General features: G+C 41.0%; 5 protein-coding genes and 1 long non-coding RNA gene across 22 annotated transcripts in view; 2 read left to right on the top strand and 4 right to left on the bottom strand.

Annotated features, from left to right (window-relative positions):
- The window catches only part of LOC101473434 (uncharacterized), an 11,009-nt gene extending 8,210 nt beyond the window's left edge, over positions 1-2,799 (bottom strand). The window contains exon 1 of one of the 2 annotated variants that reach the window (XM_076887621.1): positions 2,681-2,799. The gene's annotated coding sequence lies outside the window, so the exon portion shown is untranslated. The remainder of the gene's footprint in view (positions 1-2,680) is intronic. The other variant, XM_076887622.1, reaches the window with a different exon arrangement.
- A 12,398-nt stretch (positions 2,800-15,197) lies between these two features.
- Positions 15,198-25,516, bottom strand: LOC143419871 (uncharacterized). Of its 2 annotated transcripts, XR_013099881.1 has the most exons (4): positions 25,259-25,516; positions 23,349-23,676; positions 15,615-16,709; positions 15,198-15,538 (listed from the first exon to the last, which is right to left on the bottom strand). XR_013099881.1 is itself a non-coding variant. In XM_076887623.1 (3 exons), the coding sequence occupies exons 2-3, from the start codon at positions 23,614-23,616 to the stop codon at positions 16,312-16,314; spliced, it is 666 nt and encodes a 221-aa protein (XP_076743738.1). In that variant the 5' UTR covers positions 23,617-23,676; positions 25,259-25,516; the 3' UTR covers positions 15,198-16,311. The 2 variants fall into 2 exon arrangements, 1 of the variants encoding a protein (XP_076743738.1); XM_076887623.1 differs by having other exon boundaries at positions 15,198-16,709.
- A 3,980-nt stretch (positions 25,517-29,496) lies between these two features.
- On the bottom strand, positions 29,497-34,366 carry LOC143419874 (uncharacterized). The gene is made up of 3 exons (XR_013099884.1): positions 34,226-34,366; positions 31,185-31,373; positions 29,497-31,082 (listed from the first exon to the last, which is right to left on the bottom strand). It is a non-coding gene; the product is annotated as an uncharacterized LOC143419874 (long non-coding RNA).
- On the top strand, positions 33,311-74,483 carry LOC101474026 (calcium/calmodulin-dependent protein kinase type II subunit gamma). Of its 14 annotated transcripts, none has more exons than XM_004556604.6 (23): positions 33,311-33,574; positions 35,605-35,699; positions 44,519-44,578; positions 47,804-47,858; positions 48,012-48,077; positions 53,123-53,195; positions 54,325-54,427; positions 54,889-54,972; positions 55,274-55,368; positions 55,777-55,899; positions 56,047-56,130; positions 57,300-57,342; positions 58,136-58,198; positions 60,770-60,810; positions 61,573-61,656; positions 63,506-63,550; positions 63,698-63,752; positions 63,958-64,038; positions 66,521-66,661; positions 69,028-69,103; positions 69,212-69,306; positions 70,515-70,751; positions 71,892-74,483. In XM_004556604.6, the coding sequence occupies exons 1-22, from the start codon at positions 33,510-33,512 to the stop codon at positions 70,745-70,747; spliced, it is 1,860 nt and encodes a 619-aa protein (XP_004556661.3). In that variant the 5' UTR covers positions 33,311-33,509; the 3' UTR covers positions 70,748-70,751; positions 71,892-74,483. The 14 variants fall into 14 exon arrangements, with proteins under 14 accessions (XP_004556661.3, XP_004556665.1, XP_004556664.3 ...); XM_004556605.6 differs by having other exon boundaries at positions 33,312-33,574; positions 63,698-63,743; XM_004556608.6 differs by lacking the exon at positions 66,521-66,661.
- Positions 74,484-80,221: 5,738 nt separating this feature from the next.
- LOC101476544 (neurotrypsin) lies at positions 80,222-117,924 on the bottom strand. Its single transcript, XM_004556616.6, has 14 exons — positions 117,592-117,924; positions 113,076-113,118; positions 101,016-101,258; positions 98,758-98,896; positions 98,490-98,668; positions 98,188-98,335; positions 92,635-92,813; positions 92,177-92,318; positions 91,798-92,018; positions 90,424-90,565; positions 90,050-90,328; positions 86,253-86,375; positions 85,872-86,140; positions 80,222-83,775 (listed from the first exon to the last, which is right to left on the bottom strand). Exons 1-14 carry the CDS (start codon positions 117,688-117,690, stop codon positions 83,240-83,242), a joined length of 2,742 nt encoding a protein of 913 aa, XP_004556673.1. The 5' UTR covers positions 117,691-117,924; the 3' UTR covers positions 80,222-83,239.
- LOC101476253 (E3 ubiquitin-protein ligase TRIM21) lies at positions 102,774-111,140 on the top strand. 2 transcript variants are annotated; one of them, XM_076887629.1, is made up of 3 exons: positions 102,774-103,356; positions 104,737-105,007; positions 107,986-111,140. In XM_076887629.1, exon 3 carries the CDS (start codon positions 107,988-107,990, stop codon positions 109,704-109,706), a length of 1,719 nt encoding a protein of 572 aa, XP_076743744.1. In that variant the 5' UTR covers positions 102,774-103,356; positions 104,737-105,007; positions 107,986-107,987; the 3' UTR covers positions 109,707-111,140. The 2 variants fall into 2 exon arrangements, with proteins under 2 accessions (XP_076743744.1, XP_004556672.3); XM_004556615.6 differs by having other exon boundaries at positions 104,901-105,007.
- Positions 117,925-126,869: the final 8,945 nt, after the last annotated feature.

A 126,869-nucleotide genomic window follows, 5' to 3' on the forward strand; every position in this document is an offset into this window, starting at 1 on the left:
TCATACTGACAGTTTTTTATATTAATCCGATAACTAATAATAATCCTGGCTATCTTCAGCAAAATGCACAGCCCACATTATTATTGCTGTTAGCACGCAATAATCTGTCAAACAAATTCACAAAACTACATGGTCATGTTAGTTAATGCTTGATGGCCAAACTCTGTGTTAACAGCTGGAGGGGCTGTGTCCTGCATTAAATACAGATGGAGGACAAATAAAAGAGAGCAAATATTCCCCAACATAACTTGTGACCAGCAGGAGATCTACGTCTGCTGTTTTGAAGTTTTAAAACAAAAATGGGCTCATTTTGAGCCTCCTTTCAAAATAACACAGGAAACATGGAGAGACAAGGCACGATAACACAAGCTTGACAATGGAACATGGAACATGTAGACATAAAACACATGACAGACTGGGGATGCATGGAACACAAGGAGAGGTAAATGAAAACAGATTAGGGAGACCAAGGCACAGGCGTAACTTACACGTTTAACATAGGGAACAAGACAGACTACACAGAAGACAGGACAAGACTCAAAAACATGGCGACCTGGAAGAAACATAAATTAGACTAAGACATACTAAATAAAAATACTAAAACTTAAAATTATCTTATAAGTAATCAAAAATACAAAATGGCTCAACTACAACCTTAACTAAGAACAACACATGAACTAAACGCTAACATAAGAAATCAACAATACCAAATAACTCAAAGGGCTGGGTCACAGACCCGAGACCCTGACAGAACGATTGGAAAAGTTGTTATTGTAAGCATCAAATAGCCTTTAAATGTGCTACATTTGCATTAGATAGAACAAGGTGCAATAGTTGCTAATAAAACATACTAACTTAGCTATTTCCTTGATTACTGATAACTGTGGTTTACAACATTTCAGTCCTGTTAGACAGTTTTTGTTTTTTTCATTTGAAGCACTTTTGTAAATAAGTCAGACGTTGATGTCATGTGTTTGTGTAAGAAGTTTTCCTGATCAACAGATGTCGTCACCATCTAAGACCGATACATTCCAATGAACTAGGCACACCAGTAAAACAGAAACTATTCTCCCTGTTCACTAGAAGTGGACTATTTTTCTGGGTATAAGGTGCAGAACATAAGTGGTCCTTTATTGACCTGAGCTTCTTATTCACAGTTTTAATCACTGACATCTTTTATATTAATTTGATAACTAATAATGATAAACAAGAAACTTCCTTCAACAAAGCACACCTCATGGTACACAACAATCTTACAAACATATTAAATAATTTCAGTATTGAGAAGGTTACTTTTAAAATGTATTCCACTACAGATTACAGAATACATGCCCCAACATGTATTTTGTAACATATTCCGTTACGTTACTCAATGAGAGTAACATATTCTGAATTCTTTGGATTACTTAATATATTATCATGCTGTTTACAACAACATGAATGTACTATTGCTGTGTGATTTATTGCTATTACTTAAGGATAGTCGCCATACCAATAACAACTAGATTTTTAAATCTTAATATAAAATGAGTAACAGTATGTTGACATTAAGTAAGGCTGCACTTTTAGCAGTGATCTCCTATTCTGCGCGTATATAAAACAGGTCTGTGGCTCCGAACCGCAGTAAGGGGACCTCTGGCTAATATGTCGGGTTCTGTGTCAGGCTTGTAGCTGAAAACTAGCTTTACTTTGTTGTCTGGGTCAACTTTGCTAGCGAGAGACAAAGAGAGGCACTGAAAGGCTGCTCCAATGGAACTTATTGTTTCGGAGGAAAACACGAACACATAGTCGAGTCTTAATTATTTACTTACAACCAGTGTTGGGTAAGTTACTTTAAAATAGTAACTGAGTTACATTACTAGTTACTTCTCTCAAAAGTAACTCAGTTACTTCAAGTTACTCGTTACTTTCAAAGTAACTAGTTACTAGGGAAAGTAACTTTGGTTTTACTCAGAATTCTCTTGTTAATGTGTTTCTTCCATACTTTTGCCAGTCTTCTAGCTTGCTTACTTGCCACAAGTGCACTGTGCCACCTACCAATAGAAAGGAAAAGATAATGTGCATATTTCCACGAGAGAAATCCCACGCCTGGACCGTCATTGACTGCTGCCATGATTCTAGCCTACGTCACAGCGTCATGTGCGCTTTTTACATCAACACAAAAACTGCAGTCGTGGTGCTTTCGATTGTACTCAGAACTCGGAAATTCTGCCTTCTGAATAGGAAGATGTAGGCAACACCAGACTGCAGATGAGCTGCATACAGGGCTGGACTGGGACAAAAAAATCGGCCCGGGCATTTTGACTAGAGACCGGCCGCCATTATAGCAAAAATCATAAAGCCTTTGAATGAAAATAAACACTGTTGTGACAGTGATGTACACTGTTCTGATGGTATATATGCATCAATCTATCAATTGTTTGTTGTAAGATTCAGATAATTATTTTTTAAAAGTGAGACATTTTAAATGAGAATAAGAAAGTATTTCTTTGTGCCCCCCATTCCCTGTTAATGCCCTACCTGGCCCCCTGGCAACACTTTGCTAGACCTGCCCCTGCACAGTTACCAGCTGTCAGCTGCTTAGAAAAGGATCCTGGGGTTATTTGTCTCTCAGAAACAGTTCATAACTTCCCTTCAACTCATTCATGTCACCTAAAAGGTAAACCTGTTTCTCCATCACCTGTTCAGCTCTGATGATCCAGTAAGGACATCTCCTGGTTTCATCTTCATGTTTCCCTCTCACCAGATAACCAAACCATATCATGACCAGCAGCTTTTTTTACAGCTGTGGCTCCAGCAAACATCAGCTGATACTTGAAATTAATATTAAATAAATTCTAACAACAGCTGATCAAGCTTAAACATGCTGCTGTTGTTTAGCGCGACATCCGCTGGTTTCCTCTTTCTGGCGCAAAGTGGGCGATAAACAAACAAGAGAGACGATCAGCTGATCATTGATCAGTTTTCATGACTGAAGTAGAAACAGGAGAGGGAGGGGAGAGAATGAGAGAAGAAGAGGCAGCTGTGCAGCGTAAACACAGAATAACTCCAGCTTTGTGTCTTTTTCATTGTAGCTGAATTACGGGACAAACTGTTCCTTTTCACCTCAATAAGAAACGCGTAATATTTTCTCTGAATACCAGACGGGACGGTTGGCAACGCTAATAACTTATGAACAAAATAAAGTTCAACATCATTAACTTCATAGCACCCACCCAGCTGTATAGAAACTCCGTCATGCTAGCTAGCACGCAGTACGGAAAAAGTCAGAATAGCGAAAGTAAACTCCACCTAAACTTGGTTTATATCTGACCCAGAGAGACTGCAGGTCATAACTTCTTACCTGAAGTTCAGTTCACACTTGGACCGGCGGCCGCCTCGGGTCTCTTTTCCTTCTGCGTCCCTTTTCCTTCATCCACCTGCTGGCCTCCACCACTTGCTAATGTTACTGAATCTGTGGAAGCTCCGCGATAGCCACCACACGAAGTAATGAGTAACGACCCTATCTAAATCCTAGTAACGACTAACGCGTTCCTGGTTTTGGCATAATAACTAGTTACCGTGCTCGTTACCACAATAATAACGTAGTTACTGTAACGCGTTATTTAATAACGCGTTAGTCCCAACACTGCTTACAACTGAGCTACACTGCCCATAAGGCTACATTCTTTAGGTCTATGCCTGTAACACTCTACCTATTGCTTTCATATGAAAATTTTTTTTGAATAATAATGTTTTAAAAATACTTCTTCACGTCATTATGCAGGCCGAAAGTAGAGGTGACATGGGCAGCGAGACTGAGACACCGACATTAGAGCCTCTTAATGCGTGTTTTGTTTGGGTTTTCTCCGGCGTGGAATTACCAAAAATAGAGAAGGCATAGCCGAACATATGAAACAGGAAAAGGCCGCCGTGTAATCCATTCATTTCAACAAAGTAACTGTATTCTGAATACCACCTTTTTAAATGGTAACTGTAACCGAATACAGTTACTCATATTTTGTATTTTAAATACATAACATGTGTTCCGTTACTCCCCAACACTGAATAATTTACAAAACTACATAACCAAATAACATATTAGTTAATAGATGATAGCCAGGAAAGTAAAGTCTTTATGAAGAATTTTCAGGTATCCATACTTTCAGTGTTGTGCCAAAAAGTGTTGAACTGTGAAATGCAATATTTCCATCAGCTCAACAAACATTAGCAAACACACAAACACACATTTCATGGCTGATGATGCTTAACTGAATTATTTACACTACCTATTGATATGTTTGTGTTTGTAGTACAACTTATCCTATTTGATCAAACTACTATGAAAGTTTTATAATAGGGGTTTTTTCTTGTTGTTCTTTTGCTATGTGAGGTTCAGAAATTCTCACTAGTCTTTTCCAATGTCAAGATTTCTGTCAGTGTATGCTCAAATATGGGACTCTTGTGTCCCAAATTACAGATTCAAATTAAATTTTTATCGTAAGAAAGGAACATGAACGTTTCATCTTTAATAGTTGCTGAGATATTCATGTTCAGACATGGCCTAAGATTTCAAAGAGTGAAAATCATATTGGCAGCACCTCCAACTGCCCAAATAACTCTAAAATTTTGTGTGTTTCATTAGTGTGGTATAATCACTGATGCTGTGAAGTAACTAGCTGCATTTAGTCACAGTAGTTTTTACACTCCTCCTTCACGCTGCAGCTTTCTCTGTAGAGCACAAGATGCAAGCAAAGTCCAAGTTGTGTACTATTGGTCTTAAAACGTGTACAAGATCATCTTTGATCAAACTGATTCAGTTCTGTACTATTTATATATGAAAAATAAACACTTTTTAAAAAAATCTTAGATCATTTTATATACAGTGAGTGGAGACTTAATACCATCTGTTTTTTAGACCTTTCTGTTCATTTAGAAAATTTCCAGGGTGCCGCTGAGTTGTCCAAAAAGTTACCTCCTGTCTTCTTTTTGCAACCACATTTCCTTGATGGAAATGTCATATGGTCAAGGAAATGAAGGAAGAAAAATGAATAAGGACTTCCGAAAAGAGATGCACAATGCAGAGTGTAAAAATGCAATTAAATTAGACTCTTTAACAGTGTGACAATGTCCAGAAGATAGACTGTAGACGTGTTCTTATCATAGTGTTTCATGCAGGCCACATACTAGAACCCTGAAAGAAAAAGTATGATTTCATGTTTGGATTTTTGAATTGTTCAAGGAAATGGAATATATATAATATATAGTAGATAATGGAAACTGAGCTATTGTGATCTCAAATGCACTTTGATAATATCATTTAATATCATGATGTCATGTAGAGAGCCTGTATAAATCTGTTCTTGAAACTGTGATGAGAAACAGATTCTGTTACAGCTGTGGGTTTACCAGCATTTCTATATCTATCTATTTATTTAGATTATAAAACATTTTTTAGTGTGATTACATACATCAGTTTGAGATTTTTAATCTCAATGAGATTTTTTACCTGGATAAATAAAGGATTAATAATAATAATAACAGCACGAACAGTTAGTGTGATATTCTGTTATCACACTAGCATCAAATTATATCACTTTTACTGAAACCTGTGATTCATGGATTTGTATTAGACCTGACTAACATCATTTTCCTAGTCTACAGGATCACCATAATATTATTAGTCATCATCAGCATCATTTATCTCGAAAAAGTGAGATAAGAGTAAAGCTTCTGAGTGAATGTCTGGGTTTAGATCAGAATGGTTCTGCTTTCTTAAAAAATATCCAGTCTTAATTTTTGCTTTTACATTTTATTTAATGTAACTTCAGACAAAAACATAAAAGATAATCAAATCATCCTTCCCGATAGAAGACAGAAATTGATTCTACCAAAATAGAATATTACATATAAAAGCATTAGCGAGGCATCAGTCACTGAAAAGAAGTTAAAAACATATTAGTTCACAGTTTGGTTTCACACTCTCAGACCTGCACACTGTAGCTGTGCTTGTTGAACACAAGATGGAAGCAAAGTCCAAGTTGTGCTTTGTCACTTTTACAGCATACAAAACACACGATACTGCCAAAAGAACTTTAAATGATGTAAGATCTACAAATAAATAAGACTAACAGGAAAAACACGAGAGAATATTTAACATAAACTGTGCTACTTTTCATCTAAAAGAAAGAGGGATAAAAAAAACCTCAAAATATACTGTTACAGACAACAGAATAAACCATTTCATAAAAAGACCAGCTCGTGATGAGTTAACGCCAGCCTGTTAATGCACTACATGAAGAGAAACCATATGAGGAGTTATGTTCATAAGGAGGAATGTTTGAGAGGGTCGTGAAGGAGCACTGGCTCATTTAACCCTCATATCTCATCAAGGTTATTATGTTGAAGTTAACTGAAAAGGTTTCAGTCTTCATCAGCTTCACCAAACGTGACAACAGTCGTTACAACTAACGTTTCAACAAATTTAATGATGAGCACATGGGGAACATTTTCTTTATGTTTGCCAAACACTGAAGTCTCCTCAGTCAGATCTTCAGACAGTGGAAGCTCTGGAGATGAAGGAGTCGACAACTTCAGGGGCTGCAGATTAAAAGAGCAGAACAGAAAAACACTGATGGTGAGTAAGAAACATGAAATCTTCTCTGGATTAAAGATTATTGTGTTTTATGTTGCTAATCATCTTCTCTAATCCTGGACTGGAGGTGTTACACATTTATCCTTGCGTTCTGGGGTTCTCACTTTTTATTCTTAACACAGTTACTGTGTGGAAAAAGTTTGTGGTTACTATAATCATCCATCATGTCCCTAATGGATAATGGATAACTTCAAGAAAGCAAACACTCAGAAGCACAAGGAAAGTCAGTGAATAATATAAAAGCTGTTCTCTGGAATCCCAGAGTAAAACTTTAGAGCTGAAAATGAGCTCCATAGAATCAACTGCTAATTTTCTGAGCACTCTGTGCGGTTGTATAAGTAGCTGAATAAAGATGATGTTGACTAGCTATCGCAGATCATCCATGATTGAGTCAAAGTGCCTAATAACCCTATTAAGATGAAGCTTTATGGTTTTATACGGGAGTATGAAACATTCTGGATCAACAGTAAAGAATGAAGCACACTCACCTGCACATTTCTTTGTCCTCCTGATGGATCAACTCTGTCGCTTTCACTCAAACTCATCATGGAAACATTAACTGGAGGCTCTGGGTTGTTGTTGACTTTGTTACAGAGTGAACATTTAAAAGACTTTTTCCACTTCTCACATTCTTGCACACAGCCGTTACAGAAGCTGTGGCCACACTGCAGCACCGCAGGTTCAGTGCAAACATGTGAACAAAGTGGACAACAATCCTCAATGAACGCTTCATCACTCCAGCTTAAACCACTGTTGGACTCTTCATCTGTCTTTGTGACTTCAGAAGGCTCTTCATCGACTTGATCTTCAAAGCCTGAATCTTCACGTTCTCGAACTTTAAAATCTAGAACTTCATCATTTGGATCTTTGTGACTCAGCACTTGAGGCCAATCTGGTGCAAATTTAAAAAGTACGTTAATAAAGGGTAAAGAAATAGAAATGGTATGGTTCATTTAATCACATTAACTGCTTAGTAACAAACAAATCGTTGCAGATCAATGAAGATTTAAATGTTTGCATGATGCACAGATACAGATTGTGCCTTGCACACAGACAAACCCGCTGTACAACAACATTTTACCTTCAGTGAAGTTTACTGTGAGGCTGTAGTGTTTAATGCTCCTCAGTTTTTCCATTGTAACATCCACAGCATCTTTCTCATTAATCTCTACCGGCTTGTCCACAGTTTTCTCTCTGAAAGTATTCTCTAGGTTGCACATTGTTGGATTCTCTCTCTCGTATGCTGTGCAAAGCCAATGAAATGTAGAGCTGTGGGCTGATGGTGAAAGTCCAGAAACAAGACATTAGAATTAATTTATAGAAGAATTAAATTTTATTTAGGCTTAGAAATTGTTTTTTTTTTACCAGCAGTTTCTGGCTGCATAGAATTACAGTGACAGGTTAGAGTAAGGATAAAGTCACTAAATTTTCTATTAAAAGCAAGAAAAAGAAAAAAGACAGGAAGCAGAAAATTTACGCCTGGTTTGTCTTACTCTTTGAAAAGGTTCTCAAAGTTTCAGCTCTAAGTGCCAATAAAGGAGCCAACAAAGGACTTATAGTTGTCTAAACATTACTGAGGTGCATTAACAGCTGCTGTACTTTGCATAATGAGGAATTTATAGCTCATCATCTGTCTGCAGCTGTGAGAGCATACCCCAGCACGCTGCAGAAAGTGACCAGAAGTCAAAGCCCACACAGTACAAAATTTACATTTTAACTTAAAATAGATTTTAAAATGGAACAAACTTATTAATTTGATGCTCACCTTTGTCTTTCAGGCTAACTCCAAGTAGCTCCTGGTGTTTTCCTGTGTAGAGCTGGTCTTTCACTCTTCAAATAACCAACAACTTGCTCACCTTGCTCAAGTTATTAGGAACAGAAGGGGGCGGGGCTGCTGTTTGTTAATGTGGTTTCTCTTTAATGCGATTGGTCAAAGTAAGCGGACAAACTAACCTCTCGACTTGCCCCTGTTTTTGCAGGGGCAGATTGAAGGCGATGTTAAATTGTTCATTCACGGTTCTAATTATTTGACATAATTTATAGTAATATGACAACTATAAATATGAATATTCAGCAAAGCAAACATCATGACACAGCGTCATCTGTCAATTTAAGAAACTAATAATGTCAAATTTATTATTATTTCTAGATTTTGCCATTTTTTCTTACTTTGGGTTTGTGTCAGATATCTGTTGTTATACCTCTTGAAGCCACACAAGACGATTTCTATAACAGTACATATGAGGGTATTTGGACAATTAGTAGCTATATATTTCATGCCATGTAATGATATCACTGTGTCTGTGGAGTCAGGGAAATATAATTTAAATTTTCACAAGTATACCTGCATGACACTAAGGACAGTTAGCAAGTTCTGGGGAACAAGAAAGTATTTATCTTGCAGAGCTGAAGAACATATGTATATATGTTATAAGAGCACAACTTTCAGTGTAAAGATTCTTCCTGTTCAACATCTGTCATCACCGTAAAGGTCCGTGCATTCCAGTGAACAAGGCATACCAGTTTGTATGCAAATCAGAAAATAACAGTCTGTTCACTAGAAGTGGAGTGTTTTTCTGTGTATGAAGTGCGGACCGATATAAGCTTCTCACTGACAGTTCTAATCATGGGACATTTTTGTATTAATATGATAACTAATAAGAATCCACAACTAAACCTCTAACATAAAAATCCTTTAAACAGTAATGAAGTGTAATACAACTTAAATAGGGTGGGAAGTAACAAAGTACAAATCTTTGCTATTGTACTTCATTATCTGTGCTTTACTTGAGTACGTATTTTTCTGGCAACTGTTTTACTTTTACTCCCTTCATTTTTAAACAATTACCTGTACTTTCTACTCCTTACATTTTCAAAACAGGCTCGTTAGTTTTGGTTTGACTAATTTCAGGTTAGTCAAACGTCACTGTGGACCTTTAATCCAGATTGAGCCTAAACAGTATCACAGGTGCTACAAGTGCTGCAAAGGCAAACATGGTCAGTTATAAGTTTGCAAAAAAAAATTTATTGAACGGTTAGAATTTCAAATTACTTTTACATGGTGACATGGACCTCCATCTCTCCGCACCGCTCCAGGAGACAAAGGCTGCCATCCCCAGGCAGTAAACACTTGGTAAAAACAGAATGTTAACATAACATTGGTCAAAGTTGGAGGAAAGCCTTTAGACCCCATGTCCGCTCACATTTTATCTTCTGGACCTTTCGGACATCTCCCTGTAGGGAGATGTTGCTTCTCACATCACCACGGCAACCATCCTAGGTTGGTGTCCGGCATGCAGAGAGAGAGAAGGGGGAAAGAGAGCATTCCCTAACACCAGAATTTATGGCCCTGATTTTTTCTCTTACAGAGGCAGCATTAAAGATTTGTACCTTCTTGTGCCATCAGCAGGCCAAGCAGACTATCCCTCTCAAATTCCTCAGAGAAGAACTGATGTAGACAAACTGCTATTTAAATGCTGCAGGTTAGTGCTGGCTAAACCGGTTAGTTTGCTGTACTGTGATGGATTTAGATCAGCTGATCACGATCTGTACATTAAGAAAATCTACTGGAGCTCTCAATAGAAATTTTTGTGAGTTGTGATTCTTTTCCTCACACTGAGCTTTACAGTCAATTTTAGGGTTCCCCCACCTGCTGAAACCCACTTGAACCCCTGACTCTACACGTTTTCCTGTTTAAACACAAAGTCACCCATGACAATGAGGCGACAGAAAACAGAGCTATTTTTATATTCTTTCTTTTCTCTGCTCGTGTTCTACTTACCTGATTAATTACCTGACCATATTAATTAATTAGAATTAAAATTTAGACCAAAATAAAGTTTGTGTTTCCATCTACTAATAATATTTTATCCATCCATCCATCCATTCTCTTCCAATTATCCTTATCAGGGTTGGGGGGAAAAGGGGCTGGAGGCTATTCCAGCTGTCATAGGGCGAGAGGCGGGGTACACCCTTTCACAGGGCCAAACATAGAGACAGACAACCATTCACACGTATGAGCATTAAGAATCCACAATTAACCTAACCCCACTAACAATAATTATTTTATTATTAAATTAATATAGCTAGGTTCAGTTAGCTTAAAAATCAGTGGTACAAATTAGTACTTTTCAGAGCCTCTACTTTTTCACTTTTACTTGACTAAAAAAAAATTGAATGGTAAATGGCCTGTATTTGTATAGCGCTTTACTCAGTCCCTACGGACCCCAAAGCGCTTTACACTACATTCAGTCATCCACCCATTCACACACACATTCACACTTGCACACACTGAATGGGGTGAAAACACATAAAGTGACCAGAATTCAAAGCAAACACAAGAAAAAATGTAAATTTCACTTAAAATACATCTTAAAAATTTCCAATTGCTTATTAACATAATTTTCCTGTTTTCTTGTGTAGAGCTGTTCTGCTGCGCTCTCAAATAAATGTTTCCTTGTTCCTTAAGTCAGCAAGGGGGGCAGAAGTGTTGCACTGTGGTGCAATTTCTCCTGAATGGGATTTCTGCCAGAAACGGACTCTTTCCGTAAACAGTAAACAGATCTGTGCAAACACGCTCCCCTCATGCCTGCACAGTAAAAACAAAAAGAGGCTCGTTTTGTTTCTTTTCTGGTCTTGCTGCTTCTTATCTGGAACATCACTGTTGGTGATTCTCAAGAAACACCTCCCACACACGCAGGACAAGGAAACAGGTGAGGACAGTCTGTGGAAAATATATTGAACTGACGTTAATATGACCAACCTGAGCTGAGACAAATCATGAGGGTATCTTCAGACACTGATGCTGTTTATTTCTTCTTGTCCGCAACCTCCTGTGACTTTAGTTCATTTTTGTGGAGAAAGAATTCTGATTAACATTAGAGGACTTTCAAGAGTATTTGGAACCCAGAGAGCCCAGAGAGGATAATGATTCAGACAATGTGTCGCTTCTTGAATAATCAGAAATGTTATTCTGTGTCACTGTAATTGGAAAAACAGTTATTCTAACCATGAGATGGCTGTTAAGTGTGCTACATTTGCATCAGGTAGCACAACATGAATAAACATGAATAACTGTGGTTTACAACACTGAAGTCCTTTTAGATTGTTTTCTTTTAAATTTGAAGAATTTATGTAAATGAGTTAGACCTTGATGTCATGGCTTTGTATGTAAATTCTGCCTGTTGAACATCTGTCACCACCATTTAAGGCCGGTACATTCCAGTAAACTAGACACACCAGTTACTATATAAGCAGAAACTATTCTCTCCATTCATTGGAAGTTGGCTATTTTTGTGGGTATAAGGTGCAGACAGAAAGTGGTCCTTTATTGACCAGAGCTTCTTACTCACATTTCTAATAATTGATATCTTGTATATTAATATAATAGCTAAAATAATCAACAGTAAACTCCCTTCAACAAAGCAGAGGCAATTGATAAACTGCAAATTTAAAGGTTACATGTCACGTCATAATTTTTATTCACGGTGCCATCGGAGCTGCAGAAAGGCGTCTAAGAAGTATAGTAAGCTGTCCATACCTGAGGCCTTGGAAACTGCCAAGTAAGACTCACAGCCTTGGCCAGCTGTTTGAAAAGATACACCAGAGAGATAGAAGGCAGAAGAACAAACCAGCTGTTCTCCACAGAACCAGCCAAGGTGTACTCTCAGTGGTAAGGGAACAATATGAGAACAGCACCGCCACCAAGGCTGAAGACGAAGTAATACTGAAAGAGCATTTTGGAGAAGGATGCAACACATAACAACAATGCTCAGTGGCTAGTGGATCTAAGAGTAGCCCTGAACAGGATCCAGTAACCATCACAGTGGCAGGCATGCAAGAAAGGATCTCCAGTCTGAAGAGCCGGACAGCACCAGGCCACAACACGGCTGAAGAAGCTGACTCCGCTCCACGAGCATCTGGCAGTAGAAAATGAATCAGCTGCTAGTCCATGAGAGTAACCCAGAATAGCTAACTGAAGGCCGGACAGTCCTGATCCCCAAAGACCCCCAGAAGGGACCGATCCCATCAAACTATCCACCAACAGTGATGGGAATAACGGCGTTACTAGTAACGCTGTTACTAGTAATGCCGTTACTTTTTTCAGTAACTAGTAATCTAACTAATAACTATTTCTATTGTTTCAACGCCGTTACAGTTACAAACAAGAAAATGCAGGGCAGACATGTTACTATTTTTTAACAAACTGTTGACACTGTCTTCCAGTAATGTGTCATGCATGCTTTGTAGTGAATCAGAAGAGCAAACTCCCATCGAGTGAGAGCCAGCTCCCCACTTTTTTTTTAACGAGGTTTGTTGTTTTGCCACAGTTTTTAATTGTCTTTCCACATACATCGCACACAGCATAATTTCTATGCTGAACGTTAACACAGTTATGGTTTGTGAACAGTCGAGATTGTGTGTTTTGTGGTCTAATGTTTTGTGCCCCAGGGTTTCTCATTGGCTTACACTCTTGAAGAGGCGTAGTATGCACATGAATGAGAGGCGGAAGGTGATTGTAGTTCCTATTAACAGGAACTACAAGTTAGACCTTGATGAATAAGTTAGACATCAGAATCTATATTACCAGGTTGCAGTTGAGTTGTCTAAAGGTAACCTCCTGTCTTCTTTTTTCAGCCACCTTTCCTTGACCATATTTTCCACATTTTCCATCAAGATCAAGGAAAGGTATGAAGAACAATTAAGAAGGACTTCACAAAAGAGACACACAGTGCAGAACGTCCAGTTGCACTTGAATTAGACTCAATGTCCTGAGGATAGACTACAAAAGTGTTTGTAGCAGGCGTGGTTGTGCATTTTTTGTTACAGGTGGAACAGGTGGCAACCCATTGTGTTTTTCTACTAGTGCACTTTCGTCTTATTCTTACCTTTTTCACACATATATTTAAAAAAAAGAAAAAGATGAAAAAGAAGACTCCGTGGAGCAATGTTCCCTCTAAGCTGCGCGCGTGCGCAATTGCGCACTGCTGGCACGGTCTCTGTGCACAGAAAATCTGTGTTGCGCATGAAATGAAAATAAATACGTTAACAATTCTGTTTGACAATGTTAGTCAGTAAGTGACTGGCTGCTCCTGTATGGGATTAGAACGATGCCACCTTATCCCATAGGGGTGTGCAATCTCAGTCCACAAGGGCCGGTGTCCCTGCAGGATTTAGATCTCACCTTGGGTCAACATTAGTTCGTTACCAGGCCTCTGGAGAACTTCAGGACATGTTGAGGAGCTAATTTAGCCATTTAAATCAGCTGCGTTGGTTCGAGGACACATCTAAAACCTGCAGGGACACCGGCCCTCATGGACTGAGATTGCCCACCCCTGCCATAGTCCAACCAATGATGCGATTCACATTCGTATATACGCAGCTAATCAACGTCGTTGACAGGCTATGGCTGTATCCCAATTCAGGGTCTGCAGCCTTAAAGTACGCAGCCTTAACGGTCAACAAGGGCCACGTACTCAAAGACCGCTAAGGCCGGAAGTGCGAGGCTTGTGAAATGGGACGTAGCCTCCGTCGTGCTGCCCAGGTTGCCTAGCAACCATGATACTAACAGCTGAAAACGTTTCATACAGCATTGTTTGACAGAAATGAAGGAGAAAATCTTTTCAGGACAGACGGAACAATTGACGGAAAAAATGTGGACTTTATACCAGTTTATAAATTGTGTTGATAGGCCACGTAAAACCAGAGTTATGATAAAAAATATATGCAATGTTTGGTTTTCTTCCTGAATACTATCGTTGTTTATATTGTTTATTGTCTATATAAGAAGTAGCTATATAATTAATTGCCCAACATTGGTCATTATTTACTGTATTTTGCAGACAGAGAGTTACAGGACTCTCTCCCAGACCACAGACTCATAATACAAGTCAGAGCTTTATTTAAAAAAAAAAGAAAAAAGAAAAGAAAGTTGTGTTTTCAAAACTGGAGTTCAAGTTATTTTTACTTCCAATAGTGTTAACATACTACACAGGTCATGAACAGGATTTTTTTTTAATTTTCATTGTAAGTGGGATAAAGCACTTATTTAAAAGTAGTCTAACATAAATGTAAATGCTGTAATTTGATTATTTTAATAAACCATGTAACTTGGATGCTGGCGTGACCACAGTGCACACGTCTGCTGTCGCTCACAGTGGTCCAAGGGACCGCTCAGGGAGTTTGTGTGTTCGCTCAGACACATGAAAAATTAGAGGGAACATTGCCGTGGAGAGTTTTAGAGCTTGTCTTGGAAAAGATAATATGTTTAGCTTAAAAGCTAAAGCTGCCAAACAAAACACGCTAAAAACAAAAGTTAAAATCTGTGAAACAAACTATTTGCAACCATCATCTTGATGGTATTTGATTAATAAACTGTGATTTTTGTACATAAGCAGAATAGTCTTACCATACATCAGCAGCTCAACAGAAACGTCTGCAACATATTTTACTTTATTTTTTCTATTATTAAATTACTCTTTGGCGGACTTAACACTTTTTGGAGTTTTTGTACTGTGTAACATTTTAAAACCAAGAAATCTGAATTTGTTACAATTGTGTCAGTAGCAATTCTTACAAGTGACTCAAGCATGTTAAACCAAGTAACATCTGCAAATTACAAAAAAAATTACAAACAGACAGAAATAAGAAAACTGTCACGGGAGTGGAACGGACTCAGGCGCAGACTGAGGTAGCACAGTTCAACGACACTTTATTAATCACACTGGTGCACTATATACACGTGAAGGGGGGGGAAACACCAGGGTCCCGGGGATCACTTGGCTGGGGAGACACACTTCTTCGCACTCGCTCTGCTCCTCGTCCAAACAGTCTCCACACAAGCAGCTCAGCTCACTCTCCTACTCACGGGGTCCAGGGGTCACAAAAGGGCTGATCCAGGTAAACCTGTTTACACAGACGAGGGTAAGTCGAAGGCAAACACGGGAACAGTAGAATCGCAAGGAAGCCAGGCAATACTAACGAGAGTTACTCAATATTCCAGCGACGAACAGCTCAGAGCCCCAGCCTTAAGAGCCAGAGAACTGCAATCCGCTCGAGATCAGCTGCAGGTGCGTGGGCCAAGGGCAGGAGCCCAATCAGAGCTCCGCCCAGGCAGACAGGTAGGAGAGACAGAGTGAGAGAAAAACAACAAACACTTGTGGCCACACTGGGCTGGCTGGGGAGGCACAGGGACCATGACAAAAACTGTATTTTCCTAGTGGTCAGTTGATCCACTAGGACATAGGTGTCAAACTCTGGCCCGCGGGCCAAATTTGGCCCGCAGCCTGATTACATTTGGCCCGCGAAGCCATACCAGATTACTATTAGAGCTGGCCTACTGGTATTATACAGCTAATATATATATTGTTTAGTATTAAGCTTTGCTTGTTCCATATTCAGTTTTTCAGAAAAAACTGAATACTCAAATGTGTTTGAGTCCATAAGAAAAGATTCATTCTTATATCTGGAGAATAAATATATTTCAATAAATATAAACGTTAGCCCGCGACTTTGTTCCTGTTTTGAATTTTGGCCCACTGTGTATTTGAGTTTGACACCCCTGCACTAGGAAAAGACAGTTTCAAAAATAATTGGAGGTTCAGGGTTGTAGACGACTTGCTGATGACGCGACATTTCCTAGATTTTTTCCCACCTCCAGCGCATCATTGAGGTTTCAATCAATGGACTCTTCTTCTCTTTTTGACCACTGGCTCTCCATCACTCCACTCTTCATCTCTTGACTCTTCATCATTCCATTCCTTATCTGCGTCCTCTTCATCATTCCATTCTTCATCTTCTTCCTCTTCATCATTCCACTCTTCATCCTCGTCCTCTTCTTCATTCCACTCTTCATCCTCGTTTTCTTCTTCATTCCACTCTTCATCTCTTATCTCTTCATCATTCCCCTCTTCATCCTCGTCCTCTTCTTCATTCCACTCTTCATCCTCGTTTTCTTCTTCATTCCACTGTTCATCCTCTTCCTCTTCATCATTCCACTCTTCATCTTGTGATTCCTCATCAATTGAATATTCACCACTTGCCTCTTCATTATTTGGCTTGTCCTTTCTGGAAGTTGCTTAAAATAAAATATATACAAATGTTATTGTTTATTTAATCCAGTGCAAAGGGTGTGGCATCTCTGTCACTGCTATTTAAACCAATGCTGTAGACACTATAAAAGATGGATGCAGTACTGATGAGTTCTTAGCCAACGAGTGAGAATACCAAAGAAATTTCACATTTTTAATATCACAAAATAACCTAAATTTACAAAACAGACCATTTTTATTCAGTATGACCGAATATAAATGACAGAGACCTTGAACTCAGGAGCAAATGGTTTACAGAGAGACTTGTATAGATCTGGAGGTTTTTTGTCGCCATCTGGTGGCCTTTACATGAAATGCAGGTTTAAGGCATTTAATCATTGGCTTAATTTTTCTGCCCCAGAAGCTGCATCCATCTTTGATGATGTCTATGAACAGGTTCTCATCCCAACGCGTAACATACCGACGACTGTGACAAATCGTCAGCATGTTACTGCCGCGGGGTCCTCTCAGAAACTTCTCCCGAACAAATATAGGCGTAGTCAGGCAGGGTTCGGAGTGTGTACTTTATTATGCTGGCCTCCCAAGTGCACAAAGAACTAATTACAGAAAGAATTTAAAAAATAAATAAACGTAACTCAATGAAAAACAAAAAAAAAGTAGTCTATTTGCAAAGCTCAAGTGGCTGAACCACCCTACATGTTACCCTCACCGTAACCATCTCACAACCGTAACCATCTCACACTCTCCAGTAGGCCCTGATAACCTTCCTTTATACTCCACTGCCCATCCCAGTAGGCATAATAATTATCAATCAAGGCAATTTTCTTCACAAAACAATACTTTTCTTTGCTCATTTCCAGCCATATTTTCTATGATAATCACAAATGTATTTATGACTACTTTCTGGAAACCTACAGTGTCCTACAGAAAACCCCCAACAAAAGTATAACTCTGGGTGAGGAATGATGGCTACCACCATGGGCCTGGTGGTGCTGTTTGATAGCGAGTTGCAATCCTGGGAAGAATATTGTGAGATTTTGGATTACTTCTGTCACAAATTATTTTAAGGAGGAGGAGAAGAAGCGAGCGGTGCTGTTGAGTGCTGAAGTTTTCTCAAGCAAAGGAAGCAGGTAACCGAGACACTGTGGGCTTGAGGAGCATGACGGAGCAGTCGTGATTCAGTAAACGAATAGGATCGGTGAACAAGATGGAGGACGTCGGCTCGAAGTCACAACAAGATATCAGGGAATGCTACAGATGTGGAGGGATAAATCATGTGGCCGGTGACTGCAGGTTTGTTACAGAAAAGTGCCACAACTGTGGCAAGGTGGGACACATAAAAAGGGTCCGCAGAAAAAACGGAACAAAAAGGAGGGTGTGGCTGGCAGACAAGGAAAACAAGCATATGTCTTAGAAGAGGAGAATGGGGAGAAAACATCTTGATGCATTCTCAATCATCCAGGAAAGTAAATCTCCAAAAGTTGATTCTGTTCATCTGGACGTAGCGTTTTGTGGGAGAAATGTTTTGTCACTCATCCAAGTGAGGAAACATTTCTCTCACAAAACGCTACGTCCAGATGAACAGAATCAACTTTTGGATAATGGGGAGAGTGAGGAGAAAGAAGCTGAAATCAATCAATCAATCAAAATTTATTTATATAGCACATTTTAAAGACCAAAGTACACCAAAATGCTTTCCAGTAAAGTCATGATACAGATAAAAATCACAATATAAAATATAAATTACAGATATAAAATATAAAATAATTACATAATCTAAATGCAAAGCCAGATGTAAATTACCCTAATTAGCCTGGAATGCCAGGTTAAACTAGAATGTTTTTAGACGTGATTTAAAAGATTGAATAGAATCTGATGCGCAAATATGAAGAGGAAGAATATTCCATAACCTGGGTGCGGCAACGGCAAAGGCACGGCCTCCTCTGGTCTTCAGCCGAGACCTAGGTTGCACTAAGAGCAGTTGGCCCGATGATCTTAGTGCTCTCTGAGGGCTATACAGACAGAGGAGATCAGCTAGGTAGTCAGGTGCCATATTATTTAGGATTTTATAAGTAAACAATAAAATTTTAAAATCAATTCGATATTTAATAGGAAGCCAATGTAAGTTGGCTAGAACAGGGGTGATAGAATCATACTTTCTAGTGCCAGGAGACGTGCTGCAGCATTTTGGACCAGCTGCAATCGCTGAAGGAGGGAAGATTGAAGGGCCAAGTAGAGAGAATTACAATAATCTAGTCTTGAAGTGATGAAAGCATGAATGAGTTTCTCCAGATCTTTGCGTGGTATATAAGGTTTAGCCTTAGAAATTAGCCGTAGCTGGTGAAAGCTGGTTTTTACCACAGTAGAAACCTGTTTATCTAGTTTGAAGGAACTATCCATGAAAACTCCAAGATTCCTAGCAGCATCAGTGAGGTGATTAGCAACAGGCCCGAGTGTACCAGTCAGTTGTTCCAGAGGCATATTTCTATCAAAAACAATAATTTCTGTCTTCTTTTCATTTAAAGTAAGAGAGTTACGTGATAACCAGTCTTTGACATCCCTCAGACAATCAAACAGAGGATGTAGTGAAGACGAAACATCCCCAGTCAAGTGGAGGTCGATTTGAATATCATCAGCATAGCAGTGAAAAGAGACATTGTGTTTTTCAAAAATGGAGCCCAAGGGCAGCATGTACAGAGAAAACGAAACAGGACCCAATTTATCACTTATACCGTTTATCTCTAAATGGGTCTGTAGTTGCTGAAGCACTATTTTCTCTAAACTTTTTGACATGAAAGGGAGTTTAGAAATCGGCCTGTAATTTGCTAGAGTGTTATGATCAAGGCTGCTTTTCTTGATAACAGGTTGCACGACTGCATGTTTAAAGACAGTCGGAACACAGCCAGATAACAGTGATGAGTTAATTAAAAATAAGATACAAGACCCGATTGTTTTCAATGCATCCTTAATGATACGAGAAGGAATAATGTCATGCAGAGAATTTGAGCTTCTCAGGTTATTAATTATTTCCTTTAAAGTCGAGAATGACACAGGTTCAAACTGTTGAAAAACCGCTGAACATTCGGAAACTGGGGCTTGATTTACTGCCGGAGAATGTGGGGCCCTTAACACTGAGATTTTATCTATGAAATGATTTAGAAACTTTTCGCAGAGGGCCGGGGAGGCACCCATCGAAACATCAGAGCAAGGATTAACCACTGAGTTAAAGATTTTAAACAGAACTCAAGGATTGTGACTATTAGTTGCAATGATGTTCGACAAAAAAGAAGTTTTTGCCATTTTGGCAGCCTTCTGAAATTTAGACCGGCTCATATGCAGGATGTCAAGGGACACCTGAAGTTGATCTTTTTTCCATCTCCTCTCAGCTCGACGACGTTCATGTCTAAGAGCGAGGGTGTATTCATTTAGCCAGGGTTGGCGAGAGGTTTTACGGCGTTTAGTCTTTACTGGAGCCACAGTGTCCAAAATAGAAGAGCATGTAGAAATAAAAGAGTTGACTGCGCCATCAACCGAGAGAGGTGCATTACTAATGTCATCGTAACAGACAGAGTTAGCAAAGGCCGCAGAGAAAAGGGCAACAGCCTCAGAATTAATCAGACGCGATAAGCACAGTGGACCCTCAGAGTTCAGTTCCATATTGCATAACTGAACATCAAACATAACTGGGAAATGGTCCGAAATCCCAGCATCATTAATGTCTGTGATGCAAATATCCAGTCCATACGACAATACCAAGTCCAGCATATGGCCTTTAGTGTGGGTTGATTTTCTCACCCACTGAGTGAGATTAAAAGAGTCAATAAGGGCAAGAAAGTCCTTAGCCAATAGGTCCGCCTCACAGCATATATGAATGTTAAAATCACCACAAATAAGAACACGATCATAATTTAAAAAGATAAATCCTAAAAGATCAGCACATAAAGGCAAGTAGTGTGACTATGTACAATATGCATGAGGAGATTAGTATTCCGAGGGAGGAACCCATCAGAAAGGAACTAAAAGTAAATGGACAGAATGTGATTTTTGAAACAGACACGGGCTGTGGCTTCACTATCATGTCAAAGGAGACATTTAAAAAACCTTTTAAAGGCAGTAATGCACCCAAAGTAAGCAAGTGTGGAATCAAACTGAGAACGTGTGGAGGCCACAAGGTAGCTAAAGGTCACGAGCAGCCAAAGTGAAGGTGGAATTCAGAGACAGTAAGAAAAACACTGGATGGCGGTGGTTAAAGGGGCTAGAACTACTTTGATGGGTCGCGGATGGATTAAGGCCCTCCAACTAGAGTGGCATCCTATACATGAGATAGAAGGCAGAGAAGATGCTGCAGCAGATACTGGCCAGACATGCAACAGTGTTTAAGGATGAGCTAGGAACGCTAAAGGGGTTCGCAGCAAAGATACATGTAGCCAGTGATTCCAAACCTTGCTTATATAAGACACCAGTGATTCCAAACCTTGCTTATATAATACACCAGTGATTCCAAACCTTGCTTATATAAGACACAATTAGTTCTGTTTTCTATGAAAAAGAAAGTGTAGCAAGAAGTGGAGAGACTGTTGGAGGAGAAAATTATCCAGCCAGTGAAATTCTCTGATTGGGCAGCACCCATTGTACCAATACTAAAGCCAGACTCCAGTGCCAGGATTTGTGGTGACTACAAAAAATGACCAAAAACATCTTCAGACACTGGATGGAGTACTGCAGCACTTAGATGAGGCGGGGCTGCGTTTAAAAAGGAGCAAATGTCAGTTCATGGAGAAGGAAGTGACATTTCTAGGACATCGGGTGGATATGACCACATTATGTCTAGTGCCGGCAAAAGTGAAAGCAGTGCAGGAGGTGCCACCCTTAAAATCAGCGACAGAGCTCAAAGCTTATTTGGGGTTGTTGAAGTTCTATAATAAGTTCTTGCCAAACTTGTCCATGCTGTTGGCCCCACTGCACAAGCATCTGAGAAAGGAGGAACCGTGGTGTTGGGGACCAGAACAGAAGAAGGTTTTCTGTAAGTCAAAGGAACTATTGCAACTGTCAAGTAGTGTATTGGTGCACTATGATGAGAAGAAAGATTGGATTTTTTCTTGCAATGCATCCCCCTAGTGGGAGCAGAGATAGCTCAGCAGATGGTCAGGAGAAACCTATTGGGTTTGCATCACGTACACTGAACGTAACAGAAAAGAACTACTAACAGCTGGATAAAGAAGGATTGGCTTTAATATTTGGTGTTGTCAGGGTCCTGGGTCTGAGCAATTATGGACATGTGTATTTTTGGTGTGTGTGTGTGTGTGTGTGTGGATGCAGGTGTATCTGGGAGCACCTTCAGACCTGGTGGGTGTGGCCCTGCCAGGTGGTTGGCCACACCTGAAGACCATCACACACCTGCAGCTGATCAAGCCTCATCGGAGGAGCTACTTAAGAGTGTGGTGGAGCTCTCTCCGATGCTGGATCATTGCGTGACTTCACGTTAGTCTCTTGGCCAGTTAGTAAGTTTAGTCTGCTGCATTGTGGTGTGTCTGACGGCTGCCTCTTTGTTATTCCACAGGAGAGTGTGGAGATGAGAGGGCAGCGAGCATGGGTGCTCAAACACTAAGGAGCGGAGACAAAGAACACTAACACTGGGAAGAAGATATGTCAGGGGAGTCGGGAACGCACTGGGGATTTATTGTTATTTTCCCTGCACTGTAAATAAATGCACTGTTGCATCAAAGAGACCAGCATTTGGGTCCTCCTTTCCCCACATCCCCATGGTTGGCCAGCGTTAACCGTGACAGGTGTACAGTATTTTCATAGGTACTTGTATGGCAGGAAGTATATGATTATCATGGATCACAAGCCATTGATAAGTTTTTTTCATGAGATGAAGGCCGTCCCTCTGTTGGCGTCACAGAGGATCATGCGATAGGCGGTATTGTTAAGAGCATATAAGTATGTTCATTAAATACAGAGAGGACAAGAACAACAGTAATGATGATGGACTGAGTCGTCTTCCTCTTGCAGACAACCCCCTTAAAGCCCAGGCAGCAGGTGTGTAAATAATGAAATGACTGTGAGGTAGTCTCTGTGGTTCCTTTGTGTTCAGGATATCTGAATTAGCTGTCACCCCTTCCTGTTTATCTGACCTGTTGGCTTAACGACACGTAGCCACAATAACACCGTGTGAAGAGTGTGGAATCTAATTGTGGTTGTGCGTGCCTGCACTCATGTTGCTTGTCAGCGTTCTGTGACGGTGTAACCCCATCACAGTTACGCCTTCGGACACATGAGAGTCGGTTGGAATGAATCTTTAAGTGTGTTTTACGTGTGACATGAAAATCAACTTAACAACGTTATGGTTAGGAGGGATAGGGTCAGGGTTAGGGATAGGGTTAGGCATGGTTAAAATTATGATTAAGGTTATGGTTAAGGGTACGGTTAAGATTAGGGATGGAATAGAAAGCCGCTTTGCAGCGTTCTATTTGATTGAATTGAAAACTGAGCATTTCATAAGAACGTGGAAAGTTACCTTTTGTGTTACTATGAGAGGCCTATGGACGTGACAAATCGACGGTATGTTACGCATTGGGAGAGATAATGAACAAGACAAGAAGATGCAAATGAACAAATATTCAATGTTTGCATGATGTGTCAACACCACCATGGCATTTTACCTTCAGTTAACTTTTTTGCCAGGTCATTGCGCTTAATGCTACTGAAATTGTCAATTGTCACCTTCACAGCATCATCTTCCCCATAAACCTGGACCAGCTTGTCCACAGTTTTCTCTCTGGTAGCATTCTCCAGATGAGATGTCTTGATAGTTTGTTGTCCCTTTGTCTCATTCAAGGCCAAGTACCACTGAAAGGATCTTAGATCAGATTCATTTAGCTCGTCGAGGTAATCTTTCAGCAGTTTTTTAACTTGTGCTAGAGTAGTCATTGTTAACTGTCAGCAAGTCTTATGTGGAAGTGCACAATCAGCTGATAAGGGTCTTCAGGTCTGTGGATTGATGATGAAAGACAAATAAGAAGATGTTAGAAGTAATTTGTGGAACAAAATGACTATCTAAATCTAAACATCAAAATCATGTAACAGATAAAAAATTGTTTTGTCTGATACTGACAGCCCATAAAGTTGTCATCAAAGTGTTTGCTGAGCTCGTTTGCTAAGGAATGGAGCCAAATATACAACTGGAAGGTCTGCTGGCCAAGCAGATTTAATGCATTTCAGTGCCTGCTTTATTTTTCAGACATGGAAGCTATTTTTTTCTTCTTTTTTCTTCTTGTTTTCCAGAATTCTGATGTTTTTCTCAGAATTATTTTTTCTCTGATTTCTGACTTTTTTCTCAGAATTTTGAGATTAAAGTTAGAACTCTGCGATTAGTTTAGGTCATTTGTAAGAAGGATTACTTTAAACATTATGGACATGTTTGTGTTAAATATTATCAGTTTGGTGCAACTTTGAAATTATTAACTTCTGGAGCTTATTCTTATGTCAGAAATGAATAGAAGAAAGTAAACAAGCAAAAAAAAAAAGAAAAGAAAACACACCCTCACCCTAATAAAAACAGAGGCCACTCTAAAGCAAAACAAAAATTAAATTGTCAGTTAGATGTGATTCCAACTTTAGTTGGTTCTGTCAGCAACCTGTGGACAGCAGAGCTGTGAAGCACTGAAAACAAAATCCTTTGGACCCATTTTCTCTCTCTGCAGGTAAAACATCCATTTGCTTTGAGTTATACCTCATCTTTGCCTCTCGTGCTTCCCTGTCTTTGTGTGTGGAGGAGCTGCCTGAACATGCCTGCAGTAAAATTCAACCTCAAGCAAAACAAAACAAAACAAAAAATCAAACAGAACAAGTCTCAGTTTTTTAAAACTGAAAAACTTCCCAACAACTGGAACACTTCCTCATTTGCTAACACACTAGCTCGGAGCACATACATTTTATTCATTCTCTTTACTTTTATTTCTACTACCTATGGTAAATTTACAATGTTTAAAGACTAAGTGACCATTAGAATAATAAACCCGGTCTTAATAATAAGACTGGTCTTTGAAATCGTGAAAAAAAGTGTGCAATATTCCCTTTCAGATCAAAATAAAAAAGGTTATATCACCTTCACGCTACCTGATAAATATTTTGATAGAAGGAAATAAACTTGTTCTCCCACAGATTTTCACAAAGTGGCCTGAAATGTGAAAACTTGATGGTTTTCAGTAACTTTAAACGAAAGAACACGTTCAGAAAGTTTTGATGATTTGCGCGCCAATTTAGGGAGCAACAAAAATTCACAAACCAACGCTAAGTATTTGTAATGTGTGATTTGAGGATAGTGGATTATATTTAGTTATTTATTGTCTATAGTGAATTGTCATTTTTGCACTGGTTTATAGTTTTTAATCATTAGGGAGCGACATTTCTTGGCAGCAGCTGTATTTGGCATCATTTGGATCTCGTCTACTCCTGCTGAACAAAACGCACCCCAACAGCTGACACACAGTAAAAACAACAGACTAAATTGATTCCATGCAAAAACATAAAACACTGTTATAATCACTCATTAGCATAATTTGCCGCTCACCTTTGTTCTCTGTCCTTGTTCCAAGTAGCTTCTAGTTTTTTGCTCTGCAGATCTGATCGTCCACCCTCCTGAACAAATACTTCCGTGTTTCTTCAAGTTTTCTGCACATCAGTGTTTGTCTGTGTTTCCACTGCAGTGCAAACCTTCAAAGATTATTCAGACAGATGTTTTCACCCAGGTCTTTAGAAAAATATCTCTTTTGTGTTCTCTGTTTAAAAATACATAGCAAACAGGTTACATGTTCACTGTCTCCGTCTCGTTCACGTTCTTTAAGTATCAAAGCTGCAGGTCTTTGTAATGACCTATTTACACACACACGTACACACCCATAGAAGCAATACTTGCCTACTGTCTGCCTAGTGAGCCACAAATGCCAGCAGCTGTCTGCAGGATGGTATTTTTTTATACGTTTTCCTCCCTGGTTGAAAACAGAAAGTGGGGCTTCTGGACTGCACAGTGTACTATGTGTGTGTGCGTCTTTGACCCTTGGGTTTGAATTTTTCTGCAAATCGTGATTCTTTCTGGTGTTGAGAAGCAATTCATGTTGGAGTTCTGTATTATTTAGAGTTTTCTGTTAACAGTGTTACTTTGTATTTTCTTGTGTGTATGAGTTATCCTAAGATTATTTCTATTGCTTCCTGTCCTTTTATTTGTGCCTTTTGTTTTTACTTTAGTTTTACTTTACTTTAGGTTTGTTAGTTCCCTTCTGTGTTCCCTTTCTGTTCCCTCAGTTCACCTAAACCTCACCAGATCTACAGTGAAGACATCTGGATGTTATTTCTAAGTGTGGCAAAGAGAAGGAAGGTGATCCAGATGAACACACACTCACACATACACAGTGTGTATGCGTGCATGCAGCAAAGATTCATGCTTAATACTGCTCTAAAAGCTCTGTTCCCTACATCTTTCTATTCAGTGACTTCACTAAGATCAGATATCCCTAATACACTCACCACAATCACACAGGTCTGGGTGTGAACACAGAAATATAAAAAGGAAACTGACTGAAAGGAGATGCTAAAATAGCTTGTTCCAAACGGGGGATGAACTAAAGTCTGCACTAAAACCCAGTAAAAGATTTTTGGGGTGTGTTTTTCTTTCCGTTTTCTTTCTTGTAAAAAATATATGAACCCGGAAACGAGCGCAATGGTTTGCATTAAAGTCAATGAACCAAAAACCTTCACGGATCTAAATGAAAACTCAGAGGATCGTTTTTAGCTTTATAAGCAACAGTATGAAAAACAAACTCCAAGTATTTTTATCTGCTAGAGTAAATGTAACGTAGTTTAACATTCAGCATTTGGCATTAAGCAAATAAAGTTTCTTGACTTATTATGACTCTGATGGATGGAGCACCTCTTTCTATAGCATTTATTCAAAACGTTCGGAACAAAATAAATCAGAGGCTTGGGATTGACGTCCATGAGATGATCATTTCCTACACTTCTTTCCTACACACCCCGTATTTGCGCACTGTCCTTACAGATGCTATGGTCACACTGCAACATCACACATGCAGTAAAAATACATAAGCAAGTTATGTTTTTACTACTCCATGTGATGAAGGACTCTTTATCACAAGACTTCATGAGTGTTGATGTGCGACTCTTCATTTATGTCTTTGTTGAAACTGAGGTTGGTCTAGTTTTGCTGAAAATGAACTAAATGGCATAAGTGTTTTGAATGACACAGTTTATAGTGTCCCTTGGCGAGACACTTATTAGTTACAACTAGTTGCAACTAAACAAACAAAAAGGCAGTAGCTGATATCAGCCGCCACCCTGTCGTCTAAATCCCGTCACTTCTGGCTCCACAAAACTGAGGCTTCAAAATACAAAGTCCAAAACCAGCAGGTGATCTCACAGAGGGGTTGCAATGGGTTTACATCCAGTATCTTCTTCTGTTTTTTCAACTTTAATCTTATCAACTTTGTGACATTTACATATGAACAAAGAATGCACTGACAGTGCAGAAAATAAGTAGATAAATGACATCGACTGTTTAAGATCTATGGCTGCAAATGTACTGTTTTGTTGTTTGCTTATTTTCTAGGCAGTTCTTAAAAGCTTAGAACAATATAAAGTTGTGGTCACGTTTACGTACACTCGTCATTGATGGCTGGACTGATTGTACAGCATTCATCTTTAATGACTTAAAAAAAGTAAAAAGAAAAAAACAAGAACTGGGGACACAAGCTTGAATTTATTTTGGATTTTCTTTCTCTCAGGCATGCTTGTGCGTGTGTGTTTAACTAGTGTGGTGTACAGTAAGTCACCAGTGCTGTGAAAAGCTGCATTTCACAGATGTTTTTATTCCCCTCCTTCATGCTGCAGTTTTCTCTGTTGAACACAAGATGGAAGTAAAGTCCAAGTTGTGCACTGTTGGTTTTTAAAGTGTGTGGAACACAAGCCTAAACTGATTCAGTTCACTTTTCATCTTAGATCATTTTATATATAGTGATGTCAAGACCCTACAGAACCTCTTTTTGGGGCCAACTTCTGCTAATTTACAAAACCTCCGGGGTGCAGTTGACTTGTCAAAAATGTACCTCCTACATTCTTTTCATAACCACATTTCCCAGCCCTCGATGGAAGACGTCATGTGGTCAAAGAAAGGTGTGAAGGAGAACAAATAAAGACTTATTTACACTTACATTTGACAATTTAAGAATGTGTTTGATGTGTTTACATACAATGTTCTGATAGATTACAAAATGTGCATCTTGCTTCACTCTAAAGTGTTCTTACCGTGTTGTTTCATGCAGGCCAAAGAAACAAGAACCCCCAGAGAAAAATTATCATTATCAAAGGCTGTTTTTTAAAGACCAAGGAAATACTTGAAATCACAATTACTGATTAGGAGTTTTAAGCTAGTATTATTTTGGTTTTCTTTTTGGTCAGCTACCATCTCTCCTTTGTTCAGCCAGGATGGTTTGGATAGCTTGTCTCTGAGCACAAATGACATCATATTAAAAAAATGCATTTTGTCTAACTTCAACTTTAACTAACTTTGTCTAACATTAAAATTTTTGATGATCTTAAAATGCAAAAACTGTAGGCTACTCATCTAGTCGCAAGTATTTTGCTGTCGAGAGCTGCTGTGTGTATATATATATATATAAAATACATGTGCAATGTTTATCTGAGTTGATATCTCAATCATCAAATACTGTCCCTCTTTGTTTGTCCACAGTGTTTCTAAGCAGAGCTTGAGGAAGACCAACTAAAGCAGGAATTAAAAATCAAAGTTTTCAATGTGTTTTTGCATTATTCTTTTCCTTCCCCTATAATTTACACTGGAAGTACAGTGTAAGAAGGACACTGCTTCAGTGCCCTGTATCTCAAAGCAGTTGACTTGAAATTTTTTAGCTCTCTGCTTAAATGTACATTAGCATAACCAAATAATGGGCTTGGCCACCATAAAATAAAATGTGCCCACCTCTCACAACCTACAGTCTTTATGCATTCTCTATCATCCGAAAACATTGCACTAAAAAATTCAACATCCAGAAGACGAGAATAAACTTTCTAGGACAACCAGTAGTTATTTTTCCATTTAAAGTACCTGGAACCTTTTCCCTCAGGAACCCTTTTCGCAGCACTTAAATATCCCTTCAGGTCATTGTTTGTCTGTGTTTCCGCTACGATGAAGACACGCAAAGGTTATTCAAATTAGCCTGCTGATGTAGCGGCAGCTGCTTTAACACAGGAGAGATTTAAAAACATTTCTCTTTTGTGCTCCCCATTTATAAAAACATAGACTCCAGGCTTATCTCAGCTGTCTCCATTTTCTCTTCTCTCTCAATATTAAAGGTACTACTCTATGATGATCTGTACACACACACACACACACACACACACACAGTCCTACAGGACAGTGTACCATCGTGGGAATGCACATGAAGTTGCAGGCCACACAAAGCGACCATTAGATCCTTTTCCCTGAAGTGGAAAACAACCTAATGGTCTGTTAAGGAGCTATGCCGAACACACAAACAGCACTTCCACCGATGGCCACTTGAGGGCTCTAAATATGAGTTAATTCCCATAGATTCCCATGTTAAGATGTCCAGATACACTGCATTTAAAAAGCCTGTTAACAGAGTGGAATAAAAATGGTTTGAGCTTCTATGGTTAGTGTTCCCTTTTCATAATAACTGCACTGCGGGAAATGTTTGTATAACTTATCCTTGAGTTACACTTGAAAAGCTTAGCTAATTAGAGTCAGTGAACTGGACCTCTCCACAGTGTTTGTGGTATTTGTGTATTTTGGAGCATTTTTAATGGAGTTATCTGGCAAGTAATACAGAATGCTGTGGGGTGCTTAACATCAACAAAGCTGGTGAGTATACTTGCATGTTACTTGGGACTAATTAGCACATATGTACATATGTTTGTGCATGTTGCTTGTTAAAAAAGCTTGCAGGCATTACCCAATGACTTAGCATTCCTGCCTCTCATCCAGATTTCATCACTTCTGGCTCCACAAAATTGAGGCTTCAAAATGCAAAGTCCAAAACCAGCAGGTGATGTCACAATGTCTATTTATCTTTGGGCTGCACAATGGGGTTACATCCAGTATCTTCTTCTGTTTTATCACCTTTAATCTTATCAACTTTGTCGACATTTACAAATGAATAACTTTTGTAACCAATCCAGATTTATGTTTAAATAAAAGTGTGAGGGAGGTAACAATGAAAATACTGACCATGCAGAAAATAAAATGATTAAAAAATGGAGTTTTTCTGGACCAGGGGCAACTCTCAGTCCCCGGTGATGAGACTTGTTTCACTGTGGAAAGTGATGCTGTTCTTCAAGCAGTTTTCAGTTCATGCAGGCTTAAGCCTTGGTGGTTCCTGAACATCCTAGCTAATTTCCTCTTATCTGAGGGTAACAGTTTGGGCCTTCTTCCAGATCTCTGGCAAAGTGGTGGTACATCCAAATCACTTCTACTTACATAAATGTAAATTTCTTGTATAGCGCTTTTCTACTCTACCTGAGCACTCCAAGCTGAAAACGTCAGCTTGCCTTATTCACCCATTTGTACAAGCTATGGTTTTTCTATGCTTTTTTTCTACGTAAGTGCGTTCTATCTAACATTTGCACACACTCATACTCCCATGAATGCATCTGAGAGCAGTTTGAGGTTAATGTCTTGCCAAAGGATATTTGGCATGCAGACTGGAGCAGCAAGATCCAACCACCAAGATGCAGATCAGTAGATGACCTTCTGTACCTCCTGAGCTACAGCCACCCCGATTGTATGTACAGCCGCAATTGTACATAACTGAACTGATGTTGGAATCCGCAGTTGTTTAGAACAGACCTTCCCAGCTTGTGTAAATCTACAGTTCTTCTGAGTTCCTTGGATTTCCCCATCATTCTGAGTATTGGTCAATCCAAAGAGACCTGTCAAACAAATACTTTTTATACTGGCAAAGAGAAACTACCAGTTGTGGTAGGAATTAAGAGGCCTTGGCCTTGTTAAGTTAGAAGACACTGTAGAACTGTCCGCACCACTTAGTGAGTGTATGTATAAATCTGAACCTGTATTTATACGTTTGATACTGTGTGGAGAAAATGCAAAATATGCAACCTTTTGCACTACAGATGTATGCTGTACAATCATTCCATTTTGTAAAAAAGAGCAGTTCCAAGAAACCATTAAAAGCCGAAATTACCATGACATTCATGCCTGTGATGAGTGTGTGTAAACATCCGACCAATACTGCAGCTCATGGCTCATTTTTTAATAGGTAGTGAAATAGTCCACATGAAGTAATCCCAGGCTGAGTCAGCAGAGCTTGAATTTCTAGCAGCACTCCCTGAAATGAAGGAAACACAGAATGACTAAACTCTGTAATCATCAAGAACAGGAGCCGAGTACATGTCGCCCCTGATTTTTGCTGTGATCTTCACAAACTTACCATTATTTATTTATCCTGTCCGAGCTGACAGAGCACACTGGCGTTTCATCAGCAACACCCTGCTTTTCGCCCATGCAGCCTCTCACACTGACACCCAGGCGCTGCACAGCCCAGCCACGACCATCAACGACAGATTTGCTGAGCGGTTGGGGGTCGGTAGCTTATTGCTCGCGGGCATCACTACAGTATCTGCTGAAGGAAGGAAGAGTGTTACTCATTCACTTCCCCCAGTCGGATTATTTCTCCAAAAGCAGTGGAGAATGGGAGTGTCATCACTCAGCTTCTGGCCACATCCACCCTCTCAGTTGTGATGATGTAACAGATGGCATATTCACCCTCATTAGTCACAACAGAGGAAAATTCATTCCTAAATGTATCGCAGCTACTCAAGCTTTGATTACACAGTTAGTCTTTTCTGGGTATAAACACAGCTTCAGTTAGCAATGAGAGTCTGCTACAAACAGAAATATGATATTTTGGCTCTGACTACCGCAGAACCTCAACTGGTGCTTTTAACAAAGAACTACTAAATATATTTCTGCAGCTATACATTAACTAAGGGAAACCTTTGAAGTGCCTTTAATGTGTATAGTGAAACATGTTATAATATGATGATAATTCAGCATTTCCTTTGAGATTGAGTGCAATTTCATAGACATTGAGTGCTTTGTTTTTCCCTGCAGGGCGGCATGGGAGTAATAAGAGATGTCAGCATAAATAGCTGCCACCTTCATGCACCATTTTCATTGCAAAACCAAGAGAGAAGTCACAGTCAACCAGTGTCTGCGTCACAGTAGGTAACACATGCATATAAAGTGCACAGTGTGTGCATATGCGTGACTGTTACAGTCTGAAAATAAAACATGAAAAATCACAGATTATGTTTCTTTTCTTCATGAGAAATCATCCCACTTTCTCCTCGCTCTCTCTCTCTCCTCACTCCTCTGTCTCTCATGAAGCGGGCAAGGCGTAGTGTGTGGTTGGTGTGAGATAACAAAGGCTGAGGAGTTCACCATTATATAACTTTTGTGGAGGCTGAGGAGGTGGAGGAAGAGGAGGAGAGGCAGCGGGGTTAGCACGTAGGAAAAGGAGGGCAGCATAGGGCCAGTAGCCTACAATGCAGTGCTCGTTTGTCTTCCACATAACACACAAACATGCACACGCTCGCACATAAATGCCGGCCTCCTTTTCATGCTCTCCATCGCCGATTCAGCTGGCTCCACTCGTAATATTTGAACTTTTCAGCGTTTTCAGCTTTTGCGTTCCCACGCTGACAACCACGCATAAAGACTTTCAAGTGAAATCACCATTTTGCTCTCTTTTTCTTATGACTGTGTCTGTGTGCTGTCCCTTCTCTGAGCTGAACTGCTCACATGCAGAGGCCCTCTAACTGTAACTCTCCAGCCCCACCTTGCCTGTCCTCTGATGGCCTCCCACTCATGCCACATTAAACATTTAGAGAGGCACTCTGGATCTTTGTGACACCGTCTTTTAGCGCCGCCAAGCCAACAGCCCTCACACTGTGGATGCTCGTCAGTGGAAACCTGATACAGCAGTCACACTGTTCCCATTAACCATCCCTATCTCTCTTATGCACATGCACTCCCCTCAAATGCAAAGTCAATTCAGTTGTTCAGGAAGGCCGACCTCCTGTGTTGAGAGCAAGACCTGCATTAATCAATATTGATTCCTTGAGTGTGAACTTATACCTTGTGTGTGTATGAATGTGTGTGTGTGTCACAGTCTGACTCTGCTGCAGTGAGGTGTGACCCAGTGATGGGTGTATCCCGACCGGTGCAGTAAAAACGCTGCTGCCGGGTTGTTGCCTGCAATATTATTTTGAAAGAAATGAGAAGAGACGGATCTTGGATGCCAACTCTGTTTCTCTGGACCGTCACGTGGCTCTTGTACACTTTAGCGGCATCTCATTGTGAGATCCACTGCCCGACAAAAGATGAATTATTTAATCTAAATGACTGAGAGAACATTTCACCATCATCTCCCCACTTTTTTCAGTGACTTCATTGAATTGGAGGCCCCGCTCTCATTGCTGCACGAGCCTATTCTCGCGAGGATTGCACCTCTTTACTACACGTACACGCACGCACACACACACACACACACCACCATCATCACTCCTCCTCTTGTAGCCAGCCCCTCCCTTTCCGTCTCTGCTCGCCTCTCTTCAGTCTTGCCTGCCTGTCAGAAAGGTGCTTTAGTATTGGAGGCTAGGCTACCCTCCTCTCGGACCCCGTACGAGAGCCTGCCGCCGCAGCTGCCGCCGTCGTACCCCAAGGCTCGGGCTCCCCTCTCACGGCTCTAACCATGGCAACCACCGCTACTTCCACCCGGTTTACTGATGAGTACCAGCTATACGAGGAGCTCGGGAAGTAAGCAGCCTCAACGTTATAGTGTGCATCGTGTTTGTCTTGTCGTTTTGTCCCCCCACCCCCGCAACCTCGCCTCATATTATTTCTGGTTAGCCAGCTAGCAGTGATAGTTAGCCAAAATTGCTTGTAGACTTAATTCTGCTGCCTGCTTTTAGTGGTCTGTCAGTGCATGCTAGCAGGCGTGTGCTATTGTCGTAGTGCAGTCAGGCTAAATAACCGCTGCTATAGGCTAACAGCTGCTCGGGCAGTAACGGGAAGAGCGCACTAACGTTCAGTTACTAGCCAGGGAGCTACCACGCTGATATTGATAAACTGGCCGAGTTAGCCGACTAGCGTTGCGTCTTTTAATCGCTGGTAGGGATGAGCAGAAGGCGCAGATGTTGGTGTATGAGCAGCTGCTGGCCTTTCCGCGTCTGGTAGCCGGTGTTCTCTGGTCTGCTTGACCCGTCAGCCGGGCCCCGAGAGACGCCGGAGACGTAGCCCTGTGACATTTCACCAGCCCACGGGGCTGGCAGCTCTGTGCGGGCTCGACCTAAGGCTGTGGTCGCTAGCTAACTAGGCCGACCCCCCCTCCCTTTTTTTCTTTTTTTCTTCTTCTTCTCCAAGCAGCTGCAGATGATTTGTGTTACTGTGTTGAGTAACGCTACGTACCCCTGGATCAGTTAATAAGGAAGTTATTCGGTCCAAGCTCTGCCGCTTTTATGTTTGCACTGTAATACCTATAAGCTCCGCGCACCAGCTGTCCCCTGCATCATGTTATCAATAAATGAATCGCTGTTAAGGCTCCGTAAGAGAGCCGATCTGTGATTTCTGGGTGGTTACAAGGGCAATTTGGCTTTTACTGTGTAAGAGGCATGACGTGTTTTCTCGGTATTTTGATGACGGCAGAAAAATCAGACTGCTACCTCCTCTGCTCCCTCCAGCAGCAGCGACAGCATCTGCTGTTCTTGGCCGGCTAAGGCTTTTATCCCTCAAATCAACAGCAGGGCGACGCTGGCCGTATAAAGATACACTGTCCTTAATTTCAACTGCCACTTCCACTCTGTCCTTTGTAATTGACAGTAATCGATGGCACTGATTACATAGCCAGTCCACTGGCACACACGCACACATCTACAGATCTTCCCTCCACTGCCCCTGATCTTCCTGCAGACCGACCACTTACCCTGGCTTCTCTTTCTGCACCTGTTTGATAATGAATTTTGCTCCGTCATAGCTTATTAATGTCAAGTCACGGACTTGTACTTGTGTCACCTGTCGCTTCTCATTTACTGGTGAATCATCGAGACCGGGAGCAGTGTGCAGCAGAAAGGAGCAGCCCTCCATATATCATCCACCGCATTAGGAAAAAAAAAAGGAGCCCTTCTTCTCTTTTAGGGAAACTCTCAAGGGCCCGAAACTGCAGGTTGTCCAGATGCTATGAAAACCATGTGTAATTACATCTTGTGTAACTGCTCAGACTCATAGAATCACCAGAGCCACTGTGCGAGCATTCATCTAGGTCAATATGAAACTCCTCAGAGTGGCAGGCGTCTTGTAGTGTGCACTTCCTTTTATGTTTGCGTGCATTTGTGAGTGTGAATGTATTAAATGTTGACGATTGTTGTGTGAAACGCAGCCCAGTCTCTGTACTGCCTGTTGCAAATTGAATTTCCTCTTGGGGGGGAGTAGGTTGCATTGTGTTGTGTGCATATCAGAGATTAGAGAAAGTACTCGGTCGTTCATATTCATAGCTGCTTGAGAAGCTTGTTATGACTGCTGGTTTGCTTGATTGTCTCACCTTTTCAGGTTGACTGCCCCTGTTATAGTGATGTAGTATATGATGGCTGTAAAATAAAAAAAACTGAGTCTGAGACAGAGGGACGGGCAGAGAAGGGGGGAAAGGGTGAGATTGTTAGTATTCACAACAAACCACTGCCACATGTAGATGCAGCTTCAAATGTCACACTTTGTGTGTGTGTGCGTGTGTGCCAGAGAGGCAGTGTCTGAAATGGAACTGATTTTTGGTTGTTTATGTTCTTTCTTCTTAGGGGAGCTTTTTCAGTGGTGCGTAGGTGTGTAAAGAAATCATCAGGACAGGAATATGCTGCAAAAATCATCAACACTAAGAAGCTGTCTGCAAGAGGTATGCTAACACCACACTCACTGACACAGACACCGATGTGCGTTTACTTTGTTTGTGATAAATATTGAGCAGTATAGCTTATTTTCTTTGTACGCACTGATGCCACGGAAAACCATATTCAGAAGCAGTTTGTAGTTGAAATAACAGGTTTAAATTCATGCTTGTGGCTAATCCAGTGCACTAATGCTTAACAAATCAAGGTACTTCACCATATCGTTGTATAAATCCCATAAATTCAGTGTTGTTGAAAAGCAGTTCTGTCACTGATTTGTTTTTTCATCACCTCCTGCTGTGGCTTACCACAGATATTGAAGTTATAAAATATCCCAATATTGTGTAGAAAAATCCTGCTTATTGGAAATTGTGCAGAAACAGAAGTCCCATGATTCCAGTTGCAGAGGAAATCTTTTATTGGGTCGTTGTGTCCGTGGGGAGTTCTTATCAGAATCTTCTAACGCTCTTTAGAAACTCGGTATTAAATAACTTTCAATCGCTCCTCTGTGGTGCGAGCAGACAGCCGCTGTACAATTAATTGATTGGCGCTGCTGCTGCTGCACAGTCCACACCTGAATTTTATTAGTTGCTTCACTTGTGTGCCTCCCTGCAGACGTTCACACCCACATGCTCATGCATGGTGTGGCGTGTAATGTTGCAATGATGACGGGAGCTTATGTCACTATGGCAAGACCTCCCCTGACTTCAGGTTTTCTCAGTTTTGTATGGGCCAAATTAGTGCTGCAGATTCCTTTCTGGTGTTGACACACACACCTTTGTTCTCCTTTCCTGTACTCTTTTGTTATACCTTTGCCTTTCTTTCTTTCTCAGCCAGCCTTTCTCTCATTGCCTTTCTCTCGTCTTGCTGCAATGGGGGATTGGTTTGTATTGAGGCTAATCCACTTACGCTAAATGTATCTCATCAACCACTAAGACCCCACGGATTCCTTAGGCGCCTCCCTGTTGTTGTCTGTGTCTTATGGCATTTGTGTGTCTGTGTGAAAAGGGAGACTGAGAGAGAGCGGGAGTTATACTAATGGAGTATGTCTGTTTTGTGTGAGTGTGTTGTAATGCTGTTATTGTTCTATCCCTGCCATCAAGTGTACACATAGGGCAGCTACCAGTATTAATGTCCCACCAAGGAAAAGTACAGGCTCAGCAGAAAACTGTTGGCTCTTTGCAGAGGCATGGAGTACAATGTAGGTCTGTGCGTATGTGTGTTTTTGCCAGGGGAGAAGAAAGCTGGCCAGGAGAGGAGGAGGAGATTTTCAACAGTGTAGTCTTGCAAGAAACTTGGTGACACTCCACACCAGGGGAGGGAGATGAAATGAGACTGAGGAGGAGATGCAATAGACTGAACAAAGGAATGAATTGGAGAATTTGGTGCTAATAGAAGTATTGCAGTAGGCTGTCTTGACTTGCTGACGCAAGATGCACCTACGCACAAACACAACAACGTCCACACCAGGAGGCCAGTGCGTGAGCAGGCATCTTGCCCAGTAGGATTTGGGTGGGGCTTCTTTTTTTTTTTGTCTGTCCTTTTTTTTTTTTTTTTTTTTTTTTTTTTTTTTAAAAGCCCAATAGGGCAAGTCTGACCTCTTGCATGGCCTGGTGGGTAAGTCTCCCAAAGCTCTGGTAAACACTGCAGTAATCTGAGGGGGAGGGGGGGGAGACAAGGAAGGAAGGAAAGAAGGAAGGAAACCAAAAAAACAGGAAGGAAGGAAGTGGGTGATGTTGGCGGGGGGAATAGATAAATGTAGGGAGTTGGCTGTGGTATAGTTTTGTCCACAGGCCCTTTGGGATGGATGCAAGTGGGCAGCAGCATGCGCAGTAGGCAGTGACACCCACCTGCTTCTCACTGTAAAGAAATGGAGGTTTTCATTTTGGCAGCTTTAGCTAAGTGGGGTAGGGGTTTGTTTGGCTGCCAAAGATTTGTGTGTGTAATTAATTAAAATGACAGACTGTGAGGTAAATTGTGAAAAATGTAACAAAGTGATGCAAAGTATTAAATCTGCACTGGCGTAGCATGAGTCTATCTGCGCCGTATGAATGCTCTGTTTTATTTTGTTGATTGGAGTGACTGGAAGGTTGATGGCTGCTGCATTGTCTGCAGCAACTGTGTGTGTGTGTGTGTGTGTGTGTGTGTGTGTGTGTGTGTGTGTGTGTGTGTGTGTGAGAGAGAGAGAGAGACACAAATGGTCTGCTTTAATACTACTTTAATATTTTTTTTTCTTCTCCTCCTACAGTTAGTGGCCTGGGGCGATATTATTGTTCCAGTGAAATGATTTCTCTTGCTCTATTTTACAAATTGCACTTATTGCTCAGCAATTTCATCGCTGGTTCATGGCTCATCTCCTGTTGCCAGAGTCACTTGTTACTGTTGTTGTTAACAGAAAACCAGTGAGATTCATCTGTTTTCTCTCTGAAGGAGGCTTAGAACTCTGAATTACTTTTCATAAAGTCTCTTTGTTCCATGAGTTTTCTCTTCTTTTTATTTATTTATTTATTTTTACAGAAATTGAGCAAAAAAATGGTTTTCAAGTAAATGATGCATAAATATATATTAAAAAAATTAATCAATCTGTAAATTTATTTAAATATGAAAGGTATTAAATCACTGAAATTGCCTACAGAACGATATGTATACCTGTTAAACCAGTTATTGGCACAAATCTCTTATCAGCCAATCACATGGCAGCAAACCAACACATTTAGACATGTAGACAACCTGCTGAAAGTGAGCATAAGAATGAGGAAGAAAGCTGATTCCAGGGAGTTTGAACATAGCATTGTTGTGGTTCCAGATAGGCTGGTCTGAGCATTTCAGAAATCTACTGGGATTTTCCCAGAAAACCATCTCTAGGGTTTACAGGGACTGGTGTGAAAATGCCACAGGTCAGAGGAGCATAGCCAGATTGCATCAAGCTGATAGAAAGACACATAAAGTCAAATAAACAGTTGTTATAACCATGGTATGCAGAAGAGCATCTCTAAATGCACAACACATGGAAGCTTAAAGCAGTTACAGCAGCAGAAGAACATACTGAGTGCCCTCCATATCAGCTAAGAACAGGAAACTGAGTCTACAATTAACACTGGCTCTCTAAAATTGGGCAAAAGAGGATTAGAGAAGTGTTCGCTGGTCTGAGTCTGCTGCAACATTCAGCTGGTAGGGTTAGAGTTTGATGTAAACGACATGAAAGCATGGATCCCTCCTACCTTATAACAGCGGTTTAGGCTGCTGGTGTAATGGTTTAGGGGGCTATTCTTACACTTAGGGGCCCTTGGTACTAAACCATTTTAAATGGTTGGTCTAAACACCACAACCTCTCTAAGTCTTGCTGCTGACAGCGTCCTACCTTTTATGACCTCAGTGTGCCAATCTTCTGATGGCTGCCTCCAAGCAGGAAAGTACACCATGTCACAAGGCTCAAATCATCTGGGTTTTTTTTTTTTTACATTTTTGTTTTTAAACAATGAGTTCACTATATTCGAAAGGTCTCCACAGTCACCTTATCTCAATCCGATAGAGCACCTATTTGATGTAGTGCAACAGGTGTTGTGTCAATATGGAACAAAATGTCTGAGGCATGTTTCCAGGGCCTTGTTAAACCTATGCCACAAAGAATTAAAGCAGTTCTGAAAGCAAAAGGAGGTCCGACCCAGTACTAGCAAGGTGTAACTAATAAAGTGGCTGGTGATTGCATATTAGCGATGTTTTCTGACTGAATGACGTAGGGAAATTAAATGACAGTTCAGACTCCCTTGAGCACCTTTTATGCTTTTACTTAAGGAGGAAGTAAATGGTCAGATTGGGGGGGGAAATTAGCCAATCGTGTTGCGTTGACACGTGCACACAGTAGGGGTTCGAGACTGTTTCAGCTGTGTGGTGGCAGACGTTTCTAATTATTATCATACAATAACATGCTTATTAGAAATGGAGGTAAAACTTCACATGCATAGTAGGTAAGTATTATCAGACAAAAGCTTTTTAAACCTTTTGTTGTCTTATTTGGCTCAGCAGAACTAAAATATATATCTGTCTGTGAAGGTTCTCAGTCATCCAGGTCATCGTAGTCAAATATAAATCCTGCTGCTTTTACACACACACTCACATAAGCTCAGCGATTCTCTGCGTGATCAACCTCTCACATGTTTAAGCTGCAGGAGATTTCACTTGTCATGTTTGCATAGTAAGCTAACGATTAATAAGACGATGTCAGAGGAATTGGTGCACAAATTATCATCACTCACAGATCAGTGCTGTCGCTCTCTATACACAGTTCGCACGATTGCAAAGTGAAAGCAAAAAAACAAGCGCAAATTCAAACGCGATTTCAATATGTCACATATTGACAGTGGCTCACCGATGCCAATGACATAATAACCCAGCTACATTTCTGAAAGAATGCAAAAGCATTGACATATATTTTTCCTTCTTACAATAGCCCGACGGGCAGGGAAGAGATAGATTTTGGTAGCCCGACTGAAAAAATCGCTAGCCCCAGGACGTCAGGCTAGCGATATTGCAAGCCCTGTATCTGATTGAGGAATCACTCATCTTTGGAAAAGAGAGTTTATTACAGAGAAATGTCTCTTTCCAAAATAAAAGCTATACTATCCGCTTCTTCTGGGTTATATTCTCAGCAGCATAAGGAGAATCATGTGCTAACAGCTGTCTAAATGACTCGGCTAAAGTTAGTAGCATGCTTGTTGTTTTTGTCTTTGCACTAGGATGATGTCGGCGTAAATGTGCAGTCATATTCGTTGTGTTCCCACTAGTGCTTTCAGGTTAATCTCGTTGAAATGACCTTAACACCACAACATGGCAAATCTCCGTTAACGAGCTACCGCCGATCGCCCCGTGCATGGGGCTAGACGGCCAACACGTTAACGAGCTAACTGTGCTAACACACTAGTTCCCACCCATGTAATTGAGCATTGCATGGCACATCCAACATACTGTTTTACTTTAGTCCATGACTCGCTTACCTTCAGGGTCATACGTCACATGAAAACCAAAATAATTCCAAACGCCAGATCTGAATGAGGGTGGGGGAGGTGCCCTGCGCTCTTCCTTCTGACGATGCTGTCTGTGTTGAGCGCTCAGTGGATCTGCGCTCGACAGTGCAGCCTAGGCGGAGTAGTCGAACGCAGATTCACTGAGCGCTCCACACAGACAGCATCGTCAGAAGGAAAGTTGATAAAATAAATTACAAATGTTGTATTGTTCGATACATACGCGTACCGAACCGAAAGCACTGTATCGAACGGTTCAATATCGATACGAATATCGTTGCACCCCTACTAGTAAAAACTTATCTGAAATAACGAACCCCTAAAATAAGGTTTTGTAACCAGTACTGACACCGTTTCCGTCATTTTGTCAGTATTTCCCGTCCTAACATTTTGGATGTAAACTTGCCTGAAACAGATTGAACTGGATCCTCAAGCCTTCAGTCAGATTGTCAGCTTTGTGTGGCAGAAAGAGGGGGGGTGTGCGTATGTGTGTCAGGTCCTCTCCATCCTTCTCAGCTGATGTAAGATGGCTGTGGGCCCGCCCCATGGCAAAGCAGATGGCCAATTAGAGAGCAGCAGGAAGTGCCAGTAATTACCCTCCAGCCCTCTCTTTCCTGTCTTCCTCTACCACATACTCTCGCACCAACAAATAAGTAGATTGAATGAATTAGTGAGCACTGCAGTGACACTGCACCAGGGTAGACAGCTGTACACAAACGCACACACAGAAGCTTGCGTGCGCATGCACACAGACACACACAGGGGAGCTGTGATCCTCTTCTAGCAAATGGACGTTTCATATAATCCTCCCTCCTTCTCTGTCTGTCTGTCTCTGTCCTGCGTCACTGGTGTAATTAGGAGGTGGTTCAGGTCTCTCCCTTATTCACTCGCTTTCTCTTAGATGAGGGAAATCTACACCTGTAGCGAGACAACAGGGAGGTTCGTGGAAAAGAGATTGTAGCACGGTGCAGGAGGACGGACAAACAAATCTTCAGCAAGTTAAAAAAATAGAGCTGAATACAGCAAAGAAAGTAGGCTTTCACGATGTGAAGTCTGCAGCTTTTCATTATGACGATATTAAGTACAATAAACAAACATAAATTGTACACTTAAATTCAAAATGTTTCCCAGGTTTATGGAGAGCGTAGGTGCTTGGGTTAGAGCACCGAGGTGGTTGGGGGTTTTCTAATCATCTTGTATATTAAATTATTTGCTAGCTTTGGCTTTAAATATAATAGGATATGTTTATATTCATAAGTAACTAAACTGAGTAATATCTACAGCAGCAAATATCTTTCTATAAAAACCTCAATTAACTATGCATAGGTGGATTAAAAATGCTGTCTTCCTAGAGCCAAGTTTACAACAATCTGAAAAGATGTGTCATGTTAAAATGGAACAGAACTGGTAGCATAACATACTGTTCAAGCAAGCAGATCGAAAAGGAAGATTTTACGTTTTTCTGCAAATTTACACCTCCTGTCCGGCAGGTTTGAGAGAGAAGCCTTTGCAGTATTGGTGTATTACTCAGGAAGGTTTTTGTTGAACTTGACGACGAGCTAAGTTAACAATTCTGGTTACCTTTCACTTTTTTCCTGGTTTGGAGTATTCCTTCTGCCTCTGTGTTGGCTGCAGCTCCAGAAACCAAAAGTCATACTAGATAATGCCCATCATTGTTGTTTTGGGGGTTTTTTTAATCTCCTTTTTTTATTATTATTATTATTATTTAAAAAAACAAACCTCTTAAATCTTAGGTATGATGTATCTTGACTCAAAAGCCAAGGGTCATATGGTGCATGTTCATAAAGTTTTTGTTCTAATTGCTTTTCAGGCAACCATTTATAATGCGTTTATAACATATGTTTGTAAATATAATTTATCTGTCAGCGTTGGTAGAAATGCCAGCCAGAGACCATCTAGAAAACTGCAGAACAATAACGTTGCCTTTTATAGTAACATGCTGTAATGCCTGTGAACGCTATACTGCAATATAGAAGAACAGCTGGGTAAGGTGATAGTTGATTACTCAGCAACAGCATGTGAATTTTATCTGAGGTAGTTGCTGCGCTGGGGAAATGAATGCAAATCTTACTGAGTCTGTGTCTCTGTGGTGTCATCGCCATGGAGCTGTGGAGTTGAGTTGGCTTCACCACAGTGATAAAGCACACACACTGAGTCATTCTTCATTACAGTTACCCCATGTGACCTCTGACCTCAGCAGTTGCATGGCCTCTTCCCATGGTAATTAGATGGAGTAGTTTAAAAGTATCGTGTGGTTTAGACCTGCAAACCGTGCACAAACGCACTCGTGTAAACGCACGTTGCTACATGACTTGGACAAATCCTCAAACAAGGATGTTGGTTTGGAGATGAGGCGGGTGTGTAATCTTTGTCTAAAGTGCAAATACTGCACTGTCCATAACTGAGCTTCACACTAAACCCTGTAGCATATACACTCACACATGCATGCAAACCGCTGCACCTGTTGCTACAGACAGACTTCTTCGTTTGATTGTGTGTGTTTTTTAAAACCACATGTGCAGAAATGCTAGCACTGGAGCTCAGTTTTAATTCATATTGTTAGATTTTAGAGATGGAGACTGTCTCTACATGCAAATGACTGTATTGCTACTGCTTATGAGTGTTGGCTTACTTTATTCTTTCTGCACATAAAACACATCTTCATTTAAATATTTGCATACAGAGACACTTTTATGACTGACAGCTGCCATACATCGTAATTCCCCAGGAAAGCGCCCGATGACTCAGTAGTTTTTTTAATACTAAACATCTGTAGCTCAGTTTTTAAAAGGAACATGAGTGCCTTGGTTTTCTAGTGCTCTAGTCTCAGGCACTGAAATTTTTATTTGGGATCGAGAGAACATAAATAATGAAGGTGTGTGCTATACTTGGGGCTTTGTAAAAGGTGGCCCTTCTCTTCTAACTGCAGGACATTAATGGGTATATTGTTGGCAACACCACAGTGTGTAAAAACCAAACATTATTGTTCCAAACATTTGGTGATAATGTAGCACCTAGCAGGTGAAGGCCCACACCATAAAACCACATTGTCCCCCATTCATTTCCACCAAGGAAGCATTGCATGTCACATGGTTTAGACTCCCCTTACCTTTCCTGTATGTATTTCTAAAAATAACTGAATTATGAAGATTTACATAACTGTTTCAGGGATTAACTCTTTTACTGATATGTATACTTAAGCAATATAGAATTAGTTACATATACCAATTAAATTAAAGCTCTAATAATTACTATGAGCAAGGTATAGGAAATTATTATTTTATGTATAAAGCAATGTCAGATTCGACAGTGCATCGGTGAGCAACGGTACACTGATGCACCGGGACAGTAAACCCAGAACAGCATAGCTGACTTAAACAGATCGGCTCATTGTCACAAATACTGGCTCTAGCTTTTTCTGTCAGGATCTTTAAATACCTATTTATGATAATATATTGTCTGTTGTTTTACCAGAGCCAGTTCTTTTACCTCCCTTAATCATAAAACATCTGAAATGTTAATAATATTTCACATCACTTTTTGGAACATGGAGGAAGTGCAAAATTAATGTGGCAGACTAGATGATCATCAGCTGCTAACCTCAGTAAATCCCATCTCAACGCTAATGTTCAGGTCACTTAATAGGTGTTTAGTTATTTTTATCCATCTTGTACAGCTGAACATATGTTTTGCTAAAGTTCCTCAAGTGGAAATTATATTATGTTATTAAATACTTTATTACTGTGGCTGAATTTGAATAAACCTTTTTTGTTTTGTCTACACAGATCATCAGAAGCTTGAGAGAGAGGCTCGTATCTGCCGTCTCCTGAAACACCCCAACATTGGTGAGTAGCTGACCAATTAATGCAATCCTTGTAGTCGTTATCTGCAGCAGAGAATTTCAGAAATATTGTTTGTGAGGCTTAAGATGTCTTTGTAAATAGAAATGGTTGTTAAAATACAAAGAAATAAGAGGAAAGAAAAGCGAGTGATTTGACCTTGAATTAAGATATTTTTGTTATAATATTATTGTGGTATTTCAAAGCAGAGCTGCAAGTGGGTGACTCTTATGTAATAGATCATTTGGCGTGTTACACATACCACATACTGTGGTTCTGCTAGGATTTCTGGAATATTTAATTAATGCACTTAAAGTCTTCATAATCTGTTTATAGAAAACAGAATAAACACTCCAGTAACACTGGCATAATGTTTAACTCAGACACGTCAACTATACGATGATGGATCATTTGTGAGTCAGCATGCTAATTACATCCAGGATGGATCTTATCCGAACAGATATGAAGCAATTCAAGGAAACTGGAGATACTGATCTTGAAGGTTTGACTGTAGGCCTCTTTTCCCACCAGTAATACCTGTAAATCAATAAAATCCCTTTAATTTTAATCTGGTGACCATCTCCATTACTAATCTATAGGACAGACTCTTTGAATACGCTGTAATATGTAACTGTACGTGCCGCTGTCACATTAGAAATAAACAGAATCACAAAGAACGCACTGAGTGGTAAAATAAATACATGAATTGAGTTAATGTATTTATTTTCCAGCTTGTGCTTGTGATGATCAAATCACAAGATTAATCGTTTCCTGGAGCATTGCTGTCGTATCTTATTTGCAGCAGCAGGGTTTCATTTTGTTCATTTTTTTGAAATAATCTCTGGAGATCTCCATCACCCATTCCTCTAATGTCTCTGCGGTAGGCAGCGGTTGAATTGTTGGGTTGATAACAACTTTTTGCCTATACCAATGTTTGGCTGTTAGATTACTAACGACACACCGATCAGGCTCGTTTGCACCACTTCCTGCTAGCGAAAAACTACCCTTTGTAGCAATCATGGAAGTTATGGCGTATTATAAATGATAACAGAAACATTTGTTGATGACATCGCCGTCGCTAATTTAAAAACAAACGATATGAGCAGTGCCATTCAGAATAAGAGGTCACAGAATCAGTTGTGCGTGAACTTTGGTCAGTTTTTGGGAAAATCAGGTCAGGATATTTTCCACAGTCCTTTCTTTTTTTGCCTTGTATGTAGCACACAGCAGGAAATAGGCTGCTTCAAACACTTTCGCACTACTGGAAATACTCATAGGCGAGGGAGCTGCATAGATAGAACATACAGGAGGCAGCACGTGTGACGCCCACTCGCTAACGATGAATGCACCAGATTATTAACTGCGATATTCACACTTCAGCTCAATCCGACATCACACGGAGTTTGTGCTTGGGTGCTAGTAGGTTAAGGACCATCTAGAAAGGTTTAGACCTATGTTGCATGTGTGAAGATGCCTTGAAGGTTGCCTTGAAGCTGACTCTTGGTGTGTGTGTGTGTGGGTGTGGAAAAATTAAGATCATCAAAGCTGACTTGTGAGCAGTGCTCTCTGCCTTCTTTACATAGTGATATTTATTTAGTTATTTTATTTACCTTTCTGATGGAAACTCATATTGCAGTGACATGAATTATACATCTCATAGAGATGTTCAGGAGAGGTTGGTAAAGGGCACAAAGGGGAAAATGACAAAATCAATGACATCTTTCTCACTGCACTGCTCATTTCTATTTTCCTCATGTCCTAGTTTTCTGAAAAGCCCCCTCCCCGGCACTCATTTGTCCCTCACCTACTTTTCCTGTTCTTTCCCTTTCTATATACATTTCGCTCTCGTGTCCTTTCCCCTTTTTTTGGCATATTTTAGCATCGTATATGTTCAAACTTTAGACAAAAGAGGGCACGAAAATGAGACAGATGGAGAGACGAAAGCAGAAGTAGGAGACAGATGGAGGGAGAGCGAGAAGATGGGAGGAGGAGTAAAGAACAGTCGCTCTTGTTTCTTGCTGCAGGGGCCATCCTACTTCATCTTATTATACAACTGATATTCGCTTTACATAACAATAAGTTTCTTTCTTGACACTAAACCTAAGCTGTGTCTCAGGCCCATCCTGTAACTCGTGGATTGTGCAGCCTGGATCCTGCTTCGTCATTCTGCTGCTGTTTAGTTAAGTTGACAAGCTAAGAGCCGCCGTGGTTACTGCATAACCGCAGAATGAACTCATTAGTGCTTTCGCTACTTCTGTTTCAGACCAAGGGGTTTGGATAGCTCAGCAATCAGGAAACACAAAAAATAACATTTCCTAGACTGGTTCTGGTCTTTGTAGGTCTTTGTTTGCAATTAATTATTTTAGAGGTTTACGTTGGGTCTTGTTTTGTGCTTTCTTGTTAAGAATGAGGATGTTGTGTACCTGAAACAGGCAGAAAAACAGAAAAACAAAACCCTGTAAGTGGACATGTAAAAAGAAGGAAAGGGTGCATGAGTGACTGCTCTCTGCTTGGGACAAAATACCCCTATTTAGAGGTGTCCAAGTAATCTAATGGTTTAGCATATACCCTGGTTTGTTATTGCTCCACATGGTTCCTATTTAGTCACCACCAACTATCATAGACTCCCCCAGATTGTCTAAATACATGTACATGTTACATGTTATGTCCTTTCTCTATCACCAAATATGTTTGAAGTAATGTTAAACCTGAAATAATAATCACTTAATTTGGATAAAAGTGGGCTTTTGATAGGGCTTTACTGTTTTGGTCAGACATAGCTTTAAGCAATGCTATCACAACCTACAATTACAGTTGCTTATAGTCGCTCCTGCATGCTAACCCTACTGTGTCCATTATAAAGATGTATTCTAAACCACCAGTAATTTTGCCCCAAACAAAGTCCATTCCAGAAACCATCACTCAGTTGCAGTAATTGCAGGGAGAGTATGGTTGAATTAAGTGCTCACTAATTGCCTAATCATTGGGTGTGCTCATATTGCTGTGGTTAAGAAAGGAGAATCAATACATCACAATCATAAATGACATTTATTTTTCTCCATGTCTGCCTCTCTTCTCTTCACATATTTATATTTGAGCTTTGTTTTTTTGTTTTTTCAGTTTACGTGAAGCTTTACAGCCGAACAGAACAGTATTTTTTTTTTTTTTTTTTTTTTTTAATGTCTTTCACTTAGCTGCTGTCAGTCTCATTTCCCACCCTCTCTCTTGCAGTGAGACTCCATGACAGCATTTCAGAGGAAGGCTTTCATTACCTAGTCTTTGACCTGTGAGTATCTTCAATGCACACACACACAATGACATTTTATCCATGCGTGTGACTGCGGTTTGTTTGTGTATGCTAACAACTTCTCTGTTATTTGACTCCCTGTCTCTCTCCGTCTCTTTCTTCGGACCCTTCTTCCTTCCCTTCCCCTTACAGGGTGACAGGAGGAGAGCTTTTTGAAGACATTGTAGCCAGGGAGTACTACAGTGAGGCTGACGCCAGGTAAACGCCCCTTAATGAAGCTGCTCTTCCCAGACACTTTGTAAAATATAAAGAATTACAAATGTGATGATTTGCAACTGATTTGAATTCTATATTAATTTGAAAATGGTGCAATGAAAACATATTGACTGGCATGTTCATAATTGTGTTTTATCACCTCTTCAAAAAACAAAAATGTGACGTAAAATCCTTGCTCGATAAAGGATTTTCAGCTGCTCAACAGTTTGGAATGTTTTCAGTGGATGTCAGGTTTGTTGCACCATTATGCTCATTTAAATTCAGTTATTGTCATCCTGAAAATAAGCAAGGTCTTACAAAGAGAAGACATTGACTGGATGGCAACATTTGTTGCTTCAAAACCTAAATATATACATTATTTGGCATTTTAGGTGCCTTCACAGATGTGCAAGTTATTGATGCTGCGTGCACTAAAGCACCCTCAAACGTTGTTGAATCCATCAGGAATGCTGGCTTTTGAACTGTGTGCCAATAAGAAGCTAGATGCACTTTTTACTCTGCAGGACATGCTCTTTGCTTCTGTGTTCACTGAGAATGGTGTTTGGTTTTTAGAAAGTGTTCTTAGGCTTCTCATTTACATTTTGTCTGAAGGCCAGACGATCTTAGTTATTAGCCTTGTCCCTCATCTGTAGAGAGGTTTTTCAGATTGTCTGAATCATTTAAGATTCTGTGTCATAGATGTTGACATTCCCACTTCTTTGCCATTTTAAGTTCAGAAATGATTTTACTTTTGCAAAATACTGGATGGGAAAATCATTAATGTGGTGATATTCTCCATTTTTACTAAAATAGAGGATATCTCTTAATATGCACAATTGTGCTATTGACCTGTTAACCTCATTGGTTGTGCGATATTACACCAAGTTTTGTACTTCAGCCTTGTTGAAATCTCCCAATTCTTTGAATCTTTGGGCTGAAGGAAGGACAATACTCGGTGTATTTATGCTCAATCAACAATCATTTATTTCCATACAATTCAACACTTAAGAGCATAAGGACCATCATGATGGGGAGACATGCCTGAAGAGGGTCACAGCAAGTCTCAAAATGGTGACGGGTTGCTCAGCTTTTTATAGTCTCTAGTGGCCCCCATCTAGTCGTAAAAGCCAAAACATCACATTCTTTCTCTGTTACAGCGCCTAAGTTATGACCTCGGCAGTTGTTTCTCTGCTTTCTGTAAGGTGGGGGTGTGGAATGTGGTCTGTCTGTCTCCCCTGCCTTAGACACAGAGTCTCCTGCTTACAATCTTCTCTTCATGATTCAACAATTAAGCATGTAACACATTCACAGCAGATCAAGGATACAGAGTGATGCACACTTATCTAATAAACTAATAAGTGAATATGTTCTTTTAACTCAAAAGTATAATGAGAACTAAACTACATACAGATCACACACTCTATATTAAAGGGTATAATATGATCTACAGCAGTATTCTAATTCAACTACTTTGATTACATATATAAGGTAACATATAATAACAGAATAATCTAATAGCCTTCTGCTCAGAACCTAGCTTTTGTTTTGTTTCTGGCTTTTATAATCTGAATATGTGACGCAGCACAGGAAAGGCTGGTCAGAGATTCAGACCAAGAATCTGGCTGTGTACAAAAACTGCCAAGCAATGATGCAACCAGACTTTCCTGTATTTCTGTGGTTTAGGTGAAGTTCTCTGTCTGAGGAATCTCTCAAAACTGTTATGTAGTCCAAAAACAAAGTCCAGCAAAACTGGAGCACAACCACACACATGCCTAAAGGTAGAACCAGACCAGTGCACGGCAAAATATGCCCCCTTTATGAAGCTGCTGACATGACTGAAGTCTTTATCTATTTACATTGGTGTTAAACCACAATAATTTAAAGACTGGGACAATGTGGCATCTTCAAGGTTAAGAAAGATACATAGATTTTTATTTTATTTTTTTTCAAATTTGGAAATTTAAGGAAAACAAAACAAATTTTCAACTTTATCCTTGTTTTCACATGCTGTGCTATGGATGTGTTTATATATGTAAAAATCGTCCTCATTCTCAACATTGTGTTGTTTGTGTACTGTTTTTCAGTCATTTGAGTTTTAAATGACTTACTAATAGCCCAATCGTTTTTGGGATATGGGTTTTTTGCATGCAGACACACGGTACTGCAGACAAACAGCATAATCCTATTAAATATATAAATACTCTCATTTTATGAACACACAAGCACACAGCGGTGCATGTAATTGGCTTGCTGGTATTCTTATCAGGAAATGCATTTACTTGTCAACAAGTTCATTGGTTCCCCACTCTCCCCCTTCTCTCTTTAATCACATGTCTCACTCTGTCCCCCCCCCCCCCCCCCCATTATAGTAAAAATGCAGTTCTGTTCTTTTTGTTTTGTTTATTTGTTTTTGTTTTGATTTAATAAACTGTGACGTTTAAATGAAAATTTGTTAAAAATATACTGTCATATCGAGCGCCCTCCCGGCTCTGTAAGCAAGTGATAATCAATCAGCTAGAAAGTGTGTAATCCAGCCTTGTCACTGCTATATTATTTAGAAGTGAGTGCAAAGGGGTAGAGAGTAGCACTCTCCAAAATGTCTCAGCTAGCAGAGCACAGCAAATGTTGCGTCGTTGGCTGCAAGAGCAAATATAGGAGTGAGGTTATATTGTCTGTAGTCTGTGTGTAATAACCTACTGTGGATAAGATTGAATAATCTGTGCATTTTAGTGACCTCATTCAGACATGTGAAGTTTAGATTAACTTGTCTTAAAATAGGCGTTGTATAGGACCATTCAAATAATACTGAAACAATTGCACAGTCAGCCAACAGTTCTGGCAAAAAACGCCAGTTCAGTCTGCTCGGATGTGAAGACTTGTATTACTGTTCACTGAATGTGTTTAGGGGACCTCGCCTTGGCAACTTGTGAAATTTTATTTGGCATTTTACATGATTTTCTTTGATTTTGTTGGTGTTGTCTCATATAATCTTTTTGTCTTTGTTTGCACTATCCTCCTGTGGCTGTGTGGTGGGCAGATTATGAATTCTGTCTGCAGTTAGCGTAGGGGTCTTTGTGAACAGACCCACAGAAACCAAGCCATATGATTTAAGCCTGGGCTTCACTCTTTGTAGGCAGGTGACATCTGACCCATTAACCTGAACATGAGCATTGGAGAGTGAAATCATCACCCGGTGCCACAGTGTGTACAACAGTAAGAGGATGGTCTTGTACGGGCATGTAAGAAAATTTCAGAATACGTGTAATGTGCCAACACACTCCACAGGATTGTGTGAAACATGCTTATGAGCCAGTGTTGAGAAATAATGGCAACGATATCGGTGGCAGCTGAATTGCCGCCCCCATTATTAGAATTGCTACTGGGATACAGATTTATTGACTGGATGGTTCAAGCCTTCCCACATCAGATACGTAGTATTTGTTCTTTAAGCTACTCTACCTGGATAATGGGTTTGAAACGTAAAATTGATTGCTTTTAGGGATCACGGTAGAGATGCAATTAACAGCTAGTGTGCTCATTAATCAATCGAGTTAACTGTTTTAACTGGTTAACTTTCTTGGCCGTCAAGCGTCTATTACATAAGCTTTATATCCACAGTGACGTGTTCATACTGCTTTTTAAAATACAGCTAAAAGTCAAAAAGGTGCAGTTTTTTCCAAAAGCTGTAGCAATGCAGTATTAGTGTTTTGCCTGGAAAACGCTTATAGCTGGGTCTTTTGGCTATCATTCTATCACTACATCTCGCTTTTTGAAATGTTTAATTCATCACTCAAAAGCCAGTGTTTCCCACACATAGACTGTACTTGGCAGGCTGCCCGGGTATGATAACTGCAGCCTTGCCAGCATTATTTTCTTTTCCAGTTGTCCAAGAACGTGAGGTTGTCCGTGATTGATTTACTGGGGGACATTTTCGCCTCAGTCTTATACTGAAACTTAAATCACTCCTAACTAGCTGCTAGCTAGTTAGAAGTTTTCTTGTTTTCCTCAACCAGTTTTCCATACTAGGACGATATGGTCCTTAACCCAAGGATCATATAAGCTACTTGGAAGAATTTTGTAATTTGGCTGTCTTATAGAATAATTCTCATTTTTCAGGAAACATTTGCATTTTCTCTCTGGCCCAAACTGGTCGAGGAGTTACGCTAACGTGAAACACACATGGTCAAATCTAGCCAGGGACAGATTTTTCTGTCTGTGTTCAGACAGCAGTACCTTTTGAATGCTTTCTGCTGCTGTGATACACCAAATAACTCGGTAAAGCTCGTTTTCTCTTCTTTCTCAAACTGTATGATTTTTTGTCTCACAAACGTGCATGTAAAATAGGACTGCCGCCGGGCTGAATCATTCAGCTGCCCAATGGTCAAATGGACTTCAGCTGACTGTAGTCCTTATTCTGCTCTGGAGATCAGTCGCAAGCTAGAGAGCTACTTCAACCAGAACCTGCAGCAGGTGGAGCGCTGGCTCTGCTGTTACGCAGATGTGACTAGGGCTGTGCAGCAAAGCAAGGAGCACAGTTTCCAGTGCTGTCTGATGCAGTGGAGTTGGTTCTTGGGACAAGAGGTTAACTGAAGAGGCAATGAATACAACGCTGAATGCTGTTTCGTATTTGTCACGAGGGACTGGGCAATTAAAATACTTGCAGTGGAGCACACACACTACATGCCACAAATAGAATCTATTTCTGTGGGAAACGCTGCAGGTTGTCTGAACTTATTTTTTTTTGTCTATCTCTGGAAAATATGTAATCCATTTGTGCGACAGCTCCAGTTTCATGTTGCCAGTTGTCACAGTGATCAAGAACGATGTCTCGTTGTTGGGGGCGTGTTCTTTTTTTTTTTTTTTTTTTTTTTTTTTTTTTTTTCTCTCTCTCTAATGATGGCAATACCATGCATCCTTTTTTTTTTTTTTCTGCCTGGCAGGCGAGTCATGTGGGGTAAATGTGTGGTGTTTTTTTTTTCTTTTTCCAATGAAGGGTGGTGACTGACACGTCTCACTCTCTCCCTCTGTCCCCTCTTCTCTCTCCGTAGTCACTGCATTAGTCAGATCTTGGAGAGTGTCAATCATATCCACCAGCATGATATTGTGCACAGAGACCTCAAGGTGAGTGGCTGCCCGTTTCCATGACAACCACACTCTTACACATGTACACACACACACACCTCTGCTCGTGGCCATGGCAACATACAGATGGCTCTCAGTTGCTCCATCTCTCTTCCTCTCCCTCTCCGCAATTTTTGCTCTACTGCCGTCTACTGCCCCCGCCCTCCTCTGTCTGTTGTCAGATCTGTCATCCTGCCTGTCCTTGACCGGGACTGTGTGTGTTTTTGTGTCTGCGCGTGCATAATCACATGATGTATGTTCGTGTTGAGCACAGAGATGTTGAGTCATGATCACGTGGAAGGGTTCGTCTCACCTATGGCAAGGACTCAAGAGCTCATACGTGCACAAGCTCACTCGTGAGGGGGCTGTGTTTGGGCGGAGGCATAGACGAGCGTGACATCACACCACCCTTCAAGCGTCAGGAGATTTGATTTGTCCCAAATTGCTGATGGGTTGAGATGTAAAGAGTAGAGGATGAGGATGGCTTCTCTGTTGCCTGCAGTTTTACGTTTAACCCAGTTTAAGTTGATGAGATGTTAATAATATATGTACTGAATTTGAAACTACGAAGTGAGGGGCAGGGGGGTAGGGAAAAAAACCCGCTATCTCAAGGGATGTCTGAGACACATGTGGGCGGCTTTTGTACGTGTGCACACTATGTCAGAGAATAACCTCGAGCGCTGCCTGTCTGATTTGTTGGCCTTTTATCCTGAGTGGGCTTTTTACTGCAGCCCTTTATGTCCCGCTGCCCAAACAACGGCCATTTACAACTGCCACACACGCCGCCTCGCGCTAAGTACACTTTCCATTTAGCATGCAGTCTGCAGCTCTACCTAAATGATTCCAGAGTGGTTTCCATGGCTACGGACCCATGCCCATATAAGGTGTTGGGGAGATTCTCAACTACTTATCCTCTGTCTCTCCATCACGCTCTCACACCTTTATCCCACCCCCACATGCTGTGTCAAACACATCAAATATAAATATTTCTGAGGAAAGGCTTTACTGAAGAGTGCCTTTAACTGCCTGTCTCTCACTGTCTTGATCTCTGCTTTGCTGTGTGTGTGTGTGTGTGTGTGTGTGTGTGTGTGTGTGTGTGTGTGTGTGTGTGTGTGTGTGTGTGTCTCAGCCTGAGAACTTGTTGTTGGCCAGTAAGATGAAGGGAGCCGCAGTGAAGCTGGCAGACTTTGGACTTGCTATTGAAGTGCAGGGGGACCAGCAGGCTTGGTTTGGTAAGAAAACAAAAACAGTGACACAAACACGCATATCAAATGAGCAGGTCCTTTACCTGATCTGTTATTCTATCTGGGTGTTTAGCACTTGATAGTTCCTACACCGGGCATGAATCACTGCTGAACAGGCCCTCTTTCATACAGCAAGCCACATAGTTTCACATCTGCTGCTTTGAAGCCACAGAATATTTGCAGGAGCATTGATTAAGAGGCTCACTGCCACTTTCCAGGTCATGCTTAGGTCATTGTGTCTTGGCTAACAGCCAAGCTGCCAGCACTTGGCTGACTCTGTGGCAGGGATGAAATGATTAATGAGTATTTGCTAGTGACTCTACACTATCATAATCTGGCCCTGCATACGGGTCGCTATAATTTAAGCTGTTTATATAACGGCATGAAAGTAGCCTTTACCGGGAGTTTAATAAAAGTTAATTGTATCTTCTGATTTATCTGTTGGGCAGGGTTTGCAGGCACTCCTGGCTATCTCTCCCCTGAGGTCCTGCGGAAGGACCCTTATGGCAAGCCTGTGGACATATGGGCCTGTGGTGAGTTTTGACACCTGTGTGTGCCTTGGGTCGAATGAACCTATTCAACAGCTTTTAAGTATCATTTAAAAGTAAAACTGTTTTCGTAGGGGTTAATGGGAATCATAAAAAAAAGCATGATGATCTTGCAGCCTCTCTCAGAGAGGTGACTTCATTGTGCTCATAAAGTGTTGCAATAACTAAGTTTTCCCTTTCTTACTGTTGCATTTCCTTGTCTTGATTTTATTCTTTGCTGCCCACGGTAAATGGTATTGTAACATGATCTTGCTGAATCACTTCTCACCTCTTTGTTTCCTGTCAGGTGTTATTCTCTATATCTTGTTAGTGGGATATCCACCATTCTGGGACGAAGATCAACATAAACTCTATCAGCAGATCAAAGCTGGGGCATACGATGTAAGTGTGTGTGTGTGTGTGTGTGTGTTAGGTGTGATGGGTGCAGTGCAGGGGTTTGCTAAGCAGTTTTCGAACATTTAATAGTGTCCAATTGAGATGTGGTCCAAAGCTATTGATCCTATCAGGGCCTTCCTGACGCATTGCAGAGGGGTGTGTGTGTGTGTGAGAGAGAGTGTGTGAGAGTCAGAGAAGGGGTATTCTCCTCTCTCAGTCGATGAATAATGAAGTCACTTTTCAGCCTGTTTGCAGGGATTTGAGTTTTAAAACCCCCTCCATAATCTTCCCTATTTTAAGGAGTTAACTCAAGCACTGGTTTCCATATGGCATGGATCTGCTAGAAACCCACTTGATCAGCTGACCAGAAATCTCTCACAACTGACGTATCACTTGTTTCTCCTATTTCCTCAGTTCCCGTCTCCAGAGTGGGACACGGTGACCCCAGAGGCAAAGAACCTGATTAACCAGATGTTGACAATTAACCCAGCCAAAAGAATCACTGCTGAACAGGCTCTCAAACACCCATGGATCTGCGTAAGTATTCACCTAAATGACCACAGAGTACATTATGGAAAAACCTAGGGATTTACCATATTAAAGCCGTCACATAACTATAACTCGGATTCATACTTGCCCTGAGAATCTGTTGACTTATTTTGTTCCATTTTTGTCCCCTTGCAGCACCGTTCTACAGTGGCGTCCATGATGCACAGACAGGAAACAGTCGAATGTCTCCGCAAGTTCAATGCTCGCCGAAAACTCAAGGTAGGCTTCTCAGGCTTTAAACCAGCCTTGATTGGTTACTTTTTTTTATCCTGTGGTTTTAAAGGGCTGGGACAAAATATCAGCGTGGAAGTATACCATCTTCCTCTTGGGAGATGTGATCTATCAGTCAACACTTTTATTAAAAGATGTAGGTGCTCTTAAAATATTCATCATTCCACTTTGATCTGTCAGCATTTCATGGCTCGAATGGGGCACATGGCAGAGAAAGATGATATAACTGATTAACTGAACTGAATTGAATAATAATAACAAGACACAACAATACAACAGTGCAGTGAATAAGTAACTAATCCCTTGTTTGGTGTATTATATGTTAAGCTACACAGATATTGTTGTGTATCTTAGATAATTGTGCAATGTAGTTGTGATATGGGTGTTATTGTGCGTGACATTTCATGAGTTAGTTATTGTGTGAGCATAGAAACGTAGCACAAAAATAAGGAAACTTGTGTTTGGACGATTATTTCTAAAATGTAACAATGCAATAGTGTTGGAAAGCTCGAGTTCACTCTATGCGTCTGTTTTTGGAGACTATTGAAAATATTTTAACTCGCTGTGCTGTGCATCTCATTCATTGTCATTTGCTGTGAAGCTGTTGAAACCTGCCCTGTCTATTATATCATTTCGACATATATTTTGGATTGCGAGGTTTAAAATGTTTCGGTTTGTAAATTATGCTGCTTTGAGGGGTTGATATCAACCATCGAAACTATCAGCCAAACTCTGAGATCACATGTCTGCCAAAGTCTTTGATCTTCTAAATTGCTGCGTATGAACATTTCACTTTTGAGAACCTCTGCTTTTTTTTTCCCCCTCTATTGGAAACATTTTAAATGTCAACCAGCTCCAGTTACTGTAGTTTGCATTCACTGCCACTGATGCAAACTCATGCCTCAAGTATCAGCTATTTTGTTTTGCCACATCATTTAAATTAATTTGCATAGAGGAATATAGGGCTTTGAGATGTGAGAATGTACAGTTAAAGGTGCATCTCCCCAGACAGCATACAAGGTTTTTTTTATTTTTTTTTATTTTAAACATTAGGCAGAGTTTTACAGACAACATTAAGTAAATAAAGAAAAACGCCATGCTCTCATTATACCTCCCCTCACTTCTCTCTTCTCCTTCCTCTCCTCCTCCTTCTCCAGGGAGCCATTCTCACCACCATGCTGGTGTCCAGAAACTTCTCAGGTGGGTGTGCCCTTCGCCCTCAGCCTCCCACGCAGCACATGCAGAGGGAGTGGAGGAAGGAAAGTGGATAGAGTCCTCTGCACCTTTTTTAACCCCCCCACCACACACGCACGCTCACCCACTCATTCTCAAAATAACAATGTTTTTGTGTGCGCCCAGGAGTTTGCTTGCTTACAACATTAAACTGAACTGAAACACGAAGCTTCTTTGTGATATGATAGAAATATTGTATTACTGAATTATTATGAGTGCATTATCATGTATGTTAGCAGCCTAAAATGTGATATTCTGTCATAATCTGTTCCAGATTATATGTGGGTGCCAGTTATGTCCTTGTCTGTGCTAATGTATCTCTCCCTGTGTGTATGTGTGTGCGCGCGCGTATGTGTCCCTCTTTTCTGCTGCCCATGGAGCATGTTTGAGAGAACGAAGCCTAGACTTTAATGAGATTTTTCTTTTTTAATGTTTGGGGGAAAGTGTGGTGTTATAAAACCAGGTGACTATTAAGATTCTGTGTTTTTTATCTCAGCCTGCTGAGAGTGACTTGTTTTCGTTGAAGCCTTGTTCTCAGCCTTTAAGTAATTGGTCAGTCGATGGCTAATGATTTCAACCCTGGGCCTAGGAATCCACAGGGGTGCACGTCTTTGCTTTGGCCCGTTTGTATCAAAGTCTAAGATGCATCTGGGCTATAGCCAGCACCCCCTGTAGCTTTCTCGGCCCATGACTGAACAGCATGAGATCGACCTGCATAATTTCCTTAGCCCCTCCCAACTGTAGCATTTCTATCCAATAGTGGGCCGGCAGCATACCAACTCTGCTGCTGCCGCCTCCTCCACGGCCTCACTGGCTCAGGAAGGTACGTCCCAGAGACACGCCCATCCACTTCCTCTTTACATACACAACTATTTTCTTTCATGGGACAGGGTTGGCCCTCATCACCATCCCCCAAATCCTGCATGCAGCCTTTGCAAGCATCCTCATCAACATACACACCCACAAGCATGCATCCCCTCACAGATTTTTCTCATTTAGGGGTATTGTGTAGCAATCATGTAAATAAGCTTCACTTGAGTTTACGTCAGCCTGCACTAAAAAGTGCTTTTTACATTCACACATCAGCGCCATTCAATCGTGACCTCGTAACCCACATTTCATCTTCACTTAGTTATGGCGTCACTTCCAGCAAGCTCCATCCTGACCTCCAGCTGACCCCTTACGTCTCTGTGCTCGCACAGGGCGGACTGGGGCAGGGGATGAGGAGGGGCATGTATCCTGGGGGCGGGAACTCACATTGCAGGGGGCCGGCAAGAGCTGGGTTGGCGTGCTGCCATCGTCAGACCTGGGTTTGATGGGACAAAGGAAGAAAGTTGGATGTTGAGGAGCTAGAGGGGAGAATAACTGAGACGGAGGATGGGAGTGCTGACTTCAGTGCCGCTACTGTTGAAAACATCACCGTTTCTTCCTGATGAATCACTTGAGGTTAAAGGCATCCCACGTCTCAACTCCCCCTCTTAAGGTCTGTTTTAGTACTTTCAAAGCAAAGTTCCCCCTTGAGACAGGAACCCCACAAGCTAATGTGGCAGCAAGTCTGCCACATTAGATCGAGGGATTGTTTTGAAAGTATTAAAATCAGATTTTCCTCTCATCCTGCCCGGTGGAGATGGGTGGTGAAGGTCGGCGATTCCAATGGTGGCTCCATGGATTGAGTACATTAGAAGCAATGTAGAGCAGACTGGATTCTCTGTCTCCCTTTTTAGAATGGAGGATCTTTTTTGCTCTGCAGTGTCTATACACTTCTCCATAGGATCTGTTTGTAGGCAGGATAAAGGTAAAATGTTTATGGGGAGATAACTTCACCTGAGACACCTAAGGGGAGGCGGGTGTTAATCCTAGGATGTGTGATTGGTGCGCTGAGATTCGGGGTGCCTGTGGTGCTTTAATTGTCAGCTAAAGCCCTCCGAATGCGGGCTCCTTCACTGAGACTGGACCAAGTTGCCTGTTTTGTAAGTTTCTGTAAATATGTGTGACATCATCACTCCAGATTGGACTCCTCATCTCTCCTCCTTTTAAGTCATCCATAATCAAGATTTTTGTTTTTTATTTTCTTTTTCTTGGCTTTTGGCTTTTGGTCCTCTGATGATGTCACTCATCACTGCAAACCTATAACTGCTTCCTTGCACTTCTGAGTATTTCTGAGGCAAGGCTTGGCCGTTTGCTCATGATGTTTCCTTTTAATGGCATTATAGCAGAATGTGACAGAAGTGTGAGTTTGAAGCATCTCTCTGTGTTTCTAATTCGGTTTTTGCCTTGCTGCCTTTCGCATGTGGGTGTCCTGTGTGGTTAATTCCTACAAAATGTTCTCGGGAGACACACCTTCAGATGCTTTCTAACACATTTTTCCTTTCTCATCACCGAGCTAGAATCTTGCTCGAGTGGTGAAGCCCTCCTCCTGTGGGTCACCTTGACCTCTACCCATCTTGCCATGTTAAATTTGTGCTAGAGAGCATGTGAACGTGGTAGTCCCATGCTGTCACATTAGCACCCTGGTGACTGCTTGATAGAAGATGTAGCCAAATGAAGAGCAGATGTTTGCACTGTGAACAATCAGCTGTCCTTTATCTAGTTTTTGAATGAAAATGAAAACTGGAAATTAAACTTTAATTTTTTTTTAATTTTTTTTCCTTTGGATGCTGCATGGCCAGGCCAAAGTATAAGCTGCTATCAATGCAACAGCCAAGATTAGGGAGCATGAGTTTTCACTTGATATTGTTTGCTGCTGTAAATGCTGTGCCCCTTATCTCTCCTCTCATGTATTGAAATACTAAGCCCTCTCTTACAACCCTCCCCCCTCTTCCCTCCCCCTCTATCCCTCTCCAATTTCCTATTGGAAGGTAAGAAACTCAAGATAAGATTTTTGGAACCTGTGTGTGTTGGTAGAAAAACAAGAGAAAAGCAAGCAAGAGAGAGTTGAGAGCGTTAGACTGAGAGGAAAAGTGACTGGAGCCCTTAAAGGAAATCAATGATTTACATTAACCTAGCTCATCACTGTCAGTCCTGGCGGCAGTTTGAGTCTGGCCATCATTCTCTTTCTAGATCTGCTGGGGTCTTCCAGGCAGGAAATGGACTGAGGAAGTTTACTTTGCTCTCAGGTTTCTCTTATATCCCCAGATGGCAATGAATGGATTATGATGTGAATGGGTTTTGCAGAGTGTAGCAGCCTGTACAGCCAAGGGGCGTAAAATGCCCGAGAAATCCATTAAATGCATGTTGTGCTTTGGAAACATCTAAGCTTACTTTGTCACAGTGACTGAGGTGTTGGGGATTCATAGATGTAACGTAGGTTAGAGGTACGAACGAACTATCATCATCAGTAAATCTTAACTTTTCTACCTGTTTCTCTCCCCTTCTATCCTCCTTTTTTCCACAGCATGCAAAAGTTTACTCAACAAGAAGTCAGATTCTGCTAAGGTAAGGTTCTCTTCATCACCTCTCTGCCCTCTTTTGTTCTGCTACATGGTGTCCTATCTCTCCTCTGTCAGCTGACCTCGATTTTCTGCCTTCTGTTCTTTTTCTGTCTTTCACAGTCTTTCTTTTGCGCACTTTTCCTCCTATTATTTCAATGAATATCTTTTGTTGTGCAGTAGTTATTATTCATTTTAAGGTTGTTGTTTGTTTTTTTTTCGTTTTCACATTGGCCTTGTTTTATATCTGCAGAGGAGTTTCTTTCTATGGCGTGTTTTTAGATCCCATAATCCTGCAGTCCTTTCCACAAGTTTTTAACCTTTTTTTTTTTTTTTTTTTTTTTTTTTTTTTTAAACCAACGTTTTCACTCATAATTTATAAATATTAGTTCCGTAATGCTGGTTTTATTCTTTCACCTTTAGTCAGTTTCAGTCAAATGTCTGCTGCTCTGTTTCCCAGCAATCTCCATCAGCCTCTGCTGCTATTAAGCATCTCGCTCCCCACTCCTCTTTTTCTTTTCTGCCCCAGGGGTCACTCTGTGTAGTTAAGTGGGAGCGGCATAGAGAGTTAGTGAGGCAGTAAAAGGGATGATCTAGAGGCCATTCTGTGGCACTCACCCTCTCATTTACCCTGTTAGCTCTCAATAGCCCGGGAGCTTCCACCAACATTAGCCCCGTTTCCTGAAAGGCGTGTTTCAATTCTAATGCATCTTTCTCTATGTGTGTGTGACGTATGTGTTCACTTTGAGTGTTTGCGTTCTCGTCCCAGCCTTCTACCAACAACAGTAAGAACAGTATAGTGAGCGCCATCAATGCCCTGAAAGACACCAACATGGCAACGAACGCACAGATGGTACAGTAGGCCGCCGCAGTGTCAGCCCTGCCTCTTAATCCCCCCTGTCCCCTCAGTAGTTGCATAGTAACCCATTGGGCCTCATCCTCCATCATCTGCTTGTCATCCTTCATCTACCACCCAGGAGATCTTGCTCTGTAACATCCCCTGTCCCAATAAGCTTACCAACCGTGGTGCACGTGTGCTCCTGATTTAGGTGAAACACTTTTGGAAATTATTTAAATTTAGTTTAAAAAAAATCTAAACAGGTGCACATGTGCACCCTGTCAGCCACAGGAGCATGACCTTGTTTGCAGGACTGTGTGCCCCTAAAGTGGCAGCTCGTAAAGTTGTCGAGACCCCGTTTGGAGACCTCCACCTGTTAATATCAGAGTACAATTCAGTCCTATGTAATGGCCCCCATGTTTATATCTCTATATAATCCTCAATCGGCTACTTTCTTATCTTTTTCCCATCCTAACATCTTTCTTTGTCATTACATATTTTAGCCAGCTGTTCTTTGTCATTCTAACCTCGCACCATTCATAACATCCCCATTGACATCCTCATTGTAGTGAAAAACTTGACCATTGTGCTCCAATCCAGCACTAGCATGCTGTGGTTTTGAGAAGCTTTTACTAGCATGCATTAAATTACATCTTGTAGTGTTGTGGTTGGATAACACTGTCGGGTTGGTTTGGTAGTGCTTCTCAACTGGAGGTACAGGTCCCCAAAGACACAAATATTATGTTTAAAAAACCGTCTAATAGAGAAACTGATGATCAGCTCAAAGAGCAGTTCCCCAGTTATGTAATGCATACACGGTAAAACTACACGGAGCCAATCAACCTACTGTTAACCTGCAGCAATTATCATGAAATATTACCCGTTTAACTGAGCAAAATCTGAGCAGCTTCTCATTCTCGAGGGTTTGTAATTATGTATTTTTTAAATATTTTAAACTGAGTAATAATAGTTAAGCTTTTTATTTATGGATTCGCACTCAGGACTCAAAAGTACAAAACTCCTTCCGTAAAGTAATTTATGCATTTATTGGTTATATGAGCAGAATTGAAAACAAACAGAAGGACGGACTGTGTGGTGAAAGGAAAGAAGCTCCATCCTGAAATGGGACAGAAACAGTTGCCAGATCTCGTGGTACTTCTGGGTGCAGCCTCGGGCGTTGTATTTAAACTGTTCCAGTTTAAAATGGGACGTTAACTCTTTGACCCAGTGCTTGTGGGACTGTGGCCACATTTTCTTTGCTCTGTGAAGTCTCGGGTCAAGTATCAGGTGTCTGTTTTGAGGTTATTTAAAAGCTAACAGAATCTGCGTCTTTTTTTTTTTTCAAAGTAATATTTATGATACTTTCACACATAAAACAGAAAACTGCAGCTAATGCATTTAATTCTCCTAACTGTGTTTTGTAAAACAATAACGCTGTATGCTCTCATTATCTCGGTGTAGTTCCAGTAAAATCTGATAAATGATAACAGACCAGAAATGATGAGGCTATTAATTGATTGAGTGAGCTCTCAGCAAATGATTCCCCTGTGTTTCGTCTTCTCTGAGAGCATCTCTGTGTTTAGACCAAACAAACATCTGAAGATGTTAGTGTGTGACTAGCGTTTGGGGAAATTACAAACTCTTTTCTGGCGTTTTATAGACGAGACATTCATTAGTTACAGCCCAAAATAAGTGTCTCCTCTCCATTGCCACGGGCACTCTTGAAAGTTTTGGATCCACTAGCTGTTGTGAAGATGTTTAAGTTTTGGCTGAGGTAAAAGATAAAGGGGCCCACTTTAAATCCAGTTGAGAGGCACTCTTTGAGGACAATATTTTGGACTAACTGTTTTGTTCTGTATCGCAGGAATCTCAGAGCACAGTGGTGCACAATGCTCCCGATGGCGTCAAGGTGAGATGTATGTTTTGTGTTTTGTTGTTTTTATTTCTGTCTGAAAGCCCGACGCAGAGCATCACACGCACCTGATGGGCTCGATCCTGCCGGATCCTGGCAGCGTTTGATTTCAGCATGTGTCTGTCTCTTTCCTCTGCATCTCAGGGATCAACAGAAAGCAATGCCACCAACGACGAGGAGGAAATGAAAGGTAGGAAAGGTACTCCAGTGTTTTATTCCCTTTATCCTGTTCTCTCTTTCTGTCTCCCATTTAGTGAGTTTTTTTATTTATTTATTTTTGGACTGTACTGACTGGCAGGTGTGCTGAGATACGACGCGTGTCTGTCACACTTTTGACTGTGTCTGTTGTGTGTGTATGTGTGTATTTATTGTGTGTCTGGCTGCGTTTTGTATGTGTGTTCTAGCGGACAGTACGGCGCTGAGTCAGGGCAGCGCTACAGAGGAGATGCCCCCACTTCTGCCCTCACCTCAAAGCTCACCTGCCAGTAAGTTTATCCATGGCAACCGGAAAGCTATACGGGCGCCTCTGGCCAGGACATAACACCCCCCCCCAACCCCCCTCCCTCACTCCCACCCTGGCTTTCTGTAGTCACCAAAAATAACGTCTTACATCTCTGAGCCCCCACCCTCACTCTGATCCACCAAGCTTTTTTTTTTTTTTCTTTCTTTTAGGGTTCCCACTGGTTTTAGATTTTTGAAATGATTCACCTTTGTTTGGCTTTTACAAATTTCTGTAGGTTAATTCCAGTTTATTGCATTTTTTATCTTAGTTTGGTAGTTTTAGCATAACGACACCATTTGGCCATCTTGTAGCAACGGCTTTCCAATTAATGCTGTGTAACACGGCTTAAATAATCAGTTTTTCAACAGGATCATGGGGACACGACAGCACTACCTTGCTCTGAAAACTATTATTTTCAGTAGCATTTGCTGCACATTGACAAATGACAGATTCCAGTAGAAACAAGTCATTGAATTAAATGACAAATCTTTATTTCCCCAGTAGCAAAACTATTTCTTGGACTCAGGTTTCCATTGAGACGTTTCAGTATTCAGATAATTAATAATTAATTAATCTTTCATTCACCGTACCCACAAATGCACAAAAGAGTTTTCCTCCCTTTTGCTCTACTCTGTCAAGATGATCCCAAACTGCTTCAGTCATTTTAAAAACAGTAAACGGGCAGATTATAAGTGCTTCAAGCGAAGTCTTCTGACTGTGACCACACGATCAGCATCATGTTCTCTTCGAAAACCACCAAATCACTAAGTCACTGCTTTACATCTTGGGTAATCGGTCAATTGTGTTTTTGGCCTATTGGATTTCACCTCAACAGTGCCACTGCATTTCCAGATATGAGCAGTTAGTTTATATGCAGTCTTATTGAAATTAAGTTGTAATAAACTGGAATAATCTTTCAGCAGTTATGACAAACATGCTATTTGTTTGGGTTTTTTTAAGCACACTGACTGCTGACACACTTCCTGCTCTCCATTCTTGCTCGCTGTGTGAGAGCAAGGCAACACAGATCTTGTGTAACTTCTTCTAATGGACACTTTAAGGGGAACCTGTTATGCTCCTTTAACACGATCTTGTTTTTAATGCTTTGACTCTACTAATGTTGTTTTGTGTGATCAATAGTTCATTTCAACCCCCCTTCTTTACGCTAACTTCTTTCTGATTGGCTGCCCCTTGCAAACAGAAGGTTTTGAACAGTGGACGGTGGGGACGGGTGCATCAGACGACCGTTTTAATTATGTTTTTGATATCATCTAGAACCAAGAGTAGGAAAAAACGTATAATTTATTCTGGCTATATGACACTTTGTTTAACATGAGCATCCACTATTGTAACAGACAGAAAATGAGGAAAAGCATCACGGTCCCCTTTAACATCACTGTGCTCTGATCAAACTTTTAAAAAATAACAGACCTTGTCTTATGTTTCTTTTCTTCTCATGTTAACTCTAATAGTGGAAAGTCATTTCAAAAACACAGATTTTTATTGTCATCGGGGCCACTGTGGGAACCCTGAAGTGTGTGTGTGTGTGTGTGTGTGTGTGCGCGCGCGCGTTTCTTTTTTGGTGATGGCTACATCTATCCCCTTGTCCTCCTAATGTGACGGCTCCATCTGGAGGAAGTCTTGCTTACCTTGCGGCTGATCGTCCTAAAGTAGTCGCCCAGTCTCACAGACCTTGCAGCCTGTCTGACTTCAATGGAACCTTGCACGCCATAGAGCGTCACGTCCTCACACTTTCTCAGTCTTCCTGTACTCTTTTTTTTTTTTTTTGTGTGTATTTTTATCTTCTAATTTCTTTTCCATTTCTCTTAATACACCATTCTTCACCAATCAAATTTTCTCTATCATCTTTCCTCTAGTCTGTTGACCTCTTCTCTTCATCCTCCTGCTTTTGCAAGGCAAACTTGCACTAAAGTACAATCTAATCTCTCCCCCTCTCCCTTCCTCCTCCTCCTCCTCTTCTAACTTCTTTCCTGTGTGCATTTTCCACTCCTGCCTTCCTTCCTGAACATGCTAAGTTTCTCCACAGGCATAACTTGAGCAAATAACAAACAATGGCTTCGATCGTCTCTTTGCTCAGTGCTCCAGTTCATCAGAGGAGGCTTAATGTTAATGTGTATTAGCGTTATGAGTAGAGTAGATGTGAGCAGAGCAGGCATTTAACTGACTTCCACATCGCACAGCATCACGATCAGAGCGGCACTGATCTGGCTTCCAGCTACCACCCTGTCCTCATGTCACCCATCTGCATGTCTGTCATAAACGCAATGTTAGCTGTTTCTTTCTTATTCTACCAAATGTACTAACCCACATCACCTTCATCAACCTTTTTTTCCCTGCATGAGCTAAATGTGTGCGCGTTATGTGTAAATGATCATATTTCTGTCATTTTTGTCTGTTGTCCATCCACATGTTTTTGTTTGTTGACCACCCCTTGTGTGTTTCAGTTCCACCGCATGACGTAAAGCGCATTGCATGGAACAGCACAGGCAACAGCTCCTACCCCGAGTCTGAATTCTCACAGTCATCCATACCTGCCGCTCCACTAGGGAGCAACACTGTCGCTGCTAAAAGCAACACTAAGCAGAGTAAGAACACATCCGCACTAACTGACTAACTCGGTTTTCCCTGCCAGCGCCTCACTGTTACCTGCTGCTCGCTGAAACTCTGCATTCCTTGAGTGTGTTAGTGGTTTTTTTTTGAGTATTTATTTATTTATTTATTTATTTTTTAAAGCTGGTTCTAAATAAATTGTCTGGTCGCCAGTTTTGCTTCTTTACAGTTAACTTGTCTTGATTTAAGTTCCATGTTGAAGTAGTGAAGGCCGATGAGCTTAAACACCCAGATCAAAAATCCGAAGTAAAGCCTGATTTGCAACAAAACGATGACAGCAAGACTAAAAGAGAAGATTTCCAAAGTTGATAGTGAGACCTGCTATAATGTGTGGCTTGGAGAGGGTGACGCTAACAAAAAGAGAGGAGGCAGAGCTGAATATGCTAAGATTTTCATTGCGAGTGACTAGAATGGACAGGATTAGAAATGAGGACGTCAGAGGGACAGCTCGGGATGAGCTGTTTGGAAATGAAGTTAGAGAGGCGAGCCTGAAATGGATTGGGCATGTGCAGAAGAGTGATGGTGGCTATATTGGAGAATGGAAGGAAGAAGGTAAAGAGGAAGCTGCAGGGGGTTTCATGGATGTAGTGAAGGAATACAAGCAGAGAGCTGGTTTAACTTTAACCATAGTGTGAGATGGAGGCAGTTAATCTGCTGTGGTGACGCCTAAAGGGAGCAGCTGAAAGAAAAAGAGGTTATTCTGGTTTTGTTGCCCTTCTGAGTATTTCAGGCAGCCAGATGGTGTGTGTGATTAAAGGTGTGTTCATGCCTTATTATTGAAGTAATGATACAACTTGTCAGGTGGGGGGAAAAAAGACATTAATGCCCCCTTAATTCAGTGAATCGCGTCAGAAAGCTGTCTTTAACGTCACATGTATAGAAACATGCCAGATAATTTACACCAGTAGTAGATGGCAAGAACTTTTATAGCAACTTGTATTATTAAACTACAATTTCTTAGTAATAATCCCTGAAATCGTAATAGGCAGCCATTAGATATGGCAGTGATTTTCAAATTATGTGGGTGCACCATAGATGAGAAAAACATGGAAAATGAATAAGATGAATGAATGAATATGATTTTAATTTTCACAGCAAAAATAAATGTGAATTTCCCAAGTGTCTGTCATGCTGATCTTTATTTCACTTTTTACATCATTAGTAACAGAAATTGTGGTTTTTGAGGTGTGAATTTTTTTTTTTTCCCTGAAGTGGGGCATGCAACACAGTTTTTATGAACTACTAACATAAAATGACCTAGATAATACTGTAATACTGTATAGTAGCAGTAATCCTGACAATGCAGGTGAAAGGATGTTTAGCAATTATTTACTAGAAACCGTTGATATTTGTTTAAGTGCTCCGAGTAATGAAATAAAACTTCGTTGGAGTGTCTGTATTGTTTCTGCTTTTCATCTTAAAAGTAGAAGGAACAACTTAACAACTACGTGAGTCAAGATAAGCTGTAGCGCTCATGCTGATTTTAATAACCAAGCATGTCGTCTGGCCCATCAGTGTGGTTCACTGATGTGTTTAGAAATCAGTAGAGCTCTTAAGGCACAGAATAAAATGCAGTGCTCTCGGTTTATTGCTGGTTTTAGTGTTTTTCATAGAATTTGTTGACTACAAGAAAATATCGCTTGATTGATTTTGTGGAGAGGAGGGTTGTACCACGTGTAATCTCTTCATTTGGTTTTACTGTTACTTTAAAAGTGTGTGAGGCACTTTACACTGAATAGCAACTTGCATAAATAAATGGTAAACTTGTAGGTTCATGGCTTGTTTGGTGTGGAACAGATGTTAACTAAGAACATATAAAGAAACTTAAAGAGGAAAGGGATTGAAGTTGATCAGACTGATACTGTTAATCAGTTCATGGAATAGCTGAGGGAATAAAACCATCAAAGTCTGGCAAGTTTGCTCACTTGTGCATCTAACAGTTGGTCATAGCAGGAGAAAGCTAAGTGGGCCTCGAGTGAGGAAGGCTGTGATCTCTACTAGCAGAGTTGTTGCTTCTGTTTGGTTGGCAGTGTGTGCTCACAGCGGAGAGTCGTGTTCAGTCAGTTGTTGTGTCGTAGCAAAGGCGAGAAGCTGAGCGAGAGACAGCGATGGGGGTCGAGCTCCGGTGACGAGGCAGCTTTTGGATCCGGGCGACCAGGTTAAAGAGGGGACTTGAGCCGTAGCCACAGAGGAAGAGCGCGTAAAGGAAGGCAGGAGCTGAAGCGATGAGACAAAATGTCATTGTGCAGAAACCCACCACACTGTTATTGTCTCACCTTCCAACTGGCATCTCACCAGCTGCCATCTGTTTGCCTCTTTCTGTCTCTTGTTCTGTCTGCAGCTCGTAAACAGGAGATCATCAAGATTACGGAGCAGCTGATTGAAGCAATCAACAATGGAGATTTCGATGCCTACACGTGAGTACAACTGTGTGTAAAAGTGAAAAGCAGCAGATGCTTTCTGTGAGTGAAAACGAGTGCAATTTGGTAACAGGCTCATCTTGTTTTCGTTTTTTTCATGTTCAGGAGGATTTGCGATCCTGGACTCACCTCTTTCGAACCAGAGGCTCTGGGAAACCTGGTGGAGGGCATGGACTTTCACAAATTCTACTTTGAAAACTGTGAGTCTTCTTCTTTACTTGCATAATATACCGTTTATTTTAAGGGGTTTGAAATACCAGGCAAGTTAGGAAATAGCAAGAATAGTTGGCAGTGTGGATAAACTCCACTATTGGAATATTTATAACTGCAACTCATCATCATTTCATTATTTAAAGAAAATAAGCTCCGCTCATACAGCTTTGGTGGCTCTTTCAAGTTAGTTGTAAACAGAATTATGTCCAATAAATAAAAGGGAAATTGTTGAATTTTGAAGGTCAAGATTCCTGATTTAAGCAGGAAAATGTAACCGTGATGATGGTACACATCCTGTCCCTCATTTTTCTGTCAATCCACAGCCTGAACTAGTGTTCAGCCCTTAGTTAAGACGAGTATCTGTCAAAAATGGTTGTGATTGTGTTTTTAAAATATTTATTTTAAGGATTTAAATATGAAAAAATAAATTCTAAATAAAAGTGCATTTAAAAAAAAGAACAATGATCTCAAGAATTCAAAGCTACGACAACTCTTGTAGTATTACTTGACCAACACATTTCAGCCTTTTTTTTTTTCTTTTTTCTTTTTTTAAATCAAGCAAACAAACAAATAACAGAAGAATACACTATACAGTATTAGTACCAGGCATTAAAGCATGTAGTGAGGTACACTGTAGGCTCCTACAGGTAAAGCTGGCAAGTCTGCTAACTGCACAGTTTATGGGACGAGATGTTCTTCCAGTAATAGCTGAATTGTTCCCAGTGAATGTCAAAGAGTCAAAGAGTATCTTTGCTTGGCCGTCAGTGTGAGTTAATCCTGTGGTGTCTCTGTATCCAGTGAGGGCTGTGATCCATAGACTGTAAGTGAAATATGAACACAGCCACACTGAAATCATGTATGCGTGAGAAGGTGAAGGGCTAAGCTTTGTTAGCATGGTGCATTCATGGACTGTTGCATCACATCAACACAGAAAACTGACATACACATAAATGGCATTCTGTAACATAAAAAGACGAGAGGTCCACTGAAGTGACTTGAATAGTTTCAGTGAGCCAAGCCCTTAATATTTACAGTTTACGTAAACCATATTTATGCCTGGCTTAAATATGGTTGTTTCACCTTTTAACGTGAGGAAACTTCAGGTACGACCCGATTATGGATTGAAGGAACTGCAGCTCATTTGTCATGCTTGGAGGTCGCTGCTGACCATGGACATATCTTCTACTTTGTGCAGTGTTGAGCAAAAACAGCAAGCCCGTGCATACCACCCTGCTCAACCCACACGTGCACCTGATCGGCGAGGACGCCGCGTGCATCGCCTACATCCGGCTCACACAGTTCGTGGATTCCACCGGCCGCCCCCGTTCCAGCCAATCAGAGGAGACCAGAGTGTGGCATCGCCGCGATGGCAAGTGGCTTAACGTCCACTTCCACTGCTCTGGAGCGCCTGCTGCACCACTACAGTGATCAGGTACACATCCTTAGTCCTCACAAGAGTTTTTTTTTTGTTTCTGCATTACTGGGTTAAACATGATCAGTTACAGAAAAGTCTAAATAGTCCACAGGAGACAGTTTTAAATATTTAAAATATATATATTTTTTAACATTTTTAGTAATGTTGAGACATCCCATTAGTCACATCCAGCTGGGAATCTCTGCTGCAGGCAGACCAAAAATGCCCCCTAAAACTACCCCTGGACCCTTGATCATTTTAATCTTGTATTGTTTTTCCCTAATGTGACTTTATTTAGTGTATCTGATATCACCAGGTTGGTGTTGTTTCCTCAACTTCAAATTAATGGTGCTTCATGGACTATTTCAACTGGCTTAAATAAGGCTTGGTTTGGTGTTATGGGATGGAAGGAAAGGAGAAAAGGTTAGAAGGGAAGGAAAGAAGGAAAACTGATAGGGATGAAAGATGAAAAGAAGGTAGAAATGAAGTTTTGGGAAGAATTGGGAAGGAAGATAGGAAAAAAGGAAGTGATGATGATGGATGATGGAAGGGCTTGTTGGACTATTATTCGAATTTTTATTTTTTTAATCATCAACCGTTATCTGTGGCCATTTTCCTGCCCATCTGTGGCCAAACTCTTGAGATCAAGAATCTGGCCACAGATGGGCAGTGACAGGAAAAGCTGAAGCTCCTGGAGAAAACTAGCACAAAGTAGCACAAGCCTCCAGTCTAACTCCACGCCCTATCAAGGTCCAAACACAGGACTGTCTGCTGTGAGGCAACAGTGATAACTGCTGCGCCACCAAAATGGCAAATTTAAGCAAAAAGAAGAGAAATCTGGGTTAGATTTAGCCGAAGATGGTTATCAGTAAATCAGATGCTTTGACAGGAGTAAGAACTTAAGTTAAAGAAAAGCCTTTCTGGCAGAAAGCGTTGAAGACACACCTGCCATCCCTAGGTTGCAAAAATGTGATTGGTTCATTTCAGTCATAGTCCTGGAGCAGCACTGACTGTGATGTTGTAAGAAAAACACAAACTTAGTGAAACAACAAAAATAAGAACCAGCAATAAACTCAAACTATTCTTGGAACTGTTTACATTCTGATGATTCCAGCTGTGGTACCAACCTATCCTCTCTCCTCTCCCCTCCCCTCCCAGTGGTCCTGAGCCTCCAGTCTACTGGAGTGTGTGTTTTGGGGGGCAGTGTTTTTTCAGCGAGCGTGTTTAAGAGGTCCGTCCTCTGCGTGGATTGGCTAGTGCCAGGAGCCCGGCCGGGCGAGATCGCATCCCTCTCCACGATACCAACCAATCCTGTCCCTCCTTTGACCTGCTGGGGGCTGGCTGAACACAAGACTCCGCCCCCATGGGATGATGCATGCATCTGGCGCCTGATTGGAGGGCGCGTCTTTGCCCTCTGTCCCTCCCCTGGCAGCCATCTTTTTTCTGCCCGCGCGAGATGAGACGTCCTGGGGGAGCAGAGAATTTACAGTTGAACTTGTGACAGTTTATGAGTATGAGTTATGAATATACTGTGTAAATTATGACTAGATGTACCAGAAAAACCACCAAAACCCAACCAAGCATTTATATTCACTATCTAATAACGGAGGAACAGGGAGGAGTGTCAAGTTAGCAGCTGAGATTTTGGTCACATTAGGGATTACTGGGTAGAAACTGCTCACTACCTGGACTGTTGCTGTTAAGATGTAGGGAGATTTTTAGTTTGTTATTTCCCCCACTGAATTTAAGAGGGAAAAACAAATCAGGTTGGCTCAGTCAGACAGTCGATGACCAGAGAAACTTGATATCAAAAACATGACGCACCAAAGTGTAGAACTTTAGGCTTTTTATGTGTTTGTGTGCTTGTTTAATTATTATTTTGTTTGTTTGTTTGTTTGTTTGTTTTTTCACCAGAACGGAAACTGTGTTATTGTGGGGGTGGGGGGGTGGTATGTGTTCTGTTGCATTTTTAGCGTCCTGATCCCTTTTGCGTTCCTGTGAATAACCGGAGCCTTTTCGCTTCATTATGTTTTCTGGCTCCTTTTTAAAGCAGCTGAGTTTTTGTTGTTTTTTGGTTTTTAAAAATGAGGGATTTTTATTGTGCAAATTTAAAGCTAACCTTAGCTGCTAGCAGGTTCTGTTATGTCTATATGCAGTGGAGGGAGAGAGTGGGCTGCTGCTGCCACCTCTCCCTCATTAATCCCTTCCCGCCTCTCTTCTCTCTTTTAACCAGTTTCTTTTTTAACCTTCCCTCCCACGCTGTTTCTCTGCTTTCTGCAAGGCCCTGGTTTGTTTATAATCACTGTGTAAATACAGTGTATGTATAGATATATGTAGAAAAGTGTAATATATGTACATGTATCTAAGAGACACTCATCCTGTGCACTTGGGCAGTGGGAATCACCCCATGACCTCTGTGACCTCCCCGAGTAGATTAGGAGCAACATTTGTTGTTGGGTTTTGTCTTCCCCTGTAATTTAAATTCTCCAACCGATCACGACAAACATGAATACACACGGTTGTGTAGGCTACCAGCTTTAGATCCATGGCCGTACGACTGTTTTTTGTTTGGGTTTTTTTTTTTTTTTTCGAGACGGGGAATAAAAATAAAAGAAAAATAACAGGTTGAAAAGTAGTTTGAGCACCCCTCCCCCCAAATTCAGCCTAATAGATGCATATTTAGATATGAAGACCTTCATAATAGTGTCGTTAGTCCTGATCCCACAATGCTGTGAGCCATCTTTTCATATCATATTATGCACACGCGCACGCCTGGTGGTGTTTTTAAACTGTGTAACATATCCACACCGCTGCTGCAACCATCGGCGCCGCCCTCGCCGTGCTGCTTAATCGTCTCCATCCATGTGCGACAGTTGTATCCGAAACCGTCCCCACCCCCCAACCTGCAAGGTGCCCGCCTCCCCCTCCCTCTGTGTTCAGACTCTGCTCTTGAGATGTTTATTTGTACCTCTCTCTCTCTCTGTCTGTTGTTTCCGTGTTACTGGTTTGAGTTCTTTCGTTGTTGTTGCTGTTAACTTTGTCGTTTTGGTAATTTGCCGATCTGCCAAGCTGGAGTTCTGCACTGTCCCTCGCACACAGGAATTTAAAAAAAAAAAAAAAAAAGGGGGAAAGAGGGAAGCAGTAAAGACGAAATGAAATGATAGATATTGATCAGGACTAAATTATTTATTTATCTAATCTACCCTTGGTGGTTTTAAATCGTGCCTGCTCAGTCGGGAGGAGTTTTGAGAAAGTTCTGGTGTGGGCGTGCAGGTTTTTGGGACCTACACATGTCACGAAGCAGAGCGGGAAGACCTAGTTATATGCATGTTTCAGTTACACATTTCTACCATGTACCTACCGGAATACGGATGGAGCTAGTGTTAATATATGATATTTGCATCTTTTGAAATATGAATTTCCTCCATCCAGAATGTTTAATAGGTGACATGAAAAATATTTGAAAAAAAAGCAAAATTTAAAGAAAAAAAATAGATTCAGGAGCCGTAGCTTGGTATGAGGCCCTCGATGTTTTCCCTGCGTTGTAATGATATAATATTGGGCTGCGCTTTCTCCCCAGCCTTCACATGGATGCTGGAGTTTTTTTGCATGATCATGATGTACAATGAAATACAACCATGAATTGACGACTATCAAGTGTTTGTCTGAGTGTTAGTTGGTCTTCATCATAGCTTTGTTATTCTTCAAACTTGGATCTTGAAAGTATTTAATAAAAATACTATTTCAGCACTGGTTTGTCTTTAGAGTCATTTATTGTCGCGAGGACTTTCACCGAGTGCTTCAACACAAGCCGATGTCAATACGATGCACTCATCTGTCGCTTTACACCACGTTAGTACAGATGGATTCCTGTCCTTTGTGGCAAACATTCCTCTTAGATTTTGGTCCATATTGACATGACAGCATCACACAGCTGCTGCACATCTATGACGATTCTGGTGACTGGAGGCTTGAGTACAGTGAACTCGCTGTCATGTTCAAGAAGTCAGTTTGATATGATCAAAGCTTTCTGACATGACATGTTATCCTGCTGGAAGCGGCCATCAGAATAAGGCAACACTGAGGTCAAAGGGATGGACGTGGGGTATTCTTTGGTATTTAAACAATGCTTAATTGGTATTAAAGCCCCCAAAAGTGTGCCAAACTGCACACTACACCAACACCAGCCTGAACTATAAGTACAAATTAGGATGGATCCAATTTTTACACCAAATTCTGACCCTACCATTCAAGTATTACAGCCGAAGAGACTTTTCAGACTGCACAGATCAGTCTTATATTGCCCAATTTTGGCAATTCAGTACAACTTGTAGCCTCAGCTTCCTGTTTTGTTTTAGCTGACACGACTGGCAGCTGGTGTGATCTTTGCTGCTGTAGCCCATGTGCTTTAATAAACGTTTGATGTGTTGTACGTCCAGAGACACTCCTCTGCGTACAACAGTTGGAATGAGTGGTTTGTGTCTAATCTGGCCATTCGCCTCTGAGATCAACAGGCATTTTCACCAAGAGAGTTGCCACACACTGAATAGTTTCTTTTTTAATCAGACTGTTATTTGTAAACCTAAAGATGGTTGTGTGCAGATCAGGGTAGACCACTTAAATCCTTTCTTTTCCTTTCTGATGGTCAGTTTGGACTTCAGCAGGTTGTCTTGACCAGGTGTAATGTGCTAAAATGCGTTGGTTTGCATTGGCCCCAGAGGATAATAATGCTATGCTGTTGACCTGTTTTTCATTCAATTCAACTTAGATTCTTTTTTGTTGCTATTTTTTTTTTAACCTCATGAAAGCCACTGTCATATGGAAACATTTTTGTCCTTTCTCTTAAAAAGAAAAAAATCTTAGTAGAAAGGTATCCATCGCTTGCACTCCATCCATTCCCAGACAGAGGAACCTGCCAAAAACCCTTTGTTTACCCAGTGTGCTTTCTGTCACCATGGTCGCTCATACTTGTCCTGAAATCACCAAATTTGGCGCTAATAGAGATGTAACACACTTTGCAGATTATGTAACACTGCAACATTGATTAGCTATGCTGAAAATCTCTGCTCCCATACTCGCTTTTGGGGAATTTTAGGAAGGATACTAGTTTGTCCCAGGCGATGTTAAGCAAGGAGACACTGGCTTGCTGCAGGAGGAAGATTTTGATTAGAGCAGAGTTAAACAAACTGGCAGTAGGTTGTGTGTCACTGGTTGGCAGGATGCACTGAGCAACAACAGCTGGCATAATATTTGCCCTCTGTGCAGGACTGTCATCGCATCACGAATTCAGATTAAGCCCCGAGTAACACTGCAAAGCCTGCAGGCCATTAACATACATACAGACTAAAGCAATCGCTGCTCAACAGATAGTGCAGCTTCCCTTCTCACCACTTCAGCCTTTACCGTTTTCCAGTGGTCTTATTTGAGCCGAACACTGAAGTGTTGAGTAATGATTCAGCTTCATTTAAAAAGGTTTTTTGCTGTTATTTATGATGGTCCCGGTTATTTTAAGGGTCTGGCTTGTGTGTGTGTGAATCTGGGATGTAGGACAGCTCCCCCCGGTTCCTTTGCTTTCTGTGTGATTAATGAGAAGAGCTCTGCAGTTGGTTAACTTCCACACTTATAGTTACTTTATCAAAGACACAGAAAGGGAGGAACTCTGGAGGGAATGTGTCTTGTTAGCTCTCTCTGACCTCTGACTTTTTAGTGCCTATGAAATTGGGAGAAAAGCCAGAACAAGTCTCCTGAATGTAAATTACTTTTGACTTTGAGGTCTGAAAGGACTTTTCCCCGTCTTTCATTCTTTCATCTCAGAGTTTGTAAAAGTCTTTTCAATCATGCTCAGCTTTTGTGGCAAGGTGATCCTGCAAAATGCTTGTAACTACTTAAAAAACATCATATAAAATCACACATTTGCCACCGAGGCGTGCCGGTATCCAGTCCACAAACCCGCTCCACCCATTTCGGTTGTTGTCAGCCTCGCACAAACAAAATCCCTCAGCCTAAGGTGGTAACCACTGATGTCACTACCACTAGAAACTCACCAGTGACTCATAGATACAGCCCACAGATTCTATCCACTGTGAGTTTATTTGGTTAGTTTGCAAAACTGGAATCGTTTTAAAATATAAGTTTTAAAAATAATAGTGAGAAAAGAGCAAATGTCCCAGCTTTCAACATCAAGTTTCCAGGTGAAATATGTGTGCTCACTGACTGCAAGTCCCAAAAGTCAGCACATCAAAGAGTACAAAATGCTTTTAAAGTTTTAAAGTGCTTTTAAAGCATTTACTGGGGACAGTTACAGGGACATAAAAACTGAAATTTGACAAAAACCACTTAAAAGGTTTGCTGACTTCACCCCAAAATAATGTTTTTAAGCTCTTTTTAACCCCTAAAAGTTAAACTTGTTCCACTATCTTTGCTGTTGCAGAGTTCTCTTTTAGATTTCAGTGTCTCTGGCAGTACAAAAAAAGCAAAGTTTCAAAGGCTATCACAGGAAACAGCACAGCTAAGGGGGGGAAGTTGTATGTGTGTTAGAATAAATTCAGTATCTTCACACTATTCACTCCAAATCTTTTGTCTCATAAAGCTTTTACAAAAGTCCTTGAAGCCCAAAAACTGTTAACAACGCATCAGACCATTGCATCATGCAACCATGAGCATCAGCATTGCAGTTTATTTTGTGTTATTCCTGCACACAGCACCCCGATACTATATATCCTCTCAGGTGTTTATTCTTGTCTAGATGAGCCACACCACAATGTAAGTTTACTAAAACATAAAGTGTTTGAACATCTGAACATATTACCTTAGGTCTGACAGGACTGAAATGCCCACTTTTGAACCTTAATCCTGTTAATGTGTAGAATGCATATCTTGATATTAAGCTTTTACAAGGATTATAGCCATAGGATCTGTGCTACAGGGTAAATATGGGTCGAGTTCTTCATTCAAAGTCTAGAATGAGTGCAAACACGCTCCGTCCTGCTAAGCAAGTCCAGAAGAAGGCTGCGATTCTTGTGCAACCTGTGGTCCACAGTGATCTTAAGATTGCACAGCATGTCTTTCTCTTCAGGCCTTCAACCCTGTGGAGGCTCCAGGTGACTCTCATACAAAGATGTCAGGCGTTCATGGAGAAATTCTGTTAACCTGCTTGCAGTTTGCAAACTAGCAGTGGTCATTATTGTCCCAGCAGGCCTCACAAAAGTTGAGGAAACATTGCAACAGACATGGGCTCAGTGAAGACCTCAGAGGTTGAGCACTGAAACTGTTCTTCACACCAGAGACTGCTGCAGGAAGCCATGGCGGCAAGCTTACGTAAACCACAATGTTACTTCCTGGAAAACAATATCAGCTTTTGTTTTTCATCTCCGAGCTCGTGTTTTCTTTGCCCTGATACTCAAACATACTGAATAAGCCAGATTAACTTGGCTCTAATCTTTCAGTTAAAGGTGAACTAACATATTATCTTGTATCCTACCGAAGGCCCACATAACACTATTCACTGGCTCACACAGATGCATCCACTCACCTGAGGGTATGAATGCAGCCCATACACGTGCTCTGCAAGCTTAAATTAGAAAATGACACAGCAATTATCCGTGTGCACGCACCACTGTGCGCTGTTTCTCTATAGCTCATCATTATCTGTCTGAACTTTTGCTCTGGTGTTTGTGTCAGTATTACCGCTGCTGACCCTGTTTTAGGCAGATGTTTTTATGTACCATTTATTTCTTACATTTGACAGATTTATCAGACAATTTAAGTTGTGTTACTGGGAAAATTCTTTTTTTTTTAGTTTGCATTATCTGAAGGGGTTTTATCACAATTTTCCTTCATTTCGATCATATATACACTCATCTGACACATTATCGACCAATTGCTGATCAGATATCTTATCCTCCAATCAATGCATTTACAAATGTATACAGTAAAGATATCCATCCTTTTATAACCACCAGAGTGCATTTGGGATGTGGTGGGATGGGATCAAACATGTGACTGCTCAGATGCTCAATTTCACACTTTTTTTTCTATTCTTGGCTTTCTATGACATCAGAGGGAGGGGATTTCCCTAATATGGTCATCTGCTGTTTGTTAGTGGCAGCCAATCAGAAGAAAGGCAGTTTAAAGGGAGTGGAGCTAAGGCAGAGGACCCAGTACAAGTTAAATAAGGATTATTTTGAACTATAAGTCAGATAAAACTAACTTTTTTTCTAGGTTTTTTTTTTTGCATTGTGGTATAAGTACCCTTAAATGAGAATAAATTGTACTATTTCATCCACGTCTGAAATAAAAGGAATAAAGGGAAAATTAAGGAAAGGTTACAAGAAGACAAACAGTGAGAAAGATAAAAAGCAAAGATTTTTTTATACACTTTAATGTTAATCCGATATTCCCAGCCCAAATTCAAATTTGTATCCCAATAATCGCATCCCATCTTGTTCAAATCATTAGCATCATTAGTCAGATTTATAAATAATTAGCCTTGTCCCAACAAAACCATCTCAATTATACTCGTTATAAATCACTCGTTCTACAGTTTTCAATAGTCTGTACAATCCAGTCCAGCAAGGGTATCCTCTGATCCCCTTTTATTTCAGAGGGGAGCCCATTCCAACAAAAGAAGAGATTAACAGCGCTCATGGGTGACTGAGAGCAGCAGCTAAGCAGATTTACTTTTCAATTACTTGGACGGTAGAAACGTTTTGTAAGCAATCTCACCCCCCCCCCCCCTCCCCCCCCCCCCCCTCACCCCCCCAGTTTATAAAATCCATGTTTCTAGTATGGAAACCAACCAAGATTATTAAAATCAGAAAGATTTTCTTGTAGTTTAATATTTCTTAGTGGAAAGTGTTGAGACAATATAATCTAATTCAGCAGTCCCCATCAGCGGGCCACAGACCGGTACCGGTCCATCAGTCATTTGGTACCGGGCCGCAAAGTTGAGGCTCGGGTGTAAAATTGATGGTTTTCGGGGCTTTTAATCGTTATTTTTTTATCGTTAGCTCGGTTTCCCTGGGTCTTTGTGTGTTATGAATAAATCTTCTTTTTTTGGTACCGTTACTGCTTTTATTTTGTTGTATTTATCCGCGACACCTTAAAAGGTCAGTCCATGAAAATATTGTCAGACAAGGTTGGGGATCGCTGATCTAATGGACATGAAAACATAGACTGTAAATAAAAGATGGACAAAACCACTAGTTTAGGTTATTTACAATTTGAATTTTAGCATTTTGGCCACATTTTTCTTTTCTTCTTGGCGTGAGAAGTGCCCATGTGTAGAATACAGTCAATAAAAGTAACCAAACCACTGTTTCAGGTTCTAAACATGTTAATTCACTCCCTTTCAGAGCCTCAAGTGGTCATTAGAGGAACTGCATTTTTTAGCTCTTTTCTTGTTTTCTCGCCACATGGGGAAAACAGAGTTCAGGAAAGCTAATTAATAAATATCTGGTGCTAAAAACAGAGACGACAGCAACACTCACTTGTTCTCAGCAGGTACACATTTTTAATACTCAACCATGATTCAGCACATTACACTGAGGAGCAGCTGATGGGTTTAACACAGGTAAAGCAAGAGTACATCTGAAACCCTTTAGCCTGTCTGCGCCCTCATCGCCCAGCCAGAGACATACAGTATTTACATGAACCAACAGGATCTGCATGGTCAAACATCAAGTCTGTGGTAGCAGGGCTTGAGTTTATGTACAGGATTATAACAACAGGCTTGGAGAAATGTTGGAGTTGAAGGTTACAGGATGCTTCACGACACAATGGTTCACAGTATATTAAGCACAAGTCCATACACTTACAGCATAAACAGTATAAAAAGAACCACCAGGGTACCTGACGGACCCTGTTAAAATAGAGCAATGTCGCCATCTTCTGGTCAGATCACACATCTGCTCAGAGAACAACAGATCAGACAACGTTTAACTTCAACAGCTCGGCTATCTAATCCAGTCAAGAATGAATGCAGAACACATACTATCTAAATGCAGAAGTAGCAGCTAGCTATCTGTCTATCTGAGGACCTGTCTATTTATCTATCTAGAGCCAGTACAAAAAGATATTTATGACTCAACAGTCAGCTTCCAATGGCTTTAAAAGGAGAGTCCTGTACAATTTTAAAGGACCATACCAATGTTTTTGCACATTTTAGCTCTTTAACCAGTACACTTAATGCAACCGTTGACTTATTTCCAAACAAGGTTGTTGTTATTCAGCCACCGTTTCCTTTGTTTCCCTGCTCAGACATCAGAAATCAATGATCAGACGCCTGCAGCTGTTTGTTCTATGCTGTTATCATAGGATGAGCGGCCTGGTTTACCCCTAGACTACTCTGAGAAAATATCTACAGATAAGACATTTAGTGTGAGGGATTTTGATTTAGTATTGCACAAAAATCACATTAATTAATAACACATTAATCACACTAGCAGGGATTCTTCTTTTTAACCACAGCCAAAAGAAAATCATTGGCATTATTATAAAATTCTATTTTAACCATTTTTTAAAAATTTATTTCATTTAACCAAGAATAATATGCATTTTGTTGTTATTAAAGGTTCTGGCATAATAGAAAAAATCATACATTTCTGTCATATAATGTAACACACAATGATTAAATTTCTCATATGTATTTCAATTTTTTTTATTTCCTTTTGGTTGTATTGGGTTAGTCTAAGTTTGTGTGATATTTGCTGCTTACTGCAAATATCAATGATCAAGACAAAGCACATAATAATCCCTTACTTTGCATGACTTTATCACTACATCAGTTTGTTAAGGTAGAGGTCTGTCCATAAATATTTGGACAATAAGATTATTTTTTTTTAAATTTTGCCTCTGCACACCATCGCAGTGGATTTTCAATCACGCAATCAATATGTGGTTAAAGTGCAGAGTCTCAGCTTTAATTCAAGGGGTTTTACTAAAGTATTCCATTAACTGTTTGGGAATTACAGCCATTTTAAAACATATCAACTGGCATTATTTTCAATATAGCAGTTGTTTTTAATTCTTGGATCAAAACCCCGCCTGAAGTCTAAAACCTATGGACAACACCAAATGCTCGGCTTCCTCCCTTGCAAAGCTCTGACAGAACTTGATGAGTTGTTTCTCTCCTTCTTCATACATTTGTCTTCCCATCATTCTGCCACAAGTTAATCTTGGTTTCATCTGTCCCTCTGTTTTCTGGCAAAGCCTAATCTGGCCTTGTTGTTCTTGAGTGTAATCAGAATGTCCCAGATTGCTGATTTGGCCATTCCTAAAGTTTTTGCTATCTCTCTGATGGGTTTATTTTGGTTCTTCAGCCCAATGATGGTCACCTTCACTTTCATTGCTTTGTGCCTTAAATGTTTCAAATGCAGGGTCAACACTTAAAATCAACTTTGCATCTTTTATCTGTTTAATTTATTAAAGAAGAATTAGGGAACTGCCCTATCTGGTCATGAGACTGTCAGTCAATCGTACAACAACTTTGTATTAATAATTCCCAAACAGTTGATGCAATAGACTTTTTTACTACAATGATCAGACAGTCCCCTGTAAGTACAATGTTGGCAACAGTGGGAAGGAAGAACTCAATTTTACGAGGAAGAGACCTCCGGGTCAACCAGGATCAGGGAGAGACCGTGATTGGTTGAGAGTTGACGTGAAAGGAAGGAAGATAAAAGAGATTACAAAGAGATTGGCTCAGTAAGGCATTAATAAGCGCTTTAAAAGGGGCAAATAAGGTTAATCTATACAAATAAGAAACAAGCTAAAGGAGAACGTGTGTAACGCAAAGTGACCTCATTTGTAATAAATGCACTAAAACTTGCTAAATCAGTGGTATGGTCCTGAGTTGAGTAGCTTAGTCATGGGTCCAAATGAACAACTGCACTTTCACCAGTAAAGGTATAAGACAACAGCCTGAAGAGAGAAGCCCTGTTTGAAAAAGAAAGCCACATCTGGATTTTTATAAAAACCTAATGTGGGACGAGCCTCACCTTCTGCGAGGAGTTTGGAGTTTATCTACATTAATCATCTCAAAGGGACATCAGTGATGGTCAGTCAGCCTTTGTACTTGATGTGTTGCTCTTTTTCTTAAGCTCACACAATGTAAATAGGTGAAATTAGCATAGATTCTTGTGTGACCGTCTCAAAATTTTCCCCCCGGAATATTTTACGCGAGCAGTAGATTCCTTAAAGTACATGCAATTGGGATTTTTTTTTTTTTTTTCAGTAAAAGGGCCTGATTGGCGTGCTGATAAATCTGTCGACCTGTTTCGGTCTAAACGGGCTGAAACTCACACGTCGAGCACCGCGAATGACCCGTACAGCTCAGGAAAGCCTGCCCACAGCACACACCCGCGATTCACGAAGACGGAGTTCAGATTTGACAGACGGCCATTTGCACTGACTGAAGATTGGGAGCATCTTTCTTTTCTTTTCCTCATCCTTTAACCCTCCTCAGGCAGTCACATGGCACAGGTGGTAAGCCAACGGCACGGCCTCAATCAGACCAGAATTTGTGTGTTTGCGTCCTCCGCCCGGCGTGTGTGTGTGTTTTTGGTGTGTGAATGATGAGAGTGTGTGTGTTTAATCTCATTGATTTCATTTGATGGCTGCTGATCGTGTGCGTGTTTGCCGTGCGTGTGGAAGGACACATCTTTGCCCTCGCTGTGCATGTGTGTTATGTCATTGTGTGGCAGATCTCCTTGTATATGTGCGTTTGGCGCCTCCGGACGTGCTTGCACATTGATGACCTCGTCGATCCAGCTCCTGAAGCGGCTGACTCGCGTGTAGAGCGCAGGTGAGGAGGGATCAGCGCAGCCGTAACCCCCGGCGACAACGCCAGTGAGGATCCATCGACCTGTCTCCGCCTGACACACTAACCCGCCTCCAGAGTTGCCCTGGCAACTGTCGTCATGGAGGAGGCTGGTGTCTGGAGGACTGCCAGCACACAGGGTGCCGTGACTGGAGAAACTGTTGCCATAGCGCTTCTTACATTGCCATGATGACATCAGAGGGACCCAGGAAGCAAGAACAGAGTCTAGAAGAAGAGAAAGAAGACAACAGGATTACAAATACTAAAGCAAACAGCTGATTGAGGCGATGCTACAGGTATAAACATGTTTCTATGCTCATTTTGGGCCGTGGTATATAACATGTTAGGCCAAAGGACTCATTAGTGCTGTGTTTAAGCACATGAGAGAGTACCAACAGAGCACTCTCACATCTGCAATCAATAACTTAGAAACTGATTTTAGAAACAGAATATAAAGTCATCTTTCTGCCCGACTGGTCTCATGTTTATCCATGTCCAACCATCTTTCAGGGGTGTGTCTAGAAGAATCGCATAGAGTGGCACCAACCCTTCCTGAACCCCCACCCCACCATAGCCACTGGAGTAGAGTACCATTAATCTTATAGTCCCCAAAACCACTGGATGAGAGCATGGATAGAGCCAGCAGGAATGTTACAGAGTATATTTATTCAAGTACTTGTACTATGCTGCGCTCTGATTTTACTCCATCGCATTCTGAATGTGAATATTCAACTTCATACTCCATTTACTTAATGTTTTAGTTACTTATAACTTCTCAGATTAATTGCATTATTTTAGATCAAGCTACTGAGGAATATATAGAAGTATTTAAAATCATCAACATATCACTAATTCAATAATTAATAATAACAATATTATACTAATACTTTACTCATTTTGGGTTTTGTTGCTGTAGCCCATCTGCTTTAACTACGGTTGGATAAAGGTGTTGTTGCCATTCATTGTATGAACTACTGATCATTATAGTAAGAATCTGACGAGCTGTTTAAACAAAGTCTTGAAAATTGATGTTGTTCTGTGATCAGTACCTTAATTTTTCAGTTATTCAAGATTATTGTTACATTTTCCTCTTTGAATGTTATCATAACAATGAAAGCCTTCAGTTCAAAATGTCGCAACAAAATGAAACAATAATTTTGAATATGGCTTTATCCAACATTTATATTTCTGCTTTGAAAAAAGTCTGCAAATTAGAGCATTTTTAGAAAGATTACAGCAGCTCTGTGAAGCCGTGATTATGCGGGGGGGGGGGGGGGGGGGGGGGGGCAGGCTTAGATTACCTTGTTAGTATTCTAATGTAAGCCCTAACTTTTGCTAATTAGCACCCGACAGTACAGAAGCAGCTGATGGAAATGCCATTGTTGTACACGTATTTGAACAAAGACGATGAAATGTGATGGGATCTCCAGAGTTATTAAAATTCATCTTGTGGGAGGGCTTAGATGTGCGTGTGTCATGTTTTCTGTTTCTTCGTTGCCTTTTGTGTTACGTAGCCTGATGATTGATGTGCATTTTGCTAATTTTTTTGTCAGTATGAATTAGCTCTACTGCATGTGATAACTGAGACAATTCTTTGTCATTTTCAAGCAGCTGCTGTAACTGGCTTCACCAGACAACAGATAGAAATGAACCTTTAGAGTCATGTCTCATTTACAGTTATTTTCCTATTGGTCAATTAGCACTTTCACTGTTAATTAAACAAAATCAAATCACAGGGAATGAAATGAAATGCAGTTTCCTGTTAATCCATGTACCACTGAGGGCTAGTTTCATCAAACAGTGCACATATTAACCACACGGTGGCGCCAGAGGAAAAGTTAGGAACTCATCGATGTCATTGTGATTTGTTTGCAGTGGAAAAGGAAAACCTGTATTAAATTCCATAGTAATTTCATAGCAATCCGGCCTCATGTTGTTGGGATCCTGCTCCTGACACTAGTCCAGCTCATCTGCTCTCTCATTTATATTCTGTCCTCTATGAAATACTGATGTGAAGATTTGCTGATTTTCACTGTTCTATATGTGTTTGTTGAATGTTAGACTGTCATTAAAGATGTTACTGCAGATGTAACTGAACAGATTTTCAGAATGAAAGTGTTTCTGATTTGTAGCCCAGCACCTTCTATAAAACTTACTGGTCAAAGTAAACCTCAAAAATTCCACAATTCCAGGTTATTCTTGTACTTCTGCAAATTTGTGCACCTGTGTTGAAACACACTACTCACAAACTGGTGATCTCCTCCACCCAGATGTTTCATCTAAAACATATTTTCAGACTTTATCTTTATATAACTGCCTACCTGGACCCGTCCAGCCAGCTGTAACCGTGACCACACAAGAAGATGGAGTACTTCCCCCTGAGTCTGTGTCAGTGGCAGGAAGGCATGCTGCATTGGTGTTGGGATCAAAGGTCAGACAGTGATTCTTTGAGCTAGGTAGCTTAAGCAAAGCCAGATCGTGTCCACCGCTCTGACCCTTAAACTTCCTGTGAACCACCACCTGCTCCGGTGTGAGGCGCCGCTCGGACCCCCCAACTATCACCACGTACCGGGACGGATCGCCGCCAAACCTTCAGGAGAGAGACAGAAGCAACTTAAGGGTGATTTACACTTGTGTATTACTGCGCTGAGTGGTTCCACTGCAATGTAGAAACTGATTTATTAATATTGCTTTGGATTTACCTGGTGACACAGTATGCAGACGTCAGGGCCCAGCAGGGGCTGATCAGAGTGCCACTGCAGAGAGGACTGCTGTCTTCTTCCTGAGACCGAAGCCACACAGACACCTGCCATGGCCACGTGGTCCTGAGCAAGAAGAACGAACAGATCAAAACTACTTCCTGCTTCTCTTTTTGATCTTGTTGCCATTTCAAATTAACTTTTGTTCAACATATAAATGTCAGTCAAACCAAAATAACCACAAAATATGTGATGTTTTCCAACTCGGAAGCAAAAGTTGTGCAAGATTCACCAGCTAGCCAAACGTTTCATATGTCTGCTCTGGGAGCAGCAGGTCAGCAGGTCCAAGTCAGACACACCACAGAAAAGAGGAGCCGGGGTGGAGGTGGGTTGCAAAGCAGCTTGCAGGCAGGCAAAAGCAATTTAAATAGTGTGTCTTATATGAAATTTACTAACTGGATGTGTAGAAAGAGATCAACTCAGCCATCAGCTTTTTTCTACTTTTTATAAATTGCATACAAATTATTATAAACTAAGAATCTTAGAAAACCCGTTTTTAATAGTATTAATCCTGTAAGTCCTGCATGTGCTGTATATGTTATTTCTGTGAAAGCCACAGGTTGCATGAATAATCCAGCAGGAGGTGGGAGGTGAGCCAAATATATATATATATATATATATATATATATATATATATACAGTGGGGCAAAAAAGTATTTAGTCAGCCACCGATTGTGCAAGTTCCCCCACTTAAAATGATGACAGAGGTCAGTAATTTGCACCAGAGGTACACTTCAACTGTGAGAGACAGAATGTGAAAAAAAAATCCATGAATTCACATGGTAGGATTTGTAAAGAATTTATTCGTAAATTAGGGTGGAAAATAAGTATTTGGTCACCTCAAACAAGGAAAATCTCTGGCTCTCACAGACCTGTAACGTCTTCTGTAAGAAGCTTTTCTGTCCCCCACTCGTTACCTGCATGAATGGCACCTGTTTGAACTCATCATCTGTATAAAAGACACCTGTCCACAGCCTCAAACAGTCAGACTCCAAACTCCGCCATGTCCAAGACCAAAGAGCTTTCGAAGGACACCAGGAAAAGTATTGTAGACCTGCACCAGACTGGGAAGAGTGAATCTACAATAGGCAAGCAGCTTGGTGTGAAAAAATCAACTGTGGGAGCAATCATCAGAAAATGAAAGACATACAAGACCACTGATAATCTCCCTCGATCTGGGGCTCCACGCAAGATCTCATCCCGTGGGGTCAAAATGATCATGAGAACGGTGAGCAAAGATCCCAGAACCACACGGGGGGACCTGGTGAATGACCTGCAGAGAGCTGGGACCAAAGTAACAACGGTCACCATCAGTAACACACTACAACGGCAGGGAATCAAATCCCGCAGTGCCAGACGTGTTCCGCTGCTGAAGCCAGTGCATGTCCAGGCCCGTCTGAAGTTTGCCAGAGAGCACATGGATGATACAGCAGAGGATTGGGAGAATGTCATGTGGTCAGATGAAACCAAAGTAAAACTTTTTGGTATAAACTCAACTCGTCGTGTTTGGAGGAAGAAGAATACTGAGTTGCATCCCAAGAACACCATACCTACTGTGAAGCATGGGGGTGGAAACATCATGCTATGGGTCTGTTTTTCTGCCAAGGGGACAGGACGACTGATCCGTGTTAAGGACAGAATGAATGGGGCCATGTATCGTGAGATTTTGAGCCAAAACCTCCTTCCATCAGTGAGAACTTTGAAGATGAAACGAGGCTGGGTCTTCCAACATGACAATGATCCAAAACACACCGCCCGGGCAACAAAGGAGGGCTCCGTAAGAAGCATTTGAAAGTCCTGGAGTGGCCTAGCCAGTCTCCAGACCTCAACCCCATAGAAAATCTGTGGCGGGAGTTGGAAGTCCGTGTTGCTCGGCGACAGCCCCAAAACATCACTGCTCTCGAGAAGATCTGCATGGAAGAATGGGCCAAAATACCAGCTACTGTGTGTGCAAACCTGGTAAAGACCTATAGTAAACGTTTGACCTCTGTTATTGCCAACAAAGGTTATGCTACAAAGTATTGAGTTGTATTTTTGTTATTGACCAAATACTTATTTTCCACCCTGATTTACGAATAAATTCTTTACAAATCCTACCATGTGAATTCATGGATTTTTTTTTCACATTCTGTCTCTCACAGTTGAAGTGTACCTCTGGTGCAAATTACTGACCTCTGTCATCATTTTAAGTGGGGGAACTTGCACAATCGGTGGCTGACTAAATACTTTTTTGCCCCACTGTATATACACTCAACAAAAATATAAACGCAACACCTTTGTTACTGCTCCCATTCCCCATGGGATGGACGTAGAGACCTAAAATTCATTCCAGATACACAATATAACCATCCCTCCCAAACAGTGGTCACAAATCAGTCCAAATGTGTGGTAGTGGGCACATCTGCTATATTGAGATAATCCATCCCACCTCACAGGTGTGCCACATCAGGATGCTGATCTGACATCATGAGTAGTGCACAGGTGTACCTCAGACTGCCCACAACAAAAGGCCACCCTGGAATGTGCAGTTTTTTGCGCTATTGGGGGTCTGGGGACCCAGAACCGGTCAGTATCTGGTGTGACCACCATTTGCCTCATGCAGTGCAACACATCGTCGCATGGAGTCTATCAGATTGTCAATTGTGGCCTGTGGAATGTTGGTCCACTCCACTTCAATGGCTGTGCGAGGTTGTTGGATATTCGTGGGAACTGGTACACGCTGTCGTATACGCCGGTCAAGCACATCCCGAACATGCTCAATGGGTGACATGTCCGGTGAGTATGCTGGCCATGCAAGAACTGGGACATTCTCAGCTGCCATCTGCCCTGAACAATGTGAACCATGATTCATCCGCGAAGCGCACACCTCTCCAACGTGCCAGACGCCATCGAATGTGAACATTTGCCCACACAAGTCTGTTACGGCGACGAGCTGGAGTCAGGTCAAGACCCCGATGAGGACGACGGGCATGCAGTTGAGCGTCCCTGAGACGGTTTCTGACAGTTTGTGCAGAAATTGTTTGGTTGTGCAAACCAATTGTTCCAGCAGCTGTCTGGGTGGCTGGTCTCAGACGATCTTGGAGGTGAACCTGCTGGATGTGGAGGTCCTGGGCTGGTGTGGTTACACGAGGTCTGCGGTTGTGAGGCCGGTTGGATGTGCTGCCATATTCTCTGAAACGCCTGTGGAGACGGCTTATGGTTGAGAAATGAACATTCAATGCACGGGCGACACATCTGGTTGACATTCCTGCTGTCAGCATGCCAGTTGCACGCTCCCTCATTGCTTGTGGCATCTGTGGCATTTTGCTGTGAGACAAAACTGCACATTCCAGGGTGGCCTTTTGTTGTGGGCAGTCTGAGGTACACCTGTGCACTACTCATGATGTCAGATCAGCATCCTGATGTGGCACACCTGTGAGGTGGGATGGATTATCTCAATATAGCAGATGTGCCCACTACCACACATTTGGACTGATTTGTGACCACTGTTTGGGAGGGATGGTTATATTGTGTATCTGGAATGAATTTTAGGTCTCTACGTCCATCCCATGGGGAATGGGAGCAGTAACAAAGGTGTTGCGTTTATATTTTTGTTGAGTGTATATACATATATTTGTCTATCCAGTTAAGCCACCAATGAGAATATTTTTGAGAATATTTTAGAGAAAATGGTCTGAGAAGTGAAGCAAAACAGGTTTAAATTTTCATTAATTCTGTTTTACCTGATTTTTTCCCCCTACCTGAGTATGTTTTCCTCTCCCTGATTCCTCCTCTTGCCATCTTCCTCGGCCATCTTCCTCAGCCCACAGCTCGGCTCTTCAGGCTTAATCTGTGCCGTTGATTCTCGTGGCGTGATGTCACACCGTACCCCTGCATCCTCCCTTCGTCTGCAGCCCTGGATGCTCTGGCCCAGAGAGGGACACTCGCCTAGGAACTCCTCTTTCCCTGTGCACCTCACCTGGTCCAGGTGGACGGGTCCTTTCCCCTGACCAAACCCTCCAGCTGCAACTGCTCGACCGCTGGGGATGACACACATTCAAGAAGATGTGACTTTATGGTATGTTTTTGTTTTCACTAAAACTGTCATCTCTCATTCACCCTCACAAACATTAACCTGTGTCCAAGCTGTCTGCACACCACGGCTGCGTTCAGATCGTTCCAGCCTGAGTCGCAAATACTTCCCCAGTCACCATGGAGATACACTTCGACTCGACCTTCCTTCCTGCTGCTGCCACCCACAAGACGCACCAGGGGACCTAACCAAAAAAAAAAAAAAGAAAAACAACGCTCATTCATATTCATGCCTGCGCATCTATAGAGACGGTAGCTGTATGTCCGCTGACGGTGTTAAATGTCATCCAGTGTCTCTTTATCCGGCCGCTGTTCTCATTCTAATGGACTGTGTGTGTCGACAGGAGAAGCAGGACCTCTGGAGAACAGAGCCAGTAACATCGCTTTATTTTCACAGCTGTCAGCATGTGACATGTAAACCATTTGGACAGAAAAACACCAGTTTAAACAAGGAAGGCAGGCAGCATGCGAGCAGCGGCCTGCAGCAACATCTTGCCCTTTTGTGGCAAAATAAATTTCAGCACCACCAAATCTCTGCAGTGCGGTGCAATGATACTCCTGGTTTAACTGGTTTATTTCTTCCACTATATGAAAAAGAAAATAAACTCTTTAAAATTGTGATTATGTTCTGAGACAGGAAATATATCTTTGTAAATTTAATTCAAGTTATTATTTTTAAAACCTGATCTTTATTTTTGTCCATACAAACACTGGGCATGAGTGGCTTAAAGGGTGAGGAGGAGAGCTCTGGAGGTTTGCCAGTTTGGGGAAATAAATCTAAGTGGTGAGTGCTGCTGCTGTAATGTCCTTCGGCAAGGCGGTAGCCTCAAGTTGTTCACAACAAAGGCTGTATATAAATGATGACTTACAGTTGGTTTAAACTTCTGCGTTCAATCTGCGTCGTATGTGTGCAATAACTCCCCTGAAACAGCTGTGACTACTCCAATTGGCCTGTTCAGTACCGCAGATTCCTCCTATGCATTTCTGACTATGTTTTCTTTGCAGCTTTTTTAGCGTTTATCAGTTATTATTGAGAGAATAACAGCCATCGCCTCAATATAAGGTCTCACAGATGTCAGAATCTGTCAATTCCTGGTGGGACACTGCCGAAACTATCAGGAAGGATGTGATGGAATCATAAAAAGTGGAAAACCTTGAGTGACAAACATGTTTGCCTCAAAAGATGCTCATAACACAAAGCAGGGATCCAGCAGCGAAAATTTTCCCAGGAATGTATTTGTCTACTTGACTCCCTCTCACTTAAAAGCATTATGTGACACTACCAGAATATATTGGAGGTGTGTAAAGGGCGGATCCTGAGGAAAATTATCCCAAAAGTTAAAAATGTTTCAGAATTTAAAAAACAAATCGGCTGATTCATCCTAAACTACTGCATGAAATCATCCCCATCACTCACCTGTGGAAGGTGCAATGACCGGCACCTCATTAGTCTCCTCGTCGGACCTTCCTCTGCAGCGAACACCGACGTCCTCGCTGTGGGAGCAGTCGGTCCGTCCCCAGATCCCATGTTGGCAATCCAGCAGCGAGGTTTCAGATCCCTCGCACTGGACATCGTCCAGGAGGATCAGGCCCACGCCCTCGCCAAACGTCCCATCAGATACGACCTCAGCGTGACCCCTGGAGATGAGAAGAGTTTATCATCTACTTATAAAGTGATCAAAATGCAAACAGCAGTCTTCTTAGTTGTAACTATGGCAAACTTGGGGTGCAAAGAGTGCAGCTGCAATTTTCACTGAAAAAAGCTGCATGCAAAAAGACTAAAACTGTGTTCATACCTGTAACCCAGCTGCCTGCAGACCACCTCTGCATGCTGCTGGGTCCAGTGGTCGTCACACACCGTCCCCCAGTCACCGTTATGAAACACTTCGACTCGGCCCTCCCAGGGACTGTCTCCTCCAACCAGACGCACCACACCGTCTGAAACATTTTGTGGTTATAAGCAAAAATCAGATCCTCTTTTCTCAAAGGGAAGATTCTGTTTTATAGATGCTACATCTGAAATTAATATTAAAATCTGTATTTTTGGAGTTTGGTCACATGTATTGATATGTTACTGCTCGGCTCACATAAATCCTGTTCCTACTTGTCACAAACAGGATGTTGCTGCTCTATGCAGTAATGATTTATTGATGTTCGGAGCCCAGCGGCTATAAATAGCAGCTTTAAGCTCATCAGTGTGTACAATTGCTATGTGTGACTGTGTATATGTATGTGTGTGTTTGGGTGCATGTACCTGTATAAGGGCTGCAGGAGACCCCAGCATCCTCCATGTGGTCACAGTTGTGCTGCTCCCAGTTGCCATGAGGACACTGATCCAGGAACAGCTCATTTCCTGTGCATTTCATCGCATCCAGCAGGATGGGACCTGAACCCTGACCGAAGTGAGCCCAGGACCAGGCTTTCGCCACACCACTACAACACAAACACACACACACAGGTTTTTCCAGAAGGTTACTTAAGATAAGATAAGTATATTGTCTAAAGGAGCAGAGAGGGTAGTAGAGGGACCTGAGAATAAATAGGCCATTAATAAATAGTTAAAAACCAATTACCTCAACACCTCAGTTTATTTATCAGGTTAACTGACAGAGTCAAACATCTAAAGTGATGGCAGTTTTACTTAAACAAAGGGATCAGATAAAATGCTGCCAGGCAGCCAAACAGTGAATAGTACAAAACTGTCGTCCCACAACATTTGTGTTGGGGTGAATTGTTAAATGTTGTCATTGTTGTGCTTAAATTTGTAAACCTTGTCTTAAACTGCATGTTTAGATATTCTTCTGTTCTCCTCCCCCACATGCAGGATGGTAGAGAAGGGTATAGTGTTTAACTGCAGGCACATTCCATCTAAAGCTTCTGGTTCCTTATCTGGTAAGGGATGGTTACTCCCGGCCATTTAGGGGCTCGCCTGTGCTTGTATATGGCGAACCATTAAAGGGGTTAAGCCATATACAGGTGAGGGGAGATGACCTTTGGATAACTAGGAAATGTGGTTGAACAGTTGTAAGCATATATTGTGTGGCAGGAAGTCACATCTGCAGAGACACATACACATGCACTCACGTGCTTGCACATGCATGCACACACACACAGTGCCTTAGGTTTTACGATACACCACAGGGGTTTTACGGTGAGAGGTTGTGTAACGGAGTAAAAGCTGTGAGGGGAGACTGGAGCTTTGGAGTTGGCTACAGGTGTGCTTGTGTTAGCTCTGAGCGCAGTCTCCCCTTGGAAGTAAAACGTACGAGTGGATCTTGTGTTCTGTTCGCAGTCTCTCGTGGTCTGATTCCAGCAGGGTTGCATGTTTAGACCCAACAATTTGGCATTGATAAAGCTACACAGTGTCGCACAAAACGATCAGCTTTCCCAGGAGGACGATTCATTGACACAAAATCTGTCAGTCTGCTGGATATAACTCTGAAAAACACGACTACGACAAAAAATACTCTAAAGATACTCTTTGAATAAATAAAATCATCCAAAATAATAAACTGCTTTTTTTTTGTGATGTCTTCTTAATCCCAGCTTGCTATAAAAAGCCCTTTTGTGCTTCTGCTTGTGCTAAAAGTGATGTTTAACCTAAAAATAGCATGCAGCAGGTTTGTTAAAAAGAAAAGTAAAACATATCAAACTACAGGGTGGGCCATTTATATGGATACACCGTAATAAAATGGGAATGGTTGGTGATATTAAAGTCCTAAAGAAGAGGGTTGCATTGACAATCCAACACAATGGGCAGCACATTGAACACATGTTATAAGTGGTCAGAAACTTGTAAATAACTCATGAAAGAATAAAGTTACGTTGAAACCAAGCACACCATTGTTTTTCTTGTGACATTACCAATAAGTTTGATGTGTCACATGGCCCTCTTCCTATTGAGAAAACAAAAGTTGTATCCAAGATGGCCGACTTCTAAATGGCCACCATGGTCACCACCCATCTTGAGGAGTTTGCCCTCTCACATATACTAATGTGCCACAAACAGGACTTTAATATCACCAACCATTCCCATTTTATTACGGTGTATCCATATAAATGGCCCACCCTGTACAAAATGTTGCAGGAAAACCATCAACTAATTATTTGTTATTTATAAATATGAAAAAATAGGAGGAATCAGAGTACGGGAAGCAGGGAAGGGCTGGAAATTATCTAGAAATGATTTTATACAGTGAAATTTATTCAGTACAGCTTCTTAAATTTTAAAAGGCGCACAGATTCTGAACTCTTTGCCATCAAATCTTTAAAATTTTAATTAACAGGCAAAATTATGGCTTGTGTGGTCATTGTTGCTGTTTTCTGTTTGATCTGATATTTGCATTGATATGTTGTGTCTTTAAAAAGCCCAACCAGGGACACGGTCTGCAAGGTAGCTGTGGCTAAACGTTTTATATGCACTGTATAGTTGCATTCTGTTTAAATGCACTCGTGTTAACATGTGTTGTTTAAATTTTACAAATAAACATTGTATAAATAAAATACAAATACGGATGGTAAATGTATACTGAACATTTGTAATTACAGCCTCTCAGATATAATTTTTAAAAGAATTCTTATTTTCTTTCATATGAATCATCAATTCATTTGTGAATTATTTATTAGTGTAATAATTTACTTTTTTAATCAGTTAAAAAAAGTAAAACCTTGTGTTTTTCATTCATTACTTACATTTAATGTTTTTACTTCTCCATTTTCCTCATTATATTTTAAAACTTGCACTTCCAATTAAAGTACTAAATGCAGAACTCTTACTTGTAATTGATTATTGTCACAGATTTGAGTTTTTCTTCCTCTGCTGTTTGTTCACAGGGAGGAGTAGTGTTAGCTAGTGCCAGCATGCAAAGTGTCTACATGTTTGACACGTATTCTCTATCTATTGCAGAGCGAAACAAAAAATAACGAATACAATCCATGTGGGGAAAAACAAATCGAGTTTGCTTCGTTTTGTTTTGCGTGTCAAAACACATCAGCGCACAGCTGTACACAGCTGTGTGGGAACCTGTGCATCAGTGTCAGGACATCTATTATTCACACGCACAAACACAGATGGTGAGGTGTCCCCCGGTGTTTCGGGAGATGAAATGCAACCTCGTGTTAAACATGGAGGAAGATCTTCACTTTCTTCTCCGTAGGGTTTACATTCTGTGTGTGAGGAAGTATTTTCAAGATGAGACAAACTGTAATCTGCTCTGCTGGAGAATCCTGAACATCTCCAGCTTACTCAACGGCATCTGATAAATAATTCAGTTTTAAATCTTTTTTGGGGCAGCACGGTGGCACGGTGGTTAGCACTGTTGCCGCACAGCAAGAAGGTCCTGAGTTCAATTCCACCATCAGGCCGGGGTCTTTCTGTGTGGAGTTTGCATGTTCTCCCCGTGTTTGCGTGGGTTCCCTCCGGGTACTCCGGCTTCCTCCCACCGTCCAAAGACATACAGCTTGTGGGGATAGGTTAATTGGATAATCCAAATTGTCACTAGGTGTGAATGTGTGAGTGCGAATGGTTGTCTGTCCCTGTGTGTTAGCCCTGCGACAGACTGGCGACCTGTCCAGGGTGTACCCTGCCTCTCACCCTATGACAGCTGGGATAGGCTCCAGCGCCCCCCGCGACCCTGAAAAGGATAAGCGGAAGCGAATGGATGGATGGAGGGATCATTTCTGGGATTTTAAAGATACTGGCATCTTCTGTTTGTAAAGTGATTAGTGAAATTTCCAGAGCTGAATGTTCCCTATATTTGTGTCATCCACAATGCCCCATCAATTCAGTCAGTTTCAGTTGCCACACTGCAAACCTGTAAATCTTGTGTAATTGTGGTGCCATTAGTCTTTCCACTGAGAGTGGGACAAATAAACACCTGCACAACCAAAAGGTGCAGTCAAAAAGTTATGCAACTCCACACATAAAAACCTGGACCGGATTTACATTGGGCTGCTATCCCCCTAAAGGTCGTCTCCTTGAGCAGCCCTGCAACAACCTGCACACTTGGGATATGTGCTGGATCTCCTCCACTGAGTCAAAAAGGCGACACTTTAAGGACAAAGTCACAGGGAGCCAAATCGGGCATCTAGGGCAGGTGGTGTGATACATTTGCTTTGGCTAATAAAAATCCTGCATTTCCAATGTGCCGTTTGCTCTTTCTCCATCAGATGCATCAAAGAGTTACAGTAATGTAAATGCAGTCAGAGACCCTGGGGGAGTTCAATACACAGCACACAACCTCATATTTATATACCATGTTCAAAAAATTAAGGGAACACACAAACATCACAGTATACACAACGTTAATTAAACTTCAGGGATATCAATCTTTCCAATTTGGAACCATAAACCACTGTGAATCCATTTCATCTGCTTTAGTGCAAATAAAATTGACAACAGGTGCACTTGAGAGGCAGCAACAACTGTCCCAAAAAGGGAATGTGTCATGGTCCGTGGGAACAGGTAGTGTTCGTGTTGACTCAGTGGCTACGCCCTCGGGTTGGGTCGACAGCATCGCACCTGTATTCCATCTAATTACCAATTACCGGAGAACTATTTCACCCAGCGCGGATGGCTGCTCCACGCCAGTCCGTTAGTCACTCTTAGTGGTCACCGTCTGGCAATTGAAGACATCTCCTGCATGTTTTGCGTGCAAGAGAACTCCCTCAGTCTCCGTCTCTCCCTCCTTGGATTCTCTCCCACGGACACCCTCCCATCCAAGCCCCACGGTCTGACTCTGATTGTAAGCCACAGCATTCTAATTCTGGTTTAGTTTTGACTCTCTCCCTTCCTGCACACAAGTAATTGTTCCCCTTTCTGTTGCAGCTTCCCAGGGAATTTCAGGTCCTCGGCTTGAGTTTTATTCTCGTTCCCTTGGTTGTTCCTGATCATTCATGTTAGAGAAATAAATCTGTACATAGTTCCTGTGAATTTTGTATTGAGTCTGCTTTTTGATCCCCACTCTGTGTGTATGAACCTTGGTTCGTGACAGAATGGTTTTGCAGGTGGTGGCCACAGAATACTACACTCTGAGTGTTGCACAGATGCTCCAGTTCCTTCAGGCTGGCGTATCCATACGTCCCATCACAGGAAGGTTTGCTGTGTCTCCGGGCTGTTACAAGAGGAGAGCTGGGCAAGGCTATAGAAGGACAAGCCAGCAGCTGAACCGTTATCTACTTCTTTGTTTGAGTACGATTGTACAATCAGGAGGCTCACTGTCAGACCGACACAGGGACCTGCAGCGGGCTACTCAAGTTCATTCTTCTAACCTAACTGTCGCAAACAGACTTTGAGGGATGCATGAGCACTCATCATCTTTAGGCAGTGCCAGTGGCACCCGGTTCTCTTTACCAATGAGACCAGGTTCATGCTGAGAACATGTGACAGACATAAAAGACTCTGCAGGTACCGCAGTACATATGCTGCCTGCTACTTTAGGAGTACACTTATCCCCTAAAAACTGTTTGGCCTCTTATTCGTGAGCAGAGATCGAGCCGGTGACGATCCTTGACATGAAAGTTGGGTCAACTTGCCAGGTGGTGAGAACAGGACATACAGGGAGTGATCTAGAAATAGCAGCAGTTCTGGACCTGGTCCAGAGGTGCACAAGGAGAAGACCTTATAGGGGATAGAAAGCCAATTTAAAACAGGCATAGTGTTTGCTTTCTTCATCTGTACATTTGTGGCTCTCCTACTACAGTAGGTGTCTCTGTGGCCTGAGGCTCACAACGTAACCTTTAAACTAGGACAAAGATCAAAATGTTTCCATACATCTCTTATCTAGTTGTGGTGGAGGTGTGAACGTACCCAAAACCGAGCTGTCTGCACACCACCTCTGCGTCCCTGTCGTCCCACTGGTCATCGCAGATAGAGCCCCACCTTCCTGCATGAAACACCTCCACACGACCTTCAAAGTCTTCCTCACCTCCAACCAGTCGCAGAGGAGGGCCACTGCCTGAGAGGAGTTTAAAAGATGGCATGAGATCCAGCAGCATCCACCTTGAATGCTCTCACACACATTTTATTGGTACCGAATCGCTCTGTGCCTCTTATGTATGGGCCGAAACATGCAGGTGCGTTTGCCACGACATTGTGGAAGTCACACTGACCTTCTGGTGGTGCGCACACCACTGCTGCTTCGTTTCCATGGCTACAGTCACCAGTGACGAACATCCTGCTCCGGCACTTACTCAGGGTGTTCTCATCGCCCCGGCAACCTAGACGTTCGTAGTGAAATAGGCCAGAGCCCGAGCCGAACTGAGAGTGCTGCAATGCTGTGCCGATATCGCTGAAAATAGAAACGTCACCGGTGAGAATGAACTTTTTACATCAGTCACACGTCACTGTAACTCGTAGCAGATGTTTCATCCGACCTACCCCAGACCCAGCTGTCTGCAGATCACACTGGCATCCCGGTCTGTCCAGTGAGAGTCGCACACTGCTCCCCACTGGCCGTTCAGGTAAACCTCAACTCGCCCGCTGCCAGAGATCGAGCTGCCAACCAGACGTGTAGCACCTAAAATCACAAACACGCAAATTTTAATGATCAGAAAACTCAAAAATTCACAATGGCAACACAAGTAGATAATAAACATAATTTTGACATAATAACCCAAATAAGTTCAGTACAAACTCGTCTTCACAGGCATCACACATACTGTGAGGCTAACCGCTCATCAAGGTGTTTGTTATTCAGTTATTAGATTGTGATCGTATCTCTGGCAGAGCTCCACTGTTTGATTCAATATTCAGCACTGAACACCTCTACATCACTTTATCAAGCACTTGTCTGTTGACACATCCTGCAGACAAACATTAGCATTCCTTTGAAGTTTGGTTTCAGGTGTATCTAAAATCGACAGTCATCCTTTAAACTCGTTTGTCCAGAGGGGAATATCTGTCTCTTCAAATGCTAATCCCTCCAATACATGCAACAGCTCGTAATCATCTGTGGCTGTCTGTTGTTTCATAGCAAATATATAGCTATACAAAACTAAACTTGTTTTCCCAGCAGACCAGTTTTACAAGATGACACAAAACCAGTGGCCTGTTTTGTTTTGTTTTTTTAAAAAGCATTTACATTTATCAGATAAAATTAACTCAACAGACACTTTGTTAGGTACACCATGTGGAAACAACTCAGTGCATTTAATCAAAATGATACTGTTGAAGTTAAAACTGAGCAACACAAAGTGGATAAAATGTGACTTTGAATGTGGCATGGTTGTTGGTACTGGACAGGCTGGTATTTGAGGAACTGCTGACCTACTTGGATTTTCCCACACAACCATCTCTAAGGTTTACAGAGACTGGTCTGAAAAAGAAAAAATATGTAGTGAGCAGAAGCGTCCTCTGTCCTGCTACTACTCATTACAAGGTATGCAGAAGAGTATCTCTGAACATACTGCATGTAGAACCTTGAAGCAGATGGACTACAGCAGAAGAAGAAAACACCGCGTGTCCTTCCTGTCAGCTAAGAACAGGAAACAGAGGCTACAGTTTGCATTTGATTGGAAATACATTGCCTGGTCTATTGAGTCTTGATTTCTGCTGCAACACACACATGTTAGTGTGAGAACATTTTGTAAACAACATGAAAGCATTCCAGCAGGATAACGTGCTGAGTCACAAAGATCAGGTATTCTCAAACAGGTTTCTTGAACTGACTGAGTGAGTCCACAGTCACCAGATCTCAGTCCAACTGAGCACCTTTGGAATGTGGTGGAACAAGAGATTCACATCACTAATGTGATGCTATCATGTCAGTAGGTACCAACATCTCTGAGGATTGTTTCCAACATCTAGATGAATTTGAGCCACAAACAACTGAAGCAGTTGTGAAGGAAAAAAGGGATCCTCAGTGTCAGGTGAGTGTAAATAAATACTAAAAGCCCCACAATCACATGGATTTGAAAGCAGTTATTCTATTAAATACATTAAGTTCATAGATGTTGGTAACATTTGAAATACCTGGAACTCTAATCAGTTTAGAAATTGGTTGTTGAGCCAGTCAGAGGCTTATTTTTAAATTGAGTAATACTGATATAGAAAGTTTAGATTTTACATGCCAGAAACCAGATTTAGAAATTATTCTTCATTACAAGAGGAACTGGGGTTCGGTTTATGACTGTTTTACTGTAATTGGAGCCACAATTTACAAAATGAACATCCTGCTGATTTAAAGAACCCTTCAAACTTGCATTGAGAATATAAACTCATCAGGAAAATATTTACTAAAATAAATAAAATGAAAAACAGCGTCACATTCCCCTTTTGGACATTTAAAATAATGCAGTTTAAGGAACTTGTGCACAAAGGGTCCACACGTTATTGCAGCTCAGTCATTAATCAGTCATGACTGCCAAGTATCAATAGAATTTTATCTTTACACACCAAATTTCTTTGGATTTTGAATTGTTGCAGTTGTTTTGCAGATATTACCTTTTACATAAAAGAGTATCTTCCCCTTTTTTTTGGTGTGAAAACCTTGTGAACAGCTTAACCAACAGCTAACAAATGTTTCATTTGAATCTGCTGGGGGGGGATGCGCACAGCACTAAATGTGGAATGAAATCATTTAAAGGTCAACTTGTTTTTAATCATGCATGAACTGTTCAGAGCGTCTGTGGATATACCCTGGTGGCAGTCGCAGTAGGCCCAGCCAATTGCTCCTGAGTTCTGTCGGAAGAAACACCACGGGTTGGACTCGCGATCCGGGTTCCTGCAGTAGTTGTGGTCACCCAGGCCGCGGCCCGGGTACTGCATGACATAGTCTGGAAACTCAGTCCATTTCAGACAGGGGGCACCAGAGTCCGTCTGCGACACGGTGCCGTTGTAGTATCCCAGTTCTGTGAATCCCTCAGAGCATGACAGAGGCACTGCACACCAAAGGGAGAGGAGAGTAAGTATATGTTGAGGAAGATGAGAGAATGAGATGTTTTGGATGAAAGGACGGGTATTTGGGTCAGCGAGGACAATGAGAATAAAAGAGATAGTTTGGGAAAAGAGAGGTGAAATGGGAGTAAAACGGGTCTTATTTAAATCACATTATCCCCGTGTCTTTATTATATCTTAACATAAAACCCTACATGGATGATTCTCCAGTACTGCAGCAGGATCCCCTCTAAGGCATTCAACCACACTGATCCATGGTGAACTGGGGAAATTTCCATGACCCTGAACCTCCTTATTTAACACGGTGGTGGCCAGATACTGCCAGTAATCTTCTCTGAGAGGGAGGAATGGGTGAGTGAAGCTTCGACAGTCTGAGAGGGAAACTGCTGACATCAAAGTGTAGCAAAATTAGGCCACAAAATGTAGAGCAGGTTTTGTGCTGCAGCTGATTAAAACGCACACAGAATGCGCTAATGAAAAGAAATCATGCTAAAAAATATAATGGGGAGAGTGGTGCACATACAGGCACTGCACAGCACACTCAGAGGTGCAAAGTCACTTAAAAAGGTAAATGATTTATACAAGTAGAGTGGAAAATAGGATCTCTCTGACTTTAGTTACTTGATCTTTTTATTGTATTTGCATATTTGTTGGAATGTTGGTCTGCAGGGCCACACTGAACTATAACATGTTAAACAATGGCTGAACCTTTGCTGATTGCATTAGTCCTTTGCTTCTGTGACAAATGTGGGAAGGGTGGCTGAACTTTGGTACAGATATCCAGGATGTTTGCTAATGATTTTTCTGTTTTTTCTTCCACTCTGTGGACAGAGCAGCAGCACCTCAAACTCGTTCCTGTGAAAGATCAACATCTGCTTAATGTGGCACAAACAATCAGTCACTACATTTTTTATTCACAGCACAACAGCAAACAAGCCGAAGACAGTTAAGAGGAAAAAATAAAACAATCCCGGTGAAAATTATGCCAAGTTCATTACAAATATCAACAAAATGTTAACTATAATACACAACTTTGTCTGCCAACTCGGGCTACATGCAGGTTCTTATCTATATTGCCTTTTGTTGCCTAACAACCACCTAGCAACAGACTGAAATGAGCAGTTTTTAGCACTAATGCGCTTACATCAGCCTACCATCTAACTTATATTAGATACAACAGGATCCTGAACTGCTGTTTATGCCATTTTCCTCCTGCATCAGTAACACAATTCTCTGTCAACCTTAGAAATAGTTATGAGTACATCAGCAGTTTCTGAAATAATCAGATAAGCCCCTCTGGCACCAACAACCACTGCACATTTATGTCACTTAAATCACCTTTCTGTTCAATTCTGATACTGAATTGAACTTCAGCGGGTCATCTTAACCATGTTAACCTAAATGCAGTTTCTGCTATGCGATTGGCTGATTAGGTAGTTGAACAGCAGTTGCATCCAATGAAGTGGCTAGTGAGTGTTTTTTTCTTCTTCTGTCTTTTCAAGTTTCGCTTTGGCTGATCTGTAAGTATGAAAACCCCCTAAACCAAAGAAAGAGCTCGACTGAATGTTGTTTTCTACAGCTACAGGAGTGTTTTCCTCTTGAGTCGTTGCATCTTCCTCTAAAGAACTTACTTTTCCCTCACCAAAGCTTCGGGGGTTTCGGAGGCCAAGCGGCTACTAAACCATGATTAATGGTAGCAGTGTATCAGCAACCCCCAACCCTTATCTCTTCAGCACACACCGCCCTGCAACCCTGAAGCTCACCTCACACACTAACGCACATCCATAGATTTCACTGCAGAGTGACCAACACTGCAACACACAAACACACACAGACAGACTGGAGGCAGATAAGAGGAAAAGCAATTCTGAAGTAAAGCACAAATGTATCCTTAAGAATTAAAAAATCTAAATCAACCTCATACTGGACTCAAAACCTGAATGCGGAGCAAGCAGCAAGAAAAAGGGTGCCTGTCCCTTTAAGGAAATTTGACACTGAGGAAACCAAAAGCAAAATACTTCTGGAGAAAGGGAACTGAGCCACACTCATTATTCTCACTCCCACACCAACGAGGAGCAACAAGTAAGTAGTCACTAGTAACCTAAGCTTTCTTAATAACACATAGCTACTGCAATTAATATTATTTATGTGCTGTACGGTCATAAACTTTTTTGCCGGTAAAGCCTTTTAGCTGAGAAATGTTGTCACAGCTCAAAAATATGATCACACGATCTCTTTAGTGATATTCCCGATTGAAGATATTTGTTGTCTAATTGTCGGAGTCGAATTTCCCACGTTTCACTATGTTTCCGGTGTCCGTAGTGAACTCTGAACTGCAGCTTTTAGGGCAAAAAGCATGAGAAGTGAAAGTAACAATAACAACATACTTTCCAGCTGCATATGCCAAGGATACAAAGGCCACGTGGGACTAATTTTATAATTTTCTTTTTTTTTTTTTTTAGTTTATCTGATTATGACTCCAACAATAGCATAAAGTTCAAGGAAGTTGCCAGTCTATTTGAAGGTTACCGACAGAGTGGGATGATACCTGTGTACCACACATAGTTGGCCAAATGAGTAATAGTTTAAGTGGTTTCTCTCATTCATTGCCTCACTGTGTCAAAACAAGTCTGGAAAGGTTGATAAAACCGAATCCATTAATAGAAGTGCTAGAAACTACAGTTTCTCTAGTGGCCACTTGATGCTAGCTTTAAAAGAGGAGTGTGTTAAGATGCCTAAACTTACAGCAGGAGAGCATGTTTGAAATAAAAAAGAACTGAACTGAACTGAACTGAAAAGCATTTGTACATCCTGAGGAAAAAACAGATTTGGTTCTTATAGATGATTTCCCCCATTCATGGCAGCTGTACAAGGCGTGGAGATTTTATAAAAAAAATTTCTACTTGTTCAAAGGCTTAAACATATGGATCATAAGCAGAGTGTGATATGTGCTTTTCTTTTTCCATGAAAATAATTTAGAAACTAGAGTGGTCCTGTATATTTTTAAGCCTATTAGAACTTTTTTTAAAATGTATTCTATTCTCAATGTAATGTTTATAGAATAATTGTGAATTTTGAAAGTTCAGAACTTAAACATATGACAATAGCGTATACTCTGCTGTGTAGTTTCTAAGTGAAACTAAAATGTGTAATATTTTATTGCCAATAAAACGAGGCAATACAGACTGTTTCGTTTGTGACTTCTTTCACTTTGTGCTATTTGGCCAGCTGTGCCAATTACAAAACAACACAAAATATGATATTCTGTCCCAGCAGATTTTTTCTTTCTCTGCTTTAATGACATATTTTTTTTTCCCATAGAGGAAATCTGTCATCTGTAAACCCTCTTTTACCCATATCTGCGAATCTTCCGACTGAGAAGGAGGCAAACTTGTTCGTTTGCTGAGATCAACGAACTAATAAATGTGTGAAAATGACTCAGCTCTCTAATGTGTTTTACAGCATCATGGACCACGAGTTCTAAATGTGAACGATGCACTAAATGACAGTTATATTAGGGATGATGTAACGCAGAAATGTGGTTGCAACCTCCCCATCAGCCCATCACCACAACTCCACCATCAACTGCAAAGCCAACAATCCGTGTACATAACTTTTCTTCACAGACATCCTGAAAACAACGGTTTCTAAGTGCAGAATGTGAGACAGCCGCCCTGGTTCAGCGATATAAGAAGACTTCACCAGTGTAGGAAATTCTGATGTCAACAACCAGGTGAGTATTTGATATTCAGTAGAAATGTTTCTGTCTTTTTCATGAGACTACTGCAAAATCTGTCACTCTGAATCCTTTTTAATCCTCTTTTATTTGATTAGGAGTAGCTTTTGCTCTGAAACAGCTAAGATCATGCTTCCTACTAGTCTTCTCAGACTGAAAGTGAAAGCCAATTTTACTTACACTTTAACCCCACTGGGAATTTCTTAAATTTTTATCAGAGGCAGGGACTCGTAGACCAGCCTGATTATAAGGGGTGTAAGCCCTTTGATTGACAGCTGGGTTTGCCCTATTCAGCACTGAGATATAAGAAGAAAAGGAATCAGCTGTTTATTTTCCCCAGTAGGTACATTTTGTTTCAAGTCTGTTGTTTGGTTGCCAAAATCAGCATCCTATTTAATATCACAGTGGCAGCTCGGTAACCATCCACCCTAACTAGTGCAAGCATTAACTAACTTCCAAATATGATCACATGTGATTTAAAAATGAATAAATCAATATATAAATAATGACGTTCAAGATATCAAACGAGCAGTTCCTCTTAATGCACAACTACGATCATCTGTGATAGCTACTAACTCCTTTTAGTAAGACTCAATATTAATCAATCAATATAAGTCAGTATAAATCAGTAAAAGTCATCACATTCACATGGAAAAAAAATGTTGGTCTTATCCAGTTCAATTTGTATTAATTCATCGTATATATCTGTTTTAATTATACAATCTAAAATATACATATACGGTATGCTATAAATATACTTGTAAAAATATCAAATGCACAGTCCTGTGTTATATTAACATATACACCTTTATACACTGATCTATAGTTATTTAACTACACCTCTCCAAAAGTATTGCTTTTTATAATACGTCATTCTTAATATAAAGATTTAACACCCCACCGCTTCCATATAGTGCTTTATTGGTGTTTTATATAATTTTTTTAACTGATTTATATTTGTATAGCCTTCTCCACATTACTCCACAAAAACACTCCACAGGCTGTTAACTGCATGCTCCTCGTTGTTGTCCTCGCTTTGTGTTTTTTCAAATGTAGCTCCCCTCTCTGTCTGTGAAAACTTAACATTTAAAATTTTTGGTAACACATTATTTCTTCTTCTGAATATTATTTGACCAGTTTTAAATCTGACCAGATCTGTGAATTTCCACATTTTTGAATTTAGAAATATATCCGATCTTATTAACTGTCCTTACTGCACTTTTTGTGCATAGTGACTGTAGTGTGCTTTTATACCCACATAGCAAAATTTGTATGGCCCGGATCTGGCCCACACAATGTGCTTACACATGGCCCACATACCGCAAAGTATGACGACCCTTTGGTGGCCCAGATCAGGTTTGTCAGAGGTGGCCCGCACAAGGCCAGTTGCAGACACACTGCTGACCCAGAACAGTTTCAGCTCTGCCCCCAGATGTCAGCCTAATGTGTACCTTAATCAAGCCATGTAATAACAACATGTGCCAGAACACAATAGTAACATGAGAAAACTCTGTTCAGACAGTGAATGGACTGATTCTTATATAGTGCTTTTCTACTCTCCCAGATTACACAAAGTGCTCTATACAACATGCCACATTCACCCACTTCCTCTAAATTGAGTGCTTCATAACTACGTTCAAACTCTTGACATGCAGACTGGGATCGAACCACTAACCTTCCAATCAGTAGGTGACCTGCTCTATCTCCTGTGCTATAGCCAACCAGTAGTAAACATGAGTAAACCCTCACTAGGTTTAGGATAAAGTGTACACTCACAAACCTGTCAAACCTGCATTTGAAACGTTGGCTACCATAGCAGTATAGTATTGCAACATGGCATTTGGGTCTTCTAACTAAAATAGGAAAATAGGAACATAAATAGTGCTGTCATTGCCAGACCTGGCCCACGTCTGGTTGACATACACCCTGCCATGACACCAGTCAGTCAGAAGGGCCAGCTTGATGCCGGATCCAGGGAAGACCTGTTTTCTATGAGCCTGGGCCACATAAACCAAACCACAATCAGGCCAGATGTGGCATGCCATCACATAAACAGTGCCATCTATGCCAGGCATGGCCCATATCTGGATGACATACCACTTACCCATGCCAGAAGTCACCCAGCAGTGCCGGCTTGACACCAGGTTCGGGCCAGACCTGTCTGCTCTGTGGGTTTGTGTTACCCCACATCTCCATATAGTGAGCTCTCACATTAGCTCATCTAATCAGTCTATTTGTGAATAACATCAGTAGTTATGTTATTAGAGATCTGCAGCTCAGATCTGCACAGCCAGGTGCTGTTTTTATATGGGTTAGTGGCTTTAAATTCATAAGGTTAATAAAGTTAATAAAGATTCATGAAGTTAGCAATAAATTCATCTTTATTTATACAGGAAAATGCCTATTTACTACATAGCAACAGGTTAAAAAAAACCGATGCAAATACATAGTTAGAAAATGAAACGAGAAAGAATGGCATTTATTAAAAACCCAGTCTATAAGCATGGGTCCATTTAATCCTGAGTCTCGATGATGGTGCAGTTTGGTACATTTGCTCTGTGGTTTAAGTGCAGACTATCTGGTTATGAAGTGATTTGAATGTTATCAGGACGATGCTGGCTGAAAAAGGAAAAATTTGTTCCCGGGCAATACTGAGGCTCATTAAGGTGATCGCACAGGTCGCATCCTGTTCTGCAGCCTGAAAACAACAGAGCGAAACCTGCCATTCGAGTTTTAACTTTAATGGTTAAAGTCAGCGTTAAATAATTACAGCACTAAATGCAAAGATAAGCCTTTTGCTTATATAAGTAAACTCTCGGGGGTTGTTTTAAAGAGTTAGGCAAAAATGTAACTTCCACTAAAAATGCAGTGACAGCTGCTGTTAAAAGCTCCAGAATAGCTCATGAACTTATTTTAGCTAAAGCAGCTAATCTGAATGTTGGCCTAGATTTAATAGTGTTTGTCTGTTTTCTTAGAAATGGCATCTGGCAGCAGTCTCTTCTCTGAGGACCAGTTTCTGTGTCCCATCTGCCTGGATGTCTTCACTCGCCCAGTTTCCACTCCATGTGGACACAACTTCTGCATGTTGTGTATTGAAACCTACTGGAAAGATGCGCAAGTCTGTCGGTGTCCTGTCTGTAATCACGCTTTTGAAAGAAGACCGGATCTCAAGGTCAACACTTTCATTTCAGAGCTCGCGTCAAACGTCTTGTCGCTTAAAGCTAAAGATTTTGACACCTGGAGTGCTCATTCACTGCAGGCCAGCCCTGGAGCTGGGGTGCTATGTGGCATCTGTACCGACACGCCGCAAGAAGCAATTAAATCATGTGTGGAGTGTCAGACTTCATACTGCGACGTTCATCTGGCGCCTCATCACCTTGCCCCTGGACTGAAGAAGCACACGCTGATTGAACCTGTGGCGAGCCTGGAGGGGCGCATCTGTGAGGAACATAACAAGCTGCTGATGTGGTTCTGCAGAGACGACAGCGCTCTGCTGTGTGACGTCTGCTCCAGCTCCCGCCACAAGGAGCACTCTGTTGTTCCTGTGGAGCGGGCGTACGACGAGAAGAAGAACCTGCTGGAGCACACTGAGGGTAAAGTGCAGCGGATGATCCAGGAAAGGCTCCAGAACGTTGTGAAAGTGAAGGAATCAGTAAAGCTAAGCAAGACAGAAACTGAAAAGGTGATTGCCAGCGGCGTGCAGGACCTAACAGACCTGGTGTCTGAGATTCAGAAGAGTCAGACAGAGCTAATCGCGGTCATCGAGGAGAAGCAAAAAACTGTAGAACAAGAAGCAGGAGGGGTAATTAGTGATATGGAGAAGGAGATCACAGAGCTGCAGGTGACAAGTGTGAAGCTGATTGAGCTAAAGCAGACTAAAGATCAGCTCCATTTTCTCCGGCACTACCCAAGCTCCTCTGTCCTGCCTCAAACAATGGATCCTTCCCATCTCAGCTTTAACCGACACCTGGAGATACAACACATAGGCGAATCTTTGAAAAACTCCGTCTCCCAGCTGCGAACAACGCTCAACAAAATGAACACAGACATACAAAAACTGTGCGACAGATCAGACGTGTCAAATAAAGCCACGCTCAGATATATGCAGCAGTACGAAGTGAACATCTTGCTGGATCCGGACACGGCTCATCCTCTGCTCATGATATCGGACGACTTGAAACAAGTAAGATACAGCATGCGCTCAGGATGGTTGGCAAACCAAATCTCGAACCCAAGCATGTTCACTGAGCATCTTGCAGTTCTGGGAAACAGAAGCTTCTCATCCCGCAAGTTTTACTTCGAGGTTTACGTGGGCCAGAAGACCGAGTGGTGTCTGGGCATGGCTGCTGCGTCGGTCCAGAGGAGAGGGTCACTCAGTCGGGATTCGCGTAGTGGACTGTGGGCCATGTGGTTCCTGGAAAATAAGTTTGAAACCTTCAACTCTCCGGATGAGCTGGTACACTTTGGGAAAGTGGAGCGGATCGGGGTTTTTGTGGATTACGACCGAGGTCAAATATCATTTTGGGACACGGAGGCTGCAACACTTATTTACTCTTTCACTGAGTGTTTCTTTACCGAGGAGCTATATCCGTACTTTAATCCCTGTGACAATGAATTTGGCTCCAATTTAGATCCCATGATAATAGTTCCTGTTGGTGAAAGCGAGTCAGCGGGGCTTCAGAGACTCACCCTTTGAATCAAATATTTTATTCTGTTTGAGTCTTTGTGGGGTAAAAGCCAAGTGCCTTACATTTAAAGACATATATCCAATATGAAGGACGTTTTGGATATTTAATGTCTTTATCAGATATTTATCAGTGAGATAATGTGAATATGTGAGGTTTTCTTGCTAAATTTGCTAATCGCCTATCCAAGTACAGATTTTTTTCAGTTTTGTTTGGTTTCTTTTTGCTATTAATTAGCTAGAGAAAAATAGATCAACAATTCTAACGTGTTTCAGCTCCTCGTCAAACTGACACAACATTTGGGCGTTTTTCTCTCGTTTGAAAATGTTCAGGTACAAGGATGGGACTGAAAATGATGGAAAAATCTTCCAGAAAGCCTGAAGAACTATTGCTGCAGACCACTTTAAAATTACAAGAAAGACTGGCTCCTTGGAAAGAAAATATAAAGAAATGACAGTAGAATAAATCCAGTTTTGACAAATAAAAAGGAAAAGCAAACTGATAAAAATAGTGAATGTGAATCTCAATATGAAAGTCTCTCAATGTTTGTTTTAAGGAGGAAAATAATATTCAAACCTTCAGAAAGTTTAGATGTGCATTTAATGACTAATGAGTTATTTATTATCACAGTTTTTCGTATAATAATTAAATTATTTAGTCTATCACGTTATGACACATTGCCAGGCAGCTTCATAATTGTCTTATGAATGTAGGACGGTGGCTTCATCTGCAGACTAATTCATTACACTACAAAAAAAAAGACTAAACTATAGAGGGGGGGTTTTTCTGCTACATATGGTGACGTCAGTTTAAGGGTGAAAGGTTCGAGGCTTGTAACGAGTTCGGCACTTCGTGCACAGAAGATTGAACAGCATGTTAACGAGGGAGAAGAATGGGTGGAAATAATAAAATTGAGGATTTAACTGAAAAGAAAGTGGTGCTGTAAATGGGAGCAACCCCTGTGATTTCAAGACAAAATATGAATTCACCAGGTGTTCTTACTTATATAGCCGACATGGAGGTACGAGTGGAGTCGGTAAAGTGGTGAAAGGACTAAAAGGATGTGCGTCTGTAAGTCACGAATAGATGCACATTTTGCACGTGTTTACGGATTTGTAGAAAGAAATGTTGCTGCGGAGTAGTGTATTCTTTTGTATGTGTTTTTGGGCACTGTGAGCACTGCTAAAGTAGATTCCAGTATATTAAACAGATACAACAGATATATCCACATAGCAAGTCAGAGAAAAACACTGTCCCTTTAATTTTGATATATTTAATATTACATATATACCTGATTGAACATCGATCTGATTTAATTTTCAAGTGTCAACTGGAGTCATAATTCCCTGACTCATTGCAATGGTTTTTGTATTTTTTTGCAATATCCAAATAAATAATATTTGTGGGGAATGAAAGTCAAAATAAATGACATTTTTTGCCTACAATTTGTGGATTTTGTAGCTCCTTTTTTCACCTCTCTCATATCCAGCACAGTTTAGAAGTTAATGTAATGTGTACAGAAAGAAAGTGATAGGTTTTTGTGTTACTGGTTAGTTGGCAGTACTCCGCAAACAAATGAGGCTTAAAATACACTGAGAAGTCAAGGAGGAGCCAAACAGTCATGTCCAAGGCAAATTAATGTTGTTGCACTAAAATCTGGACAGTACCTACGGAAGAGGATTAGGGCCACAGGAAGAAGAAGAAAAAAAAAGGGGGCACGTTTTTTTTTTTCTTCTTTTCCAGAATTCTGAGAAAAAAGTCAAAATTCTGAGATTAAAGTCAGACTTGTGACTTTTTTCTCAGAATTCTGGAAAAGCAGGGGGAAAAAGACGTGCCCACTTTTGTTTTTCAGTGGCCCTAATCCTCTTCCATAAATACCCGAAGTTGAAAAATGGTAAAATTTCCAATAAAGTGACAAACATGACTTTGGCCTTGAGCAGAATTTGGGTGAAAATCCACTATATGATCACTGTGCTCAGGTACTACACCTGCAATTCTTGTCCATCTGACACATATTCGTGGCATAAAACATCAGACGTTTGGCCGGATGAGCTAAAAATGATTGAAAATCAAAATAAGTTGAGCATTTTAGAATATCGGCAAGAGAAAAGAAATAATAGATGAGATAAACACAATTGGAGATAGGAATTACACCTCAAGGTCATTGTAGTTACTAGTTGGGTCGCTGGAGAGTTAACGCTGACATTTTGTGTCGATGCTGATGAAAAATAAATGCACAACTTTATCTTTGAGCCATTTTTCCTTCTTTTTAAGCACTTAGGCACAAATACAAACAAACAATCATCAAATATTTAAAAAAAACACAGGATACACTGCCATGTTCCCTTACTGCTTTGTAATTCGTAATCTTACCATGTAAATCATGTAATATTTTCACATATATATTTTGCATTTGTTGTGCTGAATGGCAAAAACATGCTTAAAAGCTGCACAGTAGCATTAATCAAACTTTTATCTTCAGCTTCATAAAATTTTAATAAAGTAAAAAAGCGTTACGTAACTAAAGAAAAGCAACATTTTCAGTATCGCTCAAAACTAACATTTATTATGATTTTTCATGTCTCAATATGATCCCTAAATTCTCCCCTTGTTTATATTTCACCACTTTAATATTTCACTACGCTCTTTAATGCATTTCACACAATACTCGACACCCTCCTCATTGCCACGACAACCGCACTCTGCCCATCGCCATGGGAACACTCAGTCTCCCTTCTCCCGTAATCCGTTTCCCAGCCACAATGAGTATTTGACACGGTTCACAGTCGGAGGCTGGCTGTATGGGGGGTGGGTGTGTAGCAACAACATCCTCTACACAAAACACACTAATAAATCTGGAAACCTGAGGAAATTTGCTTTTACACCATTTATCCTCATTTCCACCCAATAAAAAGAGGCAATTTTAGCAGTATGTGAATTTATGCAGGTGTTCAGTATTGTTAAAAAGCCACAATTTGAATTCCCCGTGATGGATGGTGTGTTTCTGACTGCATGGGTCTGTCAGTGTGTAGCGAGTGTTAAAGCGGAGATGTTTCACCGCACTGGAAATGAGCCGAGAGGGAGGAGTTCTTTGCCCCAACCCCCCCTCCTATCTTCATCATGCCCTTCACTCCTCTCAGGGATGCGGAGAAAGAAAGAAGAGGAAAATGAAAGGCAGAGGGGCGCAGGCCAGGATGAGGGGGAGAGGAGAGGTAGGAAAGAGTGGGAGGGGCTTTGTGAGAGTCTGAGTCAGAATGTGGGTTAAACTGGAGGGAACGGAGAAAACAGCAGAAAGGAGAGCGATGGTGTAGGAGGGGAGGACAGATGGGAGGAGAAAGTAAATGCACAGAAAGAGGATGAGAGCGTCACCTCTCGCCTACCTGAGTTCTGCACCTCATTTAAGTAGCTGTCTTCAGCCACCACCTGCATGCACAAAAGAAAGAGAGTGAGACAAAGGACCAGAATTTCATCTTGGTATAATAGTAAACAAAGAACAAGAAAAAAACATGAAATTCATTTAAAAGCAAACATAAAAAGGCAAAGATCTTCTAAGCAGATTTGGTTGAAAACTGGTGGAAATTAGGCCACCAGCGCATGATTCATTTTCCACCACAAAGTCTGAACTTTAGTGAGTCGTGACGCATAAACAACATTCTAAAATATGCATGATGATTAGTTACAGGCCGTATCTGACTCCTCATAATTATGAATTGCAAAAAGCAAATGTGAAAGCACCAAAACAGCTGGACTGCAGCTCGATAATAACGCCTTAACACCCCCAAAAAGGGGAAAAACCTTTCATTGAGTCTAATTAGAAACAAATTTAATGGACAGAGAGTCATAAGGTCTCAAGATTATCTCTACAATTACCTTCACTGAGCACGAAAGCAACTGTGGCCATTGTTATAAAATAAGACAGGTAATTTTCTATCTATAAGGTGTATATTTTAGATAATTTCGTTTCATTTCATGCCTCATACACAGATGCTCGTGTTAAACATGGCTCTGTAAGACGTCATAAGGAGCGGATATATCTGAAGCACAGGTGCCCTGCTCACCTGCTGTTCCAGCCTAATACTTGTGAGGGACAGCCACTCAGAATAAAAGTTAACTGAAGAGTAGAGAAACTGAAACTCTCTATTTCAGACAAAGGATGAACTGAGGGGGTGCACCAAGGCCCAGAATAAGATAAATAAGGATTATTTTGATCTGTGAATCATGCAAAGCTACTCTTGAGTCATGGAATAAAAAACATGGAGCTGGAGACGAGCAGAAGAGGTCCTCTTTAATGGTTTACTGCACACGGGGTAATCCCTTGAGTATTGCGTATATTTAGTTTTTGTGCAACTTTACATGCAGATTCAAGCATTTCCCCCTAAAGTATTCTGATTTGTTGGCATTTATCCTTGAACATGAAGTCGTCTCGATGTACTTTCGATGTATTAATGAGTTTACTCCCTGATTCTCACCACTTGAAGTATAAGTATAAGCAACCCAGGGACGACAGTACAGCACAGTAACTGCAAACACACACAGTACTAGACAGCATCAGAGTTTATATTGCAGTGTTTATTTCATTTTAGATATCAGATACACATTTACACAACACACAGCCCATCTGCTCTGCTGAGAGGGCAGCGATATACAGCGCATTTCACCGTCACACAGGTGAGTTCTGCTCTCTGCTTCCTGTCACTGTTTCTGGCCACTGCACACGCACGCGTGAAACCAACACGCAAACGCCTCCCAGAAGACTCAGCTTAATGGTATTACATCAGGAACAGGCGACCTGTGATAGCAGACACGGGTGCCGATATCTCCGCTCATGTCAATCACACGGCTCAATTACGGCGCTAATCTGCTCTTGCACCTGCGTCCAGTGTTTGGCCATGCAAACAGACGCACCACACCAGATGGAAGGGCAACAAATAAATAAGCAATAATCGAGACCGCTGCAGCACTGAGATAGGAAGTTGCTCCAAAGTGATGCTTTTAGTCATAAATGATCACACTCGTGCGTGCCACCTAGATGACTGTTGCTGGTAAGGTTTTGGGATATTAATGATGATTTTTGTCACTTTTATGATGTGAAACCTTAAAAGGGTCAAAACCTTTAAAGGGTAGAGTGATTTTACTTGGCATTTCTTATTATGTGTTATTACAAGGGAGCCTGGGGACCTGCAGAAGACTTCACGGTGGTGCTGAAAGCATAGTGACACAATGATTGTCAGGCACAGATAAGAAAAGTGAAAGTATTTATCAGGTCTGGCAGCAAACCAGCTGCAGAGAGGGTTAGTTTATAACCAGCAGAGCAGGATTAGGAGGATTCGCCTCCACTAACTGACCTCACTGTTAAATTGAGGTTGAATCCTGATGTTTAATATGAAAATTTGGCAAAACAGGTGATGATTTTTTTATTCCCCCCTTTATGCAAGTGACACAAAGAAATCTTGATTATAAAAAGTTCCTCGCTACAGTAACCTCAATGTTTAGCCAGTGCAAAATCAGCATCGATTTATATGGAGGTTCAGCTGATATAAACAGATATCCTAGCTGACTTTTTTTTTATTTAACAAAGCTGAAGTAAAGTAAAGTAAATCAGTTGATTATAATACATGAGCATGCTTCCACCAAGGCCGAAAGGTCCCCTCACACCACACATTCATTGAGTCTTTGGATCCAGATTAGTTTATGACAATGTCTCACAGTTTTTCTTCTTTCATTATGACTATTGTGAAAAAGGGGCTTCAGATCCAGATTAAATTCAAAAGTTAACCACTTGTGGGTCAAGCCACACCTTTGGTAAAAAACTAAAACAAGTAAAACAGTCTGCAACTTCTTATTAATAACTCATAAATCTTGCACAGAACACTAAACACTGGACACAGTATGGCTGAACATTCCTTGACAATTAAGGTTTAAAGGGTTCAAGGCCATTGTGACTTTATACATTATGAATGTATCCATACTAATTCACAGCTTCGCTAACGCCATTATGCGTGTGTCTACAGGATTTGTGGTAGTGGTGATGTTTTACTCCAGTTAACAGACATGATCTTCTTGGCAATGAACACGGGAATGGGGTCTTGTCCTAAAGTGTTCTGAAGAGGTCCTCCAACTGAAAGCACCATCTATACTCAATACTCAACTGTTTTTGCTCCACTCTTTTATCCAACCAATATCCCTGGAGGACTGCAGTCCCTGAAGACATGCGAATGACCATTCATGAATCTGCAGTTCCTCCAACACAAAAGTGATGCAAACACAGGACCTAAAAAAACCTCATTCCAATCTTCCAATCAAATTCCTTAGATTCCATAGATGACTACAAACAGCTTTGTTCATGCACATGTCCTCACTGGCCAATTCAATTTAAGCTCCCTGTTTTATTTCACAGTGAGGGTGTTTTCTGCCACCCTCTGCTGTTACTAGTATCCTGTAGATTTGTGAATATGATTCTTAGTTGGATGTTTCAGTTTGTGTGATAAAATATTGTTCAACCATCCGATACATCAAATAACCTCCTTGGCAGAGGTAAATCATAAAGCAATTTTATCACAAATCCCATTAACTTTGATGTTGTAGCCTCTAATAAGGGTTCATAATCTGCAGAAACATTCATTTTATTTAACATTATGCTACTGTATTATTAATAATATAATTCATATTTGTAAATCTGCTGTATATTGGCTCTTTATTAAGTGAAGATGACACAAAAATGTATTCTGTGATGTAAATTGGAGGCTGGTTTCTGCCTATTGTTTACATACAAGCATTTTAGTCTCCACAGACTGAGCCACAGGAAAGCAGTTTGTAGGGTATAGAGATCTCCAGATTAATTTTCTGTTTTGTTCACATGTTTCCAACAAAATGAAGAGCTTCTGAATTCCAAGAATTCCTGCCAGGGGGGAAAAAACAAACTGTCTAATAAAGATGAAAAATTAGGAATTCATCTGCAGCGTGCTCGGTGTGCTCGATGTGCACGGCTGCTTTCAGTGTAAGTGGGTCTAATTAAATCCCGCACACTGCTGTACTCCACTAATGACTTCTACACTGGCTACTCGGCTCATATGCTGCATATTAACGCAACACACTCCAACTGCAGTGAGAGGAAAACTGGACGAATGTGACGAATAATTGATTGATTGATCATTAATTGATTGCGTTGCTTCTGCAAGACACAGAACAAATGAGTGAACCTGACTTCCAGCTGACCCACGCATGACAGAAACACCTGCTTCCTCGCGTTTCGAATTTAACATTTCTACGCTGACATGCAGTGACAGCTTTAACAGCCCGTGCTGGGTCCGTTCCCCAAACACCGCGGGGGCAGAAGAGGCACCGACGGGTTCTTCTCATGATATCCTGCCGCGGGGGGTGGAGGAAGAGGATGAGGAGCAGGAGAAAAGAGAGGAAGGTGGAGGGGTTGTGTTTGTCACCCAGCACGAATGGGTGTGTGCAACAATGTAGACTCCGCTTAATTGGGCAGTGTACCTTCATGCCACCATTAATTGGCTAAAATGTGGTGCTCTTTAAATTTCTGACCTGCACTTGCATTGTTGGAAATGCAGCCCAGAGAGAAAAAACACGAAAGCATCCTTTCTGTGATATAGACCTTACAACGTGGCGGCACAGCCCTGAATTCTTCTACAGGCTTATCAATACAACTGTCAGTTTAATCAGGCTGTCGGACTAATTCGATTTTTTTGGGTTTTTTTTGTTTTTTTTTTTAATGAAATGCAGCAGAGGTCAGCAAAGCGTGACCGTCACGGGACATGGCTTCAAAAAAAAGGAAAGCACACACAGAGAGACACACAAAAGAAAAGAAATAAATCAGGGCACATTGCACTATAAAGAAAAAACACATCCTCATCCGCAGCAGGCAGGATACAGTACCTCAGCTAACAGTGGCAGCCAGAGACAGGCGGTTCCGATCAAGCACAACATTTCCCGGCTGGTGAGAGCCATCCTTCCCGCCCGCTGTGTCTGTGTCATAGCCAGAAAAGCCGCCGCTCCTCTCCCATCTCTGTGTCCAACCTGCCCGTGAGGTGAACCGTTATCCTCCGGCTCGTCCCGCTGCTGGAAGAAACGTGGTGTGCGGTGATGATGATGATGATGATGTCGGCTACGTGGTGGCTTTTACGCACAGAAGGCAGGGTGCGGCACTATAAACGGGATGAAACACACAGTGATGCATGCACACACACGCACACACACACACGCTGAACCAGTCTTGGGTGAAATAATGTTGAGCTCTGCAAAAACTTAATGCCACGAGCATGTCGCGCTCACACGCCCGCGCGCGGACACATTTTTTGTCAGGGTGAATTACTTAACTGAATTTAACTTCATTTTATGTCGTTGGTCTCAAGCTGTAGCAGATTTAAGACTATGCAGAAAATTTTCCTCAAAAACTCTCCAAGTGACCTTTAAAATGTATGAAAATGAATACATTTCTGAGTAAGACATGTCACTTAGGCATGATTAATGATGGCTTTTTAACATCTTATAGGGGGCAAATGGACACATAAAAATATTAGTAGTGATATGACAACCAGAGACCCTTGTATGTCAAGGAAATTCAGCAACTTGAGTTAAAACTGTCTCAATTTTGAGATGCCACTAAAAACAAAGCAGACTGACTTATGATGGGGTGGTAAACACATTCGAGGATTACCTGCAAAGCAGAGCCTGGGACGTTCACTAGCAGCTACAAATTGCTTAGATGGGCATTAACTCATTTATTAGTTTTTATTAGGAGCATGGTTCTTCTCAGGTCAGCAGAACAGTGGTGTTTTGCTTCACAGCACTCAGTCAGTAATGTGTTTTAAGCAGCAATTTTAAGCCAGGGACTGCCATCGGTCGAGTAACCCACTGCATTCATGGTGTCACAGCTTCACTCATCTCTCATGAAGATAAAACCTGAACATCAGTGACGTGGAAGCTCATCCAGCTTAATATTGCACATAAATCACAGATTATTGTAATGTGTGAAGTACAGGAAAAAAGGGGTTACCTTCATTGCACAAACTAATGAGAATTCCACTGGAAGGTCCCATCTGCACCGTCTTAATGTTGGAGTCAACCAACAGGACCCTTCCTTATATAATTATGAGAAAAAAGATTCATTTACCAGGATGCAACATGGAACAGGATTAAAGCTATCACATCACTTAGTTCCTCATTTCAGTTCAAGGTCTTTATCAATTTGTGCATTGAGAATCTTATGTTAATAAATGGTAAAGGGTTTGAATTGAATATTGTTCAGTACATCATGAGAGAGAATGTGGTGAAATTATTAGTGTCCATGAAGATCAGCCCATAAAGCGATACATGTGACCTTGATCTGGGGTACAATTTGGATGAAGACCCATTAGGTGACCACTGTCCGCAAGTTTGATAAAATTCTGATCAATGCTCTAGGAAGAGCAGTGACTCTTGTGAATTTGGATGGACAGATGGAAGACCAACGCCTCCTCATGGCACAAGCTCATCAGTCCTAAGGCCAGATGAGTTAAAAACACAAACTGAGAAACTGACCTTCATGGAACAAACACAGAATCACTTTTTATGATAGAAAATACACAACATTTAAACCACTGTCCATAAGCATTTCTACAAATCCATATTATTTATTGCAGATGCAGACAAGTGTGTGTTTTGCGTTTGTACTTACTGTTTGCTCAGTAGCATTGCGGTGGTTTTTAAAAGTAATTTTCCCAAGTGGAGAAGATCAGTTTATCCAGATATTCCTGGTTGCAATGGCTTTAGCTTACCTTAAAGCTTAGTTTGGATTACATGAATAGACCTTGCTATGTTTGATGTTTTAAATGAGTTTTAAATTACTTCATTACTTCATTAAGTTGCTGTGTCTTTGGCTTAAAAAGATAATAATCTTTTCACTAAATTATATAAAATTTGCAGTTAGAGATCACAAGAGTTTGAGAAAAAACTGGGACCCGAAAATGTTCTGCTTTTAAATATTAAAGGAGTAAAGATTAACACTAAAACATATAATGGAATCAAGCCTTGTGGATAGAAACATTAAGGTTATTTTTGGACTCTAAACACCAGTTTACAACCTGTATTTGGCTGAAAACGACTCAGGAGTTCATAACCATAAATATCTTTAAATATATACAGAATTGTGACTTTTTTTGAATCAATAAATGAGCAAAGACATTTTAGCACAACTCAAGTAGTCACTGATTATCTGCTGTGAACTTGGACCAACATGTTAGAGCTCTACCATCATCATGATGCTGAAAACAATGGGAAAATATAAAACGTATTTGCAAAACTGATCCAGTGATTCGGAGAATCTATGAGTGTAAGCACTGAAGCAGTTTTTTCAAAGCTGGTTTTAGACAAAACCCTCACCCAGACACTCATGAGTCATTCATCTATAAATATACAGTTTCAATAAGGAAAGCCACATGAGGCCCTGTCCCTGTTTGTGCATGAAAGGTGCTCTTCTTCAATTATTTAAACTGCTGTTGGAAAAAACGTTTTTCTACTATTTCCTTTTTATTGCTGCAGCTTTGTAAGAGGAAACATCCAAAGCAGAAACTGGCTGCAAAATAAATTCAGCACAGCAGCAGGTTTTGGCTGACGGTGGCAAAAAGTGTTCCAAAAAAAAATACACGTTTTGATTTGTTGTCGGTAAAATTGTCTGAGTGTGTTGCTTCAGAATGCTGCATTTGAAGCTGATCCAGGAAGAAGCATTTCACATCAGAAGGGATAAAACAGAGCGAGCTGCCAGGCCGGTTTGTCTTCACTCAGCAGTTGGACTGCACCGCACTGCTGGGCAGAAGTGATCTGCTCAGCTTTTTCCAGTTTGTGAGCCTTAAACTTATCAGATACACAGAAATGCAGTCACAACAAGGCTCGGCTTAAAGAAGAGCTGAAACTTGCTTCTATAAGGACTCTCATGCTAGATTTGACCAATCTTTAGGCTTTGAGAAAAGTGAAATCTAAATGATCAAATGATATCAGGGACAAAGCACATGTGCCAGATCTGTTCTGTAAACCTGATTTTTATCTACAACAGCAGTAAGGGTAGGTGGTCTGTGAAGCATGCATGACTTCAACTCTGTGGGTAGAACACATCAAGTGCCATAACAAAATATTCTGCAATAAAATGTTATGATGCAAAATACTGATTGTGTTTATCATGTCCACAATCTCACTTTTGCATGTAAACAAGTAGGCTTGATGGGGATATCATCAGTGAAAGTATTTGGTTAAAATGTAGCCCGATGATCGCTCTGTTGTACTGTACTACATCACAGAAATGCAAAACGTACCTGGATGTTGGAAGGCTTTTAGCTTAAGCTTGCAGTGTGCACCTGACCTGTTAGCTAGTGTGGAAGGAGATCAGATCAAGTTCTCACCATAAACAAAAAACAACTGAGACGAGATGGAAAAGTAAAAAGGCAGTGCTCAAGTCCCTTAAAACTGTTTTCTTTTTAATTGCCAGCAGGGGGCGATTAGTTTTTTTAAAAAGCAGTATAGAGGTCCATAGCAAAAACATCCTTCCTTCCTTTTTATGAATAATCTTATCAATTGTTACCGCAATAACACTATGGTCTAAAATTCTAGGTTCACATGTACTGTACTGAATACAACATGGTGCTAGTTTTCTAAATCATGGTCCCACAGGTCGCTACATCCATCTTTCTTGTACAGCTTATGTGGTAGCGCTGCAGACCTCAACAAAATTTCTTGGCCATCTATCTGTTATTCTGATGGGATATTATTCATTGACTCATCGTTTCAGCTCTAAACTGAAGGCTTTTTCTCAAACCAACATTTAGCGTCTGGCCTCACACACACCATCCATCATCGCTCCAGTCTGCTACGTCAGCGCTGCGCATTGATGCAACATCAGCCCTGTCGCTTTTCATCTGCAAACACCAGAAAACATCTGAACAGGAAACAGCTGCCAGTCATTGTTCAACCTTTCTTCTCATCCTCAGACTCTGCAGCTTCTCTTGGATCTTGATTCAAAAGCAGGGCAAAACTGAACCCAAGCCATAAGATGTCTCTTTTTCATAAAATTTCAGCACCGAATCAGGCACTTGGGCAATTTTCTATCCCTGTGCCTCTGTGATCCCCCTGAAGCTGTGGGAAAGAGATTAGCTAAATTCATCTACTTCATAGAGTTTTGTTTTACCCACGAGCCCCGGGCTGGGAGATTACTTATGAAATTAACTTTTTTTTCTTTAAAGTTTAGTGTTCCCACTCAACGATTGCTTTGATGTTGCTGTTCAGTGATAACACTTTGCTATCTTTCAGCCAAATCCAATTTCTCTTATCGTAATCGTCATCTGTCTCTCCCCATGTTATCTCTCCTTCTCTTTCCCCCCTCATTTCTCTCACTTATCATTTTCTGTTTATTGCATCTTGTCCGTGTAAACAACATGGAGGAACCAGTGTAATATAAAAGTAATATCTTCTTTAAACACACGCGCGGATGGCTTCTGCCACCGTCTTTGTCTCCCCATATGCGATCCTGCATGAGAGTTGGCATCATGCTGATATTTTTTTTTTTTTTTTGCAAACGCCTGGTTGTCACGGCAACACTCCTCTCAGCACCAGTATATCTCCCCATCCTTGGCTGTTTGTGCATGTGTCCAGAACAAAAGGCAAGAAGAAAGAGGAAGCGGAAAAGAAAATAAGAAATCACAACAAATTAAAATCGCCGCAGGCTCTCTGCTCTCTCCGCCTGTCAGGGAGGATTTCTGCTGAAAGACAGAGCTTTGAAGATTACCTTAAAACAAGCACGCACGCACACACACACACACACACACACATGCACACATGCACACAGTCAACATACAGTATGTATTATATGTGTGTTTTTGTGTTGAGGTTCTTCCCCACAAGCACTTCCTCAAATCCCATTACACCCCCCGCTCCCAAACACTGAAAGGATCCAATCCCCACAGCCAAGACAGTTGGTATGGAAACGGATCAGTAAAGCTCCAAATCTTTCTTTTAACGACTCATTACTGTTTGCTGTCGCCCATTAATGTCACTACTTCCACGCTGTGGCAGCAAGAAACATCATTACTAACCCAGATCGCTGCAGGGATGAGGAGGAATATGTGAATTGGGTGGTGAGCACAGTGGCAATCATCTTGTTTGCCTTCACTCTTGACTGTAATATTTCATTCCCCCCCTCAACCCCATTAGTTTATCTGGCTTCCGTTTATTTGCGGGGCTATTATTGTGCTGCTTCACTTTACTGAAACACAGAAAACATGAGTGGAAATCTAGTCTGAGATGCTCTTCTAATCATTTTCTACCAGGGAGATAAGACAACAGGCCAGGCTGAACGAACACATGGGGTCCCATTCTGCTGTTCTGATATTTCACACCCCATAAAATCTAAAAGGCAGTACGGCATCAACATAAAAGTAAAAAAAAAAAACATGGGTGTAAGTGCAGATAGGAGAAACACAAGCCGTGTTGATTTTGCAGAAAGGAGATCACAGCTTTTGTATCACTCTGAGCATCCAAAGCCCCGTGGAGAGCCCCTGCTCTGCCGTTGCTCTCATCTCGCTGACAGCCACAGAACAGAGACGCAGAAATCAGGAGGATGGTGGAGGCTGGATGGGGAGAGAGGGAACATGCTGAGGGTGGAGCGCAAAAAAGCGAGAGCACGTTGAAGATGAAAGGGCTGGAGCTAAGAGGCCTTAAAGGAAAAAGCTTATGATGTTACTGCAACTAATCTTCAACCTGCATGAGTAATCTTACCTGGGGTTGAGGAGGCACTGAGGCGTGTGACTTCAGCTATGACGGCTAGCACCAGCAGTGAGCGCTCCGGCTTCACGACTGCTCACACAGTCTTGGAATAAAACTTCCTCTGACTCAGCTGCCTGGCTAAAATGACACGTAGTAATTAGGATGTTTACTCATGGATAGTATTGTGCAGATGGCTGATGAATGAATTGCACTGTCAACATGAGAGTTTTATTGGAATGTTTCTCAGTTACACCCATGTGCTAATTACCCTTAGCATTGACAGCCTAACATCTCACTCACAATCTTTGCCTCAACAGAAGCAGATGCTGCAACTGACTGAATCGTCTGTTGCACCACATCCCAAAGGTGCTCCACTGGATTCAGCACTGTGGACTGTGGAGGCCATCTGAGTACAGTGGACTCACTGACATGTTCAAAAAACAATTCTGAGATCATCTGAGCTTTGTGATATTTGATATCCTGCTAAAAGCATGAAGATGGATACATTGTGATCATAGAGGGATGGACATGGGCAGCAACAACACTCAGACTGCCTGTGGCGTTTAAAGGGTATTAAAAGGTCCAAAGTGTTCAAAGAAAATATCCCCCGCACCATTATAAATCAGCAAAAGGCTGAACAATTTATACAAGCAATGAAGGATCCTTGTGCTTCTTCTGACACCACCTTCCAAATGTTGCAGGAGAAACTGAGACGCATCAGACCAACATTTTTCCAATCTTCTGTTGTCTAATTTTGATGATCCTGTGGAAAATGTAGCCTCAGTTTCCATTTCTTAGCTGAGTGGCATGCAGTGCTGCTGTAATAGCCCATCTGCTTTAAGGTTTGACTTGTTGTACTTGGGTTGTAATGATTTACTTTTGCTTTCCTATTAGCTCTAATTAGCAGCTTAACCATTCTCCTCTGACCTTTGACATTAACAAGGCATTTTTGCTCACTGCTGCTCACTGGATATTTTTTGTCTTTTTTAGATCACTTTCTGTAAAGCCTGGAGATGGTAGTGTCAGAAAAAATCCCAGCAGATTAACAAAAAAAATCCTGACAAAGTGACCTGTGGGTGTATGTATAGATATAATACTATAATACGATATAATCCATATATTGTTCCTTGTACAGTGACCAAGGGTCCCCTCACCAACACAGAAATACAGAACCCAGGTTTGTTTGGTTATATCTAAGTTCAAAGAGCTTTGTATAGAGGAAACTGCAGAGCAAATCTCTGGATTACTGTTAGCTGTTTCTGTCACGCAAATTGGATCTTATTTAATGTAAACTAGACACTAAAAACATAAAAGATTTATCATATCTGTTCCTACTGCTATGTACTTTGGTTTGGAGCTATTTTCATGATTACATAATAAGTGTCTACATATTTTATTTGTCTGTGCTTATACTTTTGGGCTTAAGGTGTATTTCTGATTTTTTTAACTACATTATAATATATTCTGTAGCTGTCTGCTGTTATTGGCTTGTTACAACATATGCAATTTGCATAATATTGCTATACAGCCATAACAAATAATCCATCTGAGGTCTCAAAGTCATTAAGTGTATACTGTTGTTTCATCTGTTTTATGCACAATAGTAGAAACAGTGATTAAACAGATGAAAGATTCACATTATTTTACTAAATAAAGGGAACTCCTGTTTGGATAGGAGGATATACAAGGTGAAGGGGCTGAAGCTGTACTCATCATCATCATCTCACATCAAACTATTATTTATAACAAGCTGGCTGGATGGTTCCCAAAAGAAATCACGGAGAGTATTTCATCCTCTGCATCCAATAACAAAACTGATTTTTGACTTCAGCGCTGATCAAATGCTTGTTTTTGTGTACACTGTGGATCAGCTCTTTGTGGTGTGTTCATTTATTAGAGCTTGGTTAGTTCGTTTGATGTTTTCAAATAAACAATTTCTTACAAATCAGTGTGCATGTATCGTCTTTGTCTGGTTTAAATGAGGACTTTCATATCTGGTATATGTCATGCTTGTCAAGCAAATTATGAAACTACACTGCCACCATCTGATGGTAAGAAACAGGACACTCAGTGAGATGTAGAGTAAAAAGCCAGATGCTTTTATTTGAAATGAACAGTTTAAAAACGTACTTTTACTCACAGTGATCTTATGTTTTATGATAGTTAGGCTTAAGACTAATTTATTTCGTTTTCTGCGGGTTTTACAGGAAAGTTTTTGTTTGTTTGTTTATTTGTTGACAGTTGTAAATTGGGATTTTCTATAACAGACATAATCAGCTTATTAAATATGAGGAATTGAAGAAATGGTGAGGATAAACACTCCTACACTTGGTGGAGCTTAAATGTTAAATACTGTATATTTGTCCTCACTATCAAGATTTTTTTAAATATCACTGACTAACAGAAATGGATTTTTAATTGCAGCACTTTCACTTCTAATGGATTAGTTTTATGTGATATTTTTTACTAAATTTAAATTGATGAAGTAAATTATTTAGAGTCACTATAATGGAATAAGATATTTAAAATTAACTAAAGAAGACATTTAAAAAAACACCAAAATAAATTATAATAATAAAAGTCTCTGGGAAGACAATGTCACTCTTATATTTTTGTAGGAACTATTTATTGGATAAAATCTATAAATTAATTTAAATGAAACTTTTTTCACTTTGTTAGTAATGAAATATTTTTGTGTCAAAAAAAATCATCCATTAAAATAAATAGATAATAATAATAACCTTCGACTTACAAGAAGATCCGTTTTTTAATTAATTAAACAAATGTAACAAGTATAACAAATATGGCAACATTTTCAAAGACTTTTTCCAACTTGAGAAAATACCAATACAGGCTGTATTTCAATATATAAAAGACAGATAAGGAAAATAATGTAAACATAAGTAACTAAAGAAATTAATAAGACATAAAAAAAAATTCTAAGAACCGTTTTTCAACCACTTCAGTTAAACCACAATGGTACGGTCGGTTCTGGTTTCTATGGAAACGTGTAGCTGTTGGGCAAAACAGCGCAGGCGCAGAAGCAGATCTCCTGGGGGGGGGTTCCAACCTTTATTTAAAGATTAGTGCAAAACAAAGTAGAATTAAACAGTACTACATTAAAGGTGTTGTACTTACAGAAATTGTAAACCATAAGCAAACAAACAAACAAACAAACAAACATTATTCAGAACCTACATTACACATACGCTAGGGGGAGAAGTTTTAGCTGATTAAGCCAAAAAGCGAAGAGATTGAAGGATCTTCATTTTTTTCACATACAGCCATCGTTTTTATAGCTTTAGTTTTAGAAGAATTCTTAGTTGAATTTAGATATTGCAAAAGCTCATAGGAGTATACATAAAAGGAGGGATGTCTTCCTAAACATTTGTATTTGTGAATATGAAATTTACCCATTAAGATTA

This window comes from Maylandia zebra, linkage group LG8 (assembly GCF_041146795.1).
Source record: "Maylandia zebra isolate NMK-2024a linkage group LG8, Mzebra_GT3a, whole genome shotgun sequence".
Lineage (NCBI taxonomy): Eukaryota > Metazoa > Chordata > Actinopteri > Cichliformes > Cichlidae > Maylandia > Maylandia zebra.

Bases quoted from the DNA above. Each gene is read 5' to 3' on its own strand.
- LOC143419871 (XM_076887623.1), bottom strand. From the start codon at position 23,616: ATGACTACTCTAGCACAAGTTAAAAAACTGCTGAAAGATTACCTCGAC. The intron at 16,710-23,348 runs GTAAAATGCCAT...TTTTATTTTAAG, and splicing joins GGCAAAAAAGTTAACTGAAG to CAACTTCCAGAAAGGACAAG.
- LOC101476544 (XM_004556616.6), bottom strand. From the start codon at position 117,690: ATGACACAGACACAGCGGGCGGGAAGGATGGCTCTCACCAGCCGGGAA. The intron at 113,119-117,591 runs GTACTGTATCCT...TTGTGCATGCAG, and splicing joins GGCTGCCACTGTTAGCTGAG to GTGGTGGCTGAAGACAGCTA. The intron at 98,897-101,015 runs GTATATCCACAG...TTGTGATTTTAG, and splicing joins CTACTGCGACTGCCACCAGG to GTGCTACACGTCTGGTTGGC.
- LOC101474026 (XM_004556604.6), top strand. From the start codon at position 33,510: ATGGCAACCACCGCTACTTCCACCCGGTTTACTGATGAGTACCAGCTA. The intron at 33,575-35,604 runs GTAAGCAGCCTC...CTTTCTTCTTAG, and splicing joins CTATACGAGGAGCTCGGGAA to GGGAGCTTTTTCAGTGGTGC. The intron at 47,859-48,011 runs GTGAGTATCTTC...TTCCCCTTACAG, and splicing joins CATTACCTAGTCTTTGACCT to GGTGACAGGAGGAGAGCTTT.
- LOC101476253 (XM_076887629.1), top strand. From the start codon at position 107,988: ATGGCATCTGGCAGCAGTCTCTTCTCTGAGGACCAGTTTCTGTGTCCC.